This window comes from Micromys minutus (assembly GCF_963924665.1).
Source record: "Micromys minutus genome assembly, chromosome: 12".
Taxonomy (NCBI): domain Eukaryota; kingdom Metazoa; phylum Chordata; class Mammalia; order Rodentia; family Muridae; genus Micromys; species Micromys minutus.
In genome coordinates, this window is record NC_137981.1 from 27,990,552 (window position 1) to 28,116,438 (window position 125,887).

General features: G+C 37.2%; 1 protein-coding gene across 3 annotated transcripts; it reads left to right on the forward strand.

Moving 5' to 3' along the window:
* The first annotated feature begins 5,555 nt into the window (after nucleotides 1-5,555).
* ANKRD28 (ankyrin repeat domain 28) lies at nucleotides 5,556-119,711 on the forward strand. 3 transcript variants are annotated; one of them, XR_013975287.1, is made up of 29 exons: nucleotides 44,308-44,744; nucleotides 45,875-45,958; nucleotides 64,080-64,158; nucleotides 70,402-70,472; nucleotides 75,566-75,766; nucleotides 77,352-77,439; nucleotides 79,078-79,220; nucleotides 81,143-81,355; nucleotides 87,952-88,030; nucleotides 89,594-89,708; nucleotides 90,839-90,921; nucleotides 92,637-92,700; nucleotides 94,868-94,936; nucleotides 96,930-97,070; nucleotides 98,747-98,858; nucleotides 100,143-100,169; nucleotides 100,845-100,919; nucleotides 103,822-104,023; nucleotides 105,097-105,184; nucleotides 105,526-105,643; nucleotides 105,730-105,949; nucleotides 107,856-107,943; nucleotides 108,032-108,115; nucleotides 108,696-108,841; nucleotides 109,570-109,652; nucleotides 109,993-110,075; nucleotides 111,602-111,693; nucleotides 116,803-117,248; nucleotides 119,357-119,711. XR_013975287.1 is itself a non-coding variant. In XM_080926926.1 (28 exons), exons 1-28 carry the CDS (start codon nucleotides 5,787-5,789, stop codon nucleotides 117,084-117,086), a joined length of 3,159 nt encoding a protein of 1,052 aa, XP_080783052.1. In that variant the 5' UTR covers nucleotides 5,556-5,786; the 3' UTR covers nucleotides 117,087-119,060. The 3 variants fall into 3 exon arrangements, 2 of the variants coding, with proteins under 2 accessions (XP_080783052.1, XP_080783051.1); XM_080926926.1 differs by lacking the exons at nucleotides 44,308-44,744; nucleotides 119,357-119,711 and adding an exon at nucleotides 5,556-5,813 and having other exon boundaries at nucleotides 116,803-119,060; XM_080926925.1 differs by lacking the exon at nucleotides 119,357-119,711 and having other exon boundaries at nucleotides 116,803-119,060.
* The last annotated feature ends 6,176 nt before the right edge of the window (nucleotides 119,712-125,887 follow it).

A 125,887-nucleotide genomic window follows, 5' to 3' on the forward strand; every position in this document is an offset into this window, starting at 1 on the left:
GTGTGTGTGTAGCTACCGTCTCTGACCAGCAGAAAAGGAGCGACGACACAGCATTCTTCTCAAAGCGGTTTATTCAAGAACCTTACAGCATGCAAGTCAAAATCTTTCTGTCTCTCTTTGTTTCTCTTTCCCCCAAGCGCAGTCCCTTTTATCCTCTCTCAACTCCACCTCCTCAGTCCATGTTGCGTGGCTGCAGTTCATAGGTCTGCGTCATCTGGCCTGATCCCACGTCATGGGTGCGCCTGTGCAGCTCGCACGGTGGGAGTGGCTAATATGGGGGGGCAGGAGGAAGTCAGGTGCTAGTCACAAGACTAGGCTGGAGTCCCAAGCGCCATCTTTGAACTGCCGCCACACCTGCTCTCCACGTGTGTGTGTGTGTGTGTGTGTGTGTGTGTGTGTGAAGAGAGGTATTTGGCAGAAGGCATGTATTAGAGAGAGGTAGGCATGTGGAGGGTGTTTGGGTGTAGAAGAGACAGAAGAATTGTGTGTGTGTGTGTGTGTGTAGGGCCAGTAGAAGGCATCTGGTGTCATCTTCCACCACTCTGTACCTGTTTTGTTTTTTGAGGCAGTCTCCCTGAACCTGTGGCTTTTTTGTTTTCTGACTAGGCTAGAAAACAGTAAGCTCCACCAGCCTCCTGTGTCCTCTGTCTACCTCCTTGAAGCTGAGGTTCTAGGCATGTCTTGTTGAGAGCCATTTTGCCTGCTTCTGTGAAAGTCGGCCTTCCAGGCAGAGTCAAGGTGGGTCAGAGTCTGTTGGCAGATTTTCTGGCCTGCTGAGGCATGGAGGGATTAGAGGAGATAAATCTGAGGCTCAAGGCAAGGGGCTGAAGGTTCTATTCACCTTGGTGGAAGGAACAGGGAGGACTCTGGATAAGAAAAGACAACCTGGGTATATTTTAACAATTGTTTCTGTTAGCTTGTGGCTTTGCTTCCTACAGTACTGTGGGGTATAAAAAGGCTGTGGCAGTATTCACTGGCAGTCCTCTCAAATTTATCTCTTGTCTTTGTATCTTGCAATGGGAGGCTCCTGCATAGGTGGCACCTAGAGTGGGGCTCTAAGAGTAGGGGATCAAGTGAAGGACACTATGGAAAAAGTGAGTGCTGGGGGTTGGAGAAAAAGGAGAGCAGAAAAAGGGAGCCAGGTGTGGTGGCATTTGTTGTAGTCCCAGCTACTCCAGAGGCTGAGACAGTAGGATCACTTGATGTCTTAGGGTTTTTTTTATTGCTGTAGACAGACACCATGACCAAGGCAGTTCTTACAAGGACAACATTTAATTTGGGCTGGCCTACAGGTTCAGAGGTTCAGTCCATTACCATCAAGACAGGAACATGGGAGCATCAAGGCAGTCACGGTGCAGGAGGAGCTGAGAGTCCTACATCTTTACCCTCTAATAGTGCCACTCCCTGGGCTGAGTTGTATGTGAACCATCACACTTGAGTTCAGGAGTTCACTACTACTGGGCTGTAGTGCGCTATGTTGATTGGGTATATGAACTAAGTTCTGCATCAATATGGTGACCTCCTGGGAAAAGGGGGATGAGGGTGTGTGAGGGGTAGGGAGTGAGGAGTGGGGTGGGGTTAACTACCAGCTTACTTAAGCAGGTCTGAAATGGAGCAGGTCCCATGCTGGTCAGTAGTGGGATTGCACCTGTGAATAGCCACTTAACACCAACTTGGGCAACATAGCAAGATCTGTGGTGGATCTTGCCCTGTGACTACCACTCCCTAAATCTTTTTATTTCCTTCACTATTATCTTTTGGACAAGCTGGTTTATAGTGCAGCTGCCTCTGTTCCTTTAGATCTGTGAAGCTCCTTATATATGATTCATACCATATCTTTCTATGTTGCATAGTTGAGAAATTATATATTTTTGAACTCATGTTTTCAGAGTTCTTTCTCACAGCCTTAAGAGTTGTTCTGAAAGTCTCAGTGTTTACCATTTTGCTGAGACACAGACACACTCTCAACTTTTTCTAGTTACAGTGGAGTCATTAAGCTTGGCAGGGAGAACATTTCCTGATAACCTTGGCAGGAAGAATATTTCCTAAAGGAAGGAACTTGAAGTAAATGATATTTGTTTTAATACAAACAAGCCTTACTTCCACCCAGCCCACAGCAACCATCGACATTCATGGAGGCCCACACCCTGCTGGCTCTGTTCTAGGGGAGAGAACCATGTTACAACATCCTTGCCATGGCCCAGTTAGACTCCGAGCTACTCATAGCTGCTATTTTTTTAAGTTGAGTCTGAATGTGAATGTATACAATATCATGCTTTATAGATAGGTGTAACCCATTAATATTTAAGGTTAGACTAACTAATATACTTGGACTTCTTTCCATAATCAAGTTAAATATTTGTCATGATTTTAATTTGCTCCTTTCCCCCACCCCATGCCAGGCTTCTCTTTCTCTATCATCTTGATTTATTAATTAAGTTTTCTTTAGACTATGTTTGTCCTTTATAGGTTTGGAAGTTACATAATTTTCCTAATTTTGGTATCTCCAAATGTTATGCATTCGTGTCAGTAACAGTTTATTATATTCAAGACTGTCATATATTTTAAATATTCCTTCTATTGTAGGATAACTTCCTGGTTAGAAATTTCATCTCCCTGGATTCAGCATTCAGAATTCTCGTTTTCTGCTTCTCTTGTAGCTAGCATTAGGCCTATTGTGCAGGCCTTGTAAACCAGATAGAATGTGAAATGTGAAAAATGGGTATGCACAAGCTTTGCACACAGCATCCATTTTGATCCACCAAAAGGTTAGATTTCTGGCAGAAAATTATCACTGATGTTGAAAGCAAAGGAAAAGGAAGCTAAGTTGCGCTCTGGGTAAACTGGTTTTTCAGACAGATAAACTAGTTTTTCAGTTATAAAATCAAGAGGAAGAAAAGGAAAAGAGGAGAAAAAAAGAGTAAGATGAGAGATTTTATTGCATCATTTTTGTATTTGGTCCCATTGGTTATGTGTATGTATATGATATAGGTAGAACTTTCCAGGAATATAGTTATTTTATTTATTAATTAATATCAGGGTCTCCCTATGTAGCTTTCTGGCTAGCGTGGTCCCAGTGGTTACTATGATGTAGGTAGTACTTTTCATGACTATAGACTGATCTTATCTATCTATAAATGACAGGGTATCACCATGTAGACTCCTGGCCAGTCTGGAACTTGCTATGTTGATCAGGATGGCCGCACCCTCACAGAGATCCACCTGCCTATTACTCCCAAGTGCTAGGACAAAATGTATATGCTGCCACACCTGGCTGAGCTCTTTATAATTTTAACAGATGCAGGAAGAAAACTACATTTTAATGTTACTAAAACTTGAACACAAATATTTTCAATTTATTGCTCACTTATGTAAAAGTTTTATTTCTATTTTTTCCAGAATCAATAGTTATTATCTCAACAGCTATAAAAATAATAGTTGTTATAATACTAATATTGAATTTGAATGGTCCTTAAGAATTCCCAGTTTTTCATATTATTATCTTGCTTGACTGTGTGATACAAGTGGGCTGGGTAATATTAAGCTGGGTAATATTAAGATGTTAAAGTACTCAACATGGAGAAAGGTGAGCCCACCTAGGACTGAAGCACCTATGCAGCATAATCACACCCTCTCTAGTGCAGAGATGGAATGCTGTAAAATACTTCTATCAATTACTCTTCATTAGAAATTTTCATCACTTCAATCCCAATACACTGAAATATATGTTTGGTCCATTATCTCAACCCATACCCTCTAAAACACTGTATGCTCCCCATAGTCAGTCTGTGCTGTGTTCCTAATCAAATACCTATTGTGCTTTAAAATTTTTAGAACTTTAACGCAGAGGAGAGTTTACTGAGGATTGGTGTTTTTGTTCAGTTGTATTAATTGCTGAGTCAGCATTCAGTGTTAAAAAGGCATACATATAGAAGAGAGTAAATCTTTCATCCTCGAGGAAGGTAAAACTCGATTTGCTGTAGCACATGGACAATTAAAATCACAAAATATTGTAGTAATGTGGTCACAACACCTTTGTTTTGGAGAAGCCAAAGGCTTTCATACCGCTAACCCATTCCCCTTCAGTGCACTGATAGAGAGGCATGGGGTGACAGAACCCTCATTTCATCTGCCAGAGTTGATGCAGAAAGAAATTAGGTACTGAAGAAAATGCAAAGCAGGATTTTTTTTTCTTTCTTTCTGGCTAAGCCTCTTCCATCAGTCATGAGAACTCCTCCATTTTAAAGTAGCAAATAGCATCCATGGTAAAAATGTAATTTTAGAAAAGGGATTATTTCAGAATTATGGCATAGTTATGTTAAGAGATAGGGGAAGGCTCTTAGTGCATTTGATCTTGCACTTTGATATTTTCTGTTCTTCTGGGGCTAAAGAGTTGTTTTAAATAGCAGCATTCTAATAAACTGACAGTCCTGGCACAGATCCCCATTTTTCTAGACTGCCATTAGTCTCAAATCGATTCTCTAAATAAAGTCTGTCCCAAGAGACACACCAAATGCAGGGAAAAGATGAAGTTTGTTTTTGTTTTTTAAACCAAGTCCGATATCTGACGTTTGTGTTCTAACCATCTGTACCTTTTATTAATCAGGGGCTGGAGCCGCCCAGGCTGACAGACACAGGAGAACAACAATCTTCTCCCACACAAGCCTGGAATGGTAACAGTGTGCGGTTGCCTAAGAAAGAAAAGCCTTTTCTGAGCTGTGGGTTGTCGTGGGTGTGTGTGCCAGGGCGAGGGAGTCATTCCTCTTCTCCATCCAAGGATGCTATTTATTATTGGAAATCCTGCACATCTTTTTGAAAAAAAAATTGATTTCTCTCGAGTGGGAGGCAAAACCCTTTGGATGATAAAGAAGAAAAGGAAAAAGAAAAACCAACACATGCAAGATTGAAAGGGGCGCTTTGGAGAGAAATGCTCGGCTGTCACAACCTGTTTAGGCTATGAAGACCACGCCCTTCAGTCCCGCGTGCCAGCAGCCCCCCCATTCCCTGGTGACCACATGTCCCCCAAAGGCGCCGAGGCATTCTCACTCTCGCTCCACGTGCGAGTCCGGTTCCCCGCTGCCCTCGCTACTCTGATGGAAGCATCAGCATCAGGTCTCCCTCGCTCGCATCGCCTCCGGCTGCCTTCTCCGCACCTGACTGAGCTGAGCTGGTGCACGCCACCTCCACGTGCCATCCCGGGCCGTGACCCGGTACCCAGTTTCCGTGCCTACACCTCCAGCCCCGGCTCCTCCCACCGCGCCCCGGGCGCGCGCCCAGCCACCTGGCCCGCCCGCTCCGCGCGCCGCCGCTTCCTGTGCCCCGCCCCTCTCCCGGCGGGGAGGCGGGGCCTGGGCGCGAGTGAGCGCGGCGGCGTGGCCAATGGGCGCTCGGCTTACTCTGGCCTCTCCCCCGCGCGGCCGCCAATCGCGGCGGGCGGTGGTGGTAATATTGTGGAGTGGAGTTTGGATGCCGCCGCGGCCGCGGGCTGGAGCGGCGCGGCGGCGGGGGCTGCCGGGGTATTTCGGGAAGGGGGTGTGAGGCGGCGGCGAAGGCGGCGGCTGCGTGTGGGAGGTGGCTGAGAGAGAGGGGGAGAGAGGGAGAGAAAGGACGGAAGAAAGAGGGCGGGAGTCCTCGGTGAAGGAGGCGGGACCGGCGGGGCTCTTCGCGGCGGCGGCGGCGGCGGCGGGCGGCCGGGGAGGCGGCGCCGCCCCCTGCCCGCGCTCTCTTCAACGTAGCCGGCCACCTACCCGCCGGGCGCGGGTAGTGGCGGAACGGCGGCGACCGCCATGGCGTTCCTCAAACTCCGCGACCAGGTAGGTGAGGGGCGGCGGGGCGGGATCGCGCCACCGAGGAGCCGGAGGAGGGTGGACCAGCGGCATGGGCCGCCCGGGCGCCCGCTCGGCGCGGTGGCAGCGAGGGAAGAGGGTGTCCCAGGCCGGGAGCGGTGCGAGCTGTCCGCCTGTCAGTGCAAGCCCCAGCTCCGAGAAACCCACGTGCCGCCGGGGGGATCGCGGCCGCCGCCCTCGCGTCCGGCGCGCTGCCGGGTAGGCGCCTCCTCTTTCCTGCCAGGTGAGGCTCGGGCCTAACAGGTGGCTTTGCGGCGCTGAGTAGGAGCGGGGCTGGCGGCGGCGGTGACCCGGGGTCACGACCTTGCTCTCGGCTCCGCTTCGTGGGGTGATTCACGGTCCACTGCACTGTCTCTGCAGAGAGGTGGTGGCAGAAGAAAGCAGACCCACCAGTCGGGATTGATTCTGCAGGAGACTAGTTGTTACGGTGCATATCCCCAGATTCGTTTTCTCTTGGCATATTCTGCACCATCTTGATTTAGTTTTCTTGACTTATGAAGAGCTTGTCAAAGAACACCTGAAGTGCTCAAAGGACTGACATTTGTGGGCTGGGAAAAATAATTCTGTATCTACCAATGAAATAGCAACTATGTCTGAATGAACGCTTGTTACCCTTAAAAAGGTGGGAAGGTGAATCAAGACTTTCAGGAGATGAAGACGCTCCCCAGCGTTTGTCTCTCCTAAGGAAAAGGGAAATTAACTTGTGGAATTTAGAGTCAGGGGAACCTATTAATGCTGAGTACCTATTTTGCCATTGTTTTTCTGAATAGGAGATATTGAACAGTTTTGAAGGGAAAGTTACTTGCATGGATTGGGAAACCATTCACAAAGTGGGCACAGGCTTAGCAAAAATGATAGGGAAAAGCTTAATGGTTTATGTAATTTTCTACCAATTAAAACTTAAGTTCTGAATCTAGCTAATGTTAATTCTCAAAAGTGAATATTCTATTTAGGCTGAATGCTGTCTTTATGTATCATTTGGTATCAGCAGAATTTTAGTTGATATTAACAATAGGTTATGATACTCTGAAAAACTGTGGTTGATAAGTTTATATTTCAAATTGTGTGAATAACTTTACTGTCCAACATGTTACATTAGCCACACATAGAATCTTTAAGCTGATTAAAATTAAAAAAAACATAGTTTCTTAGTTGTGCTAGTCACTTTTCAAAAGTGCTCACTAGCCACAGGTAACTCTTGGTTACTGTATTAAATACAGCAAAACCTTTCATTGCACAAAGTTCTGTCAGAAAAAAACAAACTTAATAACAAGCAGAGTTCAAGCCTAAATCATCTAATTCCCATATAGTTAATACTATGAAACTCAAGATCTAGATTTTCAACTAATCTTTACTACTCTTGTAACACTTTGTACCTGCATATTTGCTTTTCATCCTTTCTTCACTTTTGGAAATTTATTTTGTGATTTGGTCATTGTGTGTGTTAGGTATTTGGTAGACCATTACTTTATAAAAACCATGAATAAAAAATAAAAATCAGTTTGCATCTTTGCATTTGAGTGTTTAGTAACTACAGTTTTGAAGCATTCGTACACTGATTCAGCTTCATGTGATTTGTTAATACCCAGAGGTGCAGTTGATCTGTAACATGTCACCTGTAAACTTGAGAATACTTGAGTAAGTTAATGAGATGGCCTTGCTGGGGGAGACTTACTGTATTACTAAATACTTGGCTCATCTAGTTCTTTTGAAAGATGAACTGAGTTTTGCCTAGTGTAAAGGGAATTACACTTTTATTTTAGAAATCAGTTTATGCATTGATAGGTTACAAGACATTATAAGTGATGATAGAAATGAAGTGGAATGCAATAGTTTAATGTTTTCATTTGTAGGAAAAGCACAACAGCTAGACAAAGTGTTTGGAGGAAGAATAAGAAGATCTGGATATGTACACAGGATTTTAAACCTGGAAGGTAGTTGATACAGCTTTATATACTTTTGAGATAGAAAGTAGTATAATTTTTTTAACCTTGCAAAGAATAGTAAAAAAGCTAGATATGAGTAAGGATTTTCTTCAACATTAAAGTATGAGAATAGTTCTACATGGTAAAGATATAAAATCAGAGATGGGGAGATAACACAGTCAGTAAAGAGCTCACCATCTACAGAAGCATGAGGATCTGAGTTTGATTCCCAAAACTCAGAAAAACCTGAGCACAGTGGCATATGCTTGTAATCTCAGCCTTGGGGAGGCAGAGACGGGGAAATCTCTGGGCTTCCTAACCAGCCAGTCTAGCCTCCTTACTTTACTCCTGAAGAGTAACACTGGGGCTTGACTTCTGGCCCCCACATGCACACATGTACCCACAGGAACACAAACACATATACATATAAGATGATACATAGTGACAACATAAAAAAATCAGTAAGCAAATAAAGGAAATTGTCCTCATCCATTCTGTAATCAGAATATGCCAGCATTTATTTTGTGGTAGCATGTAATTAAGGGGATAAGAATTATTGCATTACTTTCTGCCTATGAGTAGATGAAACTATTTTTTAAATTGTTAGTAAAATGAAACTTTGTTTTCTGTTGGTAAAAGTAGATATGAACTTTTTTTCCTGAATTACTTCACTTTGGTTTATATAATATTCATCTGTAACAGTGGCAGGATTTTTCCCCTGAGGTTATCACTGTCTATTTTTTCTCCCTATGTGATGAAAATTAAATCATTAGCATTATGTTCTATTAAGGAAAGTTGTTGGTCTTTGTTTAGGTTTCCCATTTCTGAAGCTAAAAAGCAACTGGCCCTTGCTTCAGTCTGTAGAAACTGATGGGGAGAGGTGGAGGTCATGACCTTACTGTCAGGCAAGCTAGTTGATGCTTAGCCCTGGGCCTTTGTTGTTGTGAAGGTGTGTCCAGTATTCCTGGAATTCTGTTTTCCTTTATGATACCAGAAGTCCAGATTGTTAGGGAAAATCTATATAAATGTTAGGAAGTGGTAACTACCAGTGACAGCAGCGAATACTAGCATGAAACTAGTTTGTAACCCATAATTCAGATGAGTTTGAGAAAACTCCAGAAATGATACTCATATTAAACAGTGTTCTTTAACAGAAAAGGGCCACAGCAGTCATAATCTCACCCCCCCTACCCTGAGTGTGTGTGTGTGTGTGTGTGTGAGAGTGAGTGATTGGATCTAGGACCTCTTATGTGTTAGGCAAGCACACCACCAACTTGGTAATAAACCTTTTAAGAAATTGAGCTAGAATTTTTATACATAAAATTTACACTCTTAAAATAAGTGTTTTTTTTTTTAGTGTTTTCACAAAACTGTAATCACCACTAATTCTAGAACATTTTGCCACTCCAGAAAACCACATGACCATTAGTAGTCTTTTTCAACTTTTTATACCTGGCAATCAATAGTCTACTTTTTATGAATTTGCCTGTTCTGGATATTTAATTTAAATGGAATCATATAGCATATGGCCTTTTATGTCTCATTTGATGTATTTTGCAAATACTTTGTAAATGTCTATTTACTTGTAAAGGTTTATTCATGTTGCATTAATCTGTTGGTCATAACCTTGTGTGTCTTGTATAGGGCTGGTGGGTTAAATCCAGACCATGTGTCTATTATGCTAAGCAGACAGTCCATCACTGAGCTACATTACTAACCCTGGCCATAAACTCTTGTAGCATGCTTAAGAGTTTGCAAAAAAAGCTTAAAAATACTTATACCATTTTATTTGCATCTGAAGCTTACTTAACGTTAGTGTGGAATAGTGTTTTCCTGTTTTTCAGAATTTGTTTATAACTGGAGGTAAATTTTGTTTGCAGTAATACTAAAGGGTTGTGGGTTTTAATTTTAGATTTCATTTTTTAAAACTTGTATTTAATATGTAGGTTTTTAAAAATACTGCTCTCTCATGTAAAAATGTTTAAATTTTAGGGCCCTATTAGGTAAATGATTATAAGATATAAATTAAAAATATTGTATACAATGTGTAATGATTAGGTCAGTGGTTGGTATCAGCCCTGGCTATCCCACAAATTGCTGTGTAGACTCAGTTGGCCTCAAAGTCACAGAGATCTTCCTTTACAGACATCTCCTGAGCAATGAAATTAAAGATGTGTACCACCATGTACATCAATGTTGGGAGAGGGCAGTTTGTGGCAGGGTCTCTTTGTATCCCTGGCTAGCCTAGAACCTGGTTTGTACACCAGGGTAGCCTTGAACTGTGTGTGGTTACAATGTATGCATTTTTAAAGAATGTATTAAAAATCTACATAAAAACTTAATAGCAAACTTATTTTGCATAGTATAAATTCTCACTTGATCAAGAATCTACTGAGAACCGAACATGATAAGGCTTTTTATGAGTAGGGGGAAAAAAGAAGAGAGAATATTTGGCAGCAGTTTGACAAGAAGGACCCATAGGCTCATACATTTGAATACTTAGTAACCAGGGAGTGCAACTGTTTGAAAGGGTTACAGGGATTTGGAGGTGTGGCCTTGTTGGAGGATCTGTGTCACTGGGGGTGGGCTTTGACTTTCAGAAGCCCATGCCAGTTCCAGTCTTTCTGCCTGTGAATCAAGGTGTAGCTACTCAGCTGCTACACAAATGGCATGCTCCCCACCACCATAATGGATTAAGCCTTTGAAATTGTAAGCAAACCTCCAATGAAATGCTTTCTTTTATAAGAATTGGCTTGGTCATGGTGTGTCTTTTCAACAATAGAACAGTGACTAAAACTTTGAGATACCTTTTAATTATATTTACAAAATACATAAGATGCTGAAAAACTTTGATGCTCATATATTCAGGTACTCTAGATTTCTCTTTGCTTTGTCTTAGAGTGAGTAAACAGGACAGAAGAGGCATAATCTCTGCCCTAAAGGGTAATAATTAGCTAAAAGAGGGGGGAAGGCTACATAAATGCACTTTATGTGAGTTACTTCAAGTGTAAAATATATAGAAGTTGAAGGAAAACATAGATTATATTAAGTGAAAATGTAATGGACAATTGAAAATTAAAAGTTCATTTGTATCAGTGGCTTTTGAATAATGTGTCATACAAAGTAATACGTACCATATTCCATAAAAGATGGAGATAACATGTTCAGCATCCATCAGATTCTAGTTAGATAGAAACTCTTGGGGCAAGTGAACTAATTTAAGTTCACCAAAAGTATATATATGCCAATGTCAGAAGCAAATAGTTATGCTTGAAAATGTCAAGAGAAAAGTAAGGTGGTAGGCCAGATACTAGGCTAATGAGACAGTCTTGCTAAGTGTAGTTGTAAAGAATGGCCAAGTTAACAGTGACTGTTATGAAGTACTTTGAATATTAGGCTGAGAAATTAGATATGGACAGTAAAAGCTGAGCCTCCTGCAAATAAAGTCAAATTTCAGCAGGATTGTACATGTATGTATGAACATAGTTTTTGAGCTTTACGATATCCTAGAGAGGTTTGGGACACCCAGCACTTAATCACTACATTTTAAGCTTTAACAGGAATGGGCATGGTGTCTGCGATATCAGCACTTGGAACATGGAAGCAAGTTTTAGAAGGGCATATTACAAAAGGAAGAGATGTAGACATCCGAGACACTTAGTTAGTTGGTGCTATAATTTTGAGAATGTACATAAAATATATTATCACAAACTGAGAACTTTAAGTATGAAAGGAGAAATAGGATGGGAGTGAGAACATTTTTTTCATTTTGATATTTTCATTAGCATGTGCTGTGCAAATGAACCCATGTCATTGTGATATTTTCACACGTGCACATAGAAAGCACTTTTACTGTATTCAACTTCTCCCATTGCTGTCCTGTCATACCCTGCTGATCCTTGCTTTCCCATGGACTTAATAATCTTTCTTAGCTTTCTTTTCCCCCATCTAAATTCTACATATAAGAAAAAAACATATTATTTTTTTCTGAGTTTGGCTTATTTTGCATAGCACGATACTCTCCATTTCCTCCCAGAATGTAGCTATTGTAAATAGTGTTGTGATAAACACAATTATTTTTCCTGTTTTCAGACCCTCATTCCTTTGGATGTATACTTGGAAAGTAAACTATATATGTTAACTTTTTGAGTAACCTCCATATTGATTTGCATGGTAGCTGGATTAATTTACCTTCATAACAGTGGCTTACATTAGTGCACCTTCTCCCACATATTGGCCAGCTTTTTGTTGTTTTCATTGTTGTTCTTTATGATAGCTATTCTGACTGGATAAAATGGAATTTTACTATAGATTTGACTTCACTTCCCAATTTAAACTTATCCCTGTTTAGCTTATGGATGAGTGAGATTTGAACTATGATTATTTTATTTGTCTTTGGACAGTTACCAGGCGTAACCCCTAATGTACTTTTCTAACTGCTGACCTGGTTACCTCCCTATGCCCCAAATACTTGCTGTTTCTCCTGACCATGGTGGCTTCCTCCTCTCTCTGCTATACCTTTCTCCCTCCTCTGCAACTTTCAGACAAGTAACACAAAACCCACCAATCTCTAATCCCTCCAGTAGTTGGCTGTGTAGCCATTTTTATTTAGCCAATAGTTTTAAATTAAGGAGCAAGGGTTGCACAACAAAAGCTGGTAAATGTTAGAATTCACTTGTAGACAACTACACTTTTGGTACAGACAAAAACTCAACACAAAGATATTGAGCATTTTTTTCTCATTATTGGCCATTTGTGCTTCTTTGGAAACTGTTTTGTTCATTTGCACATTTATTGATTGTATGTGTGTGTGTGTGTGTGTTATTTTGTTTTATATTGTTTTATATTCTGGATATTAACCACTTATTAGGTAAATTGCTTGGGCGAGATTTTTTTTTTCTATTTTGTCTCTTCATTCTGATAATGATTTCATTTTTTTAAAAAAGTATTTATTTATTACCAATATTCCTGGAGCTTTCAGAAACCAGAATTGGATCCTCTAGAACTGGAATTAGAGATGGTAATGAGCATTTATGTGGGTGCTGGGAATTGAACCTGGGTCCTCTGCAAAACCAGCAAATGCTCTCAACCACTGAGCTGTCTTTCCAACTTTGGAGACAGGGTTTCTCTAGGTCAGTGGTTCTCAACTTGTGGATTGTGACCCATTTTGAGAGTTAAGTGACCTTTTCACAAGGGTTGCTTAAGATCATTGGAAAACAGATACCTAGATTAAGATTCTTAAAAGTAGCAAAATTATAGTTATGAAGTAACAATTAAAATAATGTTATGATTGGGGTCACCACAGCACGGGGAACTGAATTAAAGGTTGCAGCATTGGAAAGATGAGAAACGCTGTGGTAGGTATTCCTTGCTGTTTTGGAGCTAAGTAAACCAGGTTGGCTTTGAACTGCCTCTGCCTCCTGAGTGCTAGTACTAAAGATGTGACTCACTGCCTATTAATTCTTTTGCTGCACACAAGCTTTTTAATTTCATGCAATTTCATTTACCAATTCTTGATCTATTGGAATCCTGTTTAGAAAGTGGTCTCCTATGGTTCTTTCTTAAAATTGTTTTCTTCTAGTAGTTTCAGATCTTAAACTAAGGTCTTTGATATGTTTTGAATTAATTTTAATACATAAAGTGACAGATAGGGGTCTAGTTTCAGCCTTATATATACTAAGTTTTCATAGTATCATTTATTAAGAGCCTGCCTTTTTGCTAATGTATGTTTTAGCCCCAGTGAGAATCACATGGTGTTAGCTATGTGGGTTTATATCTGGGTCTTCTCTTCTTATCCGTTGGCTACTGTGCACTTGAAGCCTGCTGCCTTTTGACAGCCACTTCACAGTATAATTTGTCTCCATTACTTTGCTTATTTTTTTCATATGACTTTTTTGATTAAAATTTTTTTTTCTGAAGAACTTTGTTAGAATTTTAATGGGGATTGCATTAAGTCTGTAGATGCCATGTTGACCATGGGACCATAGATAATCTTTTCATCTTCTGTTGACTCTTTCATTCTCTTTATTGTTCATACTTTTCATCATCAAGATCTAGTTAAGTATATTATTATTTTGTTGGTGGTGGTGCTTTGATTTCAGGCAATTATGAATGAGATTTTTTCCTGATTTTTTTTTTCCTTCTCAACATTCATTATTGGTAGATAATGTTGTACATTTCCCAGGTGACTACTAATTTTAGTGTATTAATTTTATATCCTGCTATTTTGCTAAAATTTCTCTTAGATCTTGAGTTTTCTGGTGGAGCATTGGGCATCTTTTAAGTATAGAATCATGCCACCTGCAAATATGAGTGATTTTTTTTTTTTTACTGTTTATATCATTTTTATTTCTTTTGGGGTGTTTTGTTTTTTGAGATTAAAATCTTGTTATGGCCCGGAACTCCCTATACAAACCAGATTTGAAGAGACCCACCTGCCTCTGCTTTCAGAGTGCTGGGGAAGAGGGGACAGTTCTTTTTCATTTTTGATGCTTTCAGTTTTTCCCCCATCAGTATCAAGTTGGCTATAGACTTTTTTTGTAAGTAATCTTAATATTTTGAGGTACTTTATATTAATGATGATTAATTAATAGGATCTTTGTATCACTAGTTTCTAACAGACTTTTATGAACAAACATGAATTTGTCAAAGGCTCTTTCGGTTTCTTCTAGGATCATTGATTTCTCCCACCCACCCAATCTTGTGTTTGTTATATTACATTTATTGATTTGTGTATGTTGAGCTGCTCTTACATTCCTGGAAACAGATTTGATCATAATCTCTTAGTGTATTTTTGTTTAGTCTGCAAATATTTTAATGTGGCTTTTTTGTTTATTTTGTTTAATTTAAGGAAATTGGTCTGTAGTTGGTTGTTCTTACTGTTTTCTTCTATCTGCTGGATTAGTAGATAAGTTTGTAGTGTTCCTTCCCTGTCTATTTTATGGAACAGATGAAGGAGTATTGATGTTCTTTAAAGATCTGGTAGAGTGCAGCCATGACTATCCGGTCACATGATTTTTCCTTGTTGAGATTTTTTTATTACTTTTGTAATACTGCTTCCTGTTGATCTTTGAGGTTTTTGTTGTTATTGTTTTTATTCTTGGGTCAATTCTGGTCATTAAAAAAAAGATTTATTTATTTATTATATATGTACACTCTCGCTGTCTTCAGACACATCACAAGATCCCATTACAGATGGTTGTGAACCACCGTGTGGTTGCTGGGATTTGAACTCAGGACCTCTGGAAGAGCAGTTGGTGCTCTTAACCAGTGAGCCATCTCTCCAGCCTAATTTTGTTAATTTATTCTAAAAATTTCAAATTACTGGAACACAAGATTTCAAAATATTCCTAATGATCCTTTGTATCTCGCTGGTATTCTTTTTTAAGAGATACCTTTTTGGCCTTTCCTTTTATTAATTCAGGTTATCATCTTTGCTTATATAAGGGTTTGCTAATCTTGTTTAACTTTTCAAAGAGTGAGCCTTTTGTTTTTATTGGTACTTTTTATTGTTGCTTTCCATTTTCTCTCTTTCCTCCTTGATTTTCTTTCTAATTTTGTGTTTTGTTTTTCCCAGACTATGATAAATCATTAGGTTATTCTTTTGAGGTGTTTAGGTTTTTTGATATGTACAACCGTAGGTATAAATCTCCTCTTAACAATGCTTTTGCCTTATCTCAACTGCTGTAATGCGTTTTTATATTGGGTTGCAGTATATTTTTTATTTTCTTTCAATTTCTTTAAAATCTTGCAGGTTCATTCTCTGTGTGTTTGTATATTTTCTGTAGTTCCATTTGGTATTGATTTTATTTTGATTTGGAGAGATAAAAGAAAGTATTTCAGTATTTTTGTATTTACTAATACTTATTTTATATCCTAAAATGTAATCAGTTATGGCCGCATGTATTCTGTAAAAAAAAATCCATATGATATATAGTACAGTTTAACTCAAAAGTTTTTTTGTTGATTTTTTTTTTTTTTTTTTTTGGTCTAGGTAATCTGTCATGAAAGAGAAATATTGAAGTCACATATTGTAATATGTAGACAAAGTAGTGTTTGATGAAACTGAATGCAAAATTTTATATATTTACAGTCATAGCTTGACAAATAGCTAACACTCAGTGTTACAGTCTGCTTTTTTTTTTAAAAAGAATTATGTATTTTATGTATATGAATACACTGTAGCTGTCTTCAGACACATCAGGAGAGGGCATCATATCCCATTACAGATGGTTGTGAGCCACCATGTAGTTGTAGTATTTGAACTCAGGACCTCTGGAAGAGCAGTCAGTTCTCTTAACCACTGAGCCGTCTCTCCAGCACCCTACAGTCTGCTTTTTAATGTACAAGTATAACCTATTCCTGCTTACTCTTGGGTTCTCTGTTTGCTTGAGATGCATGCACTGGTAAGGTGATTTTCTTGCATACAGTTGGCTTTTGTCTTTTAAACCAAACCCATCTATGTGTTTCAACTGAAATATAAAACCTTACCTTATTCACCTTAGATGTTTGCTGGTATACTGAGTTTGATCCTTTACTAATTCTCATTTGTTTATTCTCCCGGTGAGGTTTTATTTTTGAGCGTTAGTGGTCGTCTGTCTCCCTCATTGTGTGGTGCTGCTGGAAGTGTGCACCGCTGCCTTGGCGTCATTGCCTTGCTTTATGCTCATTGTGGACTTTTTTCTTTAATTCCTCCTTCAGTTTTCAAAGATAATTTTGCTAGATACAGAAATTGTGGCAATTACTTTCGGGATGTGAAATGTATTAGTGCATCTCCTAGCCTTTAGGATTTCTATTGAATATTTTGTTATTTTGATAGGCCCATAGTAATGAAGATGTAAATTCTGTCCCCCCCCCCCCCCCCCCCCCCCGGAATCTGGGCATTGTAATTGTAAGATGATATGGGAGGATTTCTGGTCACGTCTAAATGTGTCCTATATTTGGATATTTCTTTTTTCCTTAGATTTAGAGAGTGTTCTGCTACAGTTTCTACTCCTTTCTTCGGGGATAAGATCTTGCTATATAGCATAGGCTGGAGTGGAACTCACTGTGGTGATTCCTGTGCCTCAGACTCCCAGGTGTAGGGAATATAGGCATGTACCATCACACCTAGCTCTATAGCTTCCTTCTATACCAAAGACTTATATTCTTATTACATCCTGGAGATATTAAAAGTTGTGATGACGATACATTCCATTGCTGTCTGAATGCATTCTCAACCCTTTTCATTGAGTATCTTATTTTCTTGAACTTTTCATTACTAGTAGCTCCTGTTGTGGATTGCCCTAGTGCTGTTTGTATTTTGATTCTGTATGTCTTTGCTGAATTATCCGAATTTCTTGTCCACGTTCTAAATTGACTTCTATTATTTGTTTATTTGATTCCTCTTTGAGGTCATTGAACATTTTAAAAAGTAGATTTTTTAAAAGCACATGTGCATGTGTTTGTTCGTGTCCCCAACATTCCAGCCATTTCCATAGTTTTGAATTTGATTATTGAAGATTTATTTCATTTTGAAGGGATTCTGATGTCTTTCTTTTTCATGTTGTTTTTCTGCTATGATTATGCAGTTATTGGGATATATATTGCTTTAGGTTTATATGTGACTGTCTCAGTGAGGAACCTTTTCCTGAAGACTCAATTCCCAGTACTGTTTAGAGGAGAAAGCCAGTGGTGGTAACAGCAGTAACACCCAACCAAGCAAACCAAATATAGAAATATAATAAAAAATAAATCATTAAAGACTGCTGTATCACTGTTAACCAAAAGGGGGGCAATGTGGAATAAGCTATGAAATTAATACTATGAAGGTAGAGTTGAATCAAAGAGAGAAGAAGGTAAAGAGAAGAATGAAAAGAGTAAGATAAAAATTTGGTTACAAAGTTTAAAAAAGCAAAACAAAACAAGGTAAATGTGTTAGATGGGGGAAGAAGAGGCTGGAGAGGTAACATAGCACTGTTGGATCACCCTAGCATGCTCAAGGCTCTGGGCTTTAATCTCCAGGACTGTTAAAACAGCAATAATACATAAAAAACCAAAAAAGGGATTGTTTTAAATTTTAAAAAGTACTGAAAGTAATATAAAGAAAAAAGTAAAAGAAAGAGTTAGAGAAGGATTCTTTCTAGCTTCTATAAAAATTGCAGCCTGCCAGGTCTGGAGGGGGAACAGTTAGTGCTCATTCTCTTTTCCTACCACACTGGTTGGTACTGTATGCAGGTCCTCTAGACCACCCTCCCACCCCCCATGGTTCATTGTTAACATCTGGTTCTCAGTTAGTTTAGATGTTTACCTTCTGTGCTGTCTCAAATGAGCTTTGAGACCTTTGGGGTGGCTCCCAAGTTGATGTGCCTATGGGTGATAAACATCCAAACTGAGGGATCTCTCCACATGCATGAGAGAATGCGGAAAACAGTACCGAGATCCACTTTGGAGAGAACTTAGTTATCCCAACAATCACAATATATACTGGTGACTTCTTAAACATGAATATCACTTGTTTTATCCAGACTGAAATTATTTTAGTAAAATGAAAACAGAAAGAGGAATCTTGCTTTCCACCAAGATTGTGTTATTAATACAGCTTTCCCCTCTTTAAGACTTAACAAACACTTTAATTGTGATTCCCAAATTTGTGATTATAGATTTGAGTTTTTATTTAAGCTCAAATCTCTCCAACATTTATTTGATATTTCAGTCAGTTACATTTTACTCCAGATGTAATGTAATTTATTATTCCTCTGACTGACTGATTTTATTTTGCATCAGATTCTATAACCAGATTGTAAAACGTACAAGAGTGTACTTGGAGAATTGTTGGCAGGAAATCTGGCCAAGCATTTAGGGAGGTTGAAACAAAATTTCTGCAAATTCAAGGACAGTCAGAGCCATGGTAAGTACCAGCCCACCCAGGACTACATGGCAAGACTTGGTCTCAGCGACACCTCCCCAGTGCCCTAGTCAGAATTTTAGCATATACGGTTGGAGCATAGGACACATGGAGTGTGAGGAAGTGACCCTGGTGAAGAGAAGGACCAGGTCATAGAGGGTCTGTGGTCTGGATTATCACTGAAGTATCCAAAGCAGGCACTGTAAGATTGTTATTTTGATTGGGATTCTGGGAAATTGATAAAGTACAGGATGTTAAATTCATTTGAAATAAGGTTTGACTTTAGCCAGTAAGATGAATTTTATTTTGGAAGTATTGAAGTTGGAACTTGTAAACATTGAAATGTCTTTGAGTAAGCTGTTAAATATGAGGCTGATTTCATAGAAGAGTTTTAGGTAGTAATCAAAGTAAATGAACTTATTTTAGAAAGAGAGGGGCTCATGATCAAAAAGATTACAATGAAGAACACAGAAGGGTGGAAAGGGAATTCTGAAGCCACAGGAGGTAGAAAAAAGCCACTAGAGATTGCTTGTCACAGGTCAAAGGGAAAAGGCTTTGCCAAGTGGCACCTATATTCTCTTGGGCTTTGTTTCACCTAGACTTAAATTGCTCTGATTAAAGAAAGTGTTTTGAAGTCTGGAGAATAGAAAAGCTCTATCTAACATGACCTTGGTTGAAAGCAGAGTTTTCCTTCCATGGCTTTCAGTTTATACAAATAGTTACAGTGCCTAAGACAGGAATTACTATTGAGTATCCACCATAATCCAATACATTGTTGTAAACATTTCTCTGAAAATGGTCTTTCTATTTACACCAAGCTCTTTACTGCTTAAGTCAGTGTTTATTTGTGTTTATATTATATCAGAATCACTTGGCAAGCTTAAATACAAATTTTTAGAATGTGCATTGGGAGAGCCTAGTTAGACCCACAGACCAAGAATTACTTCCACAGTTAACTAATATTTACTGCTTCTTGATGTGTGCATTTGGTGGTGGTGGAGATAGGAAATTTAGTCCAAGTGTTGAATGTTAATTTACTTTGTCTCTTGAATAATCCTATTTACCATTTTACCGGAGCAACTTCAGAAATGATGGGTTCAGATCCTGAACTTTTGTCAGCTTGACTAGATTCCAGCTTCCATAGTATCCCAGGTGATCATTCATTATTGGACTTTTGGATTCAAGGAAGTGTGAAATAAAAGTAAATGTGCTAACTCTACAATTAAAGTTTATCTGCTGTAGCGTCTACATCCATCAATATAATTCCTTAGAATATTTCCTAGGGTCAACTGTTATCCTTAGATGTGCTATTTGTGCTTAAAATCTCATTCATATGGTAGGCAAGTCTTCTACAGTTGACTTCTAGTTCTTGTATATTGTTTTCTTTGTAATACTTTTAATGAAAATGGATATAATAAACACCCTGATTGTTGGATTAAAAAAAAACTTCACGTCTACTATCTGGTGGTCCTTGATACTGGGGGTATATCTGTAAATCAAGATATCTACTTTCTGTGATGGGATGAATGAAATTAGATATGGACAGTTATTTTAGCTGTGAGTTGGAAACATTAAAGAAGTTGCTAATTGTACCCAAGGGTGAAGTTGGAATGATTTCTTGAAATTTACTCTAATAGAATTTTACTTACTGGTATTACTTTCACAGTTTGCCATTCTTTTGTGACCCCTCCCCGCCCCCTTGTTGTAGGGATTGGACCCCCAGTCTCTTGGGCATTATAATAAGTTCAACTCACTTTTCTTTATTTTGGCTCAAAAAAATTAACATCCTCCCAGAATTTAGATAATTAATGTCTTCTTTTGTTTTTAGCTCCCACCTCCTTCTTACATATTGTTTGCAAATTAGTGTCTATGTGTACTATGCCTGTTAGCAAGTCTGCAGTATCCAGGCAGGACAAAAGCCAGGCAAAAATGCCCATTATAGTACTCAGACTGCTTTTGTTTAGTCTGTTTTGTTTTGTATGTAGTATAGGCTGACCTTAAACTTAAGATTCTTCTGCCTCCGCTGCTCCAAGTACAGAGATTGCAGGCATTTCCTATCATGCTTCTTAGTCAGAATCCAGTTTACTTCTTCAGTGTGCTGTGTACTGTAGTACAACTTAAAAAATACTACTTACTTCAGCAATTAGTGAAAACATTTTCCATCGTCATATATCATATTTGAGTATCTGCATTTGTGAAAAGGTCTTTTTTTTTTTTAAAAAAAAAAACTTTTTATTGATTCTTTGTGAATTTCATATCATGCACCCCAATCCCAATCATCTCCCCAACCCTTGCAAGCCCCCCTTGCAAAAGAAAATTAAAAATAAACAAAACAAAACATTTTGTGGAAGCTGCAGTGTGTCACAGTGTGTCCCACAGTGTGTATACCCTTTTAGCCACACATCTTTACTTAAGAATGTTCATTGTGATGAGTCATTGGTCTGTTTCAGCCTCTGGCTTCTGCTACACTATCAATACTGGATCCTCACCAGGACTTCTTGGATGTCCTGTTGCCCTGTGTCATGGAGGTCCTGCAACGTTGGATCTGTACAACCAGTTAATACCATTCCTTCTCCTTGCTTTGGGTTTAGCCTGCTTTTCTTTTTCTAATTCTTAAGGTAGGAGTTTCTTATGTTTAGTTATAAACTGCCTTCTATAAATATTGTTAATTGTATCTTAAGCTTGTGCTGTCTTATTTTTATCCAACCTAAAATATGTTCAGAATTTTTTTGTGATGCCATTTTTGACCTGAGTTTTGTTATTGTTGTTAGTTTGTTTTGTTTTTGATTTTCAAATATCCTTTTTTTTTTTATTTCTACTTTATGATTGGGGGAGTTCTTTGTATTGCTGACATGGTTTGGAAAATGGTCTTTGGGACTTAACAAGCTTTTGTTTGCATTTTGCTATTGTAGGATTCTTTCAGGTGTCTTTTGGGTCAGAGAAGTTGGTACTGAAGTTTAAATCTTCATTATCTTTTCTAATTTCCTGTCAACACTTTTTTTTTCTAAAAAAACATATTGAATCTTATTTTTTTTGCAAAGACTTACGTATTTACTTCATATACATGGGTACACTGTCTCTCTCATCAGACACACCAGAAGAAGGCATCAGACTCCATTACAGATGGTCATGAGCCACCATGTGGTTGCTGGGAACTGAACTCAGGACCTCTGGAAGAGCAGTCAGTGCTCTTAACAACTGAGCCATCTCTCCAGCCCATTTTATTAGGTCTTATGTGTAGGAATTTATCCATCTCATTTAGATTTTCTAGTTTAGAATAATAGAAGTCTTTAGAGCATTCTTTTGGAGTTCTTGATATTTGCTGCGATGTCCTTTTCTCAACTGTTCAGAGTTGAGTGTTTGCTTTGGTTTGTTTAAGTTTGTCAGTCTTGCTTGTTTTATCAAAGAGCCAACTTCATTGATTCTTTATATTTAGTCTTCATTTTTAAAAGTTTCTACCCTAATTTACTTTTATCTGCTAAGAATGGATTTGGTTTGTTTTTCTAAAACCTTGAAGTACACCATTGAGCTGTGTATTTGATATTTCTCTGTTCTTTAAATGTAAGCATGGACATTTACTTCCTGTTAGGAAATGCCTTTTCTGTACCTCAAAGTTTCTGATGAGTTGTGCTTTAAATCTAGGAGTTTGTAAGATTTTTTTCCCCTTAATTTCAGATATTTAGAGAGTCAGAAAATTTCATGGACTGCTGAGAAGATCCTTCAAGCTATTGATTGGAATCTTCTATAAATGTTGAGTTAAGTGCATTTAGTCTGTGGTGTAGTTAACTCTGAATTTCTTTTATTGATTAATTTTTTTTTAACCCAAAACAACTATCTATTGATGGGACTATTGATGGGAGTACAGATGTTGAAGTCACAGACTGTTAGTGTATCTCTTCTATGTAGTAGCACTTGCTTTATGAAATTGGGAACCTCAACATTTAGTGTATATGCATTTTAAAATGTTCTATCTTTTTAGATCTTTAAATTTTAAGTGTGCATGTGTGCATGCGTGTGTGTGTGTGTGTGTGTGTGTGTGTGTGTGTGTGTGTGTGTGTGTGTATCACTTACTTGCATGCCTGATATCCACAGAGAACAGAGGAAAGAGACGGATTCCCCAGAACTGGAGTTACAGAAGGTTTCCATGTGGGTGCTGGGAATTCAGCCTGGGTTCTCTGGAAGAACAGCTAGAGAGTGCTCTTAACCACTGAGCTATTTCTCCAGTCTCATAAAAATGGTCTATTTTCTTAATGAATTACAGTGGTTTTCTTTATCTCTTCTGGCTAGTTTTGGATGGAATTCTTTGGTATTATTTGGGAGTTTTTCTTTTCAGGGCTAGATTTCTAGTTCCATTGAGAAGAGAAAACAAACTGTTGTAACAGCAACGTCAAACTGAGGAAATGTAGATTTAAAAATTGGTTAAAGGGGAACTAGAGGGATGGCTCCATGATTGAGGCCTGAACTGGTGCTCTTCCAGAGACCCCTGTCAGGCTGCTTATAATCATCTGTAACTAGCTGTGGGGGTTCCTCCAAGGTTCCAACACTCATGCTTACGTTTACGTATACATGTGCATGTACACACACACACTCTCACACTCACACATGTGTGCGCACCAAATTAAAAAAAATACATATCTTTTGAAACCCACTAATAAATCAATACTCAGTGACCATAAAATAGAAAATAAAACTATAGCCAGGCACGATGATGTTTTGTATGCTTTTAATCCCAGCACTTGAGAGGCAGAAGCGGATGGATCTCTTTGAGTTTGAGGCCAGCCTGGTATACAGAGCAAGTTCCAGGATAGCCAGGACTACATAGAGAAACCCTATTCAAAAAAAAAAAGAAAAAAAAGTGTCTTGTAAAGCTAAAAATCATTTAGAATAAATGTAGGAAATGTTCATGAATGAGACAAAGGAAAGAGATAGGAAAAGGAGAAATACAGAAGATAGAGGGAGGTTAAATAATAGAATGGATAAAAAATAAAACCCAAAAATGTTATGAAGGATTAATGGGAAGAACAGCATATTTTGAAATTAAGAAAGTGTTAGATGACTATAAGAAAGACTCATAAGAACAAATGCAAAGGTTTAAAAATGATATCCAAAATACTAGTAAACTATAGTAAACTTTAAAAAAAAAAGGCATGGTAAAAGCAAAAATGAAATGCTAGTATCGCTTCTTTCTAGGTAGATGATGGGACAGAGATGGGTAAGTCAGTGGATTTGTAGACTTGTTTTTCCTACAGTTTACACTTGTGCCAAGTCAGTATTTTCGGGTAAGTCTTGTACTTGCTTTCCCCTCTGCCTTCTTCCTCTCTGGAAGCTTATCCAGGTGAAACTTTACAGCCTTCTTCTCCAAGTCACTCTTCTGTTTTTCTCTATTACTCCTTTTATGAATTTTTGGCTTATTCTCTCTTTCCCTTACTTCTCTTTATAACCTTTATTACCTTTAATTGGGTCACATGAAAGCAGGTTTTCATCCACCACCTATCTGTAAGTGTTGTTGACTTTTTCAAATAAAATTTTAAGGCTTTTTTGGTAGTTTTATACTCTAAAAGTATTAATATATAAAATTATCTTCAGGTTGTGTGGAAAGGTGTATATGAAATTGTATTTCATGTTTAGACTATGATATTATCCTCAGGGTTGTCTGTTATTATAAATATTACAAAACCCAAAAATTTTAAATCTCCAAATACTTTTAGTCCTAAGCATTTTGAATAAGGAACATTATTCCGTCTATACCACATTTTCTTCATCTATCCATTCATAGTTGCTGAGGTTGATTTCATATCTTGAGTTTGTGAGTAGAGCTATAAACATAGTACAGATATTGACATACTATATTCTCATAATATTCATCATCCTGTTGTCTATGTATCCTTGATACAATGCTGGATCCTTGATACATTACAGTTCCTCTTTAATTTTATATATCTTCTGATCTCTGACATTTTACTTGTGTGAGAGAGGGGGCAGTGTTGAGTGTTTTCCCCTGTTACATTCCCATGTTATTTTTTGAGACAGGGTCTCTCACTGAACCTGGTACTGAACTTAATTATGAATTAGTCTTATCAACTTGATGAGACTTGCTGAGGAGCAAACACCAGGAATCCTTCTGTCTTCCCAGTGCTAGGATTAATAACAGGACATGATCTGTTCTGTCTGGCCTTTTGCCTGGTTGCTAGGATTCTGAACTCAGACCCTTAAGGTAGTTGCTTAGAGAGTAAGTTCTGGTATTTTTCATGGTTTTGGGTAAGTTTGATACTGTTACTTGGTTTTAATAATAGTTCTACTAGTATACATTTCCGCAGGTAGTGTGCAGAGGTTCTCTTTTTTGCATGTTCTCGTTCTCACCAACACCTTTTTTCCCCCTCTTTGGTAGTAGTGGTTATTTTTACATACATGAGTGATAGGTGCAATAGTTAGTGGTTTAATTTGCTCAATTTATAAAAACAATTTATATGTGCATAGGTGCTTTGCCTGCATGGATGTCTGTCTGAGGGTATCAGATCTTGGAGTTTCAGACAGCTGTGAGCTGCTGCCATGTGTTGCTTGGAAATGAACCCACGTCCTCTGGAAGAGTAGTCACTGCTTTTAACTGCTGAGCTATTTCTCCAGCCCCAATTTGCTGGTTCTTAATAGTGAGTTACTTTGAGCATCTTTATATGTAACTGATTGTCATTTGCATGTCTTTATTTCATGAGTGTTTGTATACTCATTTCTTTCTGTCTTTCTTTTTCTTTTTTGTATACTCATTTCTTATTGCTTATTTTATTGGTTTCTTTATTTTGAGACAGCCTCTCTCTGAAACAGTCCTCTTGTCTTTGCCGTGTTAATATAGAAGAGTTTTGAAAAAGGAAATGATCCATAGGTATGCAGTGCTTACATAACTGATGGAAGATCTAATTCGTAGCCCATATAATTGATCTCCTTCCCGCTCTTATAGCCTTCTTTCAAACTGTTTATACAATACAGTAAATTTCTGATCATTTTACTCATATTAGCTATGTGTCCTGCTTTGTAACAAAGTACATGACAAAAACACCTAAAAGAGTGGCTTATTTTAGTTTAGAGTTCCAGGGAATACATTCTCTCACTGTAGTTCTCAGCCTTCCTAATGCTGCAATCCTTTAATATAGTGCCTCTATTTGTGTTGCTACTTCATAACTAATTTTGCTACTGTTTCAAATCATAATGTAAATATCTAATAGCCAGGATATCTAATATGCGACCCCTTACCTCACCCCACACCTACCCCACCAAAAGGGTTGAGACCCACAGATGAAGAAACACTGTCCTGCCAAGGAAGGCAAGGCGTCCTGAACAGGATGTGCTGGTCACACCATGTTCATAGTCAAGAAGGAGAGAGAGGGGGTGGGGGGAGATGCATGTACCCAGTGCAAGACCCCAGCCCATGCGTGCCACTCACAGTTTGGGAGGGCCTCAGAACCTCAGTTAACTTAGTCTAGAGAACCCTTCATAGACAAGCCCAATCAAGATTAACCGTGGCAGAAGTCTTTTTCAGTCATACCCCACTGTAGTCAAACTAGTCAGAATGTAATTGAAGATTTTTTTTCTCAAGTTGAAAATTTAAAGTAAAATATATTCAGTAGAAACTTAAGTTCTTATTGCCTGGAATAAACAGATTGGGTAGTTTGCCTTTTTTTTTTTTCCCTAAAAGAATAAAATCATTCCATATAGAAATAGAGCTGTACCCTTATTTTTCCTTAAGTAGCCACCTTGAAAGTAGCACATGGGGCTGGAGAGACAGCTCAGCAGTTAAAAGCACTGACTGCTCTTCCAGAGTTCAGTTCCCAGTACTCACATGGCAGCTCTGAACTGTTTATGTAACTCCAATTCAGGGAAGCCAGCAACCTCACCCAGACATACAAACAGACAAAAAACCAATGTATATAAATAATCATTAAAAATATCATTGATTACTTTTCCATAAATGCTATGTTTATATAGCAATATAACAGTGTAATAAACAATATATACTATCACTTTTATTTACCAAAGGATAAAATATACTTTATCTGTTCTAATACTTCTAAAATGTACCTGTTACTGTTTGCTATAGTTGCTATTTATCTCCTCCAGATAAACCAGTTTATTGCTCTATGTTCACATTATACACATGTAATTACGTAAATGTTGAATTTTGAGCAATCTTGCTATAATAGAAATTTTGGTATATTTATCTTTAGTATTTCTGAGATTAATAGGAGGAAGCAGAATTACTGGGATCGCATGCTCCCCCCCTCTACACACATGTACATGCGTGCACACATACATAAAACGATACATATATGTATTGCTATATTTTTCCCAAGTAGGTGTAGCAATTACATTGCTGCAGGAAATTGTTAATTTCTCTTTACTTCCAAATTTGTTAAGAATTATTTTAAATCTGATATGTGTATATCAACTGCTATGTTGCTGTAATTTGCATTTTTCACATTTCTAGTGAGACTATTTTTGAAAAATGTTTTTTTGATTGCTTTTGCTTTTTTGAGGCAGGGTTTCTCTGGCTGCCCTAGAACTTGCTCAGGATGGCCTCAAACCCAAGAGATCTGTTTACCTCTGCCGAGTGCTGGGATTAAAGGCAGGAGCCATTACTGCCAGGATCATTGTGGATGTATTTTTATCTTCAGTGAATTGCCTTGTTTTTTTCTTACAGTGTAGTTGTCTTGGTTACTTTCCTATTGTAATAAAAACTATAGGACCATGAGAATTTAGGGCAGATCCAAGGCATGGCAGCAGGAATAGCTAAGAAGTTCATTTTGAGACAGAACTAAATGGGAATGTTGTGAACCTCTGAAACCCCAAAGCCCGCATACAACAACACACTTGCTCCAGTGAAGTCACACCACCTAATCTTTCCCAAATGGTTCCACCAACTGGGGACAAGCATTCAACTATATGAGTCTATGGGAGCCATTCTCATTTAAATCCCTCCATATATATATATATATATATATATATAAAACTTTATATTTATATATATGTCTTTATATTTGTATCTGTGTCTATAGGTTATGAATCTTGTTGGCTTTTTCATATCACAGAAAGTGGCTTGTTTTCTTATTTTGTTTAGGAGTTTTTTGTTTAAAAAATTTAATTGTAATGCAGTTATACCTGTTGGTCTTTTGCTCTCCATTCTTGTGTAAGAAACATACCACAGCCCCAAGTATATTTTTCTGAAAAACTTCCCAGTTTATATTCTTAGAATTCTGGAATTAATTTTTTTATATGTTGTCTTTTTTGTTTTTGGTTTTGGTTTTTATGCTGTCTTAAATCCAGCTCAGTTTCCCATTCACTCTATGCTTTTGTCTTCTATATAAATTTAAAAAACTATAGTGTCATGACAAATCTTTGAATCCCATTGAGATCATGGATTTGATTTGGAAAGTTAGTAATACATTCCTGGAAAAAGAACACTTATATTCCTAAGTGTTCTTTATAATACCAAAGATATTTTCTTCTGAACTGTTTGAGTGTTTTAATCATGAAAGCATACCGGATTTTGTAAAATTCTTTTTTTCTTTGTATCAACTGAGATTGTCAGTTTTACCCTCATTTAATTAACATAGTGTGGAATTTAAAAAATGTTAAACTGCTGGGCATAATGGTACTTGCCTTTGATCCTAGCACTCAGGAGGCAGAGATAAGGCAGACCTCTGAGTTCCAGGACAGTCTGGTCTACAGAGTGAGAGTCCCAGAACAGCCAGGGCTACACAGAGAAACCATCTCAAAATCAAGCAAACAAACAAACATAGTTAATTCTAGGGGGTTCATAGTAGATTCGGTGTAATTTTTTTCAGAAACAAGTATTTCATTCTCTGTTAATCAGGACAGTTTTATACTTTCCTTTTCCAAGCTGTGTGTATGTTTTTATTTTCTTCCACAATAAGGTTATGCCTTTCATTGAGTAGGAGTGGTAAGAATAGACATCCTGCCCTGTTTGCTGTCTTAGAAATTAATCAGTGCTGGTACTTTTATATTTCCTTAAATAATATGTAATTTTCAGCATAGTAAAATTAAATAAGAATCCAGTTTCCCTGCTATCATTAATTGACTGGGATATTTTGTAATTCCAGATATGCAAAAATATATTTATGTCCTTTCCTTTGCAGATGTGTACAGATGGAAACATCTATAAAAGAACTTACTGCTTTATAGATGGTTTACCCTTTATTTCTCTTTCTTCCCTATTAGAAGAGATGAACATTTAGGGAAATAGAAATGTTTCCTCTGGGGATTTTATGTTGTGGATTCATTGGTATTAGGTTGGACTGTGTAAAATTGCTCATCGATTTATCTGCTGTAAATCTTGCAGAAACAAGAATAGCCAAAAAAGAATAGGGAAGCTTTTAACAGTTCTTATGCCAAGATATTATATAGTATATTGTATGTAGTATGAAATGTTGATTCGTGAGAAAAAGTCCATCATTGGTTTGTGTTAAGCAGAACACAGAACTGATGTGAATGAGATGTGATCCCTGCTTTTGAAGAAGATGCTCTCTGAAGACTGGGCGTTTACAATCTTCTCGTGTTTTAGCTCCATGGTTTATGTATCAGTTTAACCATATACATTTAATCTCAGCTTCAATTCATGATAACTAGTCCCTTCTACTGTAAATCATTTTGGCAGTCATTTTGAGAACATATTACCAAGAAATGAAACATACTTTGCTAGATGAAAATTTTGTGCAAGAAATTGTTCTATATACATTATTATTTCATCTATATGTCGGTTGGTCAGTATTTTCCTGCATGTATGTATGTACATCACATGATGCAGGCCTAGTACCTAAAAGAGGCCAGAAGATATCAGGACTCTTGGAACTGAAGTTACAAAAAACTGAGATCCACCATGTGGGTCTTGGGAATCAAACCAGGTCCTCTGGAAGAGCAGTTAATGCTCTTAACTGCTGAGTCGTCTCTACAGCCCCCGAAGTAATTTTTTTTTTTTTTTTGGGGTGTTGGTAACTTAAATGTCTAGGTCATGTGAAATTAAGAAGCAGAATAGTCAATAAAGAGTAGCAGGCGCTTTCCCTTCCAAAATAAATATTTCAGCAAAAGAGAGGGACAACAATAAAGCAGGCAAAACAGGACAGTGGTAATCCCGGCTTTCTTTTTCGTGTAATATCTTTTTATTGTAAATTAAATTACAGGTGGAAGAAAGCTACAGTCTTCGTTCTTGTGTTTCTGTTTTTTGGCTCTACAGTCCTTTACCGTCTGTTTTTCATTATACTGTTCTGTATAACAAAACCTAGATAGAAGAAATACATGAGAGACTTTGTATAAGATTCATAAAACCAAAACAAAAAACCTTGTTCATTGATGTAATTTTAGCATATAAGTAATTGTGAACAGGCAATAAGTTGAATAAGTATTTGTGGGGATAGATTGTTAGAGTACCTAATTTGGTTAAAGAAAGTATGATTTATATATTTTTATTTTTGATACATGTTATTTAATAAGCATCAAAAGTCACATACTTTTGAAGTGGCTGCATTGTGTCTGTCAGTGCTGTAATAGAAGGCTGTTTTCAATCAGATTGAGCTCGACTGAAGATGTTAAAGTCATTATAACATTGAGTATGTGGGCTGGCACATGTAGGGAGAAGGATGAGAAGAGTTCAAGGCTAGTCTGGTCTTGTTTATATATATAAAAACCAAACAACCCAAAACCTCTAAAGTTGCCCTGAGTAGTGTTGTGCGTGCCTGTAATCCCACTGCTCTAGAAGCGAAGGCAGGAGGTGGTGTGAGTTTGAGGCCACTTTGAACAACATAATCAGACTCTGTTAATTTGTTTGTTTAGTTTTTGTGTTTGTTTTTCTTTAAGATGAAAAACTATGAAGCTCCTCATTCATTTGAAACTTCTGTTTAAAATACAAGATTGGAAAAATATTTTTGTATTGGTAAAATAATAAAATTAAGAAGTACTGAAGATTTTTCTTTTGTATTTGCTGCCACCAAGTGGCAAATTAGTGACATTATGAAGTTTATTACATGTCTAGACCATGTTCTTGGTTTTAAAGTAGAGTTTCACTATGTAGCTCAAGGTATACTTGCAGCGTAGCTTGGGGTGACCTTGAACTGTCAGCACCGTGACCAGTAGGATTTATAGTTGCGTGCCAACATAACCAGCCACCCTGATACTTTGAACTAGCTTGATTTGCTTCTACTTTACAAGCCACATTTACCTTCTTGCATCAGAGCTATGTCATTCCTGTGTTCCTTGTATTTTGCAGAGGCCTCTTAGGACATTAGGTACTAGTGTTAACAAAGATGGTTTAAAAAATGAATTTTCTAGTGTAGTATGAAACTGGTTGATGCATACTGTTTTACACAGGTTTAATTCTGATACGTATTCTTTAATGATATTACACAGATTTTACTTATTTTGAAGATAAGCCACTTTGCTAAATTAATTACAGGGCAGTTTATTTTTATTCCAGAAAACTGTTACATAAGAATGTATAACATTCTTAGGGGGAAAAAAGCTCAAATGTCTACTATTAGAAAGTAGAGTGCTTACAACATGATATATTTTTGTGTAGAATTAAGTGTTTAGAAAGGACTAACTACATGGAGCCATGGCTCAGTCCCTCTCTTCAGAAGCACACTTACTTTTCTGAGCATGCAGCTGTCCTTAACAGCTTAAAGCCCTATTAAAACTCATTCTTAACAAACTCCCATTTTGTTTTGAGGAGAGAAGAAACAATCAACAAAATATATAATTGAAAGGTTTTAGAAACATACAGAGAAAATACCTAGCAGTATTTAAGTTTCAAGTGATAGTATGGTAAATTTTAAAATTTATATGTTTGAAATTAATGTTTCACATATTAATATATAAACAACATTTCATACATCACTGACAGCCTCTTAAGACAAACCATGTATAGACAAAGTCACAAAGTGGTTGGATATGTTACCAGAAAATATATGCAGGACTTTTTGCTTGTGTGTGTTTTTAAGACTTAAGGAAATTTGATGTGACCAGTTCTGAAATATGAAAGCCTCATATTTTGGGTTTCGTTAAGAATCCAATAAGAATCAGTTTTTACATAAAGGCAGTCTCTAAAAATATTTTCCTTAAAATATGTGTGCATATGTGTGTGTTTTTATATTATATATATGTATGTGTGTGTGTATATAAATATGGCATGTATACATACATTTCTGATCTTTGTAGTTGAAAACTGGAGGCAGGAGAATTGAAGATTTGAGGTCAGCCTGACTACGTAGAAAAACTTGGTCAACCCTCATAACTGGCTATTTTGTTACTACTTAGACCTTCTCATTATGTATCCTTACACACAATTACATGTGAACGCATAATTAATGTCAGTCCCTTTTGGAGACAGTTCATGTAGAGTAAACCCTGTATGGCTGAAGGCTTCAGTATATATCAACTTAATAATTCTGGTAGATTTTCAGTGGGAAGAGGCCTATAAACCTTACTTAATGTTCTCATAGAAGCTCAGAGAAGAAAGTATTAAGTAGCTGAAGAGAGTGAGCAATACTGCAGTTTGTTTTATTTTGTCCTGTAAAGCCAGTACATGTTTGTGTCCTATTGCCCAGCTACCCATTACTTTCTCCTTCTCTTACATATTAAATGTTGCACAGACTTTAATCATTATTAGCCATAGTAAACACGAGGAGACATTTATGTGAATATCTCCTGAGGTTTTAGTGAAAGTATTTTAGAATCTTTCTCAGACTCCGAAGGAGGAGAGGAGGAGGAGACCATTAGACTGGGGGCACTAGAAAGGCAGTAAGTTTGATAATTGTGCTGAGGTTTGTTGGACTTCACATTTGAAATGGAAACATTTTAAAGACTTTATAGTCATCAAAGGAAGAGCTTGGTTCAATAATGTTGCTTTGTAGGTACCAGGCTGTAGTTTGTTTGCTGTCTTTTTTGTTAGATGTCTTGTGCCCTCTAAATAGTAATGCTGTATGATGTTAAGTAGACTCAATACAAAATTGCTTCAAAACAGAAAAATACCCTTATTGGAGTGTTTTGTTGTTGTTTTGTTTTGTTTTGTTTTTTTAGTTTAACATGTGGTTAGTTTTTGTTTTTAAGAAAAAAGCTGGTAAGTGTTAGGAATGGGGATGTATTATTACCTGTTTTCTAGTAGGAAATAAATGATTTGGTATATTAAACTAGAGTGAATATGATCACATTCAAGATTCATGTGTGTGGTACATAAGTGATGGTGAGTCCTTACTTGGCTCCCTGTTAAGAAATTTAGAGTAGCTTCCAAATGACCTGTGTTTTATTTTGTTTCTGCGGTACTGACAGACACCCACTAGGGAGTGTCTGTCACTCCTATTCCCACTCCCATTTCCCTGATTTTTCCTTCATGTCTCATCTCTCCTCACCCCTTACCAACACCTGTGAGACAGGGCATCATCCTCTGCTCTGGTGAGCCACAATACTTAACTATTCTCTCCACACTTTTAAAAGCATATTGAATGATCAATTTGTTGTTAACTGGGATGGTTATTGATAACTAGGTTTTTGCTAAAAATTCTCTGCCTCCTCTATATTCTGTTATTTGTAAACTACTTTGTAACTCTTGGAGTCTAAAGACTTTGGACATAAAATGTACTTTATTTTAATTCTTTTCTTAGCCTAGCTTTTAAGAAATGGATGGGCAAAACAGAAAAGCAAACAAAAAATCCTATGTAAAACACAAAGATGGACATATCAGACTGTTAATGATTTTACTTGAAAAAATTGCACCAAATAGCAGATTACTAATCTCTCTCTCTCTCTCTCTCTCTCTCTCTCTCTCTCTCTCTCTCTCTCTCTCTCTCTCTCTCTCACACACACACACACACACACACACACACCTTTTCTCTGTTAATAAGTCTTTGAGACTACTGAATTTCTAACCTTTTGCTATTATCCTTGCAAAAGTTGTAGTTCTAATCTTTTGCCACTGGGTGGTGAGTTTGCATTGTTATTATAAGCCTTTCTAAATGTTATAAGGGAATCATTTGAAAATCCATAGTAAAATGAAGGTGGTGGGATAGTTTCATACAGTTTAAGTGAGTTTAAACAAATTCCAAAAAAATAAAAATCTTGTGGCATACTATGCATTGGAGTGTGAGTGTGAGTGAGTGTGTGTGTGTGTGTGTGTGTGTGTGTGTGTGTGTGTGTGTGTTGACAATATCTCATTATATAATTCTAGGCTGGTTGTGAGCTCTTGGGAAACACTTTCCCCAGCCTCCCAAAGTTTAGGATTATGAACATGTGCCAACATACCTAATTTACATTTTTTACCCTCTCAAAGATAGATCCTTCTATGTGAGTAGAATGTTCAAGAAATATTTCACTTATCACTTTTAAAACATGTTAGATGTTTTGAAGAAGAGAATGGTGGCATATGCTTTTAATCTCAGAATTCAGGAGGCAGAAGCAAGAGGACCTTTGGGAATTTGAAGCCAGTCTTGCTCACATAGTGAGTTCCAGGACATCTAGAGCTACATAGAGACCACATCTCAAACCAAAAAAAAAGAAAGGAAAAAAAAAAAAGGTGCTTTGATACTAAAGGGGACAGCTTCACAAACTAAAGACCTTTTACATTCTAGGCAAGCTGTCTAGCCTCAAGCACACAGATGATATTGTATTTTAAATGACATCTAAGGAAAAAAAATCACAAAAGTTGTCTTTAATGATCATTTTGTCTTCTCCTATCCCATAATTATTTATACCTTTATGACTAAACTTTTTAAAATAAATGCTGCATTTAATTCTGCTTTAAAGGTAGGTAGCAAATGGTTTATTGACATTTCTTATTTGAATGAGTTGAGTAGTTTGGTATCAAGACTGTATTTGAGATTATAACAAGGTTTAGTTCAGAGGAGAAAGCAAACATAAAAGACTGTCTATCTTGGAGTCTGCTCAGATTATCTGAGAATATGTGTTTATGTCCACATATGAATGCAGATGCTCTCAGAGGCATCAGATCTACTGGAGCTAGAAACATCTGTGAACCACCCGTGCTTGGTGTTGGGAGCAGAATGTGGGTCTTCGGCAAGAGCAGTTTGCCACTGGGCCAGTTTTCTAGCTGCTATTTTATATCTTTTGAGGGATACATTTAGAGGATTTTATAATCCAGTGAATTTAGAAGAGTATGTTTCAACCTTCCTAGTGTATCATCCTTTAAAACAGTTCTTCATTGGTGCTGTGAATTATAACATAAATACCTGGTATGCAGGATCTTACATGCATCCCCACCCAAAGGGGTCACTACCACAGGTTGAGAACCACTTGTTCAGAGTGTCACAGCATGGATGAAGAGCTTCGTAGCTTGTAGCTTTACTTTTTAGCAGTGCATCTTAATATATGCAGTCTTTAGGCTTTGGTAATGGGAGCTATTATCACATAACCTTTCTGGGCCTTACTTTTTCTTAGTTATAGGATGATATTTCAGTTCAGAAAAACAGGAGTCATGGCTCTAAGGGCTATCGTTACTCAGAAGTAAATATGTGAGCTATTAAGGTAAGATTAAGAAACCCATAATCTTGCTATGGCTTAGTTGGTCTGTTGTTGCTTTTTAGAAACATTAAAAGGCAAAACATATACATACAGACACACACAGACACACACACACACCAACACCATACCTTCTCCTGGGCTTAGGAATCTAGCTCAGTGTTATCCACTTATCTAACATGTGGAAGATCCGAGTTCAATTCCCAACACTCAGACTTAGTATAACTAAGACTGTTCACATTCTCTCTCTTCCTCTCTCTCTCTCTCTCTCTCTCTCTCTCTCTCTCTCTCTCTCTCTCTCTCTCTCTCTCCTCTCTCTCTCCCTCTCTCTCCCTCCCTCCCTCCCTCCCTCTCTCTCTCTCTCCCTCTCTCTCTCCCTATCTCTCACTTTCTCTCTTTCACTCCCTCCCTCCCTCCCTCCCTCCCTCCCTCCCTCCCTCCTTCTCTGTTTTATTCTGTGTAACATTTATAAGTGTATTGTGTTTCTAGAAATCTCTACAAAGGAGCAAATAGCTAGCTCAGTGGATAGAGTGCTTGCTTGACCTTGTGAGGCTCTTCACTGCAGGGGCAGAGGGGATTTTACATAGCAGATGCATGTACATCTTATGGCATGTGTTATGTCTCAAATCATTCTTTTAACCTGCATTAAGGTGGTCTTCATATTCTGACTGATGTTCCATAAGATCTTCCTATGTTTGCTTTGTAAGCTCCATGTTCTTTACTTCTGTCAACATCTTAGTAGAAGTGCTAGCTGAAAAGTTGGAAAGGCATAGTCATTGCCATTGACAGTTGTCGGCGGGTTTTTGTTAGGTTGGTTGGTTTTTTTTCTTCTAGAAAAATTGTTCTAAGTTTCCATCTTTCACTGTCTTATGGTTTCTGGCTTAGACTTCTGCAGTAGCATACTGCTGGTCATCTCTGCAATTGTGGCAGCCTGTTTTGGGCTTACCTTTTATTTTTTTGTCCACAGTGAGTTTTTTATGTATAAACTTGATTTTCTCTTTTCAACTTGGTTTTAAATATGTATTTCATCATTTTTCAGATTGAAATATTTTTGCTATAATATGGCACTCATGGCCCTTCATGTCTTAGCTGCTATCTAATTTTCTACCTTGTTTTATACAGTCCTACTGTATATTCTATGGAGAGATAGCCAGAAAGAGGGAACAGCACATATACAAAGGCAGAGCTGTATAGAATGTCAGCATATTCTAAGTGCAACAAGTTGGCATATATAAAACTTAAGACAGTGTAGTAATGAAAGTTGTTTTGAGACAGAGAGAGAGTGTGTGTGTGACACCTCATAGAGGTCAAAGAAAACCTGTGGGCGTTGGTCCTCTCCACCCATCACATGGGTTCTAGGGATCAAGCTTAGGTTGTCAGACTTGCTATCAAGTGTCTCTACCCAGTGAGCCATCTGGCTGGCTCTGAGACAAATATCTAGATGAACTGAGTAGTGATATCTGACAGGTACACCGACAAGAAATAGAAAGATTGCTTAATAAGATGGCATATGCTATATAGGCAAGTATATTGGTAACATTTACAGGCCGAAGGGGGGGACTAAAGAGTGCTGTGTTGCCTTTCCTCTCAACACACAAACACAGGCATTCTGGAGGTAACACTGAATAGGAACAAAGCAATAGCCAACAGTAGAGAAGACCTCTAGAAAAGCATGAGCTTAGGAAAACTGAGTTTTCTGTTTTAACAATAAAAGGTAAAATGCCCTTTTTAAGGTAGTATATATTGAAGAGTTAAGCATAAGAACTTAGGTTCTTATTCAGAGTCTAAATGAGTACTTTGAAAAATCTACCTTTATTTCCTTTCATTAGAGTATAAACAAAAACAATTTTAATAAGGCTAAACAGTAAGCAGAGTCTTTTAGAGTATTCCTAGTATGCCAAAAGTAAAGGAGATGAAAGGGAAGACTGTTCTAATATGTATGTATTTACTACTACAATATTTTGAAAAGTAAATTTATTTCTTCATGTCTCAAGAAGTAGGTTGAAAGTAAACCAGGCCACTTGAAGCCAGTTTGAATTAGTGGATCTTTTATTTTCTTAATGTCTTGTTACTCTCAAATCTCTTGTTTGATACTAGTTTTTTGTTTTGTTTTGTTTTGCTGTCTTGCTGTGTAGCCCAAGCTGGCCTTGAGTTCATTTTCTTCCTGTTTCAGCCTCTTGAGTGGGATCATCGACAATTACCATAATACCCAACTGAATGTGAGGTTATTCTAAATAGGCTAAATTTTGCTCATTGAAAAGGACTAAATAACACTGAAGAGATGGCTCATTGGTTAAGAGTCTTGGCACTCTTACAGAAGATCTGGGTTAAGTTCCTATCAACCACATGGCAGCTCATAGCTGCCTGTAACTCCATTTCCAGGGGACCCCATGTCCTTTTTCTGGCTTTCATGAGCAACGGGCACTCATGTGGTACACACATGCATTCAGGACTCATACATACATATTAAATTCTTTTAAAAGGCTAAAGGATGATTATTTTTACAATTTGTGCTGGTTTCTATGATTTGAAAATACCCGGGTAAATGTAGTATTATGTTACTGTACTGCAAAAGTTGAGAAGAACAGTTTGCAATTTAAAAGCAAGTTGCTATGGTTACCCAGTGTTTACTTTTTAAAGCAATAATTACAGAAATTACCCAGAGAATTTCCTCTAGTACAGAAAGATCTGTAGCTATGTGCATGCTAGTTATTCCACTCACAAATCGAAACTGTATATATCATTTCCGTTTTAAAGTGTCATTTGGAAAATACTAAAGAAAATGATTCATGTCTTTTTGAGCTGTAGCAGGGTGGATACTATTTTAAAATTCAAGTAATGACTCAGATAGTTTATAACATTTTTCTTATTCTTTAGTTCCTTTTATCAGATAATGTGTTTCTACATGACAAATTTATGGTTTAAAAAAGGGAAAGTATTTTTTGGTGTGTTTGTGGTGTGGGGGTTTTTTTTGTAAAATTTTTAAAATACATTTTATGACTTTAATAAGCTTATAAAAAGCCATGCTTGTAACTGTTGATACCATTAGTTACACCTTGTTCCAAACTTCTTAAAAACAAAGGTGATATCTTATTAGAATATATGATTAATCCATTCTTAGCCAACAATCATTATGCAGTTTTTATTGTTTTGTCAACATATTTATAATATTCGGCATCACAGGTAGACCTAAAACCTTTTGAGACAATGTAAGGTTAATTGTTAGATTTTAATGGTCCTTTTGTTAGAATAATAATAATAATAATAGTAATATCAATATCATTGGTATTAGGATATCATTTGTTCTTTAATGTTAGGGCTATTTTAAACTAAGAATACTTTATATTTGAAACAGAAGCTGGGTTAAATAGTAAAGGTCCTATCACCGTAAGAGTAATTGAAATACTGTGCTTTAAAAGGTTGAGTGCTTTAGTTACTCAGTGCTATGACCATAGGAAATTAACTCTCTGCTTTTCTCTCATTCAGACTTAGTATGGATTCTAGGATAACTCCAGTCATAAGATACCCAGCAAACTTCACATTGTTATCAAACATGCTGTTGTTCAGGAGGAGGGGGCACCCCCCCTTTTAAGTTAAAAAACAAAAGTTTCCTAGAAACACTACAGCTGAATTTCCTTGGCATGTGACAGAGCAAGCTGGTTCAGAGCATGTCATTTCCCACATGAGTCACTTACTAGGTAGAATAGAATTACCATGATCACCTTACACTGTTCAAGATTTTTCCAAGTTATATGGAATATAGCAGTGGCATCCAAACACAATTGAAGGTAGTCTGTAAGAAGGCAGGGTCAGTGATGGTTGGCTGAGTAGCAAGCTGCATATTACATAGACAGGTTAAACCTTGTCATTTTCTTTCAGGGTTAATTTTCCCACCAATTAAAATTAATTCACAACACACCAATAATGGAAAATACTATGAGGGTTCTAGAGTTTGGTTTTTGGCTTTTTTGTTTTGTTTTGTTTTGTTTTTTTAAAGTAGGAGAAAAACAGACTGAAAGAAAGCATTGTATAAATGCTGCCGGCAAGAAAAATGTCAAGTATAAGAGAACAATATATCTGTGAATCTGAAATAGGAAAATTAACTCCTTAATTGTGGCCAAGTACAATGAAAAATTTACTTTCAAATGTTTCCTATTAGTTTACTCTACGGAAACTGTTCTCCTTTCTGCATCCTTGTGGTCATACGGTTGTCCGTGCTCACTCTGTAGCTTGGCTATTTCTAGTGCTGTAATAATGATGGGTATGTAGTCACTGTTACATTCTGACTTTGATTCCTTTGTGTATATACTGCTGGGTGATATATAGATAGGTCATATAGCTCTATTTTTAATTTTCTGAGGAACCTCTATGTTGATTTCCATAGTGGCTGGGCTGATTTACATTACCATCAGCAGTATATAAGGGTGCCATGTCCTCATACTCCTAACATTTGTTGTGTTTGTATGTTGGTTTTGGACAAGGTCTAGCTCTGTACTCGAAGCTGATTCCCCAGTCCTGGATTAGAAGAGTGTACCTCCTCTCCCTTCTGGATCTACTCCGTTTCTGTTTCTCATTAGAAAAGAGTAGTCTTTTAAGAGATAACAACCAAATATGACAAAATGAAATAGAATATGATGAAGCAAAAATTACCATATCAGAGTTGGACACGGCAACCTGTCAGGAAGACCCAAGGATGATCACAAGAGTCAGTTCTCACAGTCTGGAGTCCCATAGAAATACTAAGTCAATTGCTATAATTTATGCACAGAGGACCTGGTGCAGACCCTCATAGGCCCCGTGCTTGCTGCTTCAATTCAGTCTGAGCTCATGTGTGCCTTGCTTAGCTGGTTCAGGAGGCCGTGTTCTCCTGGCGTCCTTCATCCCCTCTCCTTTCTGCTCCCACTTGTAAAGGATTCTCTGAGCTCTGAGTGGAGGAATGTGGTAGAGACTGTCCACTTAGACTCGGTCTCTGCATGTCTGACAGTGGGTATCTGTATCTTCTTTTGCACATTTAAAATTTTAATTTTACCAGTTTTGCTTATTCACATTTTAAAATGTGATGACCATATAAGAACATTTAAATTACTCCTGTAGATATTTTTGTATTTCTATTAGATCATACTGGCCTAAGATTTGAGTAGCTTATTCATTCAGTACAATTGATGTTTTAAATTTTTTAAACTTTTTACCCAGATGTGAGAATGAATTCTGATACTAAAAGCTCAACCTATATGTTATGGTTTCTTTGAGAGAGAAAAAAAAATTCATTAAGATCAAACATTACCAATGAGGATTGTGGAAGCTTTATAAAGCATGCATCACCCTTCCACCACCACCCCCCACCTTTTTAAGAGGCTGTGCAGTTGGAAGGTATCATACATGCCAGTTAGCATTAATGACTTTGTCAAGAATGTGTGGTCTTTATTTCATATTGAAGCCTCTGGTATTTGTTGCCTTTCAGTGACTTGTGTTCTGTAGTGCTTATTATTTATGATACAGTACCCTGTTTATATATTTTACAACATCTTAAAAGATGAGGGTTTTTACATGCACACATTTTCTAAGTATTAAAAATAAGACTATTTGTTCAATTAGCGCTATGGTGTTTTTTGATACGTTTTTAAAATAAATATTCTTATTCAGGATGTTTTTACGTATGTTTTTAGATGACTGTAGTATATTAGACTTTGAGTAGAATTGGCCAGGTCTTGCCATCATTTATGAATTTTCCTAATTTCACTTGATTTGTGTAGTACTGATGTGTCAATACTTTATTTTCCAATCATGGGTGTAGATGCTGAGATGGGTGCTTTAAGTTAAGCTTTATAAAGTAAATTTTATGTAAAGGATGATTGGGAAAATGTAAGTATAGAAGTTGGGCTCAAACAAAAATAAATAAGTTGTAACTTAAGTCAGTGTAGATGAATTTATACCCTAGATACTTTGGAACAAGTTAAAATTACTCCTATAAAAAGAGGTTCTATTTTGGAGAAAAACTGTGAAAATGAACAGCAGGATATTACTATAATCTCATTTTTATGTTTCAAGTATTAGGATGATACATTTGATATTAAACTATATAGAGGTGGATAACGTCATTCATATGTTACAATATTTGCATATTTGTCTTAAAAACATTTTATATATTTTAAGGTAACCAGTAGAAGCAGACATGGTGACATGTAGCAGCTAGAGTCCCATCCACTAGGGATTGAAGCAAGCAGGTCTGTTGAGTGCAGAAGTTTTAGGCCAGCCTGAGCAACGTGCAAGAGCCTGTGTTGTTTCTTCCTTATATGAATGTTTTATAACTTTAAGTAATTTTTATTTATAATTTCTGTCATTCTTACCTATACTAAATGTTTCTTTTCCCCTTTGTGATTTTTAGTAAGTAAATTGGCTTAAACAGGGAATAGCAATGAAATGCTCATTTAAAAATATTTATTCACACCAGCTTGGTAGTGCATTCCTTTAATCCCAAGCACTCAGATGGCAGGTGAATCTCCAGGTTCCCAGGGCAGCCTAGTCTACAAATCAAGTTCCAGGACAGCCAGGAATACATGGAAAAACCCTGTCTCCAAAACAAATCAACAAAAACAGCTTATTCACAAGTAGATAATTCTATCGTTACCTAAACTTTCAGCGGTCATTATAGGTTTTCTTTAATGATCGTTTTAATAACATAGAAATAAGTTAGAAATCTTAGTGGTGGTAGAAGTATATGTTTTTGGCATTAAGCATTTTAGTCATTTGGATGACCAGGCAAAATACTTAGTTTCTGGATTATTTTTCCGATATAAAATGAGACTGTGGGAGATTTAAAGTGAGGATATATAGGAGCTAGGCTATCTGAAATACTCAAAAATAGCATAAAGTCACTTGTAAGAATATGGGACGACTGAGGTGGGCAGAATATTTCTTTGTAATTGGGAAATATTTATTTATTTAAAAATTTTAACTTAGTAACTTTACATCTCACTGCCCTCTCCTGGTCAACCCTTCCCAAAATCCTTCCCCCACTCCACCTCCTTCTCCTCTGAGTGGGTGGGGCCCCCTTGGTATCTCCCCCCCCCCCCCCCCCCCCCCCCCCGGCAATATTCAGTCTGGGCAAAGTGAGAAAGGTAGTGAAAGCCAACTCCAAAGTGATCTGGGTGGCTTTATGAACAGTGTTCGGATCAAACCCATGGCCCGGTGCACACCAGACAAGTGCTGTAGACACAGACCCAAATGGTTGGTTTCACATTTAATTGTGGCTTTTGGAAGTTCATTTTATCAGGAAGGAGTTGTTTGTTTTCTTTGTAAGATTTGGTACTTTTTTGACATGTTGGTAATTCAGGACAAAAACAGTTTTATGCAGCTGCTTAATGTGTTTTTTGAGGCTTTAGAATATATTCAGATATAAAGGTATTTAATTTCTTCAGTGAAAATTCAAATGGTTCATAAAATTTTAAGATTTCTTTTATGAAGTTTAAATTTTTTCCTTTAAAAAAGTATGAGTCAATAAATGATTGATTTCTTTAACTTAGACATAGCAAGCCTTACGTTTGTTTTCTTTAAGCCTCTTTTCATTCTTGAAGATAACACACATCCATAGGAGGAGAGAGGGTAGACAAAGAGAAAGGTCTTGGCCCACCTTAACTCAGGGTCATGGTTTTTAGCCTTAGAAAATATTTTCTGTTCTCTTCAGATCTCTTTTATGAGTTCACTACAGGCACTGTTACTGCAGCTGCTGTCATGGAGTTAAACATTTGCTATACTGTCTCATACAAAAGCAGTTAAGCTGTTTGGAATTGTTTACTTGCTAAAACCAGTGTTAGTCAGCAGAGGCAGTACACCAGATTTCCTTGTGGCTTTTAGTGGAAAATGTTAAAAGCGCACTTATTTTTCAGTTAAGAATTTTTCAGTTTGATCTGGATTAGTCACAGAACTGGCATGAACCTTCTAATTGTGAAGGCTGTCCAAATGTACTATTTTTTTCTCCTGCTAGAGGAAGTTACATCCTGAGCAGTCGCTGAGCTCTCTGGTAAGTGTAACATGTGAGCATTACTAGGCATTTCATCCTGCGGGTCTGCAGTCTTTGCTCTTCAGGCTGTTGCTTGGTTGAAATGCTTCTGCAGGACCAGTCGATCCTTAGGTTGTATAGCTATTTCTCAAGGGTCTGCTCGTTTGAGGATATCAGCGGCATTTTGCAAGATCGTCTGAGGAACAGGAAAGCATTTGAAATCAACTGAAGGATAACTGTAGCGGTTTTCACCAGGGAAGGAAACTATATTGGCACAGAGGCAGATGACTGAATAAAGTAGTTGGCTCCGAGAAGATGCACAGTCTGCTGGTTTTTCCTCTGAATGAAGACTATTTAATGGAAGCTGTATTCATGTAGAGATCAAAGGAAATACTACAGTGATAAACTACTTTCTTCTTTCTCCTTTTAAAATGAAAACCCTGAAGCAGTAATTGGAGCTCAAAGGTCTTCAGATTCTTTTGCTGTCTGCTCGTTCTATTAAGATTCTCCACTGACACCATTTCTGCCTGGTGCCTGTGCCTTTTTTGCTGGACTGCTAGAAACAACTGTCTGATGGAGAAAGAATGAGCCTTCGCCTTGCCTCTGTTACTGACGGATAAAGCTAGCTCTGTTTCGCCTATTATTGGGAAGTCTGGATTAGTCAACTTGTGTTCTCGTACCAGTGGTCCTATTGTCTGCTGTGATCTGACTCACTACATGTAAATGTGCTGCAGCTTTGCTGCTAATGCAGACTGGTGGTTTGCTCTCCTTCTGTCTTCTCTTTCTTAACTAAACACAGAAAGAACTGTCAACGCCTGAGCTTCGTTTTCAGGATTGAAGCTAAATTTTATATATCTTTGTTTGTTTGTTCCCTGTGTAATATCTCTATTATAAAGTCAGTGAAGCTGAAGAAATGAAGACCAATTAGAAGTGGAAACAGAATAGTGAGATTCTGGTTTTAATTTTCAGCTACAGACTGCCCAGCCTACTGGTAACTATATGACCTTGCAGACAAGAGTGGGGATATCTGCAGCCACCTCTGTCACAGCAGTTGTTTTCTGATTTCATTCTTTATGGTGTGGTGCTGTGTCACCTAAGACAATGATTGTTTTGTACAAGTAAATTTCAGAGCTCAATGTAACTATTTCGGTGGAAGAAACAATTTTTTAAAAGAATAGTCTTAGACTGAGTTTTAATTATTGACACATTGATGTGAACCTTTTTATAGATTGCAGTAACCTGGCAGAAAGAAGTAGGTTTTTATTTTTAGGAAGTTATGTATCAATTTTAAACTTCAGTTTTTCTAGTATTACTAACTATAAAACCAGCTGCACTGTTCAGAGAATGATTATAAGTGGTGTGCAGAAGAGGAGGAAAAACTACTTGTGCTCTTCCCACTGTGACTTTTACCACATAGCTTGGAGGTTAATGTTTTAAAAGAGCGAATGAGTCGAGTGTGTATTGTTGTTTTGGAGGAGGTAGAAGATGATTCTCCTGTATTCATTTCTAAGTTGTCCCAGGAAAGTAAATATCTACAATCTCCACCTTCTGGAAATGTGTTGGTAAGCTATGAGAGTTTCTGTTGCTTTTATTTTATAGAACTAGTCCTGTAAATGTGACTTTGTAAGTGCACACAGAGTTAATGTTTTCTAATTTCCTCTGTGTCACTGGTCTCATACTTCAGGTACTATGTGGGTCTGTATGATGCAGTATTATTTGTGTGTAAAATTAACACATTTCTGAGTTTTTCTCTTTCTAATGCTTAGGTTTCACTTTAAATTTTTATTATCTGTTCATCTTTTTATGGGGTCTTGAAAATAAACTAAGAAATAGTGAAATAGTTATGAAATATGCTCTTGTTTTCATTTGGTTTTAGACTGAATCTGAGGAGAATCAGGGACTCTGCATATTTTTCAAAAAGCTGACTACTACCAGCAACATCAAGGCATAGCCTTTTGTGTAAAGAATTTTACCTATTTGCATGCAAGACTTTATATTAAAAAGAATCAGGCTATATCCTTAATTTTATTTTTAACACTGTTGCCAACTAACTTTGTATTTGAATGGTATAACATGATACCTTCAGAGGATGAGGAAATTATGGCTGGGCCTGCATATGCTTGTCCTCTTGTGTTATTCAGATGTGTACTGTTTTCTGGTCTTTGAATAGTAGTTATTTTTTATCAGTTGCCAAGTTTCCTTTCTGGGATTTCTGTCGTTATATACATAGAATAAAAACCACATGCGTGTGATTATCATGCCCTGAATAGACCTTTTTAAAATGTCCCTCTTTCATAGCTCCCAGTGGGCTAGGCAGCTTATTTGACTGCTTTCATTCTATAAATAGATTTGAATTATCAGACTTACATTCATATGTCTTTTCATCATTTATAAGCAAAAGGCTTTTACTTAAATAAAGTGAGTGTTCTACTTAATCTTGGTCAAATTACATTTGAATAGATTTATTAGGTAGTTTTATTTTTATTACCCCCACCCAGGATGAACCCTATACTTCAATAAAAGTGGGCTGTATGAAATATATAATTCATATTTCCTACCCCTTCAGAAAGATTATGGTTTAGAGAAGGAAAAAAGATTTTGAAGTCATACAGAAATACCTTTAAATTTATACTTAATATGATTAATGTTTTGTTACTTTTATTTTATTTTATTTTATTTATTTGTTTTTTAGCCATCACTGGTGCAAGCTATATTTAATGGTGATCCAGATGAAGTTCGAGCACTAATATTTAAGAAAGAAGATGTTAACTTTCAGGTAAAGCAATTGATTCACTTACATCATCCTTCTTAACTTACTTAAAAAAAACAAGCAAGCAAACAAAAAACCTTTCATAGAATTGTGATTTTGTTTGGTAGCTTTTTATGTTTTTGTTTAAAAGCATTTATTTTGTTTAAACATGCTTTGTTTTGTTGCTGGTTTCATTTAGAAGCATAATTCTGCAACAGTTGTTTTTAGAGAAGAGAGGAGAGTCTTGTATGAAACCAGGAGTACTCTGCTAGTGTGTGTCTTGGTGTGTGTATCCAATGTATACGTTATATATTTATTTGTATATGTCACACACACACACACACACACACACACACACACACACACACACACACACACACACACACACACAACTGAAGATTCACAACTCCTGGAAGCAGATTGAAAGGTTCGAGTTCTCTGAACGTTTTTCTTTGAAAATTTCAAACACAGGAATGTTAAAAAATACTCTAAAGACCATTATCCTTGCTTTGGTTCAGTATTGATAGTGTTTTGTTATTTACTCTCATACATGGGGGTAGGGGACACACATAATACACTTTGCTGAACCACATTTTGACGATAAATTGCAAATATGACATTTCATAATTATTTTAGATATGAGGGTTTTTTTAAAACTTGACAGAAAAGATTTCTGTAACATTTAAATGTACCTAACTTGTTTATGAGAGCAGATGTGATTTGTGTACACAATTGTGGTGAGTTTTACCAAGAATTTTTATTGGTATATATTGATGAGGTTCATTAATGACATTTTGTTCAAGTAAATCATGGATCTCTGTTACTCTTTTCCTATTCTTCCCATCTCTTCCTCTTCTCAAATAGTCTCTCCATTTTTGTGTGTCATATTTATGTGATTCTATATCGGTAGGTAGATAGACACAAAGACTCTTGATTTCTGATTAGGCTCAATTACAAGGGACTAATTGAAAACCTTTTGAACTTAAGAATATAGTATATGTAATATTCAAGGCTAGCATGCTGGAAAGTGTTGAAAGGATACACATACACACACACAAACACACACACATATGGTGGTATGAAGCTAATTCTCTCTTGCTCTCTCTTCTATATAGGATTGTTTATTCTGAAATAGGGTCTTGTTTTATAGCCAAATCTGATCTTTTTTCTTACTAAACTTGCTTAAAGAACATAATTTAATAATACAAAATAATTTCATTAATTTATAAGTTTTCTGGAAACAAATGTTTCTCTGAGCTAAGGATGAATGAAAAGTCTCATGACTCCTAAAACTGGTATAACAACACTAAGATGTTTTAGAATTTTTTTGTAATTATAAGAAAGCATACATTATGCACACATCTTGGACACTGGTATTTGCTTTTTACTTTCATTGAGTAGTGTGACCACTTAATATTGGTAGACACTTAAAAGTTACACACATCTTGGACACTGGTATTTGTTTTTTACTTTCATTGAGTATTATGATCACTTAATATTGATAGATACTTAAAAGTTTACCTTTTTAAAAAATTCTGGTTATCTGAATAGATTTGCATTGTTGGCTAAAATGGTTGATTTCTAAGAACTTGGAGTCTTGACCTAGAGACTACTTTCATAACTTTTTTTTCTTGAACCTTTTTAAGTAAATGACTTTTCAGTTTATATTTAGTTGGAGAAGCATGCACCTAATTCAGGATGTATTTATCTTAGATGAAGTGCATGATTCACTTTGCCTAATTAGGCTGTCTTTGCAGGTCTGCTTTTCCTAGCACAGAAAATAGTTGTAGGGCATAGATGTGTGAGCAGAAGGGAGACAGACGTACACTATTTTGGGTTCTTTTGTTTTTTTGTTTTTGTTTTTTTTATTTTTTTTGAGGTTTGACTTAGAGTAGTCTGATTGCCATGGCCAATTTCTTAATCTTTACAAAGCTTGTAGCTGCCATTGCTTTTCTGCTTTATTTAATCAGGATAGCTTACATGGAAAATACAGTTGAATCTAGTCTTGTTTTGGGACATCATTAGCACCATAAGAAATATCAGTGGCCCTTCTTTGAGGAAGACTATAACAAATTTCTAATAATAACAAGGGCAAATGTTGAAGAATAATATTCCTTGAAATTCATACTTCATGTTTTTAAAAGTTATTTTGTGGAAGTGTCTGAGTGTGTGTGTGTGTGTGTGTGTGTGTGTGTGTGTGTGTGTGTGTGTGTCTGCCTGCTTGTAGAGTCGAGATATAGACATTGAATGTCTCCTCGAGCTGGTCTTCACCTTGTTTTTTGAAGCAGGGTCGTTCATTTACTTTAGGTATTTAGCCTGTCTCTACCCAGAACTGACTGGAATTGCAGATGCTTGCCTCCACCCCTAGTTTTTGTATAGCTGCTGGGGATCTGAACTCAAACAGGCATTTTACTGACTGGGTGATCTCTTCAACCCAATTTTATATTTTTAGGATGAGTGTAAATTCAATTTTGTTTCTATTTATAATTTTATAAATTTCTCTTGTCAAATCCTGAAGTTTAAAATTTTATGGACAGCTAAACAGTATTTTTCTTTTTCTACAGTAGTTTATTTTAAATAAAAGCTAGAATTTAAGAAACATATATTAATATTATTTGCCATGAAGATATAACTAAAACAATTCGAAGGTTTTTAACCGAGTAAATGGAAACTTACTTCATGTATAATTTGTTGATGGTCATAGTGTTGGGGATCAAATTCAAGACCTTAGCATGCTTGCTGAATAACTTACTTTAGAGCAAGATGGTTAGTCTTATGACAATGCAGAATTTAGGATCCAAACCTTGTTCTGATAGTATGAGATGAGTAAACTGCACATGCTTAAAACAGATAAAGCAGAAAGAATATTCTCTAGGTTTCCTTTCAAGTCAGGGGGAGATAGCTTTTTCCAGATTACCAGCAGAACTGCCCCTGAGGTCTAAGTGGTTGCATGCCTGCTCTATCAGCAGTCAAAATAGAAAATGATTATTTATTTAATTTACTTATGTTGGTGGTTTGTTGTCTGCTTCTTGAGGGAAAGAATAGGAGCTTGTTTTCATTGCTGTCTGGAATGCATCAGAATTTTCAAAGGAAGAAAGGAAGGAAAGGTAAATAGTTGCTTACATCTGAAACGTAACAAAGGTAGATAATTGGTAATTTTACAACAGAATAGCAGCCTTTTAGAAAAATGAAGTTACTTATGAAAGAAACAGTATAAACCACTAAGGGTAAGTAAAATAACAATGACAGCTGTATTGGTAGTTATAATATAAAGAACATTTGAACTATGAATCAAATTTTCTTCATCCTTTAGATCTACAACTTGGAATAGATGGTACTAGCTTCAGCACTAACACTATACTTTTGTTATAAATGTGTAGGGTTACATTACTGAACTTCAGAGTCTTTATGTAACCAAATTAAGATTCTCTAAACGTCCTCAATGAATAATAAAATGCTTTTCTTAGAATTTATAAGAATTTAATATCAGAGTTCTTGAATAGTTTAATCTGAAATATTGATGGTACCCCATTTCAGAAAAAAGTCTGATTTATACTTAGACAAAACTTGTTTTTCTACAAACAAATTTTTTTCTATCCAGACTGGTAGAAATTAGTGTTACAAAAATTGACCTTAAAAACAGACATGTATGGGCTTTTAAAAATGTTACTTAGTTTTACTCAAATAGTCTGAATAGTCTTATAAAGTTAGTAGAAAAATACTTGCTTCATCATTTGGTGTCAAAATAAGATTCACAAAAGTTAAAGCTCTTTTCAGATCAGTAGGTATAGCACAATATTTAGATATTTTTAGCTTATATATTTAGGTATGTTTTAGGGTTTTTTTTGCTAATGTTTTATACTTAAAACTGAGTATGGTTTTGTCAGATTTTTCTATATTCTGTACTTTTTGTTCCTAGTGTGAATAGTATTTATTTTGAAATACTTCATTTTTCCTTTGTACTCAACCTGTTCAACAAGCTATCTTTCCTGTAACATAGCCATTGTCACTGCAGATGATACCATTTCCAGCTAAGCAAAAAGGATTTTATATGTATGTTTGAAATTTTTTACATTTTCTAGTAGTCCATGGCAAACAAAAGTGTATAAATTACAGACACTATAATTTTAACGTTTTCACGCCGGAGATAAATCAGTTTACGTGGAGGAAAGGCTTTCTGGTGATACACTCCACTGGCCAGAGTGAGGGCTACCACTGAGATGCTCAAGCTTGACTTCTGTGAGCCTTACCATCCTCCTTTGGATCGCAGGTGGTCTGCCCCTTCCACCCTGGTGCTTCCCTAGGGTAAGACCTTATGCAAAAAAATATCAGAGAGTAGAGATTCTGGATTTAGAGTCTACCCTCAGCTTTCTTTTTCCACTATAGTAGGAACAGGGAGTCCAGAAGAATCCTCCTTATTCTATTTCAAGTGAGGTTACAATGGAAGCAAAATGAAGCTTAGCTTACTTTTTCTAATGTTCTTCAGCTTGTGTCATCTAGTTGGATTCCTAAAACACACTATAGTTTATTTGGGACATTTTCTAAGGTAATATTTATAGATAGTTGCTAGCTGTTGTAGTTTCTTTTAGCAGTTACTTTTAGGGGGCAATTGGTATGAGGAAAAAGCTGCTGTCCTTCTGTAGATGAATGTCAATCTCGGTAAAACTTGTGTGTATGTGTATATGTGCTGTCGTGTATACAGTTATAAATGGAGATCAAAGGTCTGCATTGGGTGCCTTTCTCAGTCACTGTCCACCTTACTCTTTGATACAAGGACTCGTTCACTGATCCTGAAGTTACTGATCCAGCTAGGCTGGCTAGCCAGTGAGCATCAGGAGTCTGCCTGTCTATGTGATGGAATTATAAATGGACATCTGTGTATGCCAGGGATCCGAGCTTGGATCAGGCTTGTGAGCAGGCACCGTGACCCATTGAGCCATCAGTCACCCTTCTGAAAACTCTTATCACCTAATCATAATAGAATGCCTTATCTCTTAAACCTCCTTCCCATTTACTGTCCCATTGGTAACACCTAAAGTTGGAAAAGATTACATTCAAATCATTTGGCCCTTGGTGCTCATGTCAGGTACCTCGACTTCTAGAAGAGTCATTTACTAAGTTTTTACTATTGGAGCTTTTCTGACAAGCTGAGTTGTTTTTGTTTTTGTTTAATTAGATTTATTTATTTTATATATGAGTACACTATAGCTGTCTTCAGACACACCAGAAGAGGGCGTCAGAACCCATTACAGATGGTTGTGAGTCACCATGTGGTTGCTGGGAATTGAACTCAGGACCTCTGGAAGAGCAGTCGGTGCTCTTAACAGCTGACGTATCTCTCCAGCCCAACAAGCTGAGTTTTGATTTTTTTTTTTTTTTAATTATAGAGAGGAAACTTAAGATGACAGGATTATCAAACATGGGATCATAAAAGTTAACTTGGGAACTTAGGGAAACCTGGGATAGGTGAGGGAGTGGAGACAGGGTGAATGCTGAGCACTGCCATTCTGTACAAACACAAAGTGAGCCAAATGTGTAGTTTTTGATAACATGAGGCTTGTATTTCAAATCATGCTGCCAGATTACTGGTACATATAAACTAGCCTAAGAAGCTAGTATGTTCAAAACTTTGTAAATCCAAATACCTTTTTTACTTTGAGTCTGGACTGAAAGGGGGAACTTGCCTCATCCCACTCAAATGATCCATTCACAAAGAAAATATTTTACTCTGACTACATAATTGTGATTCTCTACTATGAAATGAATGATTATAAATTAGTTATTAATATGCAGTTTTTACAAAATCGAGAGAAGCCTTTAAACACACTTTTATATCTTATAATTGTAGAATTTATTTGATACATTTAAAAGTAACACGATACTTTCTGTTCTTGTATTGGTACTCATTTGCCAAAGTTATAGGCACAAACGGACTCACCTGGATGTTTACAGGCTGTCGGTTTGGATTGAGGTCCTCCTGTTTGCATAACAACCACTCTAGCACACTGAACCTTCTCCCCAGCTTTTGTTAGTTTTATAGAGAATCAAGGATTAGAATATATCACACCAAAGTTATTTCAGAGATACTTTCCTGTACCAGTCAAACATAGTGAATGACCTGGGCAGTTGTGGAACACACCTTTAATCTCAGCATGTGAAAGGCAGAAAGGCAGAGGCAGGCGGATCTTTGTGAGTTTGAGGTCAGCTTGGTCTGCAGCGTGAGTTCTAGGACAGCCAGGGCTGTTACACAGAGAAACCTGTTTCAAAAATAACAACAACAAAGAGTAAATGAACTGTTTTAGAATATGTCATATATATATTTTTTAAATCAAATACAAATTGTAATAGAGCAAGTATATATCATTGTTTTGGAAAAAAACATTTACGGAAGGGTTGTAGTTTTGTTTAATGTAGAAATTGGGTTGCTGTTTTGCCTCTCGAGGTTGCTATACATGAATCTTCAGTAATTCTTCTGGTCTTAATGTCCATATAGAATCAAATTGGTATTTACATATATAAAGAATGAATATACTATTTTGATTTTTTTTTTCTGGGAACTGTTTTGAACTCAAAGGAATTAAATATCCAGTAGGCATGTTTGTTTTTTGGAAAGTGGGTTTTAGTGCTAATGATTAAACATAGAATCTTACATGAGAGGCAAGAGGTATATCCCTAGTTCTCTTACTTACCTTCTTAATTTAGAAAACTGTTTTATGCATATGTTTGCCTGCGTGAATTTCTGTGAACCACATGTATGCTTGGCAGACAGAGGTAGAGGGTGTTAGATCCCCTGGAGCTGGAGTTACAGTTACAAGCACTATGATGATACTGAGACCCAAACCCTGTTCCTTTGGAAGAGAGGCAAGTGCTCTTGACTACTGAGCCATCTTTCCGGCCTTCTGTCTTAAAACTTTGAAACATGGGGTGATGGTGACACACATGGTACTCAGGAGGCAGAGGCAGGCAGATCTCTGAGGGTTCTAGGATGGCCAGGGTGATACAGACAAACTTTAAAACATGTTCTCACTAAGTTTCCCAGACAAGCCTTGAACTTTGAGTATTCCTGCCTCAGCCTGCAGAGTATCTGGAATTATGTAGTATGGCTTTAGCTAGTACTCTTAACTTGGATATCCCATTTCAAAGCCTGTACATTGTGTCAATACCAATACACCCCCCTTCTTAGTTTAAATGGACCTTAGTTGATAGTTTGTAAAAATGATTATTGTTGTCCATTTTTCACCTTTTTAAAATTGTTTTGAATATTAGCACTTCAAAATTACTCTTTGTATCTACATAACGATTTACATTTCACTTTCGGGACTAGCGAAATGACTCAAGCAGTTAAAAGTATGTATTACTCTTGCAGAAGACCCAAGTTTGTTTCCTAGGTGACTCGACACTATAACTCCCGCTCCAGGTTGGATATCTATACACATGTGTATACATGTGCAGAGATATACACATATATAATTAACATTAATTTTATTTAAAAATTTTTGATCTTTAAAAATATGACCCAATAGATCATATATACAATGTAATATTACTTGGGTCTAATTCCCCTGCAAGGCAGGGTTTCTCTGCATAGTCTTGGCTATTCTAGAACTCGCTGTATAGACCAAGCTGGCCTCAGAATCAGAGACCTTAGAGTTCTGCCTATTTCTCTCAAGTGCTGGGATTAAAGATATGCACCACCATCGCTTGGTCTGAGTTCTTTTCTATAGTAGGCTTATTTTGGGTATTAGAAACAAATGATTTTTAAACATGTCTCTGATATACATGGTGTGCATAAGCTTGTGTTTCTATAGAATATACATGTGACCTATAGCATGGTGTGTGTACATAGCACTTTATGATATAGATTACTAGTTCACATCCTCATGAGTGTTGAATCAGAATTCCTTTTGGTGTACATCTTTGGATCACATTTGTGTGTGTGTGTGTGTGTGTGTGTGTGTGTGTGTGTGTGTGTGTGTGTGTTTAAGTAGAATCTGATATTATAAAGTATTTGACTTCCCATTTCTTAGCACATAGCACTTAAAGCTTGAAACTTTAAGTGTTATAGTATCTTTTTTATGTTAGTCAGATGACTTAAGTGTCTAAGGGCCTCTAAATAGCATCAAGATAGGAGTTGATTACCTGAAAGACCAAGGCATTATTTTAATTAATTGATTGATTAATTAATTAATTGAATGAATGAGTACACTGTAGCTGTCTTCAGACACACCAGAAGGGGACATCAGACCCCATTACAAATGGTTGTGAGTCACTAAGTGGTTGCTGGGATTTGAACTCAGGACCTCTGGAAGAGCAGTCAGTGAGTGCTCTTAACCGCTGAGCCATCTCTCAGGCCTGACTAAGGCATTATTAATGGTCTTTCATATTTACCTTATAGCTTCTAGCGTGTAAAGACTGAAGATTGGTATGGTTACCAATGTTCAGTAATTTAATTAATTTTATCTAGCATAACAAACATATACAAAACCAAAAGGACTACTTCTGAGAGGCTTCTAAAGCTGTGCATATGAGAGTTCCTGTAATGAACGGCCTATACACAGAAAGATAGGAGGAGGCCATGAAACTTTACTTATAGTCAGAAGCACAGAAAAGACAATGTGGAACTTGCAACTAGTGTCTGAATTTAAGGAAGTTTGAACGAAGCTAGCCTTTTTCTGTGTCATTTACTACTACCTCCTAGGTAGGGGATGTTAGGACTGAATTTGAATTAGTGGTCATCCAAACAAGTCCACAGCAAGAGTGATTGCTTGTTTCCTGATTGTAATAGGAAACCTAAATGTGACACATTGGTCACAAACATAGGACAAACTATTTTGTATATTCCTATCCTTAATAAAAAAAACAAATAACCCAGTTTTTTTTTTTTTTAATCAAAGGATGAATAGACAAATCTCCGAAGAAATTGAGTAATGGTTAATAAGCAGATGAAGACATGCTGAACACCATTAGCCATCAGGGAAACGCTAATCAAAACCATAATTGAGATGCTACTTGTTACATATGGGGATGGAGTTGTGGATGTTTGTTTGCTTGGTTGGTTGTTTGCTCTGGTTTCCTTTTTGCTTTTTTCTATTTTAGGGAAGGTCTCATTTCATCACCCTGGTTTGCTTAGAAATCGATATGGTAGACTAGGAACACTTGAACTCATAGAGATCTGTTTGCCTCCTGAGTGAGATTGGGATTAAAGTGATGGAGATAATTCACAGAGATAGACAATTCAAATGATGTCAAGAATTTCTAGATATATAAGTCTTCATTCACTCTGCTAAGAAGTCACTATAGAAGACAGATGGTAGTTCCCCAAGTCTAAATAGAGTTGCTATATTACCCAATTCTTTCATTCCAAAGGATGTCCCCATAAAGTAAAAAAACAAGTCCACATAAAGACTTTCTATTTAGAAAGAAATGTTCATGGCAGTATTTGTACTCTTGGTAATAGACAAAATAATGTAAGCAATTCAAATTTCTATAAATTAATGAGTAAATAAAAAGTGTGGCATATCTCTACAGTGAAATATTACTCATCAATAAAATGAAATACTAACCAAGCCCTGAGGATATATAAGCAAAGTAGGCAAACCCATAGAGATGGAGTGTTGGTTTATCTATTTATTTTGGTAGGACTAGGGGAAATGGAAGTGAGGGAGATGGTTTAAGACCGTTATTCTCAACCTTCCTAATGCTGTGACCCTTCAATAGTTCCTCATATAATATGCTGACTCCCAACTTTAAAATTACTTTGTTTATACTTCATAACTAATTTTTTTGTTATGAATCATAATGTAAATATCTGATCTGCAGGATGTCTGATATATGTTCCCTGTGAAAGACTGACCTACAGGTTGAAAACCAATGGTTTAAGAGAAAGAAGCTTCTTTGTGGCATGATAAGGTGTTCTAAGATTGATTTTTGCAGATGCATGTATAACTGAGAGTACTACACAGCACTGAATTGTATATTCAGTATGTTTGTACATAACATTTTAATAAAGCTGCTTTAAAAAGAAAATGTTACCAACCTTTTTAATCCCGAAATTAATGCAAAAGGGCCACCTCAACAAACTAATGTATGCTTCCTGTTACAGCATTTATTTCTTTTTTTAAAATTGTGTATATGCACGTGTTTGTGGAGGACAAAACAACTTTGAGAAGTGGGAAGCATCTTTAGGAGTATCCTCCTCCTTTGAGACATGGTCTTTCATTCTCAGGGAATCACTAATTAGGCTAGACTGGCTGGCCAATAATTTGAAGAGATCCTTCTGTTCCACCTCTGCAGCACTGGGATTGATCCCACATTACCATGTTGGATTACAGTAACTCATGCTTACAAGGTTAGCACTTAACCAACTGAGATAGGTTCCCAGCCCTATTTGAGATCTGTTCCTAGTCAGTCCTATTTATATCTTTGGGGGAATCACTTTCAGTTCCAGGAAATGAAAGGCAGTACTCAACTGTAATAGCTCTGATTGCAGGAGTTCTGTAACAGATTTTCTTTCTGATCCTAAATCCTGAAATGTGAAGAATTGGACTTTTGCCAAGCTTGGTGGCACATACCTATAGTGCTAGCACTCGGGAGTTTGAGGCAAGATAATTGTGAGTTCCAGACCAGACTAAACTACTTAGGAATTTTTGTGTCAGCCTGGGTTACAAACCAAGATTCTGCTTTAAGAAAGAAAGAAAGAAAAAGAAACCTTTACATTTACGACAGATTTAGGTAAACCCTAATTGATTAAAACATAGAGCCTGAGTTTGGTGTCTTGGCTTATACCTGTAAGTACAGCACTCAAGGGGATAGGGCCAGGAGGACTATGCACACGTTTGAAAATGAAAACAGCCTGAACTACAGACTGAGACCATGTCTCAAAACCAGAATTTACAGGAAAAAATGTTGTTTCATTGCCTGCTGAGTTACACATGGAAGAGTTCTACTAACATTTTTGAAAATTAATATTGCGTAATGAGTGAATCAATTAATTGTACAAGCATGCCTCATTTTATTGAACATTGCCAGTACAGTGTTTTTTACATATTAATATAGCAACTCTAAGCAAGCCAGTTTACAGTGTTTTCAGTAGCTCAAGTGATCATTGGTATCCTTAAGCCATAAAGTATTTTTAATTAAGGTTTTATCTTTTTTTTCAGAAATAAAGTTTCTGCACAGTTAATAGGCTACTGTAAAGTATTAACATTCTGTTAGTTTCTTTTTTGTTTGTTTTGGTTTTTTGAGACAGAGTTTTCCTGTATATCCCTGGATGTCCTGGAATGCACTATGTAGACCAGGCTGGCTTTAAACTCACAGACCCCCTTGTCTCTGCCTCCTGAGAACTAAGGTTAAAGGGCTATGCCAAATTATATTATAATGCTTTTGTTTGTTCGTTTGTTTATGACAATGTTGCGCTGCTTTGAATGGGTTTATTTAGACCTACATACACAGAGCCAGCCTTTTCAGTCTCTTGACATCTTTCTTTTGAGTTTTCTTTTTGATTTGCTTTTCATATTCTGAATGTAGCTCCTTGGAAATGGATATTATAAATTTTTGTACTTCAGATTGCCTTAATTTTTCATGGAATTATGAAGTATTTTAACTTCCTACAGGTTTTTGGGGTTTTTTTTTTTTTTGATATCTTGTTAAAGAAGTCAGCCCATTTAAAATATACGCAAGCATGCTCGCTCATACACGCTTAAAAAAAGCGCGCACGCACACGCGCGCACACACACCTCTCTACCTAATGCATATAAAATATAAAGGCCAGAAAACAGTGTGAGGTGTTACACCACAAAAACCATTTACTTGTTTGAAACAGGATTGCATTGTTCTAGAGTTCACCAGTTAGGCTAGTGTGGTTGGCCAGGAATCTTTCTGTGTTTGCTTCTGAATGCTGAGATTACAAGTACTTGGCTCTGTGCCCCAATCTTTTAATAATGTGTAGTGTTGAGGGGAATCAGTAGCCACATGGAAATTGCTTGTCTGGCACTTGGAAACCTTAAGTGTGAGCCCTTGAGAACTTTGCACCTTTTCTTTGAGACAGGATCTCTCATTGACAGGCTAAGCAATTCCCAGGACCCCTTTTGCCTGCTTCTCAGGCAACACTCAGATGTGCACTCAGATGATAAGCACATGCCAGAACTCCTTTGTGTGTATGTGTGTGTGGATGGTTATGTTTGTTAGTGCAAGTGCTTTTCTGCACATGGAGGCTGTCAATCCTCAGAAACGTCCCACCTTCTGTTTGAGACAGTATCTCTCATTGACCTGAATCTTTTTCTCTAAGCCAGGCTACATAGTCTAGGAACTAGGAATCTGCCTGTATCTGCCTTCTTCTGTCTCACCTTTACTGCAGTTACGGGCATTTTACTGTACTCTGGTGAGTTCTGGGGACTGAAAACTCAGATCCTCACATTTGCACAGCAAGCAGTTTATCACATGAACAGTCTTCCAAACCCAAGAAATCTTTTCTAACTTGGGTCAAAGATAATATTTCATATTTATGAGGACCTCTAAAATTTTGTTCATTACATTTAAAAGCTCTGCAACATATTTGAGGTTAAATTTTGCATATAAAAATACAGAGTAGCAAGAAGGATATTATCTTGCTATTTGAGGGGATCAGTATATGTTAAGTATTTATGTATACATGTTTATGTGAGATATAGTTTCTTTCTCAAGTCTCAAGTTTTTGACTTTATTAGGAAGGTCTTAAATGTCATTTAATGAAACAATTTATTTGTCTTTCCTTCTGTATTTTGTTTTGGATTGTTTGGACAGTGTCATGTAATGAGGGTGGCTTTTAATGATGCTCCTGCATCTCTGTATCCTAAGTACCTGGGTACACATGCACCAACAACTCCACTTCTTTTTTTTTTCCTGGAACTTCCATAATGCAATGTTATTCTCCTGTGACACCTCACACATGTGCACGCGCGCAAACACACACCTCCCATTTCTTCTTTCTACCCCAAATCCCCAACTGGACTAATTAAAAGGCCTGTCTACATTCAGAAATTCTGCTTGACATATCTATTTTTAAGACTTAAGTTTTACATTTTCATTCATTGAAGGTTTCGATTGCAAGCCTTCTGTTTGGGGCTTTTGTTTTTGCTTGTTTATTTTGTTTTACTTATGCTTTCTATTGAATTTTTTTATTCAGGTCATGAATTGCTTTTCTGATTTCATTAAATTATCTGTCAGGTTTTATTTTTTCCTTGACTCATGTCATGCTTCACTAAGATCATTCAGAATTCCTTTCCAGACAGTTTGTAAACGTGCTTTTATTTGAGGTCAGATAGTGAGTTTTCTACTAGCCTTTCTACTGGGTAGGTGTGTAGACTCTGATTCTGGGTTAACTCTGTATGACTTCTGCAGTTCTCTTTAACTGTGATTCTTGTAGGAACCATCTGTACTATACTTATCAGTGATCAGGCTTCTCAGAGTTTCCTCCACTTGAAAGGCCCTGTCTACTTCTGGCTTTCACTGTGAACTATGTGTTTCCTAGGCATGGTCACTGAGTTTGGGAGCAAGGGTTTCAGCTTTTCTCCAAGAAATAGATCCATGCATCATATGCAGACATGCTGGAGTGACAGCTGTCTCTCAAGAATGGAGATACATATAGTTACTGGCCCTCAAGGGAGGGTGCACTCTAGCAGTAGATTCAGTTTCAAGATGGCTTCAAGCTGTAATGGATTAGACCATGGTTGTGAACATTTATCATGGGCTCCTACTCTGGTAATAAAGTTACACAAACTCCAAGCAGCTTTCTAAGTTATAAAGAGCAGATGAGGGCCACAAGAATCATCTGTGTTGTCACCCACAGGGCAATAGAGACTATTGATGACTTGTTCTTTATGTCTTCTTAAGAAATCCATCTTAGCTGTCAATCACGATGGAGGAAACATCTCAGGAAAGAAACAGTATACTTCACTCTTCTCTGTGGTGTTATTTGGGGACTTTGTGCTCCACAGCAATCTCACCACTCACTGCCTCAGATTTGTTACTTGCTCTTGGGTATCCTCTTTGTTTTGGAAGCAGGGGAAGGGGCGGAACTGACAACAGTGAACAGCAGACAGACAGCTCTAGTCAGTCACTCTGCTGGTGTCTTTATTTTTATTTTTAAAAGCAAGTATGTGGTAAGGACTCCCTCTCCATCCATCCCTCCCTCCCTTCTGTGAGTGTGTGTGTGTGTGTGTGTGTGTGTGTGTACAATGTGCATGTCTGTGTGTGTGTGTATGTGTGTGTGTGTGTGTGTACGTACACAATGTGCATGCCGTAGCTCATACGTGTAGGTCAGGGAACAGCTTGCTAGAGTATGTTCTTTCTTCTAACATTTGGGTTCCAGGGATTGAACTCAGGTAATCAGGCTTGTTGGTACATGGTTTTACTTTATTATGGTCTCTGTTTCTTAATTTAAGTTATAAGTACAGCCTTTCATTGTGTAGATGTCCAATTGGTAATCTTCTCTTCTGATATGTTGAAAGTGTAATGATTGCTAAGCATTTCAGTGTACCGATATATTCATTAGACTTTTTTAAAATTAAGCTCAAGGCTTTTTTATTAATTATGTATAACTCAGTAATAAAAATATTTTTCTTGAACTATACCCACAATACATTATCTATACCTTCCATTTTGAGTTTATTTAAGTGGTATGAGAAATTAAGCCCTTAGCTGACCATGCTAAGCCAGGTCTGGTAGCAGTGTCTGTAATTTCTTCACTATGAAAGCACAGGTCGGATCATGATGAGTTTGGGCCTGCATGGATCATGTAGGAGCTCCAGGTCAGCCTGTGGCACGTAGGGAGGCTCGCTAGGACAAATAATATGTAGCCTGCTGATTGTGGAAATTTTTGGTTCTTCATTCTTAATTTAGTTATTTAAATGTCATTTAAATAAGCTACAAATACACAAATTACTACCACATTTTATTATTAGCAAGCATGACCCCAGTGTATGATCAAGGGTGTGTGGATTTATTAGTGGAAGACTATGAGTCAAAGAACATTGTGTAAAAACTAGTTATTCATAATATCCAGGAGTCCAAGAATATTGGTTAATCTTGTGATTTAAATAAAGGTTGGTTAAGAGTTTGTGTTCTGTTATTTGTAACTATTTAGGAGACATCTAATTTTGTTTTTAGCATTTGCTTCCTACAATGATTGAATAAACAGGTTGGAATTCATTTTTTAAAAAGTAAAATTTAAAGCCATAAGGGGAATTTTAGCTTTTTTATTGCCTAGTTTTCAGTGTTGAACTGTAGTAGAGTGAAATAAGGTCTGTATTTTTTTCTTTCATTATAAATTAATTAATCCCCTTTTATTTTGATTTGCATAGAGGACTCTTCTGTTCGTATGAGTCATAAAATAGCTTCATAGTACTGTAAGCACTGAGTCACAGAACCCCAGGCATCTCTCAGACACGGATGACTCAAGCTCTGTCGTGCTTCCTGTGGTGTTTATGCATTGTGTTAGAGGTGGTTTTCTGTGTGACTGGGTCTAATCACATTTTAACATCAGCAATATTTGTTTGTTTAATGGGTAGACCAAAAAGCCTAGACGAGTTCTAAATTAGTCTTCAGCTTTCAGTAAATCTTTATCTTTCAGTGTTTGCTAGATCTGTGTGAGCTTTTTAACAACTGTTTGGTGCGTGATTTCTCTCAATCTATTCAGTTTCCTGGGATGAAAATTAAAATAAAATGCATGATGTAGTGGATTCTAACTCTGATCATAGAGAGGAAAAACTCTTAGCTCACTAACTTATTTAACATTAATAGCACTAAACTAATTTCCTGTGCAGTATTTTTTTCTCTGCAATATTTTTATATAGTATTACTCAGCCTCCCCAGGCTCAGCTGTTCTTTCTTAGAGTAATTTAGAAATTCCCAAACAAGAACATTTTACAATCTTGAGCTGGGGAGATGGCTAGGTGATTAAAGACCTTGTTAGACAAGCTTGAGAAACCAAGTTTGATATCTGACTACCACATAAAAGACAGATGTCCATGAATACCAGCACTAGGAAGGCAGAAAGTCACCTGGGGCTCATTGCACAACCCTTCTCAAACCAGCAAGCCCTGGGTCCCAGGAACTGATCCTGTTTGAACAAAGCAGACGGTTCTTGATGAATGATCCTCATGTTAACATCTGGTCTCCTCATGCACACGCACTCGCACACACACACACACACACACACACACACACACACACACACACCCTAAAAAACTGTGAAGACTGGGGTAATATGTAGCATATTTAATACAAGCTTTTTCTTCTGAATAGGCTACAAGTCAATGTTCCAGGATGATGGCTTGGCTCTTGAGATGATTCACAATCACATTTAGTCTGCTGTGAGAGTGACCTCCCTCTGCATGTTCAAAGCTGACTCAGTTTCAATCTTCCTTTCAGCCTATAGGGAGTGGGAAGATACTCCAGCTATAATCTAGTTTTCATTTCATTTTGTTTTTTAAGACAAAATCTTGCTAGCCTGATCCAGAACTCCATTTTGTAGCCCAGAGTGGAGTTGAACTGTGATCTCTGCCTCAGCTTCCCTAAATGCTGTTGTGCATGTATCATCATCATCTAGCTCCATAGTTACCTTTTAAAAGGTCTTCGGTGAAGCAACCTAACTAACTTAAGGTAATCCAGGGATATAACCTCTCACCATGTAGGTAAATGGCAAGTTACAACTTGCTTTCTTATAGACAGCAAGAACAAAATATTAAAGAAAAACAAAACAACAACAAAAAATCTTAGTCTATTACAAAAGCCTTCATGAACAATACTAAATGTAAATTTCAAAATAGTTATCCCTAAATAAATAATTTTTACAATATAACCGTGTCAGTAATAGTCAATTATAAATTTGTATATATATATTTATTAAAAATATCTTAATGTGACATTACTTTGTATCTTGCTTCATCAATTGGAGTACACTTGATTAGGAGGAAGATTTGGAAAAAGATGGTTTTTGGGGTTTTTTGTTTGTTTGTTTGTTTTGTTTTGTTTTTTAAACAGACATGTATGTATTCTGGGTATGAAAGCAAAAGCTAACAAATGTTAAGACTAACCTTAGTATTGTGTTAAAGGATAATTTTAAATTCACAAAGGCAATTTTTTTCTATGCTTCTAATGAGTACTCCTATGGAAATATTTTGATTAGTGAATTATCTGATCATTTGAAGTTTGTATTTAGTGTGTTAAGCTGACAATTCTAAGCTGTTTTAAAATTGTGGAAGTGTATTGGGAGGAAGTAGCATATAAAAATCTTTGCTCAAGCTTGCGTAGCATGCACTCCTTTAATCCCAGTACTTGGGAAGCAGAGGCAGGTGGATCTCTCTAGTCTACATAGTGAGACCCTATCTTGAAAAAACGATGTGTATGTGTGCGTGCATGTGTTTGTGTGCGTGGTTAAGCATGTGGAGGTGTCCGTGTAAGCCCAACTGCAGTATATGAATCAATAAAGTCTTAAACTGTCTTCCTGTCTGTATTTTAATTTTTATTTATTCTTTGATGGACTTTATACAGGTTGAATATATTCCTTATTTAAAATTCTTGGGATTAGAGTATGTGAGATTTAAGATTTTAAAAAATATTTGGGGGATATTCATTTATCCATCCATTCATCTATCCATCCAACATTATTTTGAGGATGAGATTCAGGAATCAAATCAATCATGAGATTTACTATTTCACGTGCCTTATATACATCAGCTAAGGATAGTTGTGCACAATATCTTTAAGAATTTTACATGTGAGACAAAATTTTTTCAAAGTTAATTTTTCATTTATGGTGACATCACCTCTAGAAACCTTTTGGAATTTGTTTTATTTCAGCTATTTTAAAAATAGGACTGGACAGTTCAGCTCAAGCCATGGTTTTATAGCCAAGTACCATGTAAAGGCCTTTACTTGTCTTAACTATAAAACACCCAATCTATTTATTCATTTATTTATTCATTTATCTATTTATTTATTTATTTATTTATTTATTTATTTATTTATTTATTTATTTATTTATTTATTTATTTATTGGTTAGACTTGGGGAGTAGAGTTGTGGAAATAATAATTTGGTGGATTATGTTGAATTTTATTTACACTCCAGTGTTTTTTTATTTTAAAAGTGCTCTTTTATTTTTTTCACAGGACAATGAAAAGAGAACTCCTTTGCATGCTGCTGCCTATCTTGGTGATGCAGAAATCATTGAGCTGCTTATTTTATCTGGTATGGCAACTCCTGAGTCATGTGTTCAGTTCTGTCATAGTGAGCGTTTGTCAGGCTGGAATGCCTACGGAATGCATAACCTGTGTCTTAATATTGGTTTCATAAGTAAACCAGTTTAATTTTTTACTCCAAAAATTTGCTCATATAGCCTGTTTTGAGTGCTTAAAGTACTTTAAGAAGTAGAATGAAGATTGGTGTCCTTAAATTCATTAAATACAAGTCACTTTATAGTTTGTCTAAAAATAATAATTGCTATTATGGAAAAATGAAAAACATAGATAAGGAGGAATAGGAAAGAGATAAATGTTATAAAAGGCATTCTGTATTGTAATTTTAGTGGGCCTCATTGAATATAGAGTTTTAAGGAGACAATTATATCTCTCCAAAGGAAAGGGAGGACTAGTGGCCCAGCAACTAGATGGAAAAAAAATAAGTCTTACTGTGTACAGAAATGAAGAATGTGCCAACAGAACTTCTTTAAATGACATTTTTTAAGAGCTGAGGATATGCTTCAGTTGGTAAAGTGCTTATTGTGCAAGCATGCAGCTTAAGTTCAGAATCCTAGCACCTTCGTGAGAGTCCAGGCACAACAGTACAAACGTGTAATCGTACTAGAGAGACAGATAGTGGGTATCTGGAGTTTGCTAGCCAGCCAGTCTGCCAGCAGAAACAGTGATTTTAGGTGCAAAATGACTAAGGAAGACAGCCAACATTGGCTTCTGGTTTCCACATGCATGTCTATACCGTAGGCACCTATATCAGGACACACACACACTGAAAAGAAAATAGCTTTTATTTCAATTTTTTGAAGGTCTTTAAAATACTTTCTAAGAAATTATGCTTTATGACCTGAATATGTAACTCAGCTGGTCTAACATAGAAAACCCTCAGCTATAACATGTAATATGCAATGATGGACAACAATAGCCAGTGGGAAGAAGCTACAACCTGAGGTTGTCTCTGACTACCACACACATCATAGCAGATGCTCATGTGTATTCTAACACACGGCTACATGCACATATCATATAGGTGAGTACACAAAAAGATAAGAAAATGGCTGTGTAAGAAACAGTACAATTTTGTTTCTCTTAATGTCTAGGACTTTTGATAGCTATTGCTATGGGTTTTTTAAAGAATCCTATTTGTTTTTATTTTAATATACATGCTATTTTATATGATCTTGTATGAAGGGGTTCATTTCCCCATTTAGTTAATTTTCTTATGGCTAGAAAAAAACTTCAGATGCTGGGGCTGAATCAGACTCATTCTTTCTTGTAAAAGTGAATATTTCCAGTAACAACTTTAGTTACCAAATAACAGCAGTGTAATAACTAACTACAGTGCAAGTGAGTTCATTCAGACCGAATCCACTCTGTTTTTGTAGCCGCACGGCCTCCTCTATTGAATCTACTGGTGGAACTGCAGACAGCTGTTTTTCCTCACGTCCATCAGTGATCTGTTGATGGTTGGCTGCTAACCCTCCATCACTAGTGTAAGAAGTAACCAGGTTGCCTGCTTGATCTCTTCTTTAGCAGTGTTCTTCTGTGGAAAGATTGGGGCTTAGAACATACACAGCTAGGAGAAAGGAGCACATTCACAGTAGGACAAAATGTTCTTTTGGAGAACTCAGTAGCTTTCCCTGTATCTGAAGACGCTTCCCTTGAGTCAGTGACCATGCCCATTGGGTACATATTTCTTATAATAGGTAGACATTTGTATATTTGGGTTTATAGTAACATGTTAGTTACTATTGTATTTCTCTGATAAAATGCCATAACCTGTTAACTTAGATAAGGAAGGACTTATTTGGGGGGGCTTATGGTTCCAGTAGGGTCCATAATTATGGGAACAGCATGAGAGCAGAAGTCAGACTGAAGGTGGACTCTGACTACTCACATCTAAAATCACAAACAGGAAGTGGACAGCACTGAAAACTATACATGGGTTGGATTTTTTTCCCCCACATGGCTTTTAAAACCTCAAAGCCAACCCCTATTGACACACCTCTTCCAGCAAGGACACACCTCCTAAGCCTTTCTCAGACAACTAGGAAATCAGGTACTCAAATATTGGAGACTTATGGGGGCCTCTCATTTGAACCACCACGTCTACTTGTTGGCTCAGATAAGCTCCTGGTCATCTCACAATGCAAATTAACTTCAAAACCCTCCATAGCATTTTGCAGACTGTGAACACACTGTAGACTTTCACAGACACTGACACTGTTTTAAAGAATTAAGTCTCTTCTGAGATTCAAAAAAGTGTCTCAGCTGTAACCCCCTATAAAATAAAAACAAATGATATACTTACATCACAAATGACTCAAGATACACATTCCTAAAGGGAGGACTAGAGGAATAGTGGGAAACATTAGACCAAAGCAAGACCAGAACCTGGCAGGACAAACTCCAAATTCTATAGCTTCTTGTCTGATGTCAAAGTGTGCTTAGATGGAACTGCTGTTCCAGCTTTTCTACCTGAAAGATTACAGCATCATCACCACAACCACCACTGCCACCATCAAGCAGGTAGCCTAAACAACAGCATTTTCTCATAGTTCTGGTCAGAAGCCTGAGATGAAGGTATAAGAAGGATTACTTCCTTCTCAAAAGAAAAGGCTCTGTTGTGCCTCTTCCCTTGGTCTGTGAATGTTGTAGACAAAGGCCTTCTCCCTCTGCTTTCACTCCATCTGCATCAGTGTCTACATTTCTTGCTATTTTAAAAATATCTTTACTACTTCTTTAAGAACTATGTATCGAGGGCTGGAGAAACAGCCCAGTGGGTAAAATAGTCAACACCACCATCTTCCTTAAACGGCTCTCTCTCTTCTTTACCTTCATATTGCTTGCAGCGATTCTCCTGCCAAAACATCTACCAATAACCTAGTGGGAACAGTGGAGATGGACTTGCTACTATATAGTGTCTGTTTGAGTGACCAGGATGTAGTGAAGAGATGAGTCTTTTCTCAGTGACTTAGCATCTCTGAAGCTCACAGATTTTATCTTTTGTCGTGTGTAAAACATGTGATGATACTGAGAAGCTGTTACAGGTTTGGTTTCTTTTTTTTCTCTCTCTACAAAGAGAGTTTATGTTTTAAGGGAATATAATGCTCTCCCCCAACCCCTGTATTTTCCTTTTTTTTTTTTTAATCTTTCTTTTAAAAAATTAATTATTTATTTTATTTATATTAGTACACTGTTGCTCTCAACAGACACACCAGAAGAGGGCATCAGATCTCATTACACATGGTTGTGAGCCACCATGTAGTTGCTGAGAATTGAACTCAGGACCTCTGGAAGAGTAGTCAGTGCTCTTAACAACTGAGCCATCTCTCCAGTCCCTCTCTTCATCTTTCTTGATAATTTTTCTGGCTAGTATTTATACTCTCTACTAGCAGTTGAACTACTTAACTTTACTCTGGCTGTGTCTTGCATTATTAGAATGGCTTTGCCATCTAATGCATATATTAATGTATGGCTAATTTTAGGAGAGTTCTTTATTGAACAGAAACTGGAAATATACTGCCTTCAGAGAGATTACCAAAAGAGGCTCTAGGAATCTGAAACAATAAAAATGTGCTGCTGTACTGTGGCTCTTTTATCATTATTGTTGTTTATTTCCTTTGATAGAAACACAGCCAATTACATTCTTGAACAAGTACATCATCACTATGTCATGATTTGTTAATATGCAAATCCCATACAATTTAATGCACGTGTGTAAGAAAGAGACCTTTTTCATTCATGCCTGCAGATTATTTTCATAAAATTGGCCTTTACATCATGAGAAATTAAAACATTTGATTAGTGCTTTTAAAAGAAGCACAGGATATAACAAAAGATAGCTGTTTTCTAAAACAAATAAATGATAAGTTTAAAATCCTATTATTGAACAAGTTTTAGTATTGTTTGTTGTAAGCGGCTGTGTCATTCATTATACCTTCCGTTCACTTTTAATGGATTCTTTATTGTAGTCGCTTGTTTTAATAAATTAGTTTTGACATATTGAAACATGAAGAAGAAAGACTGTCAGAACAAGACAATGAATTGGAAGTTTTCTTTAGAATTTTCATCTCCTTAATGTACCATTAAATTAGATTGTTTTCAGGTAGTTATATATTTGATAACCTATATCCAAAAGAAATACTTAAATTTCTACCCAATTTATGGTTCATTTTTTTATTGTCTGTACTTGGAGTCAAATTCTTGAAATATTTTTATAACTATCTTTTAATTTTTTTCTTCAGTATGTTTCTTTTTTTGAGTAATATTTATCATGATTGAAAATAGTAGAAACTACAATAATAGAAAATAATAGTGAAGAAACACACACATACACACACACACGCACACCAGCCTTCTGTTTGCCTGCCCAGTATAAGTGTACCCGGAAACCAGCCACTCAACCACTCAGGTTCCTACTCTCTTGCAATCTTGTCATCCCTCTGTGGTTTCAGTATTCATACAAACAAATATGAATATGACTTACCTCTTCCTATTTATAATTACAGGTAGAACATTATTGACTATTGATTTTTATTTTCATCTTTTTTACTTTTTATTTCTCAGGCTTTATCAGCACATGGAGAGCTACCTTAGTGATATGTGTGTGTAAAACACAGTTCTGTTCTCTTTTAATTACTTCAAAGCTGACTTCCTGAGGTATTAATGAGACCTCAGTTTTTGCCTTTGTTGGCTCAGGTACTATCCCTTCTAGTTTTCTGTGTCTGTACCTTCAGGCCTGTATTTCTATGTATAGACCTATATGTGGGTATAAGTACTTACGTAGAAAGAGCTGTAGGGATTCTTGAGAACCTTGGAATTTTTCAGCAGGCAATTGAGAGAATCGAAGACCCCATTGTTCTTCACTAATTTGACAATGTGAACCTTTAAAGAAAAGTGAACATTTCAAATGTTTTAACCTTGACTAAAAATAGCTTGACTTTTTATGGTCAGGTTGTCTACCTCAGTCTTCTTGGCCTCCAGGGGCCTGACAACTAGTTGCCTAAATATTTATTCCACAAATACACTGTTGTTGGAAGTGTTTCTTATTGGTATGCACAGGACCCTGAGGTGGATCCCTCGCTCTGCAGAGTACTTTTTAAATATATACCCTGCTTTCTTTGACCAGTTGTTTTATTGGCTTCACTTCGTTTTGTCTCATCTTCATGTTTTATATTCTTTTGTGTTGAGCACCTCTAGACCATCAACATGTGCTATATGTTCTGGATTTATTACAGGATAATTTTTGTACCAAGGTATTATAAAGTCTGTTTTTTAGATGAAGAATCTTAGGTACAGAGGGGTCACAGCACTGTTTAGAAGGTTTGTCCTGTACCTCTAAGTGTTAGAGCTATATGTAGCCACTGCATTTTATTATCTATCCCCTGAACTCTCACACTTAAAAACTGAGAAACAGTGTATTAGGAAGTATGAATTTTAGTAATACTTGACTCTGGTTTGTACACACAAGTATAAAACTACATCAATTTATTAAGAATTATTCAACATATTCTTTTGTTATCATCTAGGAAATTAGGAATTGGGATTTGGGGCATAAAACTATTAGAGTGATGTATACATCAGGAGCTGACGACCAGTTGAATAGTCAGAGCTGTGTTCTTTCTGCTCGCAACACGCTACTTATAATGGATGTTCTTATCTTACTGGGTCTATTTATATTTTGTTGGTACTTTGTCTGTTGACTTAATTTTAATATTTGATTTTTAAAAGATACTTTTTAAAACTTTAGGTATAACCAATAAAGACTTGTAAATTGGTTTATTTTCCTACATCTCTAAACATTGGATTCATTTTTGTATGATAACCTATAGTATTAATGTGTTTGTCGTTATACCTGTAATTATCTTTATATTACTTTATGACATTATATATTTATTAGTAAAGAAATACAGTAAAGAAATAATATTTTAAGTATTTGAGATTAACATTTTAAAGTGGGATTTGATTTTATCATGAATATGCTCTGTATAAAGGTGGCTTTTCTAGCCTAACTATAAAATGCTGTTTATTTCCTTTTTAATACAAAGAACTGACTCCTTTTGGGTAGTTATATTAACTCAGAAGAATAATTTTGTTTTATAATTTAAGGGTAATAATACATCGGAAGAAAATATACAAGTAATTTCTCAATTGTTACCCCTTGGAACTACATAACTTTAGGTTTATTAAAAAGCACTTCATGTAAGATATTTCAATTATTTTTTTCTTCTTGTTGCAGGAGCTAGAGTTAATGCCAAAGACAGCAAATGGTTGACACCTTTACACAGAGCAGTTGCATCTTGTAGTGAGGTATGACGTTTCTCATCGTGAATGTATATAAATGTACATAAAGAAGCACTAAGTAGGTCTGCATGGGTCCAACTTAAAACTGTATTTTTTTAACAGAAGGGAAAAAAAAAACTACTACAAGACCTAGAACAGTCTTTTTACTTCAGAATTTGTACAATTAACAAGCTAAGTTAATTGTTACATCTCTTCTTTTGTGTGTCATATTCGTGAGAGAATTTGAAGTAAATGAGCACATGCCCTTATTTCTGCCCCTCCATCATAAGAAAGTGTTTTCTAACACTTCCAGTCTTTTCTTTGCTGGTTCATAATGCCCTGTCACAAGACTCTGCTTAGCACAGTCATCAGTATTGTAGAATGATAAATTTCAACATTGAAGTTGAAATTTAGGAATTACTTTTTTTGAGATTTAAACTCATTTTAATAAAAATTTTTGAGATGTGGAATATTACTTTTAAGTGCATTTTATGAATGGTGTATGTGTGTACTCATGCATGTTCACATGTGTTTGAACACACAGATATATGTGAGTGTACTTATATTTGTATGCACATATGTGTGGAGACCCAAAGTTGATATCCGATGTTTTTCTTGTTCACAATCCACTTTATTCATTGAAACAGGGTCTCTTGCTGAACTTTACCAACTTAGGCCAGGCTAGCTGCCCTGGGTATTTACTGTTTCTGCTTCTAAAGTTCTGGGATTACAGGCAGCTACTACACTGGCCTGGCTTTTTAAAAAAATAAAACAAAAACAAAAACAAGGGTTCTGAGGATCCAAACAAGGGTCCTCACACTTGTAATTTATCAAACACTGTGCCATTGCTCCAGCCCTTGATGCCCATTGCAGCAGACCCAAAAGTATTACCTTAAAAAATGTGAGGTTTCTCACATGGAAAAAAGACTTTTCCTATTTATAGACCTATCTATATATTGTATGTACATTCAGACAACTGGCATTTGTCCTGGTTGGGTTTGGGTTGGCTTTGTTCAAATTAGCACAAGATAGTCATCTAAGAAGAGTGTTTTCTTTTGTTTTTTTGGAGATAGGCTCTTACTCCTTAATGTAGGCTAACATCAAACGCTGATCTTCCTGCCTTATCTTATCCTCCCAAGTATCAGGATCTTGGTGTATACCACTGTGCCTAGCTTGGTCTGTTTTGTTTGTTTGTTTGTTTTTGTTTTCAATGTGTATGGGTGTTTTGCCTGCATGTATGTCTGTGTGCCACAGATACCCCTGGATACTAAAAAGGAGTGCCAGATCTCCTAGAGTTATTGTTTGTAAGCTGCTGTGGGTCTTGTGAATTGATCCCAAGGCCTTTGCAAGAGCAGCCAAACACTCTCAATTTCTTAGCCATCTTTCCAGCCCCAGAAGAGAGAATCTTCTTTGAGAAAATGGCACTATTAACATTTTGGCCTGTAGGCAAGTCTGTGGGATGTTGTTTTTATCCGTGATTTGATGTGGGAGGGCCCACCCAGCTTACAGTGAGTAGTACATCCTTTGGCAGGTGGTACTGGGTTATATATGAAAGCACACTGAACAAGTTGTGAAGAGCATGCCTGTAAGCAGCACTCCTGCATGGCCTTTGTTCCAGTGTTTGCCTCCAGCTTCCAGCTTGACTTTCTGCCCTAACTTCTTTCATGATAAGCTATAAAATGAAGTTAATCCTTTCCTCACCAATTGCTTTTGGTCGTGGTGTTTTTTATCACAACAGTAGAAACCCTAACTAAGACAGCATTCTTAAACAGGTCTCTTTATTTTCTCTAACTGTAATGGAAGTGTAGGGTCATAAGTCTCTGTGTGTCTTTGGTTTACTCTCTGTCTTCTCAGATGTTAGTAGATTCCTGAGCATATCTTCAGTCTTTTTGCCAACAGATACTAGTGTTGTTTCCTGTATTCAGTAATCCTTGAGCCCTAATGTAATAGCTATTCACACTTTAATGTCACCACTGTGTGCTAGCTATCTTTCAGCAGTCTTCAAAGTCTGCTGGTGCTCTGTTAGTGTCCTCTTTCTCCTAGAGAAGAGCACCAAGGGGTAGTTTTTGTAAGACTGGAAGTGATAGTTCTTTATATATGCCCAAGAGTAAAAACTGTGTATAGTAGTTCCATTTTTAAGTTTTTAAGGACTTTCCAAAATAATTTCTATAATGGGAGTATTAATTTTCATCTCCACCAGTAGTGAATGTGTTCCTCTTCTCATTCTCCTTAACATTTGTTGACTGTGACAAGCAAAGCCAGTGAGCTATTTGTCATCTGCTGGGATGCCCTTCTGTGTTAGATCTAGAGGGTGCCACTGTAGAAAGTTCCAGAAGGTCCTTAAGCCACTAGCTCGGACAGGCAGTCCTGTGTCCTCAGCAATTGTGCAGGTAATTTGTTCTAAGAGAGAAAGTCATACAGTAGCCAGGCTCAAAGTGTCTTTGCATATTGGGATCAGCACAGTGGCTTGAAATGCCCTGAGCAGTAATATCTGGATGCCACCATGAGAGGCTACCTCCAAAGTTCTAGTTTCTGTATGATTCGATTGAACATTAGCTTTTTACTATCAGGGTTCCCAGCTTAGGATTGGTTCTTTAACATATCAGAGAGCTTTATACCAGCTGCTTAACACCTGTTGCAAGCATTACATTTAGATCTCAAGAGTTTTCTAGTAAACTATAGGTTTTTTTTTAAGTCAAGAATCATTGCATCTATAATAAAAGTTAAAAAAAATATATATTAAATATAAAATATAATAAAAGTTAAACATAGTTTGGCTTTCTTCTTATTTTTATCCATCTCCTTTGTGTCTTTCTTTTGCTGTAGCTAAAACTTTGAGTACTGTATCAAATAAGAGAAAAGAATGGGAATTCTTAGGTCTTGTTTCCAACTTTAGAGGAAATGGTCTCTTTTGTTTCTGTTTACTACAATGAATTTTATAGTTTTGTTGTGTATACTCTATTATTTTGATGTATATTCCATCTACTCCTAATATCTTCAAAACTTTATTAGGAAGGTGTGATGTATTTTTGTGATACGCCTTTTTAGTATCAATCAAAATGATTATGTGGTTTCTTCTATCCATATGCTACATTATATTTATTAATTTATATACATGAACCAGTGTTGTCTTTCTGCAATGAAGCACATTTGGTCATAACATATAATCTTCTTCATGTGTTCCTGAATTTCATTTTCAAATATTTTGCTGAGAATGTTTGCATCTGTTCATTAAAGAAACTGGTCAGTAACTTTCTTATTGTTGTTCTGTGTCTTTACCTGGTTTGGGAATCAGAATATGAGCTCATAGAATGAACTTGGTAGTGCTCCTTCGTTTTCTGATTGTGGAGCAAGTCTAGAGAAATAGGTATGAGATCTTTCTTGAAAGTTTGGTGGGATTCAGCAGTTAATTCATCTGGTCCTGGGCTTTTCTTTTGATTGTGGCTTCCAAGATATCATCACTTATAGTGGATCAGTTTACATTATTTCTATTTTCTAAGTTTAATTTTTTGGTTATAGTACATTTAGAAATGTTTCTATTTCTTCTGGGTCATCTAACTTCTTAGAGTATACTTTTTCATAACAGTTCCTAGTAACATTCTGTAGTTTGCTGAAGTATATTGTAATGACACCCTTTGCATCTTGAATTTTGTAATCTGTGTCTTCTCCCCTTTTCTTTCACTAGATTGGCTAAAGATTTGTCTGTTTTACTAACTTTTTCAAAGAACCAATTCTTTGTTGATTTTGCGTTTTGTTGTTTAAAGTTAATTTCATTCATGTATTCCCTAATCTGTATTATTTCTTATCATCCACAGAGATATTTGCACTCCCATGTTTATTGCTGCTTTATATACCATAGCAAGGAAGTTAAGCCAATCTAGTTGCTTATCAGTAGATCAATGGTTAATTAAAGTATGGTACAAATGAAATATTATTGAGCTTTAAAGAAAAGAGAAATCAAAGTTTGCAAAAAGGTGGTGGACTTAGAATATATAATACTGAGATCAGATAGTTTCACAAAGAAACAACATGTTTTTTCTCATGGACTCTGGCCTATAACTTATGCATTATATATTCACACATGATGCGTATAAGCAGATAAATGGATATATGTACTTGTCTAAAGGAGAACAAGAAAAGGTAAATATTAGGTGATAAGGAAGGGTGGAATGCAGATATAGCTCACAAGTATAAACAGAAATGAAGCTCATTGTGTTTCTAGTTTTAACTCTCATGGATTTGGAGGGTGTGGCAGTTAAATGCAAAAATATTGAAGGTAAGATTCAGTGTTAAGTTTCTTTCGGGATGACCTTTCTAACTATCACATTGTGATCTATAGACTTTGGGTCTGGCTGATTTCTTTGTGCGATGGTGTTTATTCTCAAGTTCTTTACAGTAAAGTTTTAGTTAAAGCCTTAGTATTGAGATTTTATTCTAGTTCTGCCACTTTTTATTTTTATATTTGGTTTCATAATTACTAAACAAGATTACCACTGTGACCAGAAAATTTTGCTGTTTAGTCATGATTATATTGCTTGATGTTCATGGCATATAAGTTCCTGGAATCCTAACGAACATCTACACTATAAAAGTGGTACTATGGGATTTTTTCATGTACTTCTAGGAGATGAATGTTTTGAAACAGTAATTCTTAAGTTGCTTCAACACTAACATGCTAAATAAATAGCATTACAATAAAAGAACTTTTATATACTAACTTAATTAACCAGACCTAGTGATTCTTTTCCACTTGATAAATGTAACAAATAATTCTTTGAGCTATGAGAAATATCTTTTTAAATTTGCGCATATTTAATATCAAAATAATAAATCTTATTAAAGCTCCTTAATGTATATGTTATATTTTGCTAGTAAGAAGTATATGCTATTAACACTTAAAAAACATGCATTTCTTTAGGCTTTTTTGTCTATACATTTTTATAGAAAGTACAGTGCTTTTAGTAAGAAAAGAGAATATGACTCTAAGTAGTATCTTGAAATTCAAAATATTTTTTTAAATTTTCATTATTTATAATGAACTCTTTCATAACTTATTTTCTCTAACTGTGTACATCTTTATAAATTTCTCAAAATATTCAATCCTCTCGTTTATATATTAGGAAGCAGTTCAGATACTTTTGAAGCATTCTGCTGATGTTAATGCTCGAGATAAAAACTGGCAAACCCCTTTACACATAGCTGCTGCTAATAAAGCTGTAAAGTGTGCTGAATCCTTGGTACCTCTTCTGAGTAATGTGAACGTGTCGGACCGAGCAGGAAGAACTGCATTACATCATGCAGCTTTCAGTGGGCATGGCGAGGTAGGTGCATCCATTTAGAGAATGATTGTCTCCTAGCCTCTAGTTAGTAATGAGTTTGCCTTCCTTTCTTTCATTCAATTCACAGGAAAAGCAAAAAATTCTCTTGATATTGCCCTTAGAAAGCCTCCTAGCCTTTTTTCTGTTTTCAGTGATGCAAGTGGTCCCAAATTAAAAGATTTATTTAGTACTTAGTACACATGTACTAGAATTTCATAATGACCTAGAATGAGAGGATTGTCAGCTAGCTATAGAATAACATAAGAGATATTCTGTCATTGTGGAGAAAGTGCAGGAAGACAGCAGTTCCATTGTTCTTTCGGAAGGAAGTATAATTGCAAAGAAAGGTGATGTTTGGCAACTATGCTTTCTTCTAGTTTATTATTAAGAAAATTCCTTAGTAACGACTATCAAAAGAAAACAGACTTAAGAAAATTAGACATCACAATGCTGGGGAGATGACTCAGTCCTTATCTGTGCAAGCAACAAAGACCTGAGTTTAAATCTCTTGCACCCACATAGAAAGCTGGGGGTGCTTGTGTGTACCTGTGGTCCCAGCATAGGTGGACAGAGACAGCCAGAGCTCTTCAATTTGTTGATTAGCCTGCCTAACCAAAGTGGTGAACTCCAGGTGAGAGACCCTGCCTCAAAATAAGGTGAAGCATAATGGAGGAGAACAACCAATATCAAGCTCTGGCCTCCACACACACGCTCAGCCCTGCGCTCACGCGCGAGCACACATACACTCAAAACTTTACATGACATGCAAAGCAGGTGGTTGTCTTTCATCAAGCATCGGCAAGCCTAGTTGAACCGGAGTTAGAAGAACCTTCGTCCGATCCCCCCAACTCCCACTGCCTTCTTTTTTATTTCTTTTATTACTGTTGTTCTTACTCTTCATTTCCCTTCCTTAATTTAAGATAAAATATTGCTATGTTCCAAACTCTTAAACTTCAAGCTGTCCTCCTACCTCAGCCTATTCTAAGCAGTAGGAGCAACAGTGTACCCAGATCCTAGTCCTTCATTTTGAAGACACAGAATCACAGTTTTTGAATGGCATTCTCCGGATTATACAGCTTGAAGCCTAGTGGCCTTGTTGATTTTGAACTGCAGTGCTCTGAATCCTTGCATCGACTATAGCATAGATCACAAAATGGAAAACCAATTATAAATATGTTAGTATTGGTTCATTATGAGCTAAGTAGACTTTGTAATAATTTGTTTTAAGTGTGGTCTGTCTACCATGGACAATTAAATTAAATTTCAGACATTACTGGTATAAGATGGTTGTTACATCCTAATAACACTTTAGGTGTAAATAACAATACAACTTCTATTTAAGTATTCAAACTTTCGATTTTCAAGACTTCGATGTTCTTAAAATACTGAGTAGTTGCAAAGTGTCATCTTAAAAGAGACTGCAGCTTGATTTCAGTAACACAGTGAACCCTCTTCCATGTTATTATACTATATTAAATGTCCTTCAACTAAAGCAATTCAGTGTGAGAATCAAGTTAAATAATCACAAGGCATATTTATGAATAATTTTACTTCTGAATCTCAATGAAACTATTCACTTTTATTCCAGATGGTCGAACTACTTTTGTCCAGAGGTGCCAATATTAATGCTTTTGACAAGAAAGATAGGCGCGCAATCCATTGGGCAGCATATATGGGTATGTACTTTTAAAATTTATCTTTAACGGTATATATAGAGAAAATAATGCATTTGGTGCTTTTGCATTTCTGCATTTTTAATCTGAGTTATACAGTGTCTGAGATTGCTACCCAAGCAGAGCAGGTAGAGAAAAAATGCTGCAACCGTTCATTAGATCTAGTTTATAAAAACTTAGAGAAGAAGGGACATTGCAGATGGTGGCCTGGGATGTTTAACTTACAGTAGGTGCTTTCTAAAAGCTCATTCTCATATCCATTCCCTTTTTACTGGATTATTGCAGTATAAGTTGTGAAGATGCATTAAAAAGCAGCTTATTAAGCTGGAGGGAAAGCTGAAGTGATACTGTGTTTGCTTTGCATGCACAAGGCCTTGACTTCAATCTGACACTGCAAAAAAAAAAAAATCTGAATTGTATTATTATGAACTAAGAGTATGTGTGTTTGTGTTCACGTATGTACATGTGTGTCAGGTCAGCTTCCAGAATCATTTCTCGGGAATTGTCCACCTTATTTTCTGAGTCATGGCCTCTGACTAGGATCTAGGGTTCTATTAGACAGACTAACCAAAGAGACCTGCTTGTTTCCAGCTCCCCAGCACTGGGAGTATCAGTGCACACTCCCATCCCTAAGGGTACCATTTTGGTCACACACTAAATAGCCAGAACCTGAAAATGTGATAGTGCCAAAAATATGTGACTCTTCTTATATAGGGAAATTTTTTTCTTGTTAATTGAAGGTATAAAAGCCAGAAGGAGTTCTGTTTAATCCTAGAGTCTCTTATTCTATGTGGAGTTTTTTTATATCCTTAAGTCTCTGAAGACTTTTTGAGTAGCTTAGGTTGTAGGTTATTCATTATAGGTTACTTATTGGGACAGTTTAGAAACGGTGTATGTGCTTTTAAACAACAAATTTTGTGTTTAAAAGGTATGCACAGTCAGTAGAGTATAGTGAGCCTTTCGCTTTGAAGTAATTAGGTTTGACTTAACAGACTGTTTTCATGAAATGAAGGCCAGAATAATATTGTTTGAGGTTGAGCTTCTGAAATAATCAAGTGTGTGGACCTCAGTCTGGGCCTTACCATGGCTTGGTTGTCCTTGGTTCAATTGATTATGATTAAAGGAATATTCTTTGTTTTGAAGATAGCAGTACATTCTTTATCTACCTTGTGTTGCTATAACAGAATACCCAAGGTTAGGAAATTTATCCTGAGCAGCATTTCATTTCTTTCAAACATTGGAGCTTTGGAAGTCCAAGTGAAGGTTCTGTCATCTGGTCAGTGCCTTCCTTCCTGCGGTGTCATGTCATGACCTGACAGAAGACATCATCACAAGGTAAAAGAGAAAGAAAGAACGTTAAATGATACTGAGACAGAGAAACACGATCTAGTGAAGGTTAACAGTAGAAGTAAATTGTATTGTTTTAGTTACTCTCTACCAGTATTTTTCAAAAATATTCTGAATTCTTAGATTTTTTTTCAATTGTCTTTAATTACAGCATGAATTATTAGATATCATGCATTAGAAATTTAATGTGTTATTTTACATTTCTTCAAAGGTATTCAGGATATATTTAATAATTTCTGTATGCTGATGATTTTTTGCTTCTTTCTTTGTTTTTTTGTTTTTATGTATTTTCAGGTCACATGGAAGTAGTGAAATTACTTGTATCTCATGGAGCTGAAGTGACGTGTAAGGATAAGAAGTCTTACACACCTCTTCATGCAGCAGCCTCTAGTGGAATGATCGGTGTAGTCAAGTACCTTCTAGATCTTGGAGTTGATGTAGGTATACAGATTGAGCAGTGTAAATTAGTGTTATTCTGCTGTCAAAACTTAGGTTTGAAAGATAACTAAAATCTTTGTGCTCTCATCAAATCTTTCTAACTCTTTTTACTAGCTAGTATCTGATATGATCAATATATATGTCTAAGAGAGGATTGTTCTCCTGTGATGAAACACCATGACCAAAGCAAGTTGGGGGGGGGGGGGGAAGGGGATTTATTTGGCTTATGCTTCCATATCACCATTCATCATCAACGGAAGTCAGAACAGGATCCTGGAGGCAGAAGCTGATGCAGAAGCCATGGAAGAGTACTGCTTACTGGCTTGCTCATCTCACTTTCTCAAGAACCCAGAATGACCATCCCAAGGGCTGGCATCACTCATAATGGGCTAGGCCCTGTGCATCAATCATTGATGAGAAAAATGAAATAAAGGTTTGTCTACAGCCCAATTTTATAGAGGCAGTTTTTCAATTGATGTTCCCTCCTCTAAGATGACTCTAGATTGTATCAAGGTGACATAAAACTAGCTAGTATGATAGATAATTAGACAAACTATGTAAAGAGTTAAAACCTATTCCAAAGATAAGTGATTTGCCCAACGTTTCTGTTTTCAGTTCCTGTTTCTTTCAGTTCTCTAGGAGCTAGTAAATCAGATAGATGTTGACTAGTTAGCTGTGTTATTGTCAGTTTTCTGAGCCAGTAAATCTAACCTTATTTTAAATGATTATAGCATTATGGGATACTGGCAAAAGCAAGAGAAGAAGACAACAAAAGATGTATTTTATACATACAATGTTTGTGTTGTACACTACATAGTACTATCATTCTTTTTTGGCTAGGAAGGGATGCTAATCTCTTGATATAGTTGATCCCTGAGTAAAAATCCATCCCGCTTGTATATATGATGCTTTAAAAACATTTCCTTTACTCCCAGTTGTAATAGATTTACTCTTTTGATTTTGGGGACAGTCTCATTGTGTAGCCCAAGTTGGCCTCAAATTTGGAATCCTCCTGTCTGAATTTGCAAGTGCTTGGGTGATAAGTGTATGCCACCTTCCCTGCTCTGATGTTACTACACTCACTGTAGGAGCATGTAGATCAAACTTACTAGTTTTTAAAGCAGTAGATAAGGAGAAAGGAGAGAACAAAGAGAGCTTTTTACAAAAGCTGTCAAAAAGTATGTGACTAGTTAGACAAAACATGGCAGGACTGTGAGAAACACTTTACTGAAAACAAGGAAGACATGGAAAATGTGGGAATTAGGAGACGTTGGAAAACACCCAGACATATCATTGAATGGGACCCTGAGAAGTACAAGATGGCTACAAGCTGCATTTTGTTAACAGTTCTTGTAGTGTTCTTTCTACCAATTAGCATAATGGCCTTAAAGGACCTCTGAAAATGATGAACAAGGTATCCTTGCCTCCACTCACCATGTACAGTGATGAATTCTCTCTTAGCCTGAAGACATTTTTTTTAATGTTTTTGTTTTGTTTTTAAAGATTTATTTTATGTGAGTACATTGTTGCTGTCTTCAGACACACCAGAAGATCCGGTTACAGATGGTTGTGAGCCACCATGAGGTTGCTGGGATTTGAACCCAGGACCTTTGGTAGAACAGTCAGTGCTCTTAACCACTGAGACACCTCTCCAGCCCGAAGACTTTTGAAAATACATTGTTTTTTATTTTCTTAAAATATAACTCTTGTGGAGGAATTTAACATTGTATGTGTGAAGTACATTCTCTAAATGTATGTAGCCTGTTTAAAACCAAATGTTTTATTGTTAAGTCTATTATTGTAAAACAACCTTAGCATTGTAAACCCCATCTTTGTATTAATCTCATTTTTTATAACTGATAATTTAAAATAGCTTATAGTAGTAATAGAATTGCTTCACATTCACATTTTTTTCCTATAGATGAATGAACCAAATGCCTATGGAAACACACCTCTTCATGTGGCCTGTTATAATGGACAAGATGTTGTCGTAAATGAGCTTATAGACTGTGGTGCTAATGTAAATCAGAAGAATGAAAAAGGATTCACTCCTTTGCACTTTGCTGCTGCATCAACACATGGAGCACTGTGTTTAGAACTTCTGGTTGGCAATGGGGCCGATGTCAATATGAAGGTATGAAACAATTAGAACCTAGGCTTTAAGTATGTAGTTAACTGTCTAGAACATTCATAACATACCATCCAGAATTACAAAGACCTACTCATAAACTTAAGAACATGGATAAGGCCAGGTGTGGCACACTAACCCCAGCACACTGGAGGCAGAAGCAGGCAGGTCTTTCAGTTTGAAACCAACAGAGCTGTACAGTGAGACCCCGTCTCTACCATTAACACCTCCCAAAAAGAACATGGATACATTTTTTAAAATTATTATGCTGTATCAAAGAAATAATTTTATACATTTTTTCCTCTATGTAAGATTCTAGAACCGATGGAATTCTGTTTATTTGGAGTTCTAGAATTTATAGCTAGGGGAAAATAACAGATCAGTTGTTGCCCATGGGAAGAAAGGAAAGGTGACCTGGGCAAGGGGCATGAGGAGACCTTATAGGGTAATGGAGCTGCTTTGTACTTTGTCAGAGTTTGTGTGCTGTAGATAAGCACTCACAAAAACCCACCCTGGGTGCTTTTAGGATTAGTGCCCATCATTATCTGTAAACTTTGCTTTAGTAAGGAGACTCTAGATATTGAATAGTGATACATCTGATTGGCAAACAGTGATGACATTTGTGACTACCTCTAAAGTATCAAATAATTATATTGATAATGTGATAGAAAACAGTGTTAGAATCTAATGGTGTGTGTATGGATAATCATCATGCTGTGAGACTTTTTTGAAATTGCTCTTGTCTGAAATTTCTGTTACAAGATTTTTTATGGTATTGGAATAGAAACATCAGTGTCTTACACATAAAGATTAGTCACTTGGCTTTTTGTGCATGATTGCTTGTAGGAGTAATGTAAGCATATTAGAAATACATTAAAGTTCAGGAGTCAAAATAAATTTATCTTCACTGTAAATCTGTGAGAAACACAGGTAACCAAGATTTCAAGCATTATTATTTTATAGTACACACTTATTTTTGATTGTTAAAAGGTATTTTCACTGTTTGTTCCTGGGTTTATTCATCTGTTTGTCATTTAAGCACTTGACAAAAACCCATCTTGTGTTATGAAGAAAACCGCAATCAAATTTGAATGATTTAGGATTAGTAAAAAATACGTTAGCTTATAAATACTGTTTGCAGAGAATTTCAGCCCACTTTGTATGTGGTTACAGGTGAGCACTGCCTTGCCTAACTACAGCAATAGCACTGACCCTTTGAGAAGTGAAGCATCTTTAACTCTACCAGGACTCATTTACTTTGATTTCCCCCTCCCTCCTCCCCACCCCCTCAACTGAGGGACAGGGTTATTTCCATCACTCTCAAGGAAGGAAGACCAGAAAGTATCATTAAGAGTCTATTATGCTTTGGGTTAAGCTGTCTTTTTTAAGTTATTCTAAATTAACTTATTACTTTACCTGTATGCATATTTTGCTTGCATATATTCCTGGTGCCTATGGAGGCCAGAGCAGGAGTCAGATCCCGTGGAACTAAACTTGTACTTTTTAGTTGGCAAAGGGTGTGTCTTAGTGATTTAACAGATCTGAAGGCAGCGGCCTACAATAGATACCATGAAACTTGCTTTAATCTTGCCCAACAATTTGTAATTGCCCTTTCAATTCAGTTGTCTGTGTTATACTGGGGTGAAGTTCCATTGAAGCATGTTTCTTGTGTTGATGACTTCTCAAATGTCATCTGGTCCTGAAATTGTACAAAGATTATTGATAGCTCTAGGTTTTCAACCCACAAGAAGTCTCAGTGCCCACCCCTCTCTCATGCTGGCAAGTCTTTACTTTACACAAGCTAGAATCATTTGAGATGAAAGAAACCTCACTTGAGGAAAATGCCTTCATAAGATCCAGCTGTAAGTCATTTACTTTTTTGATTGATTGATTGATTGATTGATCGATTGATTGATTTCTGGTTTTCAATACAGGGTTTCTTTCTCTTTGTAGCTCTGGCTGCCCTGGAACTCACTCTGTAAACCAAGCTAGCCTCAAACTCTCAGTTCTATCTACCTGCGTCTGCCTCCTGAATGCTGGGATTAAACATACATCGGGCTTTTATTTTCTTTATTAGTAATTGATGAGGGAGAGCCCAGCCCATGTGGGTAGTTTCATTCCTGGGCTGGTGATCTTGGGTTCTCTAAGAAAGCAGGCTGAACAAACTATAGAGAACAAACCAGTGAGCAGCACTCCTTCATGGCCTCTGCATCAGTTCCTGCCTCCAGGGTCCTGCCATGTTTGAGTTCTTATCCTGACTTCTTTCAGTGGTGGACAATGATAGGGAATTGTAAGCTGAATAAACCTAAACCCTTTCCTCCCCAAGTTGTTTTTGTCTTTGTGTATCGTCACAGTAATAGTAACCCCGACTAGGACAGTTTTCCTCACTGTTTTTGGAGACAGGTTCTCATGTCACCCAGACTGGCTTTTAACTTGCTATATGCTGAGGTTGGCCTTCCTCCGCATCATAAGTGTTGGGGTTATTTATAGGTGAGTATAGCCACAAAGCCTGACTGTCTTTATTTTGAGACAGTTTCTTACTGAATACCCCAGGTCTCATTGGTCTTCCTGCTTCATCTTCTTGAGTGCTGAGATAGTAAACAAGACCAGCTGTTCTGTTCTTAAGAACAAATTTTTCTTCCCAGCTGTCTATCAGTTTACTTAGCCACAATGCCAGTAACCAATGATCAGTATTCCATAACCTCCCTGTTCTTGCAAAAGTTTTATGCAAAGAAATTCAAATAATTTAATTCCCACTTTGTAAAAGGTTTATGAAAATGTTTTAATCTCCCCCACTCTGTAACACTTTTGTCTACACAAAATCCTTGCTACTTTTAACCTCAGTTCCTTCATTTCTGTGCAGCAGTTCTTTTAAAACTAGCCCCAACCCCTCAAAAAAGGTGTCAGATGCCTTTAATTTCAGCGCTCAGGAGGCAGAGGCGGTCAAATCTCTGCATGTTTGAGGCCAGCCTAGTCTACAGAATGAGCTCCAAGACCACTAGAGGTACACAAAGAAACCCTGTCTCAAAAAACAGAAGTTTTTTATGCTGGGTAGTGGTAGCACAACTTTGATCCTAGCTTGGAAGGCAGAGGCAGGTGGGTCTCTGAGAGTTTTGAGGCCCTGTTCCAAGAAAATAAATAAATAGGTAAATAAAAGAATAAAAAACTTTAACCAAACAAAATATATCACACTGAAGTTTAAGCATAAGTCTACTATAAAATATATGACCTTGATTCTTATTCCTGGGTTTCGGTAACAGTTCCTAGAACATTGATGATCTCTTTACTTGCTGGCAAGATGGCTCAGCATATCAGGGTACTTACCACAAAGCCTCACAACCTAAGTTTGGTCTCTGGAACATAATAGAAGACGAGAAATAATTTCTACAGGTTGTCTTCTGACCTCCACACATGCACCATGATATTAGCATATGTGCAAAACATAAATAATACATAAGTAGATGTAAAAAAAGTTAACTTCTACCTTGACTCTAACATGATTTTAGATAGTTAAAGACAATCATTTTTCTCTAATTTGAAGAGAAATAAATGTACTTTCCTACTAGTGTTAAGGCATGTTTTTCAACTGGCAACCTTAATTTCTTCTTTCTTTATATGCATACTTTCTATAATCAATATGTAGAAAGTAAGTATATCCTAATGTTCTCTATAAGCTTATAGAGGTCTTTCTCTTTTTAGCTAGAAGACATAATGGAATTTTTTAATCTTGGGCTCTGTTTCCTCACTTATAAAATAGAAGATAGAGTCTGTATTACATTTTATTTATACACTTAGAGTGTGTGTGGTACGTGCGTGTGTGTATGTGCGTGCATGTATGTAAGTGTGTGTAAGTGTGTGTCAGAGGACAACTTGCAGTATTAGGTTCTCTCCTCCTAGTGTGTGTCTGGGGATCAAACTTAAGTCATTCGGATGGTTTAGCAGTGAGCTCTTTTTCTACTAGGCCATCTCCCAGGCCTGAAAATAATAGTATCTTATCTATCTGAGGATCAAATGACTGGCATATAAGAACTATTTTAAAATTATTCCTAAAATGTGTTTATTATACTTCAAAAATGTTGACTGAAGTCATATCACATTTTACTATATTATGAATCTTGTTTATATTTTTATTTGCTTTGCTTTTTGTCTACAAAAGTGGATGTGTAACCAGTCATAATGGCTAACTTCAAAAACTCAGGTGACAGCAGATGCTGGTGAGGATGTGGAGAAAGAAAAACACTTCTCCACTGTTATTGGACTTGTAAACTGGTAAAAACCACTCTGTAAATCAGTCTGGCGGTTCTTCAGAAAATTGGACATAGTGCTACCTGAGGACCCAGCTATACCACTCCTGGGCATATAGCCAAAAGATGCTCCAACATATAACAAGAACACATGCTCCACCATGTTTATAGCAGCCTTATTTATAATAGCCAGAAGCTGGAAAGAACCCAGATGTCCTTCAACAGAGGAATGGATACAGAAAGTGTGGTACATTTACACAATGGAGTACTACTCTGCTATTAAAAACTTCATGAAATTCCTAGGCAAATGGATGGAACTAAAAAATACTATCCTGAGTAAAGTAACCCAGTCACAAAAGAACACTCATGGTATGTACTCACTTATAAGTGAATACTAGCCCAAAAAGCTTAGAATACCGAAGAAACAATCCACAGAACTTGTGAAGCTCAAAGAGAAGGAAGGCCAGAAAGTGGATGATGCCTCAGTCTTTCTTAGAAGGAAGAACAAAACGTTCATGGGAGGAAATAAAGGGATAAATAGAGGAGCAGAGATTGGAGAAAAGATCATCTAGAGACTGCCTTACATGCAGCCACTAAACCCAAGCACTATTGCTGATGCCGAGTAGTGCTTACTGGCAGGAATCTGATACGGATGCCTCCTCATAGGCTTTGCCAGAGCCATACTGATATAGAGGAGGATGCCTGCAGCTAATCATCGGACTAAACACGAGGACCCCAATGAAGGAGGTAGAGATAGGAAAGGGTCTGCAACTTCCATGGGAAGAACAAAAAAAAAAAAAAAAAAAAAACTAACTAAACCCACCACAGCTCCCAGGGACTAAAGCACCGACCAATGAGCACACATCAAAAGACCCATGGCCCCAGGTGCATATGTAGCAGAGGACAGCATTTTCTGAAATCAATGGGAAGAGAGGCCTTTGGTCCAGCGAAGGCTCATTTTCCCAGTGTAGGGGAATGCCAAGGTGCTGAGGGGGGAAGAGGGTGATTGGGAGAGGGAGCATCTTTATGAAGGCAGTGGGAGGGGGAAGCGGGGATTGGAAGAAAGGGATAACATCTGAATTGTAAATACAGAGAATATCCAATTAAAAAATGGGTGTGTAAATAAAATTAACACTGAGTTGAAATGTCTGTCATAGTGAACACTTTTGGAAATGTGAAGGTAGAACGCTTTTGTTAAATATCTTTGTGCTTTTTTCCCCTCCTGGTTAAAGGAATAAAATACCAAATAAAATAACAAGTATAAGTATGTTTTATAAGTGGTTTACAAAGGTGGTAATATTTAGACTGCAACAGACTTATAATATCCTCATTTTCATTTTGAGGAAGTAAAGGCTCAAAATTGTTAGGCAGCTTGTTGAAACTCACGCTCTGCTTCTGGAGTCCACATGCACACAATGCTTCTCATCCTTCTTGCAGTGCCTTAGAGTAGGTTAAAGAAGTAAGCTGGGCAAGGGAGTGCATCCCTGTGATCTCAGCACTTGGGAAGCTGAGCTGGGGGGATCACAGGCTCAGCCATTCTGAAATATATAGTGAGTCTGAGGTGACTGTGTCCCAAAACAAGCTAAGACAATTATAGATTCAAACACGTTGGTAACCATCCGTGTGTCTCTGTAACATGAAAAGTTTTACAGGGTTGGTACAGACTTGGAACATTTATCATAGTATATGTATGGAAGGCATGCTGCATAGAGCTGAAGGATTAGAATACAGAGCATTTTCTTTCCTGTATAGTTAACTCCCAGCAGATTTTAGAAATTAAAAATATCATTTAACAGGAAGACCTATCACATCACCTTGGCATTATTTGCATTTGAAATTTCTTCTGATAAATAGAAAAGTACAGCCATCCAGTCTGATATTCTTAAATAATTCAAGAAAATAGCTAACAATGTTGATTACAAATAATTATGAACAAATTAAGACATGGTATTTGAAATAATTTATCGTGATCTCAGGAGGTATGAGGTGGAAGATGGAGGTGACACTTGAAGCACGTCATGATTGTAGCATGTGGGGTTTCAGCACCTTGGCTGAACCATTTAATAGCCTCTGTTCTTTCTTCCCGCCTGTAGAATAAAAATTTTAAAGTTAGACAGTTATAAAGTGCCACACAGGATTTGTACAAATAGTAAGCGTGAGGATCTTTTTGTGTATTTGATATATATTCTAGAAAAATAAGCCACATTATGCTTTAAATAGCTGGTTTAACTTCATAAGACTTACTTCTTGTATAATATTTATAAATTTATATAAGAAAATACCTAAAGTTCAACTAAGGAATGCATATTCTGGGTATAGCATAGTAACTGAACAATGTTTCTTTGTTCATTATTTCAGAGTAAAGATGGGAAAACCCCCCTACATATGACTGCCCTTCACGGTAGATTCTCCAGATCACAAACCATTATCCAGAGTGGTAAAAAGTATTTCTGTTTGTTTCTTTTATTTCTCCAATGTAGTTTGGGTTTTTGTTTTTGTTTTTTTTGTTTTTTTTTTTTTTTTTTTTTTTTGGTTATTGTTTGTTTGTTTGGTTAGTTGGGTTTTTTAACCCACAAAGTGAATGGCACTGTGGGATTGCCATAGAAGTGTGTACAGTTAAGATTTTATTTTAGATCTCTTCAAAATCATCACAAGATAAAATACTATGAATCTATGACATTCCGATTTTTCTATTCTTCTGAGTTAGTAATTTCATTTCTTTCTCTTTTGAGGGAATAGTGGGGAAGAACCACCATGTATAGCTTAGGCTGGCCTTGAATTAACAATGCTCTCAGCACATGGGCCACCTTGCCCAACTATGAATGGCATACATATGTAGTGTTAACATTTTCTTTCTCAGTATCACTAGTTGGGAAACTACCTTGCTACATGTAGTAAATATTAACATGAGCTTTGCTGCATTTTCACTTTTTCCTCTTTGAACTCTTCTTAGGGTTTTAGTTTGTTTTCTGTACTTTATTTTCTTGTGTTTGAATTAGTACTAGACAAATTAAACTTTTAAATAATTGTATGGATATTAATGCTAATCTGTTTCTCAGACCACATTCCAAAGGACTGTTTGTTAATAGTCCTTGAGATGTTTTATTAAGTTTTTATTTGATCTACATGCATATTTGCCTGAATGTCTGTTTGTGCACCACATGCACATGATGACCAGAAGAGGGTGTCAGATTCCCTGGGATCAATTACATATAGTTGTGAACTTCAATGTAGGTGCTGGGAATTGAACCCAGGTCTTCTGAAAGAATATATCCTGTGCTCTAATCAATTTCTCCAGCCTCTTGTTGGGCATTCTTTAGTGTGTAGGTATGCTGTGTGTATATAAGAGAGAAGGAAAGAAAAGTGTGCAAGTGCTAAGGAGTACATGTGGAGGTATGAGGACAACCTCAGATATTAGTCCTTAGCTTCCCCCTTGGTTAAGATAAACTTAAGACGTTAGCTCCAGATTGTCAGGCTCGCAGGCTTCCAGAGATTCTCATTTCCACCTCCCAACTCATCTTACAGATGGCCACTACCACATCCAACTTTTCATGAGCTCTGTTCCTCGTGTTTATTGGCAGGCATTTTGCCTACTAAGCCATCTCCTCAAGAACCTCTTTATCAGCTTTTTATTGCTAGAATTCTGCAGGGGTGGGGAAAGCTCATGATCCAAAGATTTTTAAAGTACTGTAAGCAGTTGTCTTCATGAAGCATAGGATTGCTCTAACGTGCTGCTCTAAAGCAGTGTCTTTAGACTAGTGGTCTCTAGACTCATTGTTTCCTAGAACCCTTCTGATGATTTAAAATATGTTTAAATCCTATACTCAATTAGTAAAACTTTTAAATGTACAGTTGGTAACTCCAACTGTTGTGAATGAAATTAGTTAGAATATGTTCATTACTTTATTCTTAAACAGCATTTTATATTACATTGCATTTACAGGTTTTGGCCAATCTGTATATAATAATCTAGTGTCTGACATCATATCCTTTATTTCAGGAGCTGTAATTGACTGTGAAGATAAGAATGGAAATACCCCTTTGCATATAGCAGCCCGGTATGGCCATGAACTGCTAATCAACACTCTTATTACAAGTGGTGCTGACACTGCAAAGTAAGTAGTGCTCCCAGGAGTAGTGGGGGTGGGGTGGGGCGGGGCGGGGCAGGGCAGTCAGCATTGTAGTAATTGGTCGGTTAGTTGCTTTTTCTTTACCTTTTGTTTTTGACACTGATAGATTTAAAATGTTTTAGGAAAAATTTTATTTGATTAGTCAGTGTGACATGTTTTAACATTTCTGTTTCTTCCCCCCCCCCACATTAAAAATACAAAGTTTTGATAAGAAATTTAACTTTTAACCCTTTGTTTTCAAACTAAAAGTTCCAAATTGTACACACCCAAATGTTTTTCCTTGGACCATCTGTAAACAGTGGTTTCAGACTAATGTGCAGAGCCTAGGAATTCCCAGTCACTGGTTCAAAGTGGTCCCTGCCCTCCACCTTCTTCAGTTAATAAGAAAGTTTACTCTTAATTGTCTTACATATTAAAATTGCCCTATAAAATTTTAAAGTATGAATTATTTTGTATATATTTTGCAAAAATCAAGATCATACTCCAATTGGTGTTTTTAAGTCCTGTATGTCATGTTATATGTATTCATGAGCAATTGTTAGCTTTCTACATATTCATAAGTAATATGCTACTATATTTATGTTCTTTGTGATCCAAAGTATATATTAATGTTCATTTAGCAATATATAGAGAGGCTTAATATTTTTCACATTTCTGTAGATAGCTCTAGTTTAAGTTATGGGATTTAATTTTAATAAATCAGGATACATATAATATTCTCCTTATTTACAGTTAAGTTGCTTCCCATTTTCAACATTTCAGAATGACTGGGATGGTCGCTCTTGAGCACATTATCTTGCAGAAGTGGTTTAAAATGGTGGGGTGAAGTGGGACAGAAATTTTGTTCCCTGAGCAAATGACATAGCACAGAGGTGCTGCTGGGCATTCAGCATTTACAGCATGGACTCATAAACATGGGTGAGGTGTGTCTACAATGACGATGGTGCGGAGGTTAGAAAAACCGATCTGGGTGATGAATTAATGCTGCTTTTCAGTGACTGCACACATTAAGATGTTTCTACACAACCAGTTATCTTTTAAGTGATACCTTTATATTCTATTTTAAATTATATTTTTCATGTGTTGTGATGTAGTTTCTGTTCTGCCCATTTAAGGCGTGGTATACATGGAATGTTCCCACTCCATTTGGCAGCCTTAAGTGGTTTTTCAGATTGCTGCAGAAAACTCCTTTCTTCAGGTAAGTGAACCTTCACAGACCAGTTTGCTTGTGCATGCTTGCCTGTGCTCACACTCTTTCACACACACACACACACACACACACACACACACACACACACACACACACACACACCATGTCACAGTTGCCTCATCAGCTCTGAGCAATGCTTTATTGAGTCCCTTTGTTTATGGGGTGTGGAGTGTCCGTAGAGCAGCTTTTACCCAGTGATGGCAGTCTGCTCTCCTCCTGTTCAACTGGTCCTAGAAGCAAAACACTTTGCCTGCATGTTTCATTCCTTTGAATCTTCATTTTGAGCATTAAATATCTTACAGGCTCATGAAATTATTAATTCATTACCAGTATTTAGGGTTTTTTAAAAAGATTTATTTATTTTATGAATATGAATACAGTACACTGTCGCTGTCTTCAGACACACCAGAAGAGGGCGTCGGATCCCATTACAGATGGTTGTGAGCCACCATGTGGTTGCTGGGAATTGAACTCAGGACCTCTGGAAGAACACTCAGTACTCCTAACCACTGAGCCATCTCTCTAGTCCCAGAACTTAATTTAAAATGCTTTAACTACTTGGTATGGATTTTTGCTAGTGTTACTGCAAACTGTGATTCTTATTAAGTGCATTGAATTGCTGACTGTAAAAGATTTAATTAATTTTAAATTATTCTTTATTTCTCATTATATAAGAAAGTTAAATATTAGTATTCATGTTCACTGAAATAAAGTAGTGAGGTTTCAGTAAAAGTATTAATAGAATGAGACACACACCCTTCTGAGGTTTAGGGGGAAGTGTTTTTGTTAATGTGTGTAAATTCATTGTTTTGTTTGTTTTGAGTATCAACAAGGTATTCATATAAAGCTATTCGTCTCCACTTAGCATGAAAAAGAATACTAAAAGTGCTCCCCAGTATTAATAGCCACATTGAACAAAGTACATATACTCTTTTAGAGGGAGGGGATGATGAGTGGAGAGTCTGTAAAGCCAACAATAACCTTGAACTTGCAATTCTCCTGTTTCTGCTTCCCAAGTGCTCAGATGACAGGTGTTTACTGTTATACCTGGCTAAAATGCTTTCTTGAGATACCTGTATACTATACACTTAAATGTTTACTTGTTTAATATGTGCAGTTCAGTATTTATAATGTGTTCATGTGCATATATAACCAAAATAACATCCAGTTTGGAGTATCTTTAATCCCTATAAAAGAAACACCATTAGCATAGTGTGGTATATTAGCCATGTAATAATAGTTTTTATAGAATCACCTAGCAATCTTTTATGGCTGGCCTTTTTCACTTTATGTTCTTGAAGACTCATATCTGTGTCTGTTAGCAATACATCATTCTTTCTCTTGTTGACGATTATTCCAGTTACATCCTATAGCCTTTTGGAAATTAGAATGGTTTTGTGGGCCTGCCTGTCTGCCTGCTTGTGACAGACTTTATACCAAAACTCAAGAGATCCTCCTGCGTTAGTCTGGAACTGAAGGTGTAGCCCTTCAAACAAGCACTACAGGAATTGTTTGCTTGCTTGCTTTATAATGTTGTACCTTACTAGTATATTTTCTTTATTTATTTTAAATAAATGTTAAGAATATGCTTGCTTAGGGTTGAAAAGAGCAATGTGATTTAACATTTCTTGAAATACTATCTTATTGCAAAATAATACATCTATAAAATTACATATGAGAAAGATATATACTCATTTTTACAGGATTTGACATAGATACCCCAGATGATTTTGGCAGAACCTGTCTACATGCAGCTGCAGCTGGAGGGTATGTTAATAGTATTTTCACTTCTTTTTAAAGGTGCAGAGGGAAATTATGGAAGTAATTGTCAGAGTATACATTTAATATCTCAAGATTGCCTGGGGTCAGTCAAGAAAGGTGGGGGAGAGGGAGAGTGCAGTCACGGAGGCTGTCTCTTTGTTCCTTTTTATTAGTTCTCAGCTGCCACAAAATAGAAACCGAACCATGGCTGGATAGTAACAAAAGACAGTCCAAGGCAGCAAAAAATTGTTTTTGTTTTGTTTTGTTTTGTTTTTTTGTCTTCCTTCAACTAAGTCATAAGTATTAAGCAGGAGAGAACAAACCTACAAAAGGAAATGTTACTTTTTATATGAAAAAGTAATTTCTAAACAAATAAAGGTGTTCATGAAATGCTGAGGACATCAAAAATGTTATGACTGTCTGAGTAATAGTATAATATCAGAGAGAAAATATTGATGGTGCAGTTATGTCTTGGTTCAGAAGAAGAAATGTGTTTAAGACATTTTAAACTAAATTTTAATTTAAATTATTTTAGTTCCCCAATACCCCCCCCACTTAGATTTTTGAGACAGTCTTGCTTTGTAGCCAAGGCTGCTGTAACACTCCGTCCTCCAGCCCTTGCCTCTGAAGCGCTGGAACTGCAAACGTGCAGCACCCTCCCTCAGGAGAGCCAGTCAGTCAGTTCTACTCAGCGAGCAAACGTCCGCTCTGGAAGCATTATTACCTAATGCTTCTGATCATTTAGAATTGTGCTAAGCCATTTAATTCATGATTGATCAAAAGGGACATTTTGTGAGCATGTTATTTTTAGTGATAATTCTTGATATTTCCTTTGATTTCAAAGAACAATGTGCTGAACCAAGAATGCCACCAAGTCTAAATTACAGAAATGAATTGGACATATATGAATCTCTTCTTTATTCTTCTAAGGTCACAGAGGACATTTCAGTTAAAACCTAATTTGAGTGTAACTTGCCTATAAGAGAAGTCAACAGGCATACTTTTCATTATAATATACAAAGTTGATGTTGGGTTTATAAAAATATATAACAATCATATAAGAATGTCCTATAATTTTATGTAAGGTTCCGTCTGAATAAATAATTAGAGTATAGAAGACAGTGGGGAGATTGACTTAATTATTATGTGTTTTAAAGGTACAGGACTTTATATTGTTTGTTTTTAATTCTTTTTAATTTACTGTTTTAAAACCTTTTAAATTTAGAGCTTCTACCCTGTCTTTGGTTATTGAATTCCCAGATAAAAAACACACACAGCCTTTTATATTTAGCACAAGCCATAAACATCACAGCTAGGCAGTTCCGATCTAATAGCACCTTAACCTCTGTGCTATTAGAATGTACTTTCCTATCAATAATACCAAGTTGTTATTTACTATTTACTGCACTCCATCTGGGCTGCTCTTAACTCCAATTGGCCTGCCCACATGGAGTAAATGTCTTTACTTCTAACCCATGGCGTGTTTTCCCTATTCCCTCCTGAACTTTCTTCCTCTTCCTCATCCTCCCCTCTTGTAAGCCCTTCAAGCCTGTGAAGCCAAAACTCCATTTATGTCTCTTCAGCCCAGCTACTGGCTGTTGGCATCTTTATTTACCAATCACAATTAACTGAGGACAAGATCGCTTAGCTAGCATCTATGTCTGGACTCTTTTCTCTGGGGCAACCAGTTTGGGGGGGCCCAAATTAGCACTAGAATACAAGCAGCATCAGGTTAAACCACTATAAAATAATCTCTTAGAATCTCTTAAAAATGTGATCTTTCTTTTCTACAGTTATATAATTTGTTTATTTCTTGTATGCCAGTATTTATCAAATTTTAAATGCTAAATATAATGTGAATTAATCCTCATTTTAAAATATGCATTTATGCTGCTTTTTTTTTTTTAAGATTTATTTATTTTATGTGAGTACACTGTAGCTGTCTTCAGACCCATCAGAAGAGGGCATTGGATCCCATTACAGATGGTTGTGAGCCACCATGTGGTTGTAGTATTTGAATTCAGTACCTCTGGAAGAGCAGTCAGTGCTCTTAACCACTGAGCCATCTCTCTCCAGCCCTGCATTTATGCTTCTTTAAGCCTACCCTTTTTATTATAAAAATCACTGACAATTATACTTTAAAACCTTTTCTCTCCCCCCTCCCCCAAACTAGAAATTTGGAGTGCCTAAACCTTCTGCTGAATACTGGTGCCGACTTCAACAAAAAGGATAAATTTGGAAGGTAATCTGTGATTTGGCTCCTGTAGAGCAAGATTAAATTTGCTTATTTAATGGCTTGCTTGACCTTTAACTGACTTCTGAAACTTAACCTTTTGTGTTACATAGCATCTTTTGAGTTATAATTATGATTACTTCAGAGTCTGAAGTGGGGCCTGGTATGTGGCTTATCTTTCTCAAATGCACAGGGTTGGGTTTGCTCCCTAGCACTGCTGAAAGGAACAGAAAAAAAGAACACATATGTATACCAGTCAGCTGAAGCCAGTGGGTTCTAACCCCAATTTTTTTGGTTGGGTTCTTCCTACAGTCCTAGGCTCCCTCTGTCCTTTTCTTAAATTATTAAGGATTTGTTTTCTCTGTATAGGTGTTCTACCTATATGTATGCCTCTGTACCACATGTGCACAGTACTCATGGGGCCAAAAGAGGATACCAAATCCCTTGAACCTGGAGTTCCAGATCATTGTGAGCTCATCTTGTGGGTGCTGGGCATTGAACCCAGGTCCTCTGCAAAAGCAGCCAGTACTCTTAACTGCTGAACCCTCTCTCCAGCTTTATGCCTATGCTTCTTGATAATAATTGTCCTTTTCCTATAATTATGGCATGGACATTTAAAACTTCATTGTACCAAAGAACCTTCAAAAACTCAAGAGTACCTAGAAGTTTTCCAAGTCATTTTTGTGTGAGAGAGAGATCCTTCTTCCCACTACTAAAAAGAAAAAAAAAAGTTACAAATTTATGTGTGATATTTCCCCCTTCTTTTTTATTCACATCCCTATACCCACTGAGTACAGTTTGCAGGAGAGCAGCTATAAAAGGACAAAATCTCATTGTCTAGCCCTACTGCTAGAGCATTTATAGTAATAGCTTTGAAGCTCCTACTAGCTGTTCCTACTTGTCACAGGAATAGACATACAGAATACATTAAAACCATTCAGAAAAGAGGTGCACTTGTTTCAAAGATGTAGATTACAGTCTAAGCACTATGTGTCGGCCAGAAAAAAACTGTATATTCAACTGTGTTCTGGGAAGGTGTAAATCAGAAGGAGATGTGTGGGAATATATCGGTGCATATGATAATACCAATGCAAAGGAAAAAGGAAAAGGTTTGTGTGTGGAAGGACGAAACGGTGAGAAGAAAGCTAAATGCTACTTGACTGTACAATACTGAGGATAGTCTGAGCTCAAATGTTCCAACAAAAGAAACAAACAACCTACAAAATAAAATTTCATAGCTAATTTTCTTTTTATTTGTAATTATTTGTACATTCTATGCAACAAATAGCGTAGAGGGTTTTGATATTATGAGCTTAAAAGCTTTTTATTTACAGGGCTGGCTGCATTTTTAAAATTTCCCTCATTTGGGAGGAAGATTTGCGTAAGTTCTAGGCCAGCCAGGGCTGCATAGTGCATGAGACCCTCTCTCAGACAAATAAACTGTATAGTATTATTTAATAAGGCAAAATAATACTTTGCTATCATTTTTCTGACTCAGTGTATTAGAGGGAAAAATACACTGTAAGGAGCTCTGAATTAACTAAAATGAGATCATGGAATCACCTTATTTTTATCATTCTAAAATAGTAACTCATATGTTTAATAGCATTCTGTGTAATTCTAGTAATTAGAAATTAGCTGTGGTTACTCAGTTTTCAGCATTAAACCAGTACACTAGCTCTTCTGAATAGGAAGCTAGTCTGTAAGACTGTGCCTAAGTTATTACTCCAGGAACTGTTTAGATTTGATAAAAACAACTCTTCTGTACTTCTGCTTTTTCTCTCTTTGCTTTTATCACTCAAGACATGGACTGTGAGGCATTTTTGTTAATGTAAGGCAAGCTTTATTAAAATGAAAGTCTTTTACGTTTCTTAGCAAAATACAGCAGTTGTAATTGCCTTGAGTGTAGTGTGACTGAATGAGTGGAGTAAGGGCTGGCTGTGGTCTGTTTACACGTGTGTTCCTGACTTATATTTTTCTTGGGTTACTTTGGTCACAAAAGATCCCCACTGCACTATGCTGCTGCCAACTGCAATTACCAGTGCCTGTTTGCTCTTGTGGGATCAGGAGCAAGTGTGAACGACCTTGATGAGAGAGGCTGCACACCCCTGCACTATGCAGCCACATCAGACACAGACGGCAAGTAAGTACCTTGTGGGCAGAAAAGCACTATTATTTCTACAATGGACATCTTTGTATGGGGACTGTTTTACTGCAACTGTGTGTTTCCTTTATGTATTTTACTATTGTCCCTGAGCCCACAGTTTATAAAATAAGGACATTTAGTAATTCTACCATTGCTGTCTTCCAAGTATCTGGTCCTTCCTTGAAAAATCTGGTAGTCTTTTCTCATTCTTCCTGCAAAACAATATGTGTTTATTTGGTTTGTGGTTTTTCATTTCAGGGTTTCTCTGTGTAGCCTTAGCTGTCCAGGAACTCCCTCTGTAGAAAAAGAAATAGGATTAGCATTACAGTGTATATGCCTACACACAGACACATAATTAAAAATAAAATTTATTTATTAATTATATAAGTGCACTGTAGCTGTCTTCAGACACACCAGAAGAGGGCATCGAATCTCATTAAAGATGGTTGTGAGCCACCATGTGGTTGCTGGGATTTGAACTCTGGACCTCTGGAAGAGCAGTCAGTGCTCTTAACCACTGAGCCATCTCTCTGGCCCAAAAGTATTTTCTTTTAAAAACTACAGAGCTAAGGTATCAAGATCTATATTGCTAGGCAGTGGTGGTGCTTGCCTTTAATCCCAGTACTTGAGAGGGAGAAGGCCTATCTCTGCCAGCCTAGTCTACAGTATTATCTGAAAGAGTGAATAACACCACACACACACACACACCCTTGGGCCAAGTTTTAGCAAGTCTAATTTAGTCTCAGTAGAGTAGTGGTTGAATTATAAGAAACTATAGTTTACAAATCTGTTGTATATGGCTTAGCAGCTTACAAAACAGTACACCAGATGTAGGTTGTGAAGCATTTATGAATTTTATGTTGTTAGAAACCTTGTACCTTGATTTATCAAACACAAAAGCATTAGTAGTGTCATAGTTAACAAAGAATTATACATTAATTTAGCCTGTATTTTGAAACAAAATTAAGATTTAGAGATTGAGACCAAGTTAAGAAATGGCAATAATTACCATAAACAGACTTATCTGATGTGCAAATGTATCTGACATATATAATATCCCTATTGTTTAAGTCTACTAGTGGTCATTTAGACTTCTTCCTAAATAGTTGTATAGATGGACCCTTTCATTGTTAAAAGCCTGACAAATTAACAATTCAAAACAACAACAACAAAGGTACTATAGCTTGAATGTAATATTTACATTATATAATCATGAGTATGAAATACTAATAACAAGATAATAATCACCAGTATTTAATCATTGGCTTAAAATATAGGTGGAAATGCTAGGTGTGGTGAGAGGCAAAGGCAGGAGGACCTCTTAAGTTCAGACTGGCCTAGTCTGCATAGAGAGTTCCAGGACAGCTAGAACTGTATAGAGAGACCTTGTCCAAAATAAACAAATACATGCATGTATACATACATACTTGCATACATACATACCTTGTCCCAAATGAATGTAGGTGGATAAGTAAATAAAAATATGTTTGATGCTAGAGATATAAAATCCAATGTAAAGTTCCACAGCTTCCATTCCAAATGCTTATTCTTACTGTAGAGAAGTCTATTGAGTTTTATAGTCTTTGGGTCTGGTTTATTTTGGCATGTAATTTTTTTAATAAAGTATTTAAATGTAGATTTTAGAATCTTCATTTTGTTGTTCTTGCATTTAGGTGCCTGGAATATTTACTAAGAAATGATGCAAATCCCGGGATCCGGGACAAGCAAGGCTACAATGCAGTTCATTACTCAGCTGCGTATGGTCACCGTCTGTGTCTTCAACTGGTAAGATCCTGAATTCTCATAACAGGACTAGTTTTTAGTTTAGTGATATAACTAAAAGGAGACTGCATGATCCAGAAAACATTAAGTTTTCAGACCCTATTTACCTCTTAAATTCATGGTTGCTTCAGTAAAAGAAAAAAATTAAGTCACTGAGCCCTATGTGTTGGTACATACCTATAATCTTGATCCTTGAGAAGCTAAAGCAGGAGCATTGTAAATGCATGCTAGCCTCTGCTACAGTAAGATGTTGTCTAATGATGTAGTATTTAATCCTTTGAGGGGAGGCCACGCACAGCAGTATACCCTTGCAGTCCTAATTGCAAGGCTGAGGAAGGACACTGGCTTGAGTTCAGGACAACATAGTGAAATACTACTTCAGCCAAACAAACCAAGGAACAATAAGAACAAAATCAGATAAATTTCTGAAGAAGGCTCCTAAAATGTTGTTGTGTTTCTTGAGACGGTCACACATAACCAGGCTGGCCCCCAACAAGCTATATAACTGAGGATGACCTTGAACTTTTGTTCCTCCACTTCCTGAATTCAAACATGCACCATCACAGATAGTTTATGTGATGCTGGGGATTCGATTCATGCAAGCACATATTCAATAGTCATGTACTGCCAGCCTTCAAACCTCCTAATAGTCAACATCTAGGTCTATTGTGTTTATTTCTATCCTTCTAAGTACATATTTTCCATATTTCTTTTAAAGATGTAATTTTATCTTACTTTAAAAATAAAAATAAAAGCCTCTAAAAGAGTTAGATTTCTCCCATATGTTCAGAGAACTCTGTAAGGTTCTTTCATTTCCCAGTTCTTCCTTATAAAGGATAGTCTACTTCTATGATAGAAGCTTGAGTTTCAAGTGTTGCCAGACCCTACTGTGCCAAACTGGAAGGGAAGGAATGAGTTAAAATAAACTCTGTGTGACTTCCAGGTTAAGCTTCCTTTATAGACATATAATAGGCATTGCTTCATTTCAATAGAAAATAAGTTTCAAGGAAGGTATAAAAGACAGCCAACATATTTAATACAGCATTTAATGTGCTACTATAAAAATAACCCATATTTCATTGATTACTATGGTTCTTTAGAATAAAATCTTAGGCTATGTGTATTGATGTGTTGTCTACTGTAGTTTCTAATTATCTGTGTAAAAGACATCTTTTTCTGGAGGCAAAGAAAGCATGAGTTTAAAACTAACAAAGATGGCAAATATATTAATATATATACATACATAAAAATAACTTTGTAAAATGTCATTTCTTACTTTTATTTCAGATTGCAAGTGAAACTCCTTTAGATGTTGTAAGTATCAATCGATTCTTCAACTTTCAAAATAGGCTACTGCCAGTCAAGATAGTGCATTTCTTGGTTCTCAGTAGAACTGAAGTTAGGCACTGAGACCAAGACAGTGACAAGAATGTATTGAGTAAGGAAAGGCATTTACCTGATGGAAGAGTATTTCCCCCAAAACCTGCTTAATAAAGCTCTTCTGTCTTAGGGGGGTTTACTGCTGTGCACAGACACCATGACCAAGACAACATTTAATTGGGGCTGGCTTATGAGTTCAGAGGTTCAGTCCATTATTATCAAGGCAGGAACATGGCAGCATCCAGGCAGGCATAGTACGGGCAGAGTTGAGAGTTCTATATCTTTACCTGAAGGCTGCTAACAGAAGACTGACTTCCAGGCAGCTAGGGTGAGGGTCATAAAGCCCACACCCACAGTGACACACCTATTTCAACAAGGCCACACCTCCTAGTAGTGTCATTCCCTGGGCCAAGCATATACAAACCACCACATTTTACTATACTTTCATATTTCTCCTGTTCTGTAGGTATACTTATTGTTGTACTCTACAGTGGATTGGAGTGAGGGATGGGAAAAGTAACTACTATGAAATATTTTAAAGTATCGTTTCTAACATTTTAAAATTTCTCCCTTTCTAACTTTTAATGTCTCTTCTTTTTTTTTTTTCAGTTAATGGAAACCTCGGGAACAGACATGTTGAGTGATTCAGATAATAGAGCAACAATAAGCCCTTTACATCTAGCTGTAAGTACTGCCTTTGTAGCCAACTTGATAGGTAGTTTACCATAGACCTCCAGTATCTACGTGTGTTGACTCAAACTAATGCTCTAGGCATTTGGTTAGTATAGTGATTATCATGGAATTAGAACTTTAAGAACTGTGTAGTGCATTCTTGTTTATCTGCTTCACACTTTCCTTTAAACAGTGGTTCTTGGTTCCCTCAAGCCCTGCTTTGAAGAGGGAAAATATAATTTTGACATGAATTTAAAATGTGCTGCCCTCATAGGAGGACTCTAATTTGTTAAGCAGATAATAAATACCACCAGTTTCCGTAACTGTCACAGTGCCCTAAAGCTTTCTGCTTCCCTGTCTCCTCTCTGACTTGACTGAAAGTACTAAGTCAGAAAATGTAAGTCAGAGTGGAGAAAGTAGCTCCTTTACTGTTGGTGAGAAGAAGGGAACTTTTTGAATGGATAACTCAGTGTCTCCTGCATTTTCAGTCAGTCGTTTGTTTCTTGGGCATTTGCTAGGTGCTAGATTTACTCTCTGGTAGAGAATCAACACGTCTCATCAGTGGCGTCTGTTCTCCAATTTGACAAGTTCTCTTCATTGCTCACAAGCTAGCCTGAAACTGACAGTCTCTTATCTTAGCCTCCCATAATCTGTGATTACAGCCCTGTGTTCCTCATTAAATGTACTTCCTTAAGCATTTCTTGGAGTACTGTTCAATTGTGTTAGAACTCTAGTACTTTTGTGTCTTAAAAATTGAAACTAAATTTATTAACACAATAGTTGTGTATTTCCCCTCCTCCTGGGTGCTACCATAATTTTGGCTAAATACACAGTTTCTTCATTTTTGAACTTACATGTGTGCATTGCATTTTGTATTCAATCAGCTTATCAGTGGTCACTTAGATTGCTCCATCTCTTGGCTATGTCAGTATACCTGTGTTAGATAGGCTTTCTAAACTGAAATGGGCACAGTTTTGCCATTTAGTAATTAAGTTCAATGAAATGTGATTATATTGCAAGTTTTGTATTTTATATCTGTCTTACTTAGGGTTTCCATTGCTGTGAAGAAACACCATAACCAAGGCAACTCTTATAAAGGAAAATATTTCATTGGGGTGGCTTACAATTTCAGAGGGTCAGTCCATTATTATCATGGTGGGAACATGGCAGTGTCCAGACAGACATGGTGCTGGAGAAGGAGCTGAGAGTTCTACATCTTGATGTGTAGGCAGCAGAGGGGGACTGTGCTACACTGATTGAAACTTGAGCATAGGAGACCTCAAAGCTCACCTCCATAGTGACACTTTCTCCAACAAGGCCATACTTCCTAATAATGCCACTCTTCATAGGCCAACCATCCAAATACAAGGGTCTGTGGGGGCCATACCTATTCAAACCACCACATATCTTATTCTCAGAGACTTTCAGAAATTAGTTGAAATAGTTTATTATTTTCAACTCACCTTTTCAATATGATACAGTGGAACACTGGAATAAGGTTTTAGGAAAGTGTTATTCCTAAATTTGTTGGTACTCGACATACAGGCTTTTCCTTTGGTCCTGTAGAGGAGCTGATGAAGAGCCCTATAACAAAGCATTATTTATCATTTTTCTCTCCGTTTTGGTTAAGTCTGTCTTCTGTGTCTAATAATTCCTCAGAGCTCATTCTTAGAGGAGCATCAGTTCTTTCACCTTATATTGATTGCCAGGTAAAGTTGGATATGAATCTAGAATGAATTCTGTTGTCTACATTCACTTGAATCTTTGAGATAGCTAACCTTTTGGTTCATTAACCTCCCTGCATAGACAGCAGTAGAACCAAGCTTTCTTTATGGGTATACTCTCTGACATTTTCTTATCTTCTTTTAAAGTGGATATCCTGAACCTTCTGTACCCCATTATCAGTCCATCTTATAAATGATTCGATTCTGTCCTACCTTTGCATGCATTCTGGAAATTAAACTTAGGTCACTTGGCTTGTGCATCGAGTGCCGTTAACACACAGAACCATTTTGCCAGCCTACTTTTTGGATATTTTGCACAAGAAGTACTGCTTTATTTTTCTTTGAAACTTATTCCTTTATTCCCTATATAGTATCCTGTCCACTATAAATAATATATGTGCCATTAACATCTTGATTTTTACAATAAATTGTCTGCAAAGCTTCTTTAAGCTGTGTAATAAAAGGAGCTCATTTTTTTTTTGACAAGATGTTTAAGTCTCACTGTTTTTCACAGTTATCACAGTGCCTGACAAATTTTCTACCAGGTCTCAATTTTAAAACTTTTGTGGGGAAGATATGCTTATGTTTGAGCTCTAGCACATTATGGAATAAAGGTAGTAGCTTTAGGAGGAATAGGAAAAATCAAGACTTGAGACCTAGCTCATCTCAAATTACCCTTCTGTCCTTGTAGTTTAAGTCTAGTACGTTCTATCTAGGACTCAATGTCCCAGTGACTACACTGATCAAGAGCATGAGCTTTCTCGTCCTGGCCTTCCAGCCAGAGCTTCAATGACTTCATGTCACAGCCACGTTTTGATGTCTGCCATGATTCAAGCATTGTTACCACCTGTCATTTGAAGTTTCATTATGTATAGATTATATAGTCCTTAATATGGGAGAGTACTAATGACTACTGTAAAATAAAAATATATAGTTTAAATTCTCTAGCTTTTTAGTCTAGAAGTTTATATTATGTCAGGCATAACAATGTAAAGATAAATTTGCTACTTTACATTTTCCAGTGCAGTGGGGTATTGGGCATGTAACTCTGGTAAAACTTGCTTACTTCCTTACTTACCTAGCACACACAAGTTCTTGGTTCCCATCCCCCGAACTGAGAGAAGGGAGGCAAGGGAAGGGAGAGGGATCTACTTAGAGAATTGGTCTAACTTACATATTTTTATTTCTAGGCTTATCATGGTCACCATCAAGCCCTGGAAGTGCTGGTACAGTCTCTGTTAGATCTTGATGTAAGAAATAGTAGTGGTAGAACACCCTTAGATCTTGCAGCATTTAAGGGCCATGTTGAATGTGTGGATGTACTCATTAACCAGGGAGCTTCAATCCTCGTGAAAGATTACATTTTGAAGAGAACACCTATCCATGCAGCAGGTATGCCAAATATTATACTTGATTTGCTATTTATAATCTTAATGTACTTTTTGTACTGCTACTGGCGATTGTGTTTACTTATGTTAAGTAGTCAAATGATTATACTCTGAAGGAAAAACAACAGCAAGGCACTTTAAAAAAACATAAAATGGAAGTTATCTTAGATTAACATATACTCTAATGGCAATAATTAATGTTTTAAAAATAAATATTTTTATTTTTAAGACTTATTTGAATTTCATATGTGTGAATGGTTTGTCTATATGAATATATGTGTGTGTCACTTATGTGCCTTGTGTTTACGGAAGCCATAAGGCATCTGGCCCCCCAGAACTGGAGTTACGGGTGAGCCATCATGTCAGTGTTAGAGCCCAAACCCAGGTCCTCTGCAATAGTACCAAACACTCTTGGCCACTAAGCCATCTCTTCAGCCCTAATAGAGATTTTTGCGTATTTTACTAGTCTAGTATACTGCATTAAATGCTTAGAAAAAAATTTACAGAATGTGGGGTGTCCCACAGCACCTGCACTCAGTGTACCCTCGGAGTCCTTATACCTCCTGCATTTGCATTTTTATCACAGGAGCATTGCTGCTGCTTTACAGGACCACATCCACATCTGAGATTATAGCAAGAGGGCCTTTCATTATCAGAATTAAAATGATTTGCCCAAAGCTCTCTAGACTTCTCAATCTCTAGTGGCTGGCTGCAAAAACCTTGTACTCACCTTGCAGCTAATCACTGTTGGAAGAAAATATGATTAATATGACTGACTTGGTCTGACATAGTTGATTTGATTCCACCCCCTACTTGGAGACAGGTCACTCTTCTAAGTAAAATGAGGATTCTGTTGGCATGGAAGGTGATGAAGGGATAGGTGTGGAGTGTGTGTTTTGCTTGCTCTGAACAGATACAATTCTCTTAATAGCAAATACAGTATAAAATCTACTTTGTGAATAGGTGCTGTCCTGGTGCTTAATAAATTCAGTGAAATTGTCCCAAAATTGTATTCTGAAAGATGTGCTAACACTATTTTTGTTATATTGTATATATTAATTTTTTTTAACTTTACAGCAACAAATGGTCATTCAGAATGCTTACGGTTATTAATAGGAAATGCAGAACCACAGAATGCAGTAGATATTCAAGATGGAAATGGACAGTAAGTTTCAATGATTTTTAAATGATTTTTTGAGACAGGGTTTGAGTATATAATCCAGGCCTTTGTTCCATAATCTCTCTACTTTACCCTCTTTAGTGTGAGATTACAAGCATGCGTCACTATACTTTAATTTTAAATTGATGTTAAAATGTTAAATAGTCTAATACTTTGGACCCTATTTTAGTAAATATATCAAAGTTTGTAACTGAAAATGTCAAACATAGATTTTCATTTAAATACATATAAAATTATGTCACAAAAGTAGATATAAGAGAAATAAGCCATCGTATCATTGCTGTTTTATAAGTGGTAACACTAACCCTAATTCTGTAATTGCTCAGGACACCTCTTATGCTGTCAGTTCTCAATGGGCACACAGACTGTGTATACTCACTACTGAACAAAGGAGCAAATGTAGATGCCAAAGATAAGTGGGGAAGGACTGCGTTGCACAGAGGGGTGAGCCAAAATTAAACATAAATACATTATGTGCATGTGCCTTCACCACACACGGAGTATTTAATACACCCAAATTATATTTGCAGGCAGTGACAGGCCATGAGGAGTGTGTAGATGCATTACTTCAACATGGTGCTAAGTGCTTACTCCGGGACAGCCGGGGTCGGACTCCCATACACTTGTCGGCAGCCTGTGGACACATTGGAGTTCTTGGAGCCCTTTTGCAGTCAGCAACATCTGTGGATGCAAATCCAGCCATAGTAGACAATCATGGGTATACTGCACTTCACTGGGCTTGCTACAATGGTTAAGTATCAGATAAACACTTGCATTGAGTGTCTGCCTACTAGGTACTAAGCTTTAAAAAGAAACGGTTCTTTATCTTGCTAAAGAGAAGTCACTTATTTTCAAAAGTGCTTGGAATAAGCCTTTATAGTTTTTTCTTTCAACTCACTTGGATGAATGTCTAATAATTATAGTACAGTAGCCAGATTGTCTCTGCGTCAAAAAAATTGCCATACATTGCCACTGAAGTTCAGTTTGTTTTTATAATATGAATTAACAGGTTATAAGTGTAATATACTGAGAAAGTATCCACAGATATAAATTTTATATAAAAATCAGTGAGATAAAACTTTTGAGGCTTTTTGTTGTTTTGGTTTTGGTTTGGTTTTTTAAGGCAGGGTTTCTCTCTGTAGACCAGGCTGGCCTCAAACTGCAGCTGCCTCATGAGTGCTGAAGTTAAAGGCATGTGCCAGCACTACCTGGCTAAAGCAAAGTTTTCTGTTGGCTGATTTTTTTTTTTAATGTATCAACAATGAGAATAAACCATTTTAAAAGGTTGCAAAGAAGTATATTTCCTAAGGTAGGATTTACTTATCTTTTAGAGAGTTATTTTGTCTTACATTTCTTACCAGTCTGTATGAGGAATGCTTTTCTTACTCTATCACTGATGAACTTAGTAGGCTTTCTAAGTACATTCTGTATAAGAAACAGAATTTTGCACAAACTTCATGCCTGGTTGCCATTTAAAAAACAGATGTGTCTGATTTTCAGACAAGCACAATTTTGGCAATTCTGAACTGAGCTGGAAGAAATGGATATTAATGTAGTAAGAGACCAGACAGACTAAGATGAATGCTTTATTTATAGCCAAATGATTGCGTTACAGTAGTTTGACATATGAAAATGGAATATAATGAATGGTTTTACTCTGATTAGTAACTTTTGTACAGTAAAATAGAAACACTTCAATAAAATCAAAGAAGCTTCTTTCTCAGAGTAAAATGATGATCAGGTTTTAGAAAAGAATTAGCTATATACTTACTAAGCTTAAAGTTTAAAATTTCAGTTTATATAGTCATATGCTTGTATCATTTTGAATATTTTGATTATCTCATTTATTCTTTTTAAAAGTTAACCAACTTTTTGACTTAAGCACCCTCAAAAATAGCTCTGTGAAGTGTTAAGAGAAATAGTGAGATTGTCGGCGTGGCCCACCCAGTGCTAATTCCTGGAGATGGCAGGCAGTAAAGTCGTTCTGACCCGACTCAGAGGATGGTGGCTCTTTAACCCTTGGTCTCAGGATTTGAGAGTTGCAGCTATTGATAATGTCTGCATTGTTAACAGGAACTGAGAAGTTTATAAAATCTTCACAAGAATAACTTTTTGAGGGACCCACAGACTACTTCATCAAGTAAAGGTGCTTACCACCAAGCCTGCCAGCCTAAATTTGCTTCCTGAGAATCCATATGATAGGACAGAACTAATTCCCAGGCTAAGAAAATCTGAAGTTTTGGTTGGGCTTTATTATTTTGTTGGAGTTTTTGTTTTCTGTTTCTAAGGTTGCTTTTTAGAAGGCTATCTGTACCTCTCAGAAGTCAGTGTGTTTGTCTTTTTTTTCACAGTACCTAGTGTTTTAGGAAATTGTCCTATGTGTACTGTTTTAGAAAGGTACATGCCATTTACTAATTGAAAAGAAAAGTTGCAAAACAAAATATATCATTTGAACTGTTTTTAAAAAAAAAAGTGTGCAGGCAGGTGTATATGCCTAGAAATTTTCTAGAACGTTTGAGATCATTAGTTACATGGTCTAAGGAGTGGAGATAGGCCCAAGTGGCAACTTAAACTTTTTCCTTCTAGATACTTCTGTGTTTGAGATTGTTGCAAGTATGTCTTGTATTTTAATATCTAGTTCTTATGTACCTATTAGGTCATGAGACATGTGTGGAACTACTTTTAGAACAGGATGTTTTCCAGAAAATAGATGGAAATGCTTTTAGTCCACTGCATTGTGCTGTGTAAGTAAAGCCATAGTGAATCAAATTGATTTGGATCTTTTAAGAAACACTGTTACTGTGAGACTGATCACCTTTTTATTTTGTCCAGGATCAATGACAATGAAGGTGCTGCTGAGATGCTCATTGATACCTTAGGAGCCAGCATTGTGAATGCCACAGATTCAAAGGGAAGGTAGGATTCCAATTAGTATCATCCAATATTACTTTCAATAAGAGAAAGTATGGTAACTATTGGCCTTCTGTTTAAGAGCGTATAGAGAACTCAACAACTGATTGAAAACAGGATTTTGCAGATGTAAATTATCTAGTCTTAAATTTTTCACATTATTAGGGAATTTTAATTTGTGTCACTTTATTTTTAAATAAAAGGTTACTCTCCTGTTTGAAGAAATATAATTTTAAACCCAGAGAAAATTGCTTTAAAAGTTAGCTGTTTTCTAAGTTGGATTACAGACTGAAAAAACAGTGCAACAGTTGTAATAAGTAGTAGTTGGGGTAAACATTTATTTCTTCTAAGTTTTCTTTAATGACATAGTGTTAACAGTCTTATGTAGTTCATTTTAGGGAAGTTGTAGTTTAAGATTTTTTAGATTATGTAAAGTGTACATACCTAAAATAGAAATTAGCTCCATTGAGCTTATTTGTTTCTTAGCAATGCTTTTATAACATAATAAGCTCTTGAAAAGTGTTTGTTCTACATTAGGGAATATTGTTTTCAGTGTGCTTGTGCCTTGTATTTTACTGTGTCCCAGGACTCCTCTCCATGCTGCTGCCTTCACAGACCATGTGGAGTGTTTACAGCTGCTGCTCAGCCAGAATGCTCAGGTCAATTCTGCAGACTCCACTGGAAAAACACCTCTCATGATGGCTGCAGAAAATGGACAAACCAACACAGTTGGTAAAGAAACAGTTTAGAGATGGCTGAGGCAGTAGAACCGCCTCTAGTTTGAGGGTCAGCCTTGACTATACTGCTTAGAACCAAGCTTAGTTTGCTCCTATAAACTCAGCTGCCCAGAGTCTGTCAGAAGATTTAGGTGTAGAAGGCTGCTGTGGGCTAGTTAAAGCACAACCCATGAATTAAAACCGGGCCAAAGGAGAGCTGCATAAGAATTCCTTGAATTCTGTTCCTGTGTGTAACTTAGATTTTTAGTGCTTCTCTCACATTCTGGAGCATTGCCCTTACTGGCTGAAAAGCTTTTCTTATCATGGTAGTTTAACCTCATGATTTAATTAATAACATTGGTTGTGGGATCAGATTGCATGAGTGTGAGTCCTAGATCTAATTAAGTGACCTCTAACCTCAGGTCTTTTACTTGCAAAATAAGAAAAATGACAGTATCTACTTTAAAAGATTGAATATATTCCTATAAATCTAGAGCACATAAAACAATGTTTGAAATTTATTAACACTCCAAAATGTTAATTGTTATTGCTACAATCTGATTTGCATAAGAATATATTAGTTCCCTATAATTATATGGTAATATGCATCATAATGTTTAACTTGCAATTAAGTATTTACAAGAGGGATATTTTGTGCTCTGTCTTCATTTCTCTACAGTGAGTTACTGGTAATTTAAGAAACATGTTCATAAGCATAAGAATTGATGCCCCTTTTTTCCCCAGAGATGCTGGTGAGCAGTGCTAGTGCAGATCTGACATTGCAAGATAAGAGTAAAAACACAGCCCTTCATTTGGCTTGTGGCAAGGTATGTGCATAGTTTAAGGATGGGGTCTCATGGTTACTGTTGATTGGCCTTTTTCCCGGGTCACTAAAATGAATGGATGTAGGAAACAAACCTACTGATTACTTAGGTAGGGGTAGGGTTATAGAGGAGCGTTGGCTTACTAGGTTTTGAAATACAAGCTTACACTTCATATTGACCTGTCTTCTTATTCCCATTTCTGATACCTGTGAGTAGATACTTAAGACATTAACTTAGAAAATTGCATATATGTGTAATATTGTACATATATTTGAGATGGTTGGATTTATATGTTTATTCTTAATAGTGTGATGTTTTTAAGAGCTATTTTCCACAATTTTAGGGTCATGAAACTAGTGCCTTGTTAATTCTGGAAAAGATAACGGATAGAAACCTCATCAATGCAACCAACGCGGCCTTGCAAACGTGAGTACTTTGAGTGTCTAACTAAATTTAGTGATCTCTACAATTTTTTTAAAAAATAAATTCACTTTTAAAATTGTGACAAATAGATAATTTACAAACCATTTAAAGAATAGTTTTTACAATTGTCAGAACTCATTTCTGAAATCATATAACTAAAAGCTCTAATATTTAAAATCTTTTAATGTTGCAACATTGTTGCGATTTGAAATTACAGCATTGGTAATAATGATTTTTTTTTCCTCCATCTGCTCATTCCTATAATTTTCTAAAGGAGGGTTCTGTTCTGTGTGTTATCAAATCAGTTGAAAAGTGCTATTTTATACTAGCTGTATGGAGATAAAAAGTTTCCCTGTCTATGTGTGTGTTTTAAGTTTAAAACGGTTTCAGAAAAAAATCAGCCTCTGAGTATCAGCAGTATGACTTGAGTTTGGCTAAGACCTTAAACCCATGTCTGCCATCATCCTCTTACAATTTCCAGTGGTTTTAAAAAAGAAAAAATAAAAAAGATTGGATTAGTTCACATTCTGGGTTCAGTCAAATCCCTTAAAGGTCCAAATGTTAGTCACTGGGCAAGTAAACATCTTCTAAAGACCATTTGAATTTGTGTTACTGCAGTATAAAAGTTTATAGCCTTGGTTGTATATTTGTTAACTTCATTTCTTAAAACAGTAAGTTAAGACTGTAGCTCACCCAGTCCCAGTCTATAAAATATTCCTGCACCTAAGATTCAGGGAACATTGTGAAAGAGAGGACTGAAAGATGGTAAGAGCCAAAGAGTTGGGGAAATTTTGTTAGAGTGTGCCATGTTATGAGGTCAGAAACTACACCTATAAAGTCTTGCCAAAATGACTGCCTCAACATGACCTCAACAAGGACAATAATAGCGATGCCAAAGTGGACCAGGAAAAGCCAGGAGACCTCAAGCCCTTCAAAGAACTACCACTGATAGCTAAGGAATGCTGAGAATATGAAATGATCTTCTCTAGGGAAGAGTACCTCAATCCAGTACCAGTGGTCAGGCCTGAAGAATCTGTACAGTATATAAAAGTAGTATTCTACCAGCCCAGCAGGTTATATATATGAGTATATTTGTATACTCACATATACATGGAATAGTAATAAATGAAAACAAGAGACCATGAATTTGGAAGAAAGCAAAGAGGAGTATATAGGAGGCATATAATGAAGGAACGGGAAAGGGAAATGATGTATGTAAATATAAACTCAAAAATACAAGAAATTTATGTATATAGTTTTTTAAAGAATATTTTAAAGAATGTTCATTTGGCTAACTCTTTGAATATGAAGTCTTAGAAGGTACAGTAGGTTTGATGAGGTCAAGAAACTACTACTGATGACCAAGGCTGAGCTTTCTCTGAGGTGCTATCTTTCTGTCTTCACTGATTGAGAACTGGGGGAGCTCAGGTTTGTATCTCTAAGTCTTCACAATTTGGCCAAGGGTTCGTTGGCAGCCAAGTATGCGTCTGTACGTTCACTGCACATATATGTACAATTTTTCCCCACAGACCTCTGCATGTTGCTGCCCGAAATGGGCTAACAATGGTTGTTCAGGAGCTCCTGGGGAAAGGAGCAAGTGTACTTGCTGTCGATGAGAATGGTAAGTAGGCTCCATGGCCCTTCCTTTAGCCAACTTCTTGATTAGAGGTTTTTTTGTTTTGGTTTGGTTTTTGTTTTGTTTTGTTTTTGATGATGCATCTTTGAAGGAAAATGTTTAGTGGGTTTTTTTAATTGGGCAAAATAGAGCATTGGGATTAATAATTGAGTTCTATGTAGTAGAGAAATAAGAGCAAGAGAAACAAGAAAAATATGTCTGATAGGTAAGCCTCTGAATTCACATATCTTTTGTTAGACTGAGCTTGATATTTCCTGTTTGCTCACCACTACTGTTAATTTTGGAACTCAGGGTTCTCTTTTAACAAATATTTACCTACTAAGATGATTCGTAGACAGAGCCCTACTAATGTGTCCTATTCATAGACAAAGGCAGTTCTTCTACTCTTAGATTTGATTCTGTCACCTTTTTCCTGTTACAGACTGTCACTTTAGCAAACACTCCCTATTAATATGTCACTTTGTGGTGTTGGAACCAAGGACTGGAAGTACACTACTACTGCACTGCGCCCCAAGCCTCTTACCCTCAACACAAAGATGTTAGTTCTGCCACCTTAAAAATTACTAATCTCACAACTTGTGCCAGCTCCCTGTCTTCCACTGCAGCAGAACTACTCGAGCTGGCTTTCTATATGCAGGGCTCTGTCCCCACCAACTGCAGAACTCTTCCCATCAGGGTTCCTGTGGTCCTCAGTGCTCAGTCAGACCCTGGCAGGCCAGTGTGAGTGTGTGAGTACTCCTTTCTTGGTAAACTTTCTTTACTTGGCTTTTAGGGACTCTACACCAATGCTGGCAAGTTCTAAAGGCTGGAGTCCTTGCTGCTTTTCTTGCCTGTCTACGTTTGCCCTCTAGATGATCCTCTCTATCCCTTGATTCTGAAAATGACTTGCTGGGACTTGCTAACCTTTAATTTAGGAATAGCTTTCCCCAGTGTCTGCATTCATATATATATATATATCTGTCTACCTGCTTAATAATACCATGATATCTACTAGAACTGTCGGCCTTTTTCCTTGCCTTCTGCAAACTTACCCTTCCAACAGCCGTCCTGGTTTCAGTTGTCGACAGTTCCCTTCTTCCTTGCTTGAGGACTCGTCTTTGGCTCCTCCTCATGCCCACTGTACAGGCTGTGCTGTGGTTCTTCCTCATGTCCTCCTTTTTCTCTACTCACTACCCTCAAGGCAGTTCTTTAAACACTAAGAAATGTTTCTCCATCAGTTGATTTATAGTTTTCACAGTGAGCTACAAAATATCCCACTCCTTTCTGAGCTTGTTTTCTCTCCCTGTCTTTTCTGCTTCACTTTTCCCTTCCAGCTCTCCCACCATGGAATAAGTGCATATATTATAATCTTCGTTTTAGCTCTGTCTTCTGCCTGGAACACTCTGATCTGCAGGTATTCTGTGACTAAAGCCTTCACCTGTTTCAAATCATAGCTCAAATTTTATCCTCTCAGTGAAAGCTTAATTCCACCAACCCATCTATGTTACAGCATTCTTAGTCCAGTCAACCTGACCATCTTTCTTATCTTCAGTAAAACTGTGTAACTTAGAGAATATAATGTGCTTTTTTTTCATGTTGAAGTCTCTCCTCCATAAGAATGGATATGCACTCCATAAGAGCAGAGGATCATCTTTGTTGTCTATGTTCACTGAAAGTTTGTAAGTGTTAGAAGAGTTCAGGGCCCAGTTACTTGTATAACTATGCCAAAACTGTGTTAAGTTCTGAGGTGTCTATGTGGAATGACAGTCTATTCCCTATACAAGCATATTAAAGAGTCTTTACCTTCCTTACAAGATCAAGTGAGACAATTCAAGACAGCAGATGGAGAGAGAATCTTTTTTTCATATATTTTGACCATTTCTCCCTACCCACCCAATTTTATGTTCTCCCTCTCCCTCCCTCCCTCCCTCCCTCTCTCTCTCTCTCTCTCTCTCTCTCTCTCTCACTCACACACACACACACACACACACACACACACACACACACACACACACACAAACAGAAAACACCAACATACAAAATAACTAAAAAGAAAAAATGTCTAAAACAGAATGGGCATAAAGTCCTATAAAATATAAAAAAAAATATTTAAAAATAATAGTCGTTGACTAACTACTCAGGGCGTGGGGCCTGTCCTGCAATGACACTCTAATGGAGAAAATTGATTTTTTTTTCCTTTGCCAGTGGTTATAAATTATAGACAGCTTCTTTGTTAGAGATGGGAGGTTTGGAGTCATCCATCTCTTCTGGCTCTTACAAACTTTCCCCTCCTCTTCCACAGAGAGCCTTATTGTCCAGTTGCAGGTTTCTGTGTTGGTTTGGAGAGAACCCTGCTGTCTTTTTCCTGGTGAGGAAGCTGCTAAGGGGCAGAAGTTGAGGACAGGCGTGAGAGCAAGTTGTCTTGGGATTAGGAAGACAGCAGTTCTTCAGAAGGGGAGCAACAAGACCAGATGAGGAAGTGACAGTAGAGGGGCAGGTCGCTTCAGCACTTGGACTGAAAAATGTGGAGATGTTTTCTAGAGGGTTCTTTGGATTTGGTGAAGGAGAGATAAGTGTTTGAAGGTGAAATCATACCCACTGAAGCTTGTGGATGACACTTGACAGTGTCATTGAACCAAAAATACAAGGGAAAGAATAAAGTTCATTTGGGGACATATGCAAAGCTGAATGAAACTAAGCAATGAGATGTAAGGATCTGAAGCCCAGAGCAAAATCTAGATATTTCTAAAAATGCAACAACTACTTGCATAGATTTACATGCGGAAATAAAATCATTAATATTTGGCGACATTTTGCACATTATGATAGTTACTGTTATGTCTGTCTTTGTTGACTTTTTCTAAGAGTTTATATTGTCTTTTTAAGAAATTAAAAAAAGATCAGGTGTGATGGTGCATACCTTTCATCCCAGAACTCAGAAGGAAGAGGCAGGAGAATCTCTGAATTCAAGGACAGCCTGGTGTACATAGCAAATTCCAGGACAGCCAAGGCTACACAGTGAGGCCCTGTCTTAAACACATGCACACGTGTGAGACACACACACACAGAGAGAGAGAGAGAGAGAGAGAGAGAGAGAGAGAGAGAGAGCACGAGCACGAGGTGGGGGGGGGATGCCAAACCTGTTGATAAGTCTCTAGTGGTAACCTAGTTAGCCTCCCTTTGAATTATTACATAGTAATGTGGTTTTAGTTCACAAGTTAAATAAATACCAATTTTATTTTATAATTGTGTGTAATGATAATTGTAAGTTAGTCTAATAGTAACAGTTTGATGAGTAATTATGTTCTGAAGACTAAATAAAGACAACATAAGCCACATGGTGGTGGCTCACTCCTTTAATCCAGCACTTGAGAGGCAGAGGCAGGCAGCCTGGAACTACAGAGCTAGTTCCAGGGCAACCCGGAATATACAGAGAAACCCTGTCTTGGAAAACAAACAAAAAGGACAAGATGAAGGGGCCAGTACATTCTTTATTCACTCCCCAGAATGGGGTTAGTGGTATTGGGGTGTGGTTTCTCACTCTATAACCAAACCACCTCATGTAGAAGAGAGGCTTCTGTTTACATTTATGTTCTTTCTACAAATACTGCTAAAAGGTATATTCCCACTCATGAAGGCATTCGGTCCTGTCTAATGACTTGCCTTCTGCTTGCTAGTGTCAGAGTAGCAATAGCTGGAGCCTCACATTTTCAGCAGAACCTTTGAAAGATACGTGAGAATAAAGCCCTCACTTGGGCATTTTGAGGAGGGGATGTAATTAAGTTGTGTTCATCCCTCAGTCACTGCTGCCCATTCCTCCAGGTACTTATTAGTTGTGCCTTTGACCTTTAACAAGTCACAAAGGTTAATAATGCCTTCATCATCATAATGAAAATATGGAAGAGGTAGAAATACAAAATGCCTAGTAATTAAATGTATATAATGTGATATGATCATACATTGAAATACTATACATCAGTGAAAATTATCTGACTATAGTTACCTGTGACAATATTAAGTCTCAAGTAATAATAAGAATTCAAATTTTAAAATACGTATATGATATGCTTCCGTTAATTTATTGGAAAAACTGGACAACAAGGAAATTGTTATCACAGAAAGAAAAGATCAGGATAGTGCTTACTTACTGCTGTGAGGAGGAAAAGACATGTAGTATTTGTGGTGCACTGTGATTCTCTTCATGTGTCCTCATTCTGGCTGGTGTCTTTCTCAGTATTTGGCTTATGATAAACCATCCTATTTTAAAAACAAGCTGTGTCTTTTAAAGCACATGTGTATGTGCTGCTAAAGCGTGAGCACAGTGATACAAAGAACAGTGTGACAGTGGGCACGACTAGGCTAACAGTCCACGGCATCTGTGACACTAGTTCCTGTCGGCTTCACATGGCTTAAAACAAGGAAAACCCAGCACTTACGGGATAATTGGAACGTGCCACCACACTGCTGTGCTTACTGTGCTCTCCCATTGAGGAAATTTTTCTGCTAAAATAAAAGGAAATACTTGTCTAGGATTCTGGGCTTTTAATGTTTCATTTGGTTTATCATTTTCTTACATGGATGTATCCACCCAGTGGGTCTAGGAACTTGTTTTTTCAGCAGTGGAATTTTAAGTGGATATCACCATGCCTGGCTTATTGACATGGGATACAGGATTGAACTTAGGTTCTCATGCTTACAAGGTACTTTACCCACTGAACCATCCCCCCACCTCCGCGCCCCTCCTCAGCCACCGTCTTCATCTGAGGGTGACTGACAAGCACACTAAAATTTGACTTAGTATGTAGTTAGTGACCATCTCCTTGATGTTTAATTTGTATACTTCCATATTTAGATGTTCACATGTAAAGGTTGACTTATACAGGTATGAATTACAGTCAGCCTTTATGAGTGTCCATTATGAGGCTTTAGTTCCCTCTTCTGTTATTTAGTCTGAGAGCTCTTCTTCAACCCCACAGTTTTAGGATTGTGTTTCTTTCTGCTTACTAGATAGTTGTGAATTTATCTACTCAAAGATTTGGCTGTAAGCCATAAAATCTGTGTGTGAAGATTGCAGATCATAGGATGTTGACTTTTAAATTTTAAATTGAATTCTAGGCTATACCCCAGCTTTGGCCTGTGCTCCCAATAAGGATGTGGCTGACTGCCTGGCTCTCATTTTGGCCACCATGATGCCTGTCTCGTCGAGTAGCCCATTGACATCCCTGACATTCAATGCCATTAACCGTTATACCAACACCTCAAAAACAGTTAGCTTTGAAGCCTTGCCTGTCATGAGGAATGAACCCAGCTCCTATTGCAGCTTCAACAGCATTGGGGAGCAGGAGCACTTGTACACCGACGTGGACGAGCTCAACGACTCTGACTCTGAGACCTACTGAAAGGCCGCTGCAGCTCCAGGGAAGACCTCACACTGAAACTCCAAACCAGGCTTTTTCAGGAAAAAGGCACTTTTCTTACCATACACAAATTCAACCTGAAGAAAGATCACGCAGTGAGCGAATAGAAGAAACGTGATGACAGTAGGAAGAAGAGTCTTAAAGGCAAGTTTTGCAAAAGGAACTTCTAGAATCTTAATAATGACTTGACCAGTGGAAAACAGTGATGTCAATTGCTTTGTGGGATCATTTAATTGGCTTTGCAGTGCCAGAAATTGGGACACTGCTCCCTGACTTGCTTACGTGGGCAACACTGCTATAAAGAAAGAGATAGAAACACTAGATAAAATTTTACCCATAAAATTACAGCTAAATTTAAATGCAATAACAGTTTGGTACAATAGGCATTGTGTACACACCAAATTGCCAAGGACCAAATAACGTAAGTTTTTTTATTAGAACTTCATTTTGTGGAAACAGAAATAGATGAAATGAGAAATCGTCTAAAGCAAACTTCAGTGCTTCTGAAAGTGAAGCCAGATTTAGTTTGATGTTGATTTTATAAAGAAGACATCTCAAAGTCTCCAAGTATGTGTATTAAACCATGAGAGGAAGCAGATGTACTTTTACATTTTTTATATAAAAGTTTTTAAATTCCAGCTTTTATAGACTTGAAAGCCAGCGGACGGGGTGCAGCGTGGGAGAGTACTAATGACAGTCGCAGAGGAGAGCAGGGCTGCTGCCCATTGAGGGTTTGGTTCTAAACTGAACGATTTTTGTTTACGGAATTCCATGGAGGAAAATTTTTAATGAAATTAAAGACAGACTATTTTATCTCCTGTAACCCAGTGGTCCTGGGGAGAAGACTGGGCACTCGCTATGCACAGCACACCTCCATCACGTCGGTCACTCTGGGGCCTCCAACCTTTGGCCTGGAGGAATTCTGTTGTCATTTATTTTATATTTTAATCTTTGAACTTTGCAAAGCAAGAATCAAAATTTTCAAAAATGTTAAAAACTCTTGTTATGAAACATTGTCAAAAGCTGGTTTTGAATTCTATACAAACTGGAATTTTAAATGTTTATGTAAAAGAAAATATTGTAAAAATATGTCTGCTTCCTCTCATGCTTTAACACAGTACTGGAAGGTTCTTGAACGCATCCTTTCTTCTGTTGTTTGTTGTTTTAAGACAGGGTTCTCTCTATGTAGCTCTGGCTGTCCTGGAACTTGATTTCTTAGGCCAGGCTGGCCTTGATTTCACAGAGATTCACCTGCCTCTGCTTCCCAAGTGCTAGGATTAAAGGCGTGCACCACCAATGCCTGGCTTCAGATGTTTTCTTTATAAAAACCAACATCAAACCATTTGGTTTCATTTCAGAAGCATTGAAGTTTGCTTTAGATGATGATTCAGAACATAAACAGAATCAGGAAGGCATTTCTATATTGGGCAAGATTTAAAATACTACAGGCTCTAGGTCCTACTCAGATCTAGAGTAGCAGTTTGCAGCTCTTGCTGTCAGAGAGATTGCCTGCCAGACTGTAGACTGCCTTTCAGGTAATAGAGAAGAGGCTGACGTTAGGCTAATTTTAAATGACACATTTCTGTGGTTCTTTTACTGTAACTGTCACTTTTCCAGTAACAATGATTTCACATTGGGGAGGGGTCTTAATAGAGCTGGGTAAGGTTCCATGCATTGCAACAAAATGATACCCAATTTCATCTTACCCTTTTTGTATTGTGAAACTGGAACTTTATGACATTGTAAATTATCAGCTGGTTTTTCTGAATATAAAGTGTGAAAACACAGAACAGTATTTTGATCTATTTGATAATTTTGTGGGTTTTTGAAGAATTAATGAGCATGTACATAGAAATAGTGACTGCTTGAATACTGTATTTACTTGCACTCTTTCAGTACATCAAGATTCCTGTATATTTTAGAGTATAATAAAACACAGATGTGAGTTGTATTTAATGAATAATGTATTTGTATCTGTGCATATTACTTAAAAATCTATAAAGTTTCTAGGGCATTGACTACTAGATTTTAAGCATTTTTCTAAAATATTTACAAAATTATAAATATAATCTCCATCTTTTCTTTATAATATAAAGAAGTGGTAATGAACCCTTTCTAATTAATAGTGGGACAAGGGTAAATATGCATTTTAAAAGACCGTAGACTACATTTTCTATTGTACCTTTAAAAAAAAAAAAAACTCAAGAGGATTCTAAAAGTATACCATATGTGTGCTTTCTCTTTCCTTTTAGGAATTCTCTTCTGAATTCCCTGAGGGAATTTTCTAGAATCTCAGAATTGAAAGAGACCTGAGGTTCATCCAGTCTAACCTCTTAACAAATGCAGGAGTCCCTCTCCAAGGTTGTCTTTCCACCTTGAACACTTCCAGTGACTCTACCTCACGAGCAGTCCATTCATTGTTGAGCAGCTCTGTTAGGAAGGTCTCCTTAATGGAGTTGAAGCCTCCCTCCCGGTAACTTCTGTCCTTGGGCCCAGCTCTGTCCTCCAAGAGAATGTTGGAAGGATGGATCTTCCACCCTCTGCCATGTCTTCTCTCTCGCAGGCTGTTGACTCCTTTGCTGAAGCGATTTCCAGATGGACTCATTAGACACATTGTCTCCACATCTATTGAAATCAAAGGTGTAGCTATAAAGTAACAAACTCATCTCTTAGTTTATCCTCATGTGTATGTAGAGACCAAGATCCTGCATCACTTTAAATAAATGATGCCCAAACTGAAAATATTCGGGAGGTGTTTTGTGCTGTTACCAGCCAACTAGAAAAGCTGTTCCTTTGCTTTGTGGTAGTCTGTCTCTGGCTTGAGCAACCCACTTCCTTCCGTGTGCCCCGGAAGAGGGAAATTGTGAAGTACTATCCCAGAAAGTGTTGACCTACACCAGTATTCGGAGTAGATACAGGAGCAGAGCACAGCGCCATATGTTACTTTATAGTTACATACACCTAGTGTGCACAAAGCATCCGACCTGGTTCTCTCCTGCTTTTATCCTCGTCCACAAGGGGAAAGCCTGTCCGCCTTTAACTTCTACGTGAAAGGTGACATCTGAGCTATGTATTACAGTAATACCAGCTTTTGCTCAGAAACAACTTCGGGGGAGATAACGATGACAGGTGACCTCGACCAGTGCCATTTAGTTCAGAGATCTCTAAATGTAGCTGTAAATTTGGGGTTAATTTGGCTTCATATATTGGATCTTTTAAATGAAATAAAAAAATTTTAATGCAAAAAAATCAAGTGTCTTTCTTTTTTACATATAAAGAACTTTTCCTTTTGAAATGTGTTAAGTTACGGCAGGTTTTCAGGCAAGTTTTTTGCAGGTTGTGAGTCTCATACAGCCCAGGATGAATGAATTCCTGATTGTTGTTCCTCCACGTCCAGGTGCTACGATTAACAGGTATGTGTCTCCATGCCCAGTTGTGGTGGGGTGTTTTTTTTTTGTTTGTTTGTTTTTTTTTGGGGGGGGGTCCTTAAGAACTCAATCGCTTCTTAATTACTAAAGTGATTTTAGACTTTTGAACTTACCAAAATGGATCTTTCAAATGTATTAACAAGTATGTATTCTGTACCTGATGTGTACTTGGGAGTATCAGTGGGCAGAATGGTGGTGGCATCCTTTTAACAGCTGACAGTTTCAGTTTCATCATGAGATGCTGTAGACAGAAAGTGATAAAATGTGACAGGTGAACTGCTGAGGAAGGCAAAAAGAGGACACCTAAGAGAGAAGACAGCGAGCTTCATGGAGGAGGCAGTACAGAATCTGGACATTGAGGAACAAAGCTGATTGAAGCAGGTGAAGAAGGGCTAAGAGCAGAGCTAGCGTCTGGAAGTGGTTGGAAGAGGGCAAAATTGGGACACAGCCTTCCTGACGGAACCGAGTAACATACTAATGGTTGGTTGGGGCAACAGATAAAGGGAGTTTTAATAATCTTTGAACTCATCTCTGCAAGTAACAATAACAAAAGGCCAGTACAATGTTGATCATGTACCAGGCAAAGATGTAAATGCTTGAAATATGTTCTCTTAATCCCCATGACTATCTTATGAGGTGGGTACTATTAATAGCACTTAACGTGGAAGAAGACAAAATAATTTTTGACCACAGTCTTGATTTTCAAAACCTGACTTCAACCGCAGGCAGTCCTCCTTTACCTATAATGGTCTCTAACATGTGTGCTGATTTTCTGGTTTTTATCTTGACTTCAGAGTTGTTAAATTCCCTTCAGTCTTATTCTCATAGCTCAGTGTCTTTAGAATAAACAGGTTTGGTCAGAGCCGATACTGCACACCTGCTGTAAAGGAGAGAGAGGGTATCGCTCACCCTTGTGACAGTAGAGCCCTCGAGCCTGCCATCTGCTCACCTCAGTCACTGTTGCCATTTTAAGCACCCTGCATCTCACTTGCTTAAAATAACCCTCATGCCTTTGTAGGTTGGCTGACACAGGCTTGTTGGAGGGGCTGCTTCAAGCTGGAGCCTTCACAGGGTTTTGCCACCTCTTAGGAGCTGATCTTCATCTGTTTTATCTGTGTTCACCCTTGAGCCTGGGTTGAAATATAGTAAGTTACATGGAAAGTTTTCATAAGCCTAGAAGGAATTCTGAGCACTCTGACATGGTTTGTCCTCTGAGCATCACATCTGCTGCCTTTGGGCTTAGCAAAGTAGCATGGCAAAACCAGCCTCTAGGGTAGGGGAAGGTGGTTTGGGAGCCATTTTCATAGTTTACCTAGTCCTGAGATGGACCTGGAAGCCTTCATTTCATCTCTGCACCCTCTTGTTTCTGTGCCCCACCTCCTGTTTGTTTGCTTGTTTGTTTTCTTTGAGGCAGGACATCAAACATGTAATCCCCGGCTTCCACCTTGTGAGTGCTGCACAGGTGTGTACCACCTTCATGTTAAGTTCTTGACTCCCTTCTAATGTGGGCAGGATCTGGGGGTTGGAGAGGCTTGGGGGAGTGCGGAGGAGTAATTTACCACTGCCCACCACAGCCCCCAAAAGAACTAGTCTCTTGAATCTCTGTGCTCGGCCCCTCCAAAGCAGATGCTAGACTAAAGGGAGGAGAAAAGGTTTGGATAGTATCTGCTTTTAAAAATCAGGAAAGATGATGATGGTGTGCAGTGCCAGCTTTCCACTGCGTCCCTGTGTTTGCCATTTCCTTCTGGTTACCTCACTGCTGCAACCTGAGTCCCAGTTGGTTTGGTTGTTCTATTCTGTTTTGTTTTGAGAAGGAAAATGCCTTTTAACATATTAATTGTAGAAGATGGGCTTTATTTCTGTCTGCTGTTTTTATTTTGGTTTTGGTTTTACCAAGGCAAGAAGTTGGACTTCCTCAGAAGGTTTCTAATTCTTCTCCTGTCTTATGTTTCCTATTTTAAACATAAAATGAGTTTCAGGCTTTTTATCTCTGGGTCACAGCCCCTGCCCCTCCTCTGAGAAAAGGGAGCCCCTCACCCACCCATGCCACACAGGAGGAATGACAAATGGCTTTAGAATCCATGGAATGCAGCCCACAGGTTACCACAGCCACATGGGTGAGCCTTGGCATGGCCCAACCCAAAGGACTCTGTGCTCTTGAGTTCTGCTCTGCTTGCTGCCTTCACATTACTCTTAATCTAAGAATTATATGAAAACTTTAAGGAGGCTTCAAGCCCCTCACTGGGCAGTATTTCTGGCACTCACGGTAATAATGCTTGATATCTTTCAGGCATTGCTGCTGGAGCAGATTAATGATTCAGTCACCACTCTAGGAAAGGACTTAGAGATGTAGATTGTCAGCAGTGACCACCACCCTTTGAAAGAATTTGGAAAAATAAGATTGTTAGTGAGGCTTGGTTTTTACTACTGGCTCTTATTGGGGGGAAAAAAAAGATCTTAGAAAGCAGGCTGAGTTGAGAAAGACAGTCTTCTAGTTAACTAGGGGCCTCTTACGGTCAGGAACAAGAACAGTAGCAGCACTGGCTGACCTGACACTGAAACTGGACTTGTCCACTTTCATCTCTTACACCCACTTTTCGGCCCCCAGCTACCTCCTGTGGCGTAATAAGAGTTGCTGAGGATTTGAAGTAGATATGACTGCTTTTTTTTTTTTTTTTAAATAAAAGTTTAGATTTGTGATTCTTTTAAGATTCTTAGAAGATTACCTTTAAAGATAAATAATAAAATAGTTACTCCTTTCTTTGTAACTGTAAATTTGCTTCCTGCCAGTAAGAAACTGGCTGAGAAAGAAAATCTACCTTGTTTGCTTTTATACTTTGTTAGCCTCTAGCAAACAAAGTTTATTTGTTTAGTTGCACATGGGTTTTGGGAACTAATTTTTCTTTACCTGTACTATGTAATGTTATTTCTTGTAAAGCTATTGGAGAATACATTGTTTATTCATAATCATTCACTAGAAGAAAACGAAAAAATAATCACATTGTAACTTTATACTGCTTAAAAGATTTTTCTATGGAAATATAAGCTATGGAAGGAAAAATAAAGTATGGGGGTCAACACATTGTTCCTTCCATCTGTCAACTATGTGTATGTTAAGTATCTGTGTAAAGCTTGTCTGGGTGTGAGTTGGAGCTTGCTCCATCCACCAATATTGTGTATTTATGTATATGTGTGTGAAATACTTAAAGCCTGCTTGTTGGCGCTTGCTCTAACCATTCTATGTGTAAATATGTATGTCTGTCTATAGTTATATAGTATATATAGTTATGTATATATTTGTGTGTATGAAGTTATTGAACTTTGTTTCAGTGTGTGTGTGTATGTGTGTGTGTGTGCGTGTGTGTGTGTGTGTGTGTATGTGTGTGTGTATTTCTTCCTCTTCTCACCAGCCCCAAGGAGTTAAAAGAGTTCATAGTTTATCCACTGGCCACAGGGAGTGCCAGTCCCAGTAAATTAAGCTTTGTTCCCTCAGAGAAAAGTCAGCTGAGTAACTTCTCTAATCCCTGGATGCCATTGGCAGCAGCCCCTGTAGGTATCTGGATCCTCCACCGTACCCTCCTACCCCCATCAGCGGTTCTAAACACGGACCCCAAAATGGCTACCCGCCTCAGTTTACCCACTACATGGATGCCAAAACTGGTTTTTGGCATTGTCACCCCAACAAGTCTTGAGGAAGTAGGCCCCCTGTTGTTCTGAGTAGACTGGATAGAGAGCATGATTGGGTTGAGTTCACCTAGGCCCCGTAAGTCACCTGTCACCTGCCTCTATAGGTGGGGCTCCCATCAGCGGGCTTCCTCCTGCTGACCATCAACCCCACCCAACAGGACAAGCAAGTCTATGCACAAAAGGTTTTCTCTGGTGTTATTAAACATATATTTAAAAAAAGGAAAGGTTTGCACGAGTCAGCTAATTGGTTCTCTGTAGCTTGTACTGTAAGCCAGTCCTGGTTTTCTAGATCAAGGAACTTTAGATAGTAAAACGTGGGAAACAGCAGGATTGGGGGGAAGGATGCACCTCTCACTGCACTTGCTATTTGGAATATGCTTCAGCAGACATTGGCAGATAAAGAGTTCTGGTCTACCTAGGAACCTTCTGCTCCCATCATGAAGGGATTTCTCTTATTGATTTCTTATTCAGGATCTAAGAACAATGTTTATTAAAATGCTTTCCACCCAGATTGACAGCATGGGAGTCTAACAGAGAGAGAACCATCTCCCATAAACTGTTCTCTGACCTCCATATGTACACTGTATTTACACACACATAATCATTTTTGTTAAAAAGATTGGAGGAGCTCCGTCTTCCTGACTCCATTACCTGTGAAGATGAGTTAGAAGTCTCAGCTGTCCTGAGACCCATTTGGCACAATATCGTACAGGGGAGAGCCCCTTGGATCTTATGTTTCCCCACCCCTCTACGAGGCACATGTGGTCATGGAGGAACTGCCTTTGAAGCAGCTTCTACTGTCAGCTTAAGAGGATCCTGCACAGCTAAAACACCCCAACTTAAAGCACAAAAGACAATGATTGTTTTGAGCATCAATGGTAGCTCCTTCAATTATCAGTAAATTACAGTACTAGCTATAAAAATCTAAACTTCCTAAACAGGTGAGCTAAAAGTAGGCAGCTGGGCTAGCGAGGTGGTTCAATGGTTAAGGAGAGCACTAACTGCTCTTCCAGAAGTCCTGAGTTCAAATCCCAGTAACCACATGGTGGCTCACAACCATCTGTAATGGGATCTGATGCCCTCTTCTGGTGTGTCTGAAGGTAGCTACAGTGTACTAATATATAATAAATAAATAAATAAATCTTTAAAAGAAAGTAGGCAGTCTTCAGCCTTGGGACACAGGATTCAGGTGCCAAATTAGGTCCTTGTTTTTGTTTACTAGGCGCCAGTCCTGTGTGTGCTACTTACTCCTATTTACCATACCAAAGAATGGAAGTGCCTGAGGGAACTGGCTTAGTCTCCCCCACCCCAAAGGAAGGAACCATAGGCCCAGAGTGGTAAAGATATGTGTGTCCCCACAGTCACACAGCAGATTTCTAAGACACCAGACTTAGTCTTAACTCCCCAAAATTCTCTTAGATCTGGTGTGTCATTTACTTCTTAGTTTTTCATAGAATTACTTTTCAGGGACGAGCCTATATTTACATGTGTCCGTTTTACATGTTCAACATATATTACCCATTCTGTGGGAAGATCTAAGATAGAATGTTCAGGGCTTGTAGAATGTAATAGTCACATGCTATATTAACTGCAACTATTCTTTCTTATGCTTTTTAAGCTCATTTATGATGCCAAATTATTGGTTCTCATACAAGTACATCTTTGTTT

Coding starts and splice junctions, on each gene's coding strand:
- ANKRD28 (XM_080926925.1), top strand. CDS start 44,628: ATGAGTCGAGTGTGTATTGTTGTTTTGGAGGAGGTAGAAGATGATTCT. Junction 81,356..87,951: donor GGGCCGATGTCAATATGAAG/GTATGAAACAAT, acceptor TCATTATTTCAG/AGTAAAGATGGGAAAACCCC. Junction 90,922..92,636: donor CAGAAAACTCCTTTCTTCAG/GTAAGTGAACCT, acceptor TCATTTTTACAG/GATTTGACATAGATACCCCA.